This window comes from Ovis canadensis, chromosome 4 (genome assembly GCF_042477335.2).
Source record: "Ovis canadensis isolate MfBH-ARS-UI-01 breed Bighorn chromosome 4, ARS-UI_OviCan_v2, whole genome shotgun sequence".
NCBI lineage: Eukaryota > Metazoa > Chordata > Mammalia > Artiodactyla > Bovidae > Ovis > Ovis canadensis.
In genome coordinates, this window is record NC_091248.1 from 4,824,316 (window position 1) to 4,966,631 (window position 142,316).

Here is a 142,316-nt window from a genome sequence, read left to right on the forward strand (position 1 = left end):
ACACTCCCGAGGCTTCTTTCTCATGGGAAGCACTGCTCCAACCTAGGAATGTGTCTGCAATGCTTGGAAAGTGCAGTGAGACACACAGCCCTGACTCTGGAATTGAGGCCCTCAGAGCAAGCCTGCAGCTCTGATGTCTGAGAAGCAAAACACTTGCTGCAAAGAGAGGCCTGAAAACACACTCTCTGTGGATGACTTTCCTTCCTCTAAGGAAGACAGTTTTCCCAGTCTCCTGCTTCCTGCATGTCACACAGCTGGAATGCGCTTGCTTGGATGTCATGATTCAGTGGCAATGACCCCTGAGGCCCTTTGCCCAGGGAGGGCTCCCACACTCATAGGCAAATCAAAGCAACTTCCAAGTGAGTCAGCTCTTCACATCAAGTGGCCAAAGTATTGGAGTTTCAGGTTCAGTATTAGTCCTTCCAATGGATATTCAGACCTGATTTCCTTTAGGATGGAGTGGTTGCGTCTCCTTGTAGTCTAAGCGACCTACAAGCATCTTCTCCAACACCACTGTTCAAAAGCATCACATTTTCAGCTGTCACTTTCTTTATAGTACATCTTTCATATCCATCCATGACATATGGAAAAACCATAGCCTTGACCGGATGGGTCTTTGTTGGCAAAGCAACGTCTCGGCTTTTTAATATGCTGTCTAGTTTGGTCATCACTTTTCTTCCAAGTCATAAATATGTTTTAAGTTCATGGAGGCAGCCATCACCTGCAGTGATTTCCAAGCCCCCCAAAATAGTCTGCTGCTGTTTCCAATGTTTTCCCATCTATTTGCCATGAAGTGATGAGACTGGATGCAATGATTGTAGTTTTCTGAATGCTGAGCTTTAAGCTAACTTTTTCACTCTCCTCTTTCACTTTCATCAGGAGACTCTTTAGCTCTTCTTCACTTTCTGCCATAAGGGTGGTGTCATCTGAATATCTGAGATTATTGATATTTCTCCCAGCAACCTTGATTCCAGCGTGTGCTTCCTCCAGCCCAGTGTTTCTCATGCTGTACTCTGCATATAAGTTAAACAAGCAGGGTGACAATATACAGCCTTGACATGTTCCTTTTCCTATGTAGAACCAGTCTGTTGTTCCATGTCCAGTTCGAACTGTTTCTTCCTGACCTGCATACAGGTTTCTCAAGAGACAGGTCAGGTGGTCTGGTATTCCCATCTCTTTCAGAATTTTTCTCAGTTTCTTGTGATCCACACAGTCAAAGGCTTTGGCATTGTCAATAAAGCAGAAATAGATGGTTTTTTTTTTTTCCGGAACTCTCTTGCTTTTTCAATGATCCAGTGGATGTTGGCAATTTGATCTCTGGTTTCTCTGCATTTTTTAAATCCCTCTTGAACATCTGGAAGTTCACAGTTCATGTGAACTTGGAGAATTTTGAGCATTACTTTACTAGTGTGTGAGATGAGTGCAATTGTGCAGCAGCTTGAATAGTGTTTGTCATTGCCTTTCTTTGGGATTGGAATGAAAACTGACCTAATGACTAGATGTTTTCAATTGCATATGCTGAAAGAACTGGGTGTGCAGTTTTGAAGGAAAAAAAAATCATTTTAACCCATTTTCTCTGAAGTGCAAAGCATATCATGGCCATCCCTGAATCATAAAGTCACCTTTTCTTTATGTAGTCATAGTTTCATGCCTAAATTATAGGCCAACTCGTGCTCAACTTGACTCTGATGTCAGGGGCAGATCAACTGATAAAAAGCTTGGATTGTCCCTCTGGAGGAAAGTGAGATCTTGGTCCCACGAGAAGAATCTGAAGGGTTAAGGGAACTTGCAAGAGTGGGGAAAGCTTAGTCCATCCTACATGTACCAAAATCTTAAATAAGGCTTATTTACTTTACCGAAGTAAAAAAACAGATGATGAAAACAATTATAAATCAATGAAAGGTAGAGAAACTCATAGTCTGTGATCAAAAATTGCATTCTAAGAAAACTTAGTTCTCTTAACCTAGAGAGGAGACTAAATTCCATCTGGTAGCAGCTTACCAGAAGACAAGCAAACAAACAAACAAATTATCAGTAAGCTTAAAAAAAGTATTTTCCATATATCTTGAAGTAGCAGTATTTCTGCAAAGGCATCAGTGTGAAACCACAGAGGACATGGTTAAAACCTGATGAAATAGAAATTGACAATGTCATCTGGTCACTGCTGCGACTTGAAATGCTTTAATATGATAACTAGAATGATAACTGACAGCATTTGACCAGGACATATCAGATTTTCACGGATGTCATATCATTTCTAGGATATCTATATTAGGAACTGAAGGAATCTTTGAAGCTAGGAAAGAAAACAACAGTTCAAAGGCCCTTGCTGAGTCATCTAGCAGCAAGGAATGTCTTTGCAAGGATCGCAAAGTGAAGGGAAGATACACCGACCTGCCTCTGCAACTTCGGTCCTCTGAGCAGATCTGGAGGTCTCCCTTTGTATAAGCTAACCTGTTCCTTCCAAATAGAGGTTTGCAACACAAAACAAGTGGCCGCCTATTCTTCCCCGAAGGAGGCTCTCTTTCCCCACATCCTGCAAACTCCCTTTCCCAGCCTCCTGGAAAAGTGCTTCTTGCAGTTCCTTTCAGAAAATCCTATGGACAGAGAAGCCTGGTAGGCTGCAGTCCATGGGGTCACTGAGGGTCGGACACGACTGAGCGACTGCACTTTCATTTTCACTTTCATGCATTGGAGAAGGAAATGGCAACCCACTTACTGTTCTTGCCTGGAGAATCCCAGGGACGGGGGAGCCTAGTGGGCTACCATCTATGGCGTCGCACAGAGTCGAACACGACTGAACCAACTTAGCAGCAGCAGCAGCAGCAGCAGCAGCAGCAGCAGCAGCAGCAGCAGCAGCAGCAGCAGCAGTTCCTTTCTTAGGGAGTTATCCCTGAGATTGGGACCTGGAAAGGCAGAGCCACCTCCACACACACATCTTTTCTGTCCCCTTTCCTCTGGAGGAGAGCTCTAGTGAGCCTAGGTCTGTCAGGAAAATTCTTGGCTTTGACGGGATCACACCTGGTGTGTGAACCTGCATACCCGACCTAGGGGCCACAGGGCACCTGTTTTGCTCGAGTGGGTCCTGGAGGGGTGCAGCATAGCAAGAGCTTAAAGATCCATCCAATTTGTCTTTCTTTTACCTCGGAGAGAACGAGTTTGCTCCACCTCCACCCTTTGGCAGTGTGGAGGGAAGAGGGCACAACCCTCTCCCAAAGGGGACATAGGGCCTACCAGGAGAGAAAGGCCCCTTGAGGAGCTGAGCCCAGGTAGGCAGCCAGTGATGTCAAGCACACTCCCGCTGCTTGCTTCTTCATGGGCACTCCGACAATCTGCTAGGAATGTCTTGGCAAGGATCTCAAAGGGAAGGGGAGATACATGGCCCTGTCTCTGGAACTTCAGTCCTCTGAGCAGATCTGGAGGTCTTGAGTTGTATAAGCAAACGTGTTCCTTCCAAATAGAGGCTTGCGAACACACCCCCGGTGGTTGCCTCTTCTTCCCCGAAGAAGTCTTTCTTTCCCCACATGCTGCGAACTCCCTGTCCCAACCTCCAAGATTAGCGCTTCTTGCCATTCCTTTCTTAGAGGCAGTTATCCCTGAGCTTGGGGCCGTAGGGAGTAGCCCCACACTCACAGGGAAAGGCAAAGACTCCTCCATACATCTCCTCTATCCCCTTTGCTCTGGAGGAGAGCTTTAGTGAGCCTAGGTCTTTCAGGAAAATTGTTGGCTTGGACAGGATCTCACCCTGTTTGTGAACCTGCATACCCAACTGGGGGCCACAGAGCACCTGTTTCAGTAAAGTGGGCCCTGAAAGGGTGCAGCCTAGCAAGAGCTTGAAAATCCATTCAATTGCTGTTTTTGTACCTCTGACAGAGCGAGCTTTGCTCCACCCTTTGGCAGTGTGGAGAAAAGAGGCATGACACCCTCCCCAAGGGGACATGGGGCCTACTTCGAGAGGAAAGGCCCCTTGTGGAGTTGAGGCACACAGTCATGTCAAACACACTCCCACTGCTTGCTTCTTCATGGGCACTCCCGCTATCAGCTAGGAATGTCTTTGCAATGATCACAAAGGGAAGGGGAGATACACGGCCCTGCCTCTGGACCTCCGGTGCTCTGAGCAAATCTGGTCTCCCGTTGTTGGTCAAGTTCAAGTTCAAGGTCAAGGTCAAGTTCAAGTTCAAGGTCAAAGTCAAGGTCAAGTTCAAGTTCAAGGTCAAAGTCAAGTTCAAGTTCAAGGTCAAGGTCAAAGTCAAGTTCAAGTTCAAGGTCAAGTTCAAGTTCAAGGTCAAAGTCAAGGTCAAGTTCAAGTTCAAGGTCAAGGTCAAGTTCAAGTTCAAGTTCAAGTTCAAGGTCAAAGTCAAGTTCAAGTTCAAGTTCAAGGTCAAAGTCAAGGTCAAAGTCAAGGTCAAGTTTAAGTTTAAGGGCAAGGAAAAGGTAAGGGCAAGGACAAGGTAAGGCCAAGGACAAGGCCTAGGGAAGGCCAAGCCGAAGGCCAAGGGCAAGGGCAAGGGCAACGCCAAGGGTAAGGCCAAGGCCCAGGCCAGGGCCAAGGCCAAGGCCGCCAAAGCGAAGCCCAAACCCCGTAACGACTGACAGAAGGCAGAAGGCACTAAGCCCGTGTGCAGAGGAAGCCACTGAAGGCGGCAAGGCCACAGAGCTCCCCGACTCCCGTTCCCACAGGAAGATGTGAGGATAAAGGGCCTCATCCCAGCACAGCACCCGCTCCCACCGGCCCCTGACTCCCGCAGCACGCCCCCTAAAACAACACTGTCTTCCCAGGAAAGAGAACGGAGAAGCCATGTGTGTGCCAAAGGAGCAAGACGAACGAACGATGCAACTCCCTCCAACTTTGGGCACACCTGACGCCTGGGAACCCCGGGCCCGGCCGATGGGTCCCCGCCGTTCTCGGGCGGGAGCGGGGGTCGACACGTGGGCCGAGAGCCCTTGCCCGGGCCACCCGCAAATCCCCTGAGACGTGATCCGACCCCAGGGACCGAGGGCAAACGTACCGCTTGAGGTGCTGGAGGAGCTGGACGAAGCCATGGTGGGAGAGGCACACAGGAGCGCTGCAGACTGCTGGCCGAGTGGGCGGGGACCCAGCAGCCCAGGACTCTGGAGAGCGGGAGGCGTCTCCGCCCCCATTGACGTCAATAGGGTTTGGGTGCGTAGATGGAGGGGGCCGCCCCTGGCCTCTTTCCAAGCAGAGACCCTGGACGGAGTCCCGTGGAGTGAGTGGGCTTTTCCCGGGCACAGCTGTGCCCCGGACCGCCAAGATCCCCGTTGGGGTGGGTGGGCAGTTCGGGGGCTTTGGTTTGTGGCCCTCCCTCGCAGCAGATGGTGGGATCAACCCCGGGTGGATCAATCAGGGGCCCTCAGCAGTGCCAAGGGAGCTCACCGCCCAGGAAACGCCCCCTAGGTCCCTTTGAATTGGCCGCCCACGCCCCCTTTCCCAGCCTGCCTTGTTCTGGGGTTTCCCACCTTTTCACATACCACAGGTCCCTGGGCCTGGACTGTCCCCCCGCTGGCTCCTCCGAGGCATTCCGGGACAACGGACGCTCTCTCCAGCGCCTCCACCTAGATCCCACGCTGTCCTCGCCTCCATATGCCACCTGCGCCTCCCCAACTCCTCCGTGGGCTCCTGGCGTCCTTTCCCTACAGCAGTCCCAGAGCACCAGCCCCGAGGGCTTTGAGTTGCCTGGAGCCCAAGGCTCCGGCCAGAGACCTGAGGGGCCAGCGTCTGGACCGGCAGCTAATGCCATTAGGGGCTTTTCTCATGTGGAGCCTGAGGCCAACATCCGTGGCAACCCCCAAGCGCGAATGCCCCGGAGATACACGCCCAAGGGGACAGTGTACCCCCTATGTGGGGAAGGAGGTTCCTGTTTTCCCAGCACTGCATGGTGGCACGTGGAATAGCCCTGTGGGAAAGCCCATGGAAAAGCCTCGAGGGAAAGACACAGATCCCTTGATCCACAAGACGGGAAGCGAGACACTGCTGCTACTGCTCAGGAGGAAAGCACACCTGCATGACCCCACTCGAGACGAGGACTGACGCCCCTTGGGAGACTCCAGAAGTACGCCAAGATCCATGTGAGCACGGGAGAGGAATCCTCAGGTTCCGGCCCCGACTCCACACAAGGGCTTAGTCCCGGCATCGACGGGAGAGGAATCCCGAGAGGCCCCCGAGGAACTCGCATGGGGACTGGCCTTTCCTGAGGCCACCAGAGCGGGTCCCTGAGGTCCCCGTCGTAAGTCGAGAGCACCTGCCGCAACTCGAGAAAATCCAGGAGGTTTTGCCCTCCAGGCGAGATGAGGCCCATTTCCGCTGAGGCTTCTCGAGGCCAATCACATCTAACCACTGGAACTTCCAAAGGGTCCTTCATACCATTGCTGCAACTCAAGAAGTTCCCCGACATACCCGTCTCCACTCGAGAGGAAGCACGTGGGGTCCCGCACACATCCAGGGGAGCCCCGTTTCCGCCTCCTAGCTCGAGATGAGGGATCCTTTCCCTGTTTCGTAGGGAAAGAATTCCCGGCGTTCCCGTCGTATCTCAAGAGGAGGCGCTCTCCACAGGAAAGGCGAGAGGAACTCCAGGGTCGAGACACCATTCCAAGAGTCCCCCAGATGTGTCAGTCCATTCCAGAGGAACATGTTTTCCCTGCACTGCCTTGACGTTCAAGCCGAGGATCGACTCCCACCACATGTGCACGTGGGACAGCCCTGTGGGAAAGCCTCGTGGGAAAGCCTCGTGGGAAAGACTCGAGGGAAAACCATAGATCCTTTGATCCACGCGGCGGACTGCGTGACAGTGCTGCTACCGCTCTGGAGGAAAGCGCAAGTGCATGCCCGCATTCGAGACGAGGACTGACTCCCCTGGGGAGACTCCAGAAGTACCCCAAGATCCATGTCAGCACTGGAGAGGAATCCTCAGGTTCCGGCCCCGACTCCACACAAGGTCTTAGGCCCTGGCATCGACGGGAGAGGAATCCCGAGAGGCCCCCGAGGAACTCGCATGGGGACTGGCCTTTCCTGAGGCCACCAGAGCGGGTCCCTGAGGTCCCCGTCGTAAGTCGAGAGCACCTGCCGCAACTCGAGGAAATCCAGGAGGTTTTGCCCTCCAGTCGAGATGAGGCCCATTTCCGCTGAGGCTTCACGAGGCCAATCACATCTAACCACTGGAACTTCCAAAGGGTCCTTCACACCATTGCTGCAACTCAAGAAGTTCCCCGACATACCCGTCTCCATTCTAGAGGAAGAACGAGGGTCCCGCCCACATCCAGAGGAGCCCCGTTTGCGCCTCGTAGCTCGAGATGAGGGATCCTTTCCCTGCTTGGTCGGGAAAGCATTCCCAGCGTTCACGTCGCATCTGAAGAGGAGGCGCTCTCCACAGGAAAGGCGAGAGTAACTCCAGGGTCGTGTCCACATTCCAAGAGTCCCGCAGATGTCTCAGTCCATTCCAGAGGAAACTGTTTTGCTCCACTGCTTCGACTTTCATGCCGAGGATGGACTCCCACCACGGTGGCACGTGGGACAGCCCTGTGGGAAAGCCTCCTGGGAAAGCCTCGGGGGAAACCCTCGAGGGAAAGCCACAGATCCCATGATCGACCCGACGGGAAGCGTGACATTTCTGCTCCAGCGCGGGAGGAAAGCCCATTTGCATGTCCCCTCTAGAGACGAGGACTGACTCCACAGGGGAGACTCCAGAAGTACCCAAAGTTCCATGTCAGCACTGGAGAGGAATCCTTAGGATCCGGCCCTGACTCCACACAAGGTCTTAGGCCCGGCATCGACGGGAGAGGAATCCCGAGAGGCTCCCGAGCCACTGGAATGGGGACTGGCCAGTCCTGAGGCCACCAGAGCCGGTCCCTTAGGTCACCGTCGTAAGACGAGAGCACCTGCCGCAACTCGAGTAACTCCAGGAGGTTTTTCCCTCCAGGCGAGATGAGGCCCATTTCCGCTGAGGCTTCTCCAGGCTAATCACTTCTAGCCTCTGGAACTTCCAAAAGGTCCTTCACACCCTTGCTGCAACTCAAGAAGTTGCCTGACATGCGCGTCTCCACTCTAGAGGAAGCACGAGTCTCCCATCCACATCCAGAGGAGCCCCGTTTCTGCCTCGTAGCTCGAGATGAGGGACATTTCGCTGCTTTGTCCGGAAAGAATTCCCGGCGTTCCCCTCTCACCACAAGAGGAGGCGCTCTCCACAGGAAAGGCGAGAGGAACTCCAGCGTCGTGCCACCATTCCAAGAGTCCCCGAGATGTCTCAGTCCATTCCAGAGGAACCTGTTTGCCCTGCACTGCCTCGGCTTTCACGCAGAGGATCGACTCCCACGCAGAGGATCGACTCCCACCACGCTGGCACGTGTGACAGCCCAGTGGGAAAGCCTCGTGGAAAAGCCTCCTGGGAAAGCCTCTAGGGAAAGCCACAGATATCTTGATCCAGGAGATGGGAAGCGTGACAATGCTGCTGCCGCTATGGAGGAAAGTGCACGTGCATGCCCCCATTTGAGACGAGGACTTACTCCCCTGGGGAGACTCCAGAAGTACCCCAAGATCCATGTCAGCACTGGAGAGGAATCTTCAGGTTCCAGCACCGCCTCCACACAAGGTCTTAGGCCCCGGCATCAAAGTGAGAGAATCCCCAGAGGCCCCCGAGCAACTTGCATTGGGACTGGCCTTTCCAGAGGCCACAAGAGCGGGTCCCTGAGGTCCCCGTCGTAAGTCGAGAGTACCTGCCGCAACTCGAGAAAATCCAGGAGGTTTTGCCCTCCAGGCGAGATTAGGCCCATTTCCGCTGAAGCTTCTCAAGGCTAATCACATCTAAGCCCTGGAACTTCCAAAAGGTCCTTCACACCCTTGCTGCAACTCAAGACGTTCCCCGACTTCCCTGTCTCCACTCTAGAGGAAGCATGAGGGTCCCGCCCACATCCAGAGGAGCCCTGTTTCTTCCTCGTAGCTCAAGATGAGGGACACTTTCCCTGCTTGGTCGGGAAAGAATTCTGGGCATTCCTGTCGCATTTCAAGAGGAGGCGCTCTCCACAGCAAAGGCGAGCGGATCTCCAGCATCGTGCCACCATTCCAAGAGTCCCCCAAATATCTCAGTCATTTCAGAGGAACCTGTTTTCCCTGCACTGCCTCGACTTTCACGCCGAGGATCGACTCAAACAAGGTGTCACGTGGGACCCCTCTGGGGAAGCCTCATGAGAAAGCCTCCTGGGAAAGCCTGGAGTGAAAGTCACAGATCCCTTGATCCAGGCGATGGAAAGCGTGACACTGCTGCTAGAGCCCCGGAGGAAAGCGCAGGTGCATGTCCCCATTCGAGATGAGGACTTACTCCCCTGAGGAGACTCCAGAAGTACCCCAAGATCCATGTCAGCATAGGAGAGGAATCCTCAGGTTCCGGCCCCGCCTCCACACAGGCCTTAGGCCCCGGCATCGAAGGGAGAGGAATCCCCAAAGGCACCCGAGCAACTCGCAGGGGACTGGCCTTTCCTGAGGCCACCAGAGCGGGTCCCTGAGGTCCCCGACATAAGTCGAGAGCACCTGCCGCAACTCGAAAAAATCTAGGAGGTATTGCCCTCCAGGCGAGATGGGGCCCATTTCTGCTGAGGCGTCTCAAGGCTAATCACACCTAACATCTGGGACTTTCAAAAGGTCCTTCACACCCTTGCTGCAACTCAAGAAGTTCCCCGACATACCTGTCTCCACTCGAGAGGAAGCACGAGGGTCCCGCCCACATCCAGAGGAGCCCCGATTCCGCCTCCTAGCTCGACATGAGGGATCCTTTGGCTGCTTGATCGGGAAAGAATTCTGGGCATTCCCGTCCCATCTCAAGAGGATGCGTTTTACACAGGAAAGGCGAAAGGAACACCATCATCGTGTCACCAAACCAAGAGTCCCCCATTGTCTCAGTCCATTTCAGAGGAACCTGTTTTCCACGCACTGCCTCGACTTTCACGCCGAGGATCGACTCCCACCACGGTGGCACATGGGACAGCCCTGTGGGAAAGCCTCGTGGGAAAGCCTGGTGGGAAAGCCTCCAGGGAAAGCCACAGATCCCTTGATAAACGCGACCGGAAGCGTGACACTGCTGCTACCGATCGGGAGGAAAGCGCACGTGCATGACCCCATTCGAGACGAGGACTTACTCCCCTGGGGAGCCTCCAGAAGTACCCCAAGATCCATGTCAGCACTGGAGAGGAATCCTCAGGTTCAGGCCCCGACTCCACACAAGGTCTTAGGCCCCGGCATGGACTGGAGAGGAATCCCGAGAGGCCCCCGAGGAACTCGCATGCTGACTGGCCTTTCCTGAGGCCACCAGAGCCGGTCCCGGAGGACCCCGTTATAAGTCTTGAGCACCTGCCGAAACTCGAGAAAATCCAGGAGGTTTTGGCCTCCATGCGAGATGAGGACCATTTCCAGTGAGGCTTTTCGAGGCTAATCACACCTAACCTCTGGAACTTCCAAAAGGTCCTTCACACCCTTGCTTCAACTCAAGAATTTCCCCGACATCCCCGTCTCCACTCTAGAGAAAGCACGAGGGTCCCGCCCACCTCCAGAGGAGCCCGTTTCCGCCTTGTAGCTCGAGATGAGGGATCCTTTCCCTGCTTGGTCGGGAAAGAATTCCCGGCGTTCCCGTCGCATCTCAAGAGGAGGCGCTCTCCACAGGAAAGGCGAGAGGAACATCAGCGTCGTGCCACCATTCTAAGAGTCCCCCATATGTCTCCGCCCATTCCAGAGGAACCTGTTTTTCCTGCACTGACTCGACTTTCACGCCAAGGATCGACTCCAACCACGGGGGCACATGGGACAGACCTGTGGGAAAGCCTCTTGGGAAAGCCTCGTGGGAAAACCTCGAGGTATAGCCACAGATCCCTTGTCCACGTGACGGGAAGCGTGACGCTGCTGCTGCCGCTCTGGAGGAAAGCGCACGTGCATGCCCCCATTCGAGACGAGGACTTACTCCGCTGAGGAGACTCCAGAAGTACCCCAAGATCCGTGTCAGCACTGGAGAGGAATCCTCAGGTTCCGGCCCCGACTCCACACAAGGTCTTAGGATCCGGCATCCAACGGTGAGGAATCCCCAGAGGCCCGCGAGCAACTCGCATGGGGACTGGCCTTTCCTGAGGCCACAAGAGCGGGTCCCTGAGGTCCCCGACGTAATTCGACAGCACCTGCCGCAACTCGAGAAAATCCAGGAGGTTTTGCCCTGCAGGCGAGATGAGGCCCATTTTCGCTGAGGAGTCTCGAGGCTAATCACACCTAACCTCTGGAACTTCCAAAAGGTCCTTCACACCCTTGCTGCAACTCAAGTAGTTCCCCGACATACCCCTCTCCACTCTAGAGGAAGCACGAGGGTCCCGCCCACATCCAGAGAAGCCCCATTTCCGCCTCGCCCCTTGAGATGAGGGATCCTTTCCCTGCTTGGTCGGGAAAGAATTCTGGGCATTCCCGTCGCATCTCAAGAGGAGGCACTCTCCACAGGAAAGGCGTGAGGAACTCCAGCGTCGTGCCGCCATTCCAAGAGTCCCCCAAATATCTCAGTCCATTCTAGAGGAACCTGTTTTCCCTGCACTGCCTCGACTTTCACGCCGAGGATCGACTACCACCACGGTGGCACGTGGGAGAGCCCTGTGGGAAAGCCTCGTGGGAAAGCTTTGAGGGAAAGCCACAGATCCCTTGATCCACGCGACGGTAGCGTGACACTGCTGCTACCACTCTGGAGGAAAGCGCACGTGCATGCCCCCATTGGAGACGAGGACTTACTCCCCTGGCAAGACTCCAGAAGTACCCCAAGATCCATGTCAGCACTGGAGAGGAATCCTCAGGTTCCGGCCAGGATTCCACACAAGGTTTTAGGCCCTGGCATCAAAGGGAGAGGAATCCTGAGAGGACCCCGAGAAACTCGCATGGGGACTGGCCTTTCCTGAGGCCACCAGAGCGGGTCCCTGAGGTCCCCGTCGTAAGTCGAGAGCACCTGCCGCAACTCGAGAAAATCCACGAGGTTTTGCCCTCCAGGTGAGATGAGGCCCATTTCCGCTGAGGCGTTTCGAGGCTAATCACACCTAACATCTGGGACTTTCAAAAGGTCCTTCACACCCTTGCTGCAACTGAAGAAGTTCCCCGACTTACCTGTCTCCACTCGAGAGGAAGCACGAAGGTCCCGCCCACATCCAGAGGAGCCCCGTTTCCGCCTCCTAGCTTGACATGAGGGATCCTTTCCCTGCTTGGTCAGGAAAGAATTCTGGGCATTCCCGTCCCATCTCAAGAGGATGCGTTCTCCACAGGAAACGTGAAAGGAACACCAGGGTCGTGCCACCAAACCAAGAGTCCCCCATTGTCTCAGTCCATTCCAGAGGACCTGTTTTCCCTGTGCTGCCTCTACTTTCACGCCGAGGATCGACTCCGACCACGGTGGCACGTTGGACAGCTCTGTACGAAATCCTCGTGAGAAAGCTTCGAGGGAAATCCTCGAGGGAAAGCCACAGATCCCATGATCGACGCGATGGCAAGCGTCACACTGCTGCTACAGCTCGGGAGGAAAGCGCACGTGCATGTCCCTTAGAGCGGAGGGCTGACTTCCCTGGGGAGACTCCAGAATTACCCAATATCCATTTCAGCACTGGAGAGGAATTCTCAGGTTCCGGCCCCGACTCCACACAACAACTTAGGCCCTGGCATCGACGGGAGTGTAATCCCAGGAGGCCACCGAACAAGTCGTATGGGGACTGGCCAGTCCTGAGGTCACCAGAGCGGGTTCCTTAGGTCACCGTCGTAAGTCGAGAGCACCTGCCAAAACTCGAGAAAATCCAGGAAGTTCTCCCATCCAGGCTCGATGAGGCCCATTTCCGCTGAGGCGTCTCGAGGCTAATCACATCTAACCTCTAGAACTTCCAAAGGGTCCTTCACACCCTTGTTGCAACTCAAGAAGTTCCCCGACATACCCCTCTCCACTCGAGAGAAAGCACGTGGGTCCCGCCCACATCCAGAAGAGCTCCGTTTCCGCCTCGTAGCTGGAGATGAGGGATCCTTTCGCTGATTGTTCGGGAGAGAATCCTGGGCGTTCCCGTCGCATCGCAAGAGGAGGTGCTCTCCACAGGAAAGGTGAGAGCAACTCCAGTGTCGTACCACCATTCGAAGAGTCCCCCAGATGTCTCAGTCCATTCCGGAGGAACCTGTTTTCCCTGCACTGCCTCGACTTTCACGCCGAGGATCGACTCCCACCACAGTCTCACGTGGGACAGCCCTGTGGGAAAGCCTCGTGGGAAAGCCTCGAGGGAAAGCCACAGATCCCTTGATCCACGCGACGGGAAGCGTGACACTGCTGCTACAGGTCGGAAGGAAAGCGCACGTGCATGCCCCCTCTCGAGACGAGGACTCACTCCCCTGGGGAGACTCCAGAAGTGACCCAAGATCCATTTCAACACTGGAGAGGAATCCTCATGTTCCGGGCCCAACACCACACAAGGTCTTAGGCCCCGGCATCAAAGTGAGAGGAATCCCAAGATGCCCACGAGAAACCTGCATGGGGACTGGCCTTTCCTGAGGCCACCAGATCGTGTCCCTGAGGTCCCCGTGGTAAGTCGAGAGCACCAGCCGCAACTCGAAAAAATCCAGGAGGTTTTGCCCTCCAGGCGAGAAGAGTCCCATTTCCACTGATGCTTCTCGAGGCTAATCACACCTAACCTCTGGAACTTCCAAAAGGTCCTTCACTCCCTTGCTGCCACTCGAGAAGTTCCCCGACTTACCCGTCTCCACTCTAGAGGAAGCACGAGGGTCCTGGGCACATCCAGAGGAGCCTCGTTTCCGCCTAGTGGCTCAAGATGAGGCATCCTTTCGCTTCTTGGTCGGGAAGAATTCTCGGCGTTCCCGTTGCATTTCAAGAGGAGGCGGTCGTAATAGGAAAGGCGAGAGGAACTCCAGCGTCGTGCCACCATTCCGAGAGCCCCCAGATGTCTCAGTCCATTCCAGAGGAACCTATTTTCCATGCACTGCCTCGACTTTCACGCCGAGGATCGACTCCCACCACGGTGGCAGGTGGGACAGCCCTGTGTTAAAGCCTCGTGGGAAAGCCACGTGGGAAAGCCTCGTGGGAAAGCCACGTGGGAAAACCTCGTGGGAAAGCCTCGAGGGAAAGCCACAGATCCCTTCATCCACGCGATAGGAAGCGTGACACTGCTGCTACTGCTCTGGAGGAAAGCGCACGTGCATGCCCCCATTCGAGACGAGGACTTACTCTCCTGGGGAGACTCCAGAAGTACCCCAAGATCCATGTCAGCCCTGGAGAGGAATCATCAGGTTCTGGCCCCGACTCCACACAAGGTCTTAGGCCCCAGCATCGAACGGAGAGGAATGCCGAGAGGCCCCCGAGCAACTCGCATGGGGACTGGCCTTTCCTAAGGCCACCGGAGAGTGTCCCTGAGGTCCCCGTCTTAAGTCGAGAGCACCTGCCGCAACTCGAGAAAATCCAGGAGGTTTTTCCCTCCAGGCGAGATGAGGCCCATTTCCGTTGAGGCTTCTCGAAGCTAATCAAACCTAAAGTCTGTAACTTCCAAAAGGTCCTTCACACCCTTGCTGCAACTCAAGAAGTTGCCTGACATACCCGTCTCCACTCGAGAGGAAGCACGAGGGTCCGGCCCACGTCCAGAAGAGCCCCGTTTCCGCTCGTAGCTCGTGATGAGGGATCCTTTCGCTGGTTGTCGGGAAAGAATTCTGGGCGTTCCCGTCGCATCTCAAGAGGAGGCGCTCTCCACAGGAAAGGCGAGAGGTATGCCAGCGTCGTTCCACCATTCCAAGAGTCCCCCAGATGTCTCAGTCCATTCCAGAGGAACCTGTTTTCCCTACACTGCCTCGACTTTCACGCCGAGGATCGACTGCCACCAAGGTGGCACGTGAGACAGCCCTGTGCGAAAGCCTAGTGGGACAGCCCTGTGGGAAAGCCTCGTGGGAAAGCCTCGTGGAAAATCCTGGAGGGAAAGCCGCAGATCCCATGACTCACGAGATGGGAAGCGTGACACTGCTGCTACAGATCAGGAGGAAAGCGCACCTGCATGCCCCCTCTCGAGACGAGGACTGACTCCCCTGGGGAGACTCCATAATTACCCCATGATCCATGTCAGCATTGGTGAGGAATCCTCAGGTTCCGGCCCCGACTCCACACAACTTCTTAGGCCCCGGCACCGACGGGAGAGGAATCACGAGAGGCCCCCTAGCAACACGCATGATGACTGGCCTTTCCTGAGGCCGCCAGAGCGGGTCCCTGAAGTCCCCGTGGTAACTTGAGAGCACCTGCTGAAACTGGGGAATATCTAGAAGCCTCTCCATTCCAGGCGCCATGAGGCCCATTTCTGCTGAGGCATCTCGAGACTAACCACACCTAACCTCTGGAACTTCGAAAGGGTCCTTCACACCTTTGCTGCAACTCAAGAAGTTCCCCGACATACGCGTTCCTCTTCCCATTCTGCCATAATGGTGGTGACATCTGCATATCTAAGTTTATTGCTATTTCTTCCGGCAATCTTGATTCCAGCTCAGGTATCTTCCATCCCAGCATTTTTCATGATGTAGTCTGCATATAAGTTAAATAAACAGGGTGACAATATACAGCCTTGACATACTCCTTTTCCTTTTTGGAACCAGTATGTTGTTCCATGTCCTGCTCTAACTGTTGCTTCCTGACCTTCATACAGATTTCTCAAGAGGCAGGTTAGGTGGTCTAGTATTCCCTTCTCTTTCAGAATTGTGGCTAAAACAACAGTATAAGGACCTTTCCGATGTCAGGCCAAGGAATTGTGTTTCCAGTCATTGAGCCACACCTGATCACTGAGCACAAATTCATGAATCTGTTCCTCAAGGGGGAATGATATTTTTTTTACACAAACTTAGTTACCTGATTTATTACCTTACCTAATTGTTCCAGCTGCTGTGAAATCCCACCTCCTTACTTGTGGCAAATCTGCTAACACCTGCCTCATTTGGGGTGGGGGGTTCTCCCATAGAAAATTTCATAAGGACAACAACAATGGGAACGTGCAGTTACCCGTAATATGAGTAAGTCTGCCAGAAGCAAGCCCATCCATGTACAGTCAGTCTCTATGATCCATTTTGAAAGAGTCTCTTCAAGAGTTTGGTTGTTTCTTTCCACCATTCCAGAACACTGGGGCCTATATGCTGTATGTAATTTCCACTGATATTTAGAGCTTCACATACCTGTTAATTAACGCGGCTACAAAGACAGGGCCATTGTCGGATTCTATACTGGTTGGAAACCCAAGTCTGGGAATTATTTCTCAAATCAGCGAGCTACTTCATTTTCTTTTTCAGATCAGGTAGGGAAGGCCTCTGCCCAACCAGAGAAGGTACCTACTATTCTAGTAAGTAATGATAACAGGTGACTGCCTTTGCTTCCCCGAAGGGACACTCGCTTTCCCTGCATCCTGAGAACTCCACGTCTCAGCCAGTTGGAAAAGCGCTTCTTGGAGGTCATTATTCAGGGGCAATTTCCCCTGGAGCCCGGGGCCATAGGGAGTGGCTCCACACTCCCAGGGAAAGGCAGAGCCACAGCCACACATCTGTCCCATCCCCTTTGCTCTGTAGGAGAGCTCTAGTGAGCCTAGGTCTGTCAGGAAAATTCTTGGCTCCTATGGGGACACATTCTATGTGTGAAACTGCATACAGGACCGAGGGGCCACAGGGCGCCTGTTTCTCTCGGGGCCGGAGGGGTGGGGGGCCTGAAGCAGTGCGGCCCAGCAACAGCTTCCACATCCATCCAATTGCTCTTTTCTTACCTCTGATAGAACTAGCTTTGTTCCAGCCTTTGGCAATTTGGAGGCAAGCGGGCCCCACTTCCTCCCCAAGGAGACATGGGACCTACTTTGAGTGGAAAGGCCCCTCACGGAGCTGAACCCAGGAAGGCACCCAGTCATGTCTGACACATTCCTGCATCCTGCTTCTTCATGAGCAATACCGCTATAAGCTAGGAATGTCTTTCCAAGGCTCAGAAAGGACAGGGGAGATGCATGGTGCTGCCTCTGGAATTTCGGTCCTCTGAGCAGACCTGGAGGTCTCCCCTTGAAGAAGCAAACCAGTTTCTTCCAAATACAGGCTTGCAAACACACACTGGGTGGCTGCCTCTTCTTCCCTGAAGGACGATCACTTTCCCCACATCCTGTGAACTCTGCATCCCAGCCTGCTGGAAAAGCGCTTCTTGGAGGTCATTTTTCAGGGACAATTTTCCCTGGAGCCCGGGGCCGTAGGGAGGGCCCCATGCTCGCTGGGAAAGGCAGAGTCACATCCACAGTCTGTTCTATCCCTTTTGCCCTGTAGGAGAGCTCTAGTGAGCCTAGGTCTGTCAGGAAAATTCTTGGCTCCTATGGGGACACATCCTGTGTGTTAACCTGCATATGGGACCGAGGGGCCACAGGGCGCCTGCTCCTCTCGGGGGGTAACCTGAAGTGGTGCGGCCCAGCAACAGCCTGAACATCCATCTAATTGCTCTTTTCTTCCTTCTGATAGAGCTAGCTTTGCTTCTCGCTTTGGCATTTCGGAAGCCAGGGGGAGCCCCACCGCTGTTGTCCTGGGGTCTATTGGAGGTACCAGGTCTACTGGACCCCAGCATGGCACCCGACCCCCTCAGACACACTCCCGCAGCCTCCTTCCCCATGGGCAGGACTGTTCTGACCTAGGAATGTGTTCCCAAGGCTCAGAAAATGCAGGGAGACACACGGCCCTGACTCTGGAACTGAGGCCGTTGGAGCAGGCCTGGAGGTCTGACGTCTGAGACGGCAAACGCTTGCTGCGAGATACAGGTGTGAAAACACACTCTCTGGGGCTGCCTTTCCTTCCTCCAAGGAAGATAGCTTTTCCAGTCTCCTCCGTGCTGAGTCATACAAGGCTGGAAAGGTCTGGCTTAGAGGGCATTTCTCAGCGGCAATGGCCCCTGAGGCCCTGCACCCAGGGAGGGATCCTACCCTCCCAGGGGAAGTCAAAGCAACCTCCAAACAGCTGTTCTATCATGTTTCCTCTGCAGGAGGGAGCTAGTGAGCCCAGGTCTGTCTGGAACGTTCTTAGATCCTGCGGGGAAATCATCCTGGGAGCCCACCTGGATACCAGTCGTAGGGGCTAACATCTGCATTTTTCTTCCTTGGAGCCCTAACGCAGTACAGCCTAGCAACTGCTTGAAAATCCATCCTGTTGCTGTTTTCTTCCCTCTGACAGAGCGAGCTTTGCTCCCCACTTTGGGATTTCAGAAGCAAGGTGGTGGCCTGCAACTCCTTGCCTGGGGTCCATTGGAGGTGCAAGGTGCCCTCGACCAGGTGACCCCAGCATGGCACCTGGCCCCCTCAGACACACTCCCGCAGCCTGCTTCCCCATGGGCAGGACTGCTCTCCCCTAGGAATGTGTTTGCGAGGCCAGGAAACTGCAGGGAGACACAAGGCCCTGATTCTGGAATGGAGTCTGTTGGAGCAGGCCTGCAGGTCTTATGTCTAACAAGCCAAACACTTGCTGCAAGATACAGGCCTGAAAACACACTCTTGGGCTGCCTTTCCTTCCTCCAAGGAAGAGAGTTTTCTCAGCCTCCTGTGGGCTGAGAGTCACACAGGGCTGAAAAGCACTTACTGGGAGATTAGTTTTCATTGGCCATGGCCCCTGAGGCCCTGTGCTCAGGGAGGGCTCCCTCCCTCCCAGGGAAAGTCAAAGGAAGCTCCAAACGGCTGTTCAATCATGTTTCGGAGAGAGTCATTGCCAAGGCAGGTTTATAAGAAGTTCCAGGGTCCCCAAGGAGAGAGGGGTCTAGAATTCTCAAGGAGGAAGAAAGGGCACACTTTTTTCCCTCTACATTCCTTCGGATTACATAACAATCATGCATCCTTCTTGAGGACGGTCTCTGGAAAAACCTTCTGGCTAATCCTGTTATCTTAAAATGTAAATGATGGGAGTAGGTCTAGTGAGTCTTTACAACCTCCAGACATTCTTTTGTTCGTTGTAATAACTTATTGGAGAGTATATAACTCCATTACTAACACTAGCAAGGGGGTACACTTTCTGCCCCTTGTGATGTCTCTGTCAGAAGCTTTCTCTATCTCCTTTCTACTTGAATAAGACTCGATTGCACAAAAGCTCTGAGCAATCAAGCCTCGTCTTGGGCCCTGGATTGAATTCTTCTCCTCCATAAGCCAAGAATCCCAGCATCTTTTCGTGGTTCAGCAACAATATTTCATTTCCTCTGCAGGAGAGAGCTAGTGAGCTTAGGTCTGTCTGGAACATTCTTGGATCCTGTGGGGAAAATATCCTGTGCACACATCTGGATACTGGGCCTAGAGGCCAAAATTCGCATTTCTTTCCCGCGGAGCCCTCACGTGGTGTGACTGAGCAACTGCTTGAAAATCCATCCCATTGCTGTTGTCCTCCTTCTGACAGACAGAGCTAGCTTTGTTCCCTGCTTTGGGATATCTCAACCGAGGGGCCGGTCCATAGCTACTCGCCTGGGGCCCATTGGATGTGCAAGGTGCCCTCGACTAGGTGACCCTAGCATGGCACTCAGCCCGCTCAGACACACTCCCGAGGCTTCTTTCTCATGGGAAGCACTGCTCCAACCTAGGAATGTGTCTGCAATGCTTGGAAAGTGCAGTGAGACACACAGCCCTGACTCTGGAATTGAGGCCCTCAGAGCAAGCCTGCAGCTCTGATGTCTGAGAAGCAAAACACTTGCTGCAAAGAGAGGCCTGAAAACACACTCTCTGTGGATGACTTTCCTTCCTCTAAGGAAGACAGTTTTCCCAGTCTCCTGCTTCCTGCATGTCACACAGCTGGAATGCGCTTGCTTGGATGTCATGATTCAGTGGCAATGACCCCTGAGGCCCTTTGCCCAGGGAGGGCTCCCACACTCATAGGCAAATCAAAGCAACTTCCAAGTGAGTCAGCTCTTCACATCAAGTGGCCAAAGTATTGGAGTTTCAGGTTCAGTATTAGTCCTTCCAATGGATATTCAGACCTGATTTCCTTTAGGATGGAGTGGTTGCGTCTCCTTGTAGTCTAAGCGACCTACAAGCATCTTCTCCAACACCACTGTTCAAAAGCATCACATTTTCAGCTGTCACTTTCTTTATAGTACATCTTTCATATCCATCCATGACATATGGAAAAACCATAGCCTTGACCGGATGGGTCTTTGTTGGCAAAGCAACGTCTCGGCTTTTTAATATGCTGTCTAGTTTGGTCATCACTTTTCTTCCAAGTCATAAATATGTTTTAAGTTCATGGAGGCAGCCATCACCTGCAGTGATTTCCAAGCCCCCCAAAATAGTCTGCTGCTGTTTCCAATGTTTTCCCATCTATTTGCCATGAAGTGATGAGACTGGATGCAATGATTGTAGTTTTCTGAATGCTGAGCTTTAAGCTAACTTTTTCACTCTCCTCTTTCACTTTCATCAGGAGACTCTTTAGCTCTTCTTCACTTTCTGCCATAAGGGTGGTGTCATCTGAATATCTGAGATTATTGATATTTCTCCCAGCAACCTTGATTCCAGCGTGTGCTTCCTCCAGCCCAGTGTTTCTCATGCTGTACTCTGCATATAAGTTAAACAAGCAGGGTGACAATATACAGCCTTGACATGTTCCTTTTCCTATGTAGAACCAGTCTGTTGTTCCATGTCCAGTTCGAACTGTTTCTTCCTGACCTGCATACAGGTTTCTCAAGAGACAGGTCAGGTGGTCTGGTATTCCCATCTCTTTCAGAATTTTTCTCAGTTTCTTGTGATCCACACAGTCAAAGGCTTTGGCATTGTCAATAAAGCAGAAATAGATGGTTTTTTTTTTTTTCCGGAACTCTCTTGCTTTTTCAATGATCCAGTGGATGTTGGCAATTTGATCTCTGGTTTCTCTGCATTTTTTAAATCCCTCTTGAACATCTGGAAGTTCACAGTTCATGTGAACTTGGAGAATTTTGAGCATTACTTTACTAGTGTGTGAGATGAGTGCAATTGTGCAGCAGCTTGAATAGTGTTTGTCATTGCCTTTCTTTGGGATTGGAATGAAAACTGACCTAATGACTAGATGTTTTCAATTGCATATGCTGAAAGAACTGGGTGTGCAGTTTTGAAGGAAAAAAAAATCATTTTAACCCATTTTCTCTGAAGTGCAAAGCATATCATGGCCATCCCTGAATCATAAAGTCACCTTTTCTTTATGTAGTCATAGTTTCATGCCTAAATTATAGGCCAACTCGTGCTCAACTTGACTCTGATGTCAGGGGCAGATCAACTGATAAAAAGCTTGGATTGTCCCTCTGGAGGAAAGTGAGATCTTGGTCCCACGAGAAGAATCTGAAGGGTTAAGGGAACTTGCAAGAGTGGGGAAAGCTTAGTCCATCCTACATGTACCAAAATCTTAAATAAGGCTTATTTACTTTACCGAAGTAAAAAAACAGATGATGAAAACAATTATAAATCAATGAAAGGTAGAGAAACTCATAGTCTGTGATCAAAAATTGCATTCTAAGAAAACTTAGTTCTCTTAACCTAGAGAGGAGACTAAATTCCATCTGGTAGCAGCTTACCAGAAGACAAGCAAACAAACAAACAAATTATCAGTAAGCTTAAAAAAAGTATTTTCCATATATCTTGAAGTAGCAGTATTTCTGCAAAGGCATCAGTGTGAAACCACAGAGGACATGGTTAAAACCTGATGAAATAGAAATTGACAATGTCATCTGGTCACTGCTGCGACTTGAAATGCTTTAATATGATAACTAGAATGATAACTGACAGCATTTGACCAGGACATATCAGATTTTCACGGATGTCATATCATTTCTAGGATATCTATATTAGGAACTGAAGGAATCTTTGAAGCTAGGAAAGAAAACAACAGTTCAAAGGCCCTTGCTGAGTCATCTAGCAGCAAGGAATGTCTTTGCAAGGATCGCAAAGTGAAGGGAAGATACACCGACCTGCCTCTGCAACTTCGGTCCTCTGAGCAGATCTGGAGGTCTCCCTTTGTATAAGCTAACCTGTTCCTTCCAAATAGAGGTTTGCAACACAAAACAAGTGGCCGCCTATTCTTCCCCGAAGGAGGCTCTCTTTCCCCACATCCTGCAAACTCCCTTTCCCAGCCTCCTGGAAAAGTGCTTCTTGCAGTTCCTTTCAGAAAATCCTATGGACAGAGAAGCCTGGTAGGCTGCAGTCCATGGGGTCACTGAGGGTCGGACACGACTGAGCGACTGCACTTTCATTTTCACTTTCATGCATTGGAGAAGGAAATGGCAACCCACTTACTGTTCTTGCCTGGAGAATCCCAGGGACGGGGGAGCCTAGTGGGCTACCATCTATGGCGTCGCACAGAGTCGAACACGACTGAACCAACTTAGCAGCAGCAGCAGCAGCAGCAGCAGCAGCAGCAGCAGCAGCAGCAGCAGCAGCAGCAGCAGTTCCTTTCTTAGGGAGTTATCCCTGAGATTGGGACCTGGAAAGGCAGAGCCACCTCCACACACACATCTTTTCTGTCCCCTTTCCTCTGGAGGAGAGCTCTAGTGAGCCTAGGTCTGTCAGGAAAATTCTTGGCTTTGACGGGATCACACCTGGTGTGTGAACCTGCATACCCGACCTAGGGGCCACAGGGCACCTGTTTTGCTCGAGTGGGTCCTGGAGGGGTGCAGCATAGCAAGAGCTTAAAGATCCATCCAATTTGTCTTTCTTTTACCTCGGAGAGAACGAGTTTGCTCCACCTCCACCCTTTGGCAGTGTGGAGGGAAGAGGGCACAACCCTCTCCCAAAGGGGACATAGGGCCTACCAGGAGAGAAAGGCCCCTTGAGGAGCTGAGCCCAGGTAGGCAGCCAGTGATGTCAAGCACACTCCCGCTGCTTGCTTCTTCATGGGCACTCCGACAATCTGCTAGGAATGTCTTGGCAAGGATCTCAAAGGGAAGGGGAGATACATGGCCCTGTCTCTGGAACTTCAGTCCTCTGAGCAGATCTGGAGGTCTTGAGTTGTATAAGCAAACGTGTTCCTTCCAAATAGAGGCTTGCGAACACACCCCCGGTGGTTGCCTCTTCTTCCCCGAAGAAGTCTTTCTTTCCCCACATGCTGCGAACTCCCTGTCCCAACCTCCAAGATTAGCGCTTCTTGCCATTCCTTTCTTAGAGGCAGTTATCCCTGAGCTTGGGGCCGTAGGGAGTAGCCCCACACTCACAGGGAAAGGCAAAGACTCCTCCATACATCTCCTCTATCCCCTTTGCTCTGGAGGAGAGCTTTAGTGAGCCTAGGTCTTTCAGGAAAATTGTTGGCTTGGACAGGATCTCACCCTGTTTGTGAACCTGCATACCCAACTGGGGGCCACAGAGCACCTGTTTCAGTAAAGTGGGCCCTGAAAGGGTGCAGCCTAGCAAGAGCTTGAAAATCCATTCAATTGCTGTTTTTGTACCTCTGACAGAGCGAGCTTTGCTCCACCCTTTGGCAGTGTGGAGAAAAGAGGCATGACACCCTCCCCAAGGGGACATGGGGCCTACTTCGAGAGGAAAGGCCCCTTGTGGAGTTGAGGCACACAGTCATGTCAAACACACTCCCACTGCTTGCTTCTTCATGGGCACTCCCGCTATCAGCTAGGAATGTCTTTGCAATGATCACAAAGGGAAGGGGAGATACACGGCCCTGCCTCTGGACCTCCGGTGCTCTGAGCAAATCTGGTCTCCCGTTGTTGGTCAAGTTCAAGTTCAAGGTCAAGGTCAAGTTCAAGTTCAAGGTCAAAGTCAAGGTCAAGTTCAAGTTCAAGGTCAAAGTCAAGTTCAAGTTCAAGGTCAAGGTCAAAGTCAAGTTCAAGTTCAAGGTCAAGTTCAAGTTCAAGGTCAAAGTCAAGGTCAAGTTCAAGGTCAAGTTCAAGTTCAAGTTCAAGTTCAAGTTCAAGGTCAAAGTCAAGTTCAAGTTCAAGTTCAAGGTCAAAGTCAAGGTCAAAGTCAAGGTCAAGTTTAAGTTTAAGGGCAAGGAAAAGGTAAGGGCAAGGACAAGGTAAGGCCAAGGACAAGGCCTAGGGAAGGCCAAGCCGAAGGCCAAGGGCAAGGGCAAGGGCAACGCCAAGGGTAAGGCCAAGGCCCAGGCCAGGGCCAAGGCCAAGGCCGCCAAAGCGAAGCCCAAACCCCGTAACGACTGACAGAAGGCAGAAGGCACTAAGCCCGTGTGCAGAGGAAGCCACTGAAGGCGGCAAGGCCACAGAGCTCCCCGACTCCCGTTCCCACAGGAAGATGTGAGGATAAAGGGCCTCATCCCAGCACAGCACCCGCTCCCACCGGCCCCTGACTCCCGCAGCACGCCCCCTAAAACAACACTGTCTTCCCAGGAAAGAGAACGGAGAAGCCATGTGTGTGCCAAAGGAGCAAGACGAACGAACGATGCAACTCCCTCCAACTTTGGGCACACCTGACGCCTGGGAACCCCGGGCCCGGCCGATGGGTCCCCGCCGTTCTCGGGCGGGAGCGGGGGTCGACACGTGGGCCGAGAGCCCTTGCCCGGGCCACCCGCAAATCCCCTGAGACGTGATCCGACCCCAGGGACCGAGGGCAAACGTACCGCTTGAGGTGCTGGAGGAGCTGGACGAAGCCATGGTGGGAGAGGCACACAGGAGCGCTGCAGACTGCTGGCCGAGTGGGCGGGGACCCAGCAGCCCAGGACTCTGGAGAGCGGGAGGCGTCTCCGCCCCCATTGACGTCAATAGGGTTTGGGTGCGTAGATGGAGGGGGCCGCCCCTGGCCTCTTTCCAAGCAGAGACCCTGGACGGAGTCCCGTGGAGTGAGTGGGCTTTTCCCGGGCACAGCTGTGCCCCGGACCGCCAAGATCCCCGTTGGGGTGGGTGGGCAGTTCGGGGGCTTTGGTTTGTGGCCCTCCCTCGCAGCAGATGGTGGGATCAACCCCGGGTGGATCAATCAGGGGCCCTCAGCAGTGCCAAGGGAGCTCACCGCCCAGGAAACGCCCCCTAGGTCCCTTTGAATTGGCCGCCCACGCCCCCTTTCCCAGCCTGCCTTGTTCTGGGGTTTCCCACCTTTTCACATACCACAGGTCCCTGGGCCTGGACTGTCCCCCCGCTGGCTCCTCCGAGGCATTCCGGGACAACGGACGCTCTCTCCAGCGCCTCCACCTAGATCCCACGCTGTCCTCGCCTCCATATGCCACCTGCGCCTCCCCAACTCCTCCGTGGGCTCCTGGCGTCCTTTCCCTACAGCAGTCCCAGAGCACCAGCCCCGAGGGCTTTGAGTTGCCTGGAGCCCAAGGCTCCGGCCAGAGACCTGAGGGGCCAGCGTCTGGACCGGCAGCTAATGCCATTAGGGGCTTTTCTCATGTGGAGCCTGAGGCCAACATCCGTGGCAACCCCCAAGCGCGAATGCCCCGGAGATACACGCCCAAGGGGACAGTGTACCCCCTATGTGGGGAAGGAGGTTCCTGTTTTCCCAGCACTGCATGGTGGCACGTGGAATAGCCCTGTGGGAAAGCCCATGGAAAAGCCTCGAGGGAAAGACACAGATCCCTTGATCCACAAGACGGGAAGCGAGACACTGCTGCTACTGCTCAGGAGGAAAGCACACCTGCATGACCCCACTCGAGACGAGGACTGACGCCCCTTGGGAGACTCCAGAAGTACGCCAAGATCCATGTGAGCACGGGAGAGGAATCCTCAGGTTCTGGTCCGACTCCACACAAGGTCTTAGGCGCCGGCATCGACGGGCGAGGAATCCTGAGAGGCCACCGAGCAACTCGCATGGGGAATGACCTTTCCTGAGGCCAACAGAGCGGGTCCATGAGGTCCCCGTCGTAAGTCGAGAGCACAAGCCGCAACTCGAGAAAACCAGGAGGTTCCCCCCTCCGGGCGAGATGTGGCCCATTTTGGCTGAGGCGTCTCGAGGCTAATCACATCTAACCTCTGGAACTTCCAAAGGGTCCTTGACACCCTTACTGCAACTCAAGAAGTTCCCCGACATACCCGTCTCCAGTCGAAAGAAAGCACGGGGTTCGGCCCACATTCAGAGGAGCCCCGTTTCCACCTCGTAGCTCGAGATGAGGGATCCCTTCCCTGCTTGGTCGGGAAAGAATTCCCGGCGTTCCCGTCGCATCTCAAGAGCAGGCGCTCTCCAAAGGAAAGGCGAGAGGAACTCCAGGGTCGTGCCACCATTCCCAGAGTCCCCCAGATGTCCCAGTCCATTCCAGAGGAACCTCCTTTCCCTGCACTGCCTCGACTTTCACGCCGAGGATCGACTCACACCAGGGTGGCACGTGAGACAGCCCTGTGGGAAAGCCTCGTGGGAAAGCCGCGTGTGAAAGCCTCGAGGGAAAGCCACAGATCCCATGATCGACACGACGGGAAGCGTGACACTGCTACTACAGCTCGGGAGGAAAGCGCACGTGCATGCCCCCTCTCGAGACGAGGACTGACTCTCCTGGGCAGACTCCAGAAGTACCCCAAGATCCATGTCAGCACTGGAGAGGAATCCTCAGGTTCCGGGCCCGACTCCACACAAGGTCTTAGTCTCCAGCATCCAAGGGAGAGGAATCCCGAGAGGCCTGCGACCAACTCACATGGGGACTGGCCTTTCCTGAGGCCACCAGAGCAGGTCCCTGAGGTCCCTATCATAAGTACAGAGCACCTGCCACAACTCGAGAAAATCCAGGAGGTTTTGCCCTCCAGGCAAGATGAGGCCCATTTCCGCTGTTCCTTTTGAAGGCTACTCACACCTAACCTCTGGAACTTCCAAAAGGTCCTTCACACCCTTGCTGCAACTCAAGAAGCTCCCCGACATACCCGTGTCCACTCGAGAGGAAGCACGCGGGTCCTGCACACATCCAGAGGAGCCCCGTTTCCGCCTCCTAGCTCGAGATGAGGGATCCTTTCGCTGCTTGCCCGGGAAAGATTTCTGGGCTTTCGTGGCGCATCTCAAGAGGAGGCGCTCTCCACAGGAAAGGTGAGAGGAACTCCAGGGTCGTTGCGCCATTCCGGAGTCCCCCAGATGTCTCAGTCCATTCCAGCGGAACCTGTTTTCCCTGCACTGCCTCGACTTTCACGCCGAGGATCGACTCCCACCACGGTGGCACGTGGGACAGCCCTGTGGGAAAGCCTCATGGGAAAGCCTCGAGGCAAAGCCACAGATCCCTTGATCCACGCGACGGGAAGCGTGACATTGCTGCTGCCACTCTGGAGGAAAGCGCACGTGCATGCCCCCATTCGAGATGAGGACTTACTCCCCTGGGGAGACTCCAGAAGTATCCCCAAGGTCCATGTCAGCACTGGAGAGGAATCCTCAGGTTCCAGTCCCGCCTGCACACAAGGTCTCAGGCCCCGGCATCAAAGGGAGAAGAATCCCAAGAGGCCCCCGAGCAACTCGCCTGGGGACTGGCCTTTCCTGAGACCACCAGAGCGGGTCTCTGAGGTCCCCGTCATAAGTCGAGAGCACCTGCCACAACTCGAGATAATCCACGAGGTTTTGCCCTCCAGGCGGGATGAGGCCCATTTCCGCTGAGGCTTCTCGAGGCTAATCACACCTAACATCTGGAACTTCCAAAAGGTCCTTCACACCCTTGCTGCAACTCAAGAAGTTCCCCGACATCCCTGTCTCCGCTTTAGAGGAAGCACGAGGGTCCCGCCCACATCCAAAGTAGCGCCGTTTCCGCCTCGTAGCTCAAGATGAGGATTCCTTTCGCTGCTTTGTCGGGAAACAATTCTGGGCATTCCCGTCCCATCTCAAGAGAAGCCGCTCTCGACAGGAAAGTCGAGAGGAACTCAGGCGTCATGCCACCATGCCAAGAGTCCCCCAGATATCTCACTCTATTCCAAAAGAACCTTTTTTCCCTGCACTGTCTCGACTTTCGCGCCGAGGATCCACTCCCATCAAGGTGGCACGTGGGACAGCCCTGTGGGAAAGCCGCGTGGGAAAGCAGCGAGGGAAAGCCACAGATCCCTTGATCCACGCGACAGGAAGTGTGACACTGCTGCTACAGATCGGGAGGAAAGTGCACGTGCATGCCCCCATTCGAGACGAGGACTTACTCCCCTGGGGATACTCCAGAAGTACCCCAAGATCCATGTCAGCACTGGAGAGGAATCCTCAGTTTCCGGCGCCGCCTCCACTCAAGTTCTTTGGCGCCGGAATCGAAGGAAGAGGAATCCCGAGAGGCCCGGAGGAACTCACATGGGAACTGGCCTTGCCTGAGGCCACCAGAGCGTGTCCCTGAGTTCCCCGTCGTAAGTCGAGAGCACCTTCCAAAACTCGAGAAGATCCAGGAGGTTTTGCCCTCCAGGCGAGATGAGGCCCATTTTCGCAGAGGCTTCACAATGCTAATCACATCTAAGCTCTGGAATTCCAAAAGGTCCATCACACCCTTGCTGCAAATCAAGAAGTTCCCTGACATACCCGTCTCCACTATAGAGGAAGCACGAGGGTCCCGCCCACATCGAGAGGAGCCCCGTTTCCGCCTCGTAGCTTGAGATGAGGGATTCTTTCCCTGCTTGGTCGGGAAAGAATTCTGGGCATTCCCCTCGCATCTCAAGAGGAGGCGCTCTCCACAGGAAAGGCGAGAGGAACTCCAGGGTCGTGCCACCATTCCAAGAGTCCCCCAGAAGTCTCAGTCCATTGCAGAGGAACCTGTTTTCCCTGCACTGCCTCGACTTTCACGGTGAGGATCGACTCCCACCATGGTGGCACGTGGGACAGCCCTGTGGGTAAGCCTCGTGGGAAAGTCTCGAGGGAAAGCCACAGATCCCTTGATCAAGGCGAAGGGAAGCATGACACGGCTGCTGCCGATCTGGAGGAAAGCACACGTGCATGCCCCCATTCGAAACGAGGACTTACTCCCCTGGGGAGACTCCAGGAGGACCCCAAGATCAATGTGAGCACTGGAGAGGAACCCTCAGGTCCCGGACCTGACTCCACACAAGGACTTAGGCCCTGGCATCGAAGGTAGAGGAACCCCGAGAGGCCCCGAGCAACTCGCATGGGGACTGGCCTTTCCTGAGGCCACCAGAGCGGGTCCCTGAGGTCCCCGTCGTGAGTCGAGAGCACCTGCCGCAACTCGAGAAAATCCAGGAGGTTTTGCCCTCCAGGTCAGATGAGGCCCATTTCCACTGAGGCTTCTCAAGGCTAATCACATCTAATCTCTGGAACTTCCAAAAGGTCCTTCACACCCTTGCTGCAACTCAAGAAGTTCCCGGACATCCCGGTCTCCACTCTAGTGGAAGCATGAGGGTCCCACTCACATCCAGAGGAGCCCCGTATCCACCTCGTAGCTCGAGATGCGGGATCCTTTCCCTTCTTGGTCGCGAAAGAATTCCCAGCGTTCCCGTCGCTTCTCAAGAGAAGGCGTTCTCCACAGGGAAGGCGAGAGGAACTCCAGCGTCCTGCCACCATTCCAAGAGTCCCCCGGATGTCTCAGTCCGTTCCAGAGGAACCTGTTTTCCCTGCACTGCCTCGAATTTCATGCCGAGGATCGACTCCCACCACGGTGGCACGTGGGACATCCCTGTGTGAAAGCCTCGTCAGAGAGCCTCGTGGGAAAGCCTCGAGGGAAAGCCTCGAAGGAAAGCCAGAGATCCCTTAATCCAGGTGATGGGAAGCGTGACACTGCTGCTACCGCTCTGGAGGAAAGTGCACGTGCATGCCCCTATTTGAGACGAGGAGTTACTCCCCAGGGGAGACTCCAGAAGTACACCAAGATCCATGTCAGCACTGGAGAGGAATCCTCAGGTACCGGCCCCGACTCAACACAAGGTCTTAGGCCCGGGCATCGAAGGGAGAGGAATCCCGAGAGGCCCGCGAGCCACTTGCATGGGGACTGGCATTTCGTGAGGCCACCAGAGCAGGTCCCTGAGGTCCCCGTCGTAAGTCGAGAGCACCTGCCAAAACTCGAGAAAATCCACGAGGTTTTGCCCTGCAGGCGAGATGAGTCCCATTTCCGCTGAGGCTTCTCGAGGCTAATCACATCTAACCTCTGGATCTTCCAAAAGGTCCTTCACACCCTTGCTGCAATTCAAGAAGTTCTCCTACATCCCCGTCTCCACTCGAGAGGAAGCAAGAGGGTCCCGCCCACATCCAGAGGAGCCCAGTTTCCGCCTTGTAACTGGACATGGGGGATCCTTTCCCTGCTTGGTCGGGAAATAATTCCTGGGTTTCCCGGCGTATCTCAAGAGGAGGCACTCTCCACAGGAAAGGCGACAGGAACTCCAAGGTCGTGCCACCATTCCCAGAGTCCCCCAGATGTCTCAGTCCATTCCAGAGGAACCTGTTTTCCCTGCACTGCCTTTACTTTCACGCCGAGGATCGACTCACACCACAGTGGCACGTGGGACAGCCCTGTGGGAAAGCCTCGTGGGAAAGCTTCGTGGAAAATCCTTGAGGAAAAGACACAGATCCCATGACTGACGCGACGGAAAGCATGATACTGGTGCTACAGCTCGGGAGGAAAGCACACGTGCATGCACCCTCTCGAACCGAGAACTTACTCTCCTGGGGAGACTCCCGAAGTACCGCAAGTTCCATGAGAGCACTGGAGAGGAATCCTCAGGTTCGGGCCCCGACTCCACACAAAGTCTTAGGCTCTGGCATCGAAGGGAGAGGAATCCCGAGAGGCCCGCGAACAACTCGCAATGGGACTGGCCTTTCCTGAGGCCACCAGAGCGGGTCCCTGAAGTCCCCGACCAAAGTCTAGAGCACCTACCGCAACACGAGAAATTCCGGAGGATTTGCCCTCCAGGCCAGATGAGGCCCATTTCCGCTGAGGCTTCTCGAGTCTAATCACGCCTAACCTCTGGAATCTCCAAAAAGTCCTTCACACCCTTGCTGCCACTCAAGAGTTCCCCGACATACAGTCTCCATTCGAGAGGAAGCACGATGGTCCCGCGAACATCCAGAGGAGCCCCTTTGCCGCCTCGCAGCTCGAGATGAGGGATCCTTTCCCTGCGTGGTCGGGAAAGATTTCCCGGCGTTCCCGTCGCATCTCAAGTGGAGGTGCTCTCCACAGGAAATGGGAGAGGAACTCCAGGGTCGTGCCAACATTCCCAGAGTCCCCTAGATGTCTCAGTTCGTTCCAACGGAACCTGTTTTCCCTGCACTGCCTCGACTTTCATGCAGAGGATCGACTCACACCAAGGTGGCACGTGGGACAGCCCTGTGGGAAAGCCCTGTGGGAAAGCCTCGTGGGAAAGTCTCGAGGGAAAGCTACAGATCCCTTGATCCAGGCGATGGGAAACGTGACACTGCTGCTACAGTCTTGAGGAAAGATCACGTGCATGCGCCCATTCCAGACGAGGACTTACTCCCCTGGGGAGACTCAAGAAGTACCCCAAGATCCATGGCAGTACTGGAGAGGAATCCTCAGGTTCCGGGCCCGACTCCACACAAGGTCTTACGCCCCGGCATCGACGGGAAAGGAATCCCGAGAGGCCCCCGAGCAACTCGCATGCGGACTGTCCTTTCCTGAGGCCACCAGAGTGGGTCCCTGCGGTCCCCGTCGGAAGTCGAGTGCACCTGCCGCAACTCGAGAAAATCCAGGAGGTTTTACTCTCCAGGCGAGATCAGGCCCATTTCCAGTGAGGCTTCTCGAGGCTAATCACACCTAACCTCTGGAATTTCCAAAAGGTTCTTCACACCCTTGCTGCAACTCAAGAAGTTCCCTCACATACCCGTCTCCACTCTAGAGGAAGCACGAGGGTCCCGCACACATCCATGGGAGCCCCGTTTCCGCCTCGTAACTCGAGATAAGGGATCATTTCGCTGCTTGGTCGGGAAAGAGTTCTGGGCATTCCCGTCGCATCTCAAGAGGAGCCGCTCTCCACAGGAAAGGCGAGTGGAACTCCAGCGTCGTGCCACCATTCCAAGAGTCCCCCAGATGCTTAGTCCATTCCAGAGGAACATGTTTTCTCTGCACTGCCTCGACTTTCACCCGAGGATCGACTCCCACAACGGTGGCACGTGGGAAAGCCCAGTGGGAAAGCCTCGAGGGAAAGCCACAGATCCCTTGATCCACGAATCGGGAAGCGTGACACTGCTGCTACCGCTATGGAGGAAAGCGCACGTGCATGCCCCCTTCGAGAGGAGGACTTACTCCCCTGGGGAGACTCCAGAATTAGCCCAAGATCCATGTCAGCACTGGAGAGGAATCCTCAGGTTCCGGTGCCGCATCCACACAAGGTCTTTGGTCCTGGCATTGAAGGGAGAGGAATCCAGAGAGGCCCGCGAGTAATTCGCATGTGGACTGTCTTTTCCTGAGGCCACCAGAGCGGGTCCCTGCGGTCCCCGTCGTAAGTTGAGAGCACCTGCTGCAACTCGAGAAAATCCAGGAGATTTTGCCCTCCAGGCGAGATCAGGCCCATTTCCACTGAGGCGTCTCGAGACTATTCACACCTAACCTCTGGAATTTCGAAAAGGTCCTTCACACACTTGCTGCAACTGAAGAAATACCCAAACATCCCCGTCTCCACTCTAGAGGAAACACGAGGGTCCCGCCCACATCGAGAGGAGCCCCGTTTCCAACTCGTAGCTCGTGATGAGGGATCCTTTCCCTGCTTGGTCGGGAAAGAATTTCCCGCGTTCCCGTCTCATTTCAAGAGGAGGCGCTCTCCACAGGAAAGGCGAGAGGAACTCCAGCGTCGTACCACCATTCCAGGAGTCCCCCAGATGTTTCAGTCCTTTCCAGAGGAACCTGTTTTCCCTGCACTGCCTCGACTTTCACGTCGAGGATCAACTCACACCATGGTGGCACGTGGGACAGCCCTGTGGGAAAGCCTCGTGGGAAACCTCGAGGATAAGCCACAGATCCCTTGATCCAGGCGATGGGAAGCCTGACACTGCTGCTAAAGCTCCTGAGGAAAGTGCACGTGCATGCCCCCATTCGACACGAGGACTTAACCCCTGGGGAGACTCCAGACGTACCCCAAGGTCCATGTCAGCACTGCAGAGGAATCCTCAGGTTCTGGGCCCGACTCCACACAAGGTCTTAGGCCGGGCATCGAAGAGAGAGGAATCCCGAGAGGACCCCGAGCAACTCGCATGCGGACTGGCCTTTCCTGAGCCCACCAGAGCGGGTCCCTGAGGTCCCCGTCATAAGTCAAGAGCACGTGCCGCAACTCGAGAAAATCCAGGAGGTTTTGCCCTCCAGGCGAGATGAGGCCCATTTCCGCTGAGGCTTCTCGAAGCTAATCACACCTAACCTCTGGAACTTCCAAAAGGTCCTTCACACCCTTGCTGCAATTCAAGCAGGTTCCTGACATACCCGACTCCATTCTAGAGGAAGTACGAGGGACCCTGCCACATCCAGAGGAGCCCTGTTTCCGACTCGTTGCTCGATATGAGGGAACATTCGCTGCTTTGTCGGGAAAGAATTCTGGGCATTCCCGTCCCATCTCAAGGGGAGGAGCTCTCCACAGGAAAGGCGAGAGAAACTCCAGCATCGTGCCACCATTCCAAGAGTCCCCCAGAAGTCTCAGTCCATTCCAGAGGAACCTGTTTTCCCTGCACTGCCTCGACTTTCACGCGGAGGATCGCCTCCAACCATGGTGTCATGTTCGACAGCCCTGTGGGAAATCCTCGTGGGAAAGCGTCGAGGGAAATCCACAGATCCCTTGATCCACGCGACTGGAAGCATGACACTGCTGCTACCCCTCTGGAGGAAAGCGAAGTGCATGCCCGCATTCGAGACGAGGACTGACTCCCCTGGGGAGACTCCAGAATTAGCCCAAGAACCATGTCAGCACTGGAGAGGAATCCTCAGGTTCCGGTCCCGCATCCACACAAGGTCTTTGGCCCCGGCATTGAAGGGAGAGGAATCCAGAGAGGCCCTCGAGCAATTCGCATATGGACTGGCCTTTCCTGAGGCAACCAGAGCGGGTCCCAGAGGTCCCCGTCGTATGTCGAGAGCACCTGCCGCAACTCGAGAAAATCCATTAGGATTTGCCCTCCAGGCGAGATGAGGACCATTTCCGCTGAGGCTTCTCAAGGCTAATCACACCTAAGCTCTGGAACTTCCAAAGGGTCCTTGACACCCTTGCTGCAACTCAAGAAGTTCCCCTATATACCCCTCTCCACTCGAGAGGAAGCACGCATGTCCCACCCACATCCAGAAGAGCTCCGTTTCCGCCTCGTAGGTCGAGATGAGGGATCCGTTCGCTGCTTGTTCAGGAGAGATTCCTTGGCGTTCCCATCGCATCTCAAGTGTAGGGGCTCTCCACAGGAAAGGTGAGAGCAACTCCAGCGTCGTGCCACCATTCCAAGAGTCCCCCAGATGTCTCAGTCCATTCCTGAGGATACTGTTTTCCCTGCACTGCCTTGACTTTAACGAGGAGGATCGACTCCCACCACGGTCTCACGTGGGACAGCCCTGTGGGAAAGCCTCATGGGAAAGCCTCGAGGGAAAGCCACAGATCCCTTGATCCACGCGACAGGAATCGTGACGCTGGTGCTACAGCTCGGAGGAAAGCGCACGTGCATGCCCCCATTCGAGACGAAGACTGACTCCCCTGGGGAGACTCCAAAAGTACTCCAAGATCCATGTCAGTACTGGAGAGGAATCCTCAGGTTCCGGCCCCGACTCCACACAAGGACTTAGGCCCCGGCATCGACGGAAGATGAATCCCGAGAGGACCCCGAGCAATTCGAATGGGGACGGGCCAGTATTGAGGCCACCAGAGCGGGTCCCTAAAGTCCCCGTCGTAAGTCAAGAGCACCTGCCGCAACTCGAGAAAATCAAGGAGGTTTTGCACTCCAGCTGAGTGAGGCCCATTTCCGCTGAGGCTTCTGGAAGCTAATCACACCTAACCTCTGGAACTTCTAAAAGGTCCTTCACACCCTTGCTGCAACTCAAGAAGTTCCCTAACATACCCGTCTCCACTCGAGAGGAAGCACGAGGGTCCCGCCCACATCCAGGGGAGCCCCGTGTCCGCCTCGTAGCTCAAGATGAGGGATCCTTTCACAGCTTTTTCGGGAAATAATTCTGGGAGTTCCCGTTGCATCTCAAGTGGAGGCGCTCCTCACAGGAAAGGCGAGAGGAACTCCAGGGTCGTGCCACCGTTCCCAGAGTCCCCCAGATATCTCAGTCCATTCCAGAGGAACCTGTTATCCCTGCACTGCCTCGAGTTTCACGCCGAGCATCGACTCACACCACGGTGACACGTGGGACAGTCCTGTGGGAAAGCCTCGTGGGAAAGCCTCGTGGGAAAGCCACAGATCCCATGATCGGCGCGCCGGGAGGCATGACAGTGTTGTTACAGCTCTGGAGGAAAGCGCACGTGCATGCCCCCATTCGAGACGGGGACTTACTCCCCTGGGGAAACACCAGAAGTACTCCACGATCCATGTCAGCACTGGAGAGGAAACCTCATGTTCCAGACACGACTCCACACAAGGTCTTAGGCTCTGGCATCGAAGGGAGCGGAATCCCGAGAGGCTCCCGAGCCACTGGAATGGGGACTGGCCAGTCCTGAGGCCACCAGAGCGCGTCCCTTAGGTCACCGTCGTAAGTCGAGAGCACCTGCCGCAACTCGAGAAAATCCAGGAGGTTTTTCCCTCCAGGCGAGATGAGGCCCATTTCCGCTGAGGCTTCTCCAGGCTAATCACGTCTAGCCTCTGGAACTTCCAAAAGGTCCTTCACACCCTTGCTGCAACTCAAGAAGTTGCCTGACATACCCGTCTCCACTCTAGAAGAAGCACGAGGATCCCATCCACATCCAGAGGAGCCCCGTTTCCGCCTCGTAGCTCGAGATGAGGGACATTTCGCTGCTTTGTCCGGAAAGAAATCCCGACGTTTCCCTCTCACCTCAAGAGGAGGCGCTCTCCACAGGAAAGGCGAGAGGAACTCCAGCATCGTGCCACCATTCCAAGAGTCCCCCAGATGTCTCAGTCCATTCAGAGGAACCTGTTTGCCCTGCACTACCTCGGCTTTCACGCCGAGGATCGACTCCCACGCCGAGGATCGACTCCCACCACGCTGGCACGTGGGACAGCCCTGTGGGAAAGCCTGGTGGGAAAGCCTCGAGGGGAAGCCACAGATCCCTTGATCCAGGCGATGGGAAGCGTGACACGGCTGCTACCGCTCTGGAGAAAAGCTCACGTGCATGCCCCCATTCGAGACGAGGACTTACTCCCCTGGGGAAACCCCAGAAGTACCCCAAGATTCATGTCAGCACTGGAGAGGAATCCTGAGGTTCCGGCCCCGACTCCACACAAGGTCTTAGGCCCCGGCTTCGAAGGGAAAGGAATCCTGAGAGGCCCCCGTGCAACTCGCATAGGGACTGGCCTTTCCTGAGGCAACCAAAGCGGGTCCATGAGGTCCCCGTCGGAAGTTGAGAGCTCCTGCCGCAACTCGACACAATCCAGGAGATTTTGCCCTCCAGGAGAGATGAGGCCCATTTCCACTGAGGCTTTCCGAAGCTAATCACACCTAACCTCTGGAATTTCCAAAAGGTCCTTCACACCCTTGCTGCAACTCAAGAAGTTGCCTGACATACCCGTCTCCCATCAAGAGGAAACACGAGGGTCCCGGCCAAATCCAGAGGAGCCCCGTTTCCACTACGTAGCTCGAGATGAGGGATCCTTTCGCTGCGTGTTCGGGAAAGAATTCTGTGCATTCCTGTCGCATCTCAATTAGGAGGTGCTCTCCACAGGAAAGGCTAGAACTCCACGGTCGTGCCACCATTCCCAGAAACCCCCAGATGTTTCATTCCATTCTAGAGGAACCTGTTTTCCCTGCACTGCCTCGACTTTCACGCCGAGGATCGACTCCCACCACGGTGGCACGTGTGACAGCCCTGTGGGAAAGCCTCGTCAAAAGCCTCGTGGGAAAGCCTCTAGGGAAAGCCACAGATCCCTTGATCGAGGCGATGGGAAGCATGACACTGCTGCTACCGCTCTGGAGGAAAGCGCACGTGCATGCCCCCATTCGAGACGAGGACTTACTCCCCTGGGGAGACTCCAGAAGCACCCCAAGATCCATGTCAGCACTGGAGAGGAATCCTCAGGTTCCAGCCCCGCCTCCACTCAAGGTCTTAGGCCCCGGCATCGACGGGAGAGGAATCCCGAGAGGCCCCCGAGCAACTCGCATTGGGAATGGCCTTTCCTGAGGACACAAGAGCGGGTCCCTGAGGTCCCTGTCATAAGTCGAGAGCACCTGCCACAACTCGAGAAAATCCAGGAGGTTTTGCCCTCCAGGCGAGATGAGGCCCATTTTCACTGAGGCTTCTCAAGGCTAATCACATCTAAGCCCTGGAACTTCCAAAAGGTCCTTCAAACCCTTGCTGCAACTCAAGACGTTCCCCGACTTCCCCGTCTCCACTCTAGAGGAAGCACGAGGGTCCCGCCCACATCCAGAGGAGCACCGTTTCTTCCTCAGTGCTCAAGATGAGGGATACTTTCCCTGCTTGGTCGGGAAAGAATTCTAGGCATTCCTGTCGCATTTCAAGAGGAGGCGCTCTCCACAGAAAAGGGGAGAGGAACTCCAGCATTGTGCCGCCATTCCGAGTCCCCCAAATATCTCAGTCCATTTCAGAGGAACCTGTTTTCCCTGCACTGTCTCGACTTTCACGCCAAGGATCGACTCAAACCAAGGTGGCACGTGGGACCCCTGTGGGGAAGCCTTGTGGAAAAGCCTCCTGGGAAAGCCTGGAGTGAAAGCCACAGATCCCTTGATCCAGGCGATGGAAAGCGTGACACTGCTGCTAGGGCTCTGGGGGAAAGCGCAGGTGCATGTCCCCATTCGAGATGTGGACTTACTCCCCTGGGGAGACTCCAGAAGTACCCCAAGATCCATGTCAACACAGGAGAGGAATCCTCAGGTTCCGGCCCCGCTTCCTCACAAGGTCTTAGGCCCTTTCATCGAAGGGAGAGGAATCCCCAGAGGCCCGCGAGCAACTCGCATGGGGACTGGCCTTTCCTGAGGCCACGAGAGCGGGTCCCTGAGGTTCCCGCCGTAAGTCGAGAGCACCTGCCGCAACTCGAGAAAATCCAAAAGGTTTTGCCCTCCAGGCGAGATGAGGCCCATTTCCGCTGAGGCTTCTGAAGGCTAATCACATCTAAACCCTGGAAATTCCAAAAGGTCCTTCACACCCTTGCTGGAACTCAAGAAGTTCCCCGACATCCCTGTCTCCACTCTAGAGGAAGCACGAGGGTCCCGCCCACATCCAGAGGAGCCCCGTTTCTGCCTCATAGCTCGAGATGAGGGATCCTTTCCCTGCTTGGTCGGGAAAGCATTCCTGGCGTTCCCGTCGCATCTGAAGTGGAGGTGCTCTCCACAGGAAAGGTGAGAGTAACTCCAGGGTCGTGTCCCCATTCCAAGAGTCCCGCAGATGTCTCAGACCATTCCAGAGGAACCTGTTTTGCTCCGCTGCCTCGACTTTCACGCCGAGGATGGACTCCCACCACGGTGGCACGTGGGACAGCCCTGTTGGAAATCCTCGCGGGAAAGCCTCGGGGGAAAGGCTCGAGGGAAACCCACACATCCCATGATCGACCCGACGGGAGGCGTGACATAGCTGCTCCAGAGCGGGAGGAAAGCCCATTTGCATGTCCCCTCTGAAGACGAGGACTGACTCCCCTGAGGAGACTCCAGAAGTATGCAAAGTTATATGTCAGCACTGGAGAGGAATCCTCAGGTTCCGGCCCCGACTCCACACAAGGTCTTAGGCCCCGGCATCGACGGGAGAGGAATCCCGAGAGGCCCCGAGGAACTCGCTTGGGGACTGTCTTTTCCTGAGGCCACCAGAGCGGGTCCCTGAGGTCCCCGTCGTACGTCGAGAGTACCTGCTGCAACTCCAGAAAATCCAGGAGGTTTTGCCCTCCAGGCGAGATGAGGCCCATTTCCGCTGAGGCTTCTCGAGGCTAATCACGTCTAACCACTGGAACTTCCAAAGGGTCCTTCACACCCTTGCTGCAACTCAAGAAGTTCCCAGACATACCCGTCTCCACTCGAGAGGAAGCACGAGGGTCCCGCACACATCCAGGGGAGCCCCGTTTCCGCCTCCTAGCTCGAGATGAGGGATCCTTTCCCTGTTTCGTAGGGAAAGAATTCCCGGCGTTCCCGTCGCATCCCAAGAGGAGGCGCTCTCCACAGGAAAGGCGAGAGGAACTCCAGGGTCGTGCCACCATTCCAAGAGTGCCCCAGATGTGTCAGTCCATTCCAGAGGAACCTGTTTTCCCTGCACTGCCTTGACCTTCAAGCCGAGGATCGACTCCCACCACGTGTGCACGTGGGACAGCCCTGTGGGAAAGCCTCGTGGGAAAGCCTCGTGGGAAAGACTCGAGGGAAAACCATAGATCCTGTGATCCACGCGGCGGACTGCGTGACACTGCTGCTACGGCTCTGGAGGAAAGAGCAAGTGCATGCCCGCATTCGAGACGAGGACTGACTCCCCTGGGGAGACTCCAGAAATACCCCAAGTTCCATGTCAGCACTGGAGAGGAATCCTCAGGTTCCGGCCCCGACTCCACACAAGGTCTTAGGCCCCGGCATCGAAGGGAGAGCAATCCCGAGAGGCCCCCGAGGAACTCGCATGGGGACTGGCCTTTCCTGAGGCCACCAGAGCGGGTCCCTGAGGTCCCCGTCATAAGTCGAGAGCACCTGCCGCAACTCGAGAAAATCCAGGAGGTTTTGCCCTCCAGGCGAGATGAGGCCCATTTGCGCTGAGGCTTCTCGAGGCTAATCACATCTAACCACTGGAACTTCCAAAGGGTCCTTCACACCCTTGCTGCAACTCCAGAAGTTCCCCGACATACCCGTCTCCACTCGAGAGGAAACACAAAAGTCCCGCACACATCCAGGGGAGCCCCGATTCTGCCTCCTAACTCGAGATGAGGGATCCTTTCCCTGTTTCATAGGGAAAGAATTCCCGGCGTTCCCGTCGCATCTCAAGAGGAGGCGCTCTCCACAGGAAAGGCGAGAGGAACTCCAGGGTCGTGCCACCATTCCAAGAGTCGCCCAGATGTGTCAGTCCATTCCAGAGGAACCTGTTTTCCCTGCACTGCCTTGATGTTCAAGCCGAGGATCGACTCCCACCAGTGTGCACGTGGGATGCCCTGTGGGAAAGCCTCGTGGGAAAGCCTCGTGGGAAAGACTCGAGGGAAAAACATAGATCCTGTGATCCAGGCGGCGGACTGCGTGACACTGCTGCTACCGCTCTGGAGTAAAGCGCACGTGCATGCCCCCTCTCGAGACGAGGACTTACTCCCCTGGAGAGACTCCAGAAGTTCCCCCAAGATCCATGTCAGCACTGGGGAGGAATCCTCATGTTCCGCCCCGACTTCACACAAGATCTCAGGCCCCGGCATCGAAGGGAGAGGAATCCCGAGAGGCACCCGAGCAACTCGCATGGGGACTGGCATTGCCTGAGGCCACCAGAGCGAGTCCCTGAGGTCCCCGTCGTAAATCGAGAGCACCTGCCGCAACTCGAAAAAATCCAGGAGGTTTTGCCCTCCAGGCGAGAAGAGCCCATTTCCGCTGAGGCTTCTCGAAGCTAATCAAACCTAACTTCTGGAACTTCCAAAAGTTCCTTCACACCCTTGCTGTAACTCAAGAAGTTGCCTGACATACCCGTCTCCACTCTAGAGGAAGCACAAGGGTCCCGGCCACATCCAGAGGAGACCCGTTTCCGCCTCGCAGCTCGAGATGAGGGACATTTCGCTGCTTTGTGGGGAAAGAATTCCCGACGTTCCACTCTCACCTCAAGAGGAGGTGCTCTCCACAGGAAAGGCAAGAGGAACTCCAGCGTCGTGCCACCATTCCAAGAGTCCCCCAGAAGTCTCAGTCCATTCCAGAGGAACCTGTTTTCCCTGCACTGCCTCGACTTTCACACCGATGATTGACTCCCACCACAGTGGCACGTGTGACAGCCCTGTGGGACAGCCTCGTAGGAAAGCCTCGAGAGAAAGCCACAGATCCCTTGTTCCAGGTGATGGAAAGCATGACACTGCTGCTACTGCTCTGGAGGAAAGCGCACGTGCATGCCCCCATTTGAGACGAGGACTTACTCCCCTGGGGAGACTCCAGAATTACCCCAAGATCTATGTCAGCACTGGAGAGGAATCCTCAGGTTCCGGCCCCGCCTCCACACAAGGTATTAGGCCCTGGCATCGAAGGGAGAGGTATTCCGAGAGGCCCACGTGCAACTCGCATGGGGACTGGCCTTTCCTGAGGCAACCAGAGCGGGTCCCAGAGGTCCTCGTCGTATGTCGAGAGCACCTGCCGCAACTCGAGAAAATCCATTAGGATTTGCCCTCCAGGCGAGATGAGGACCATTTCCGCTGAGGCTTCTCAAGGCTAATCACACCTAAGCTCTGGAACTTCCAAAGGGTCCTTGACACCCTTGCTGCAACTCAAGAAGTTCCCCTATATACCCCTCTCCACTCGAGAGGAAGCACGCATGTCCCACCCACATCCAGAAGAGCTCCGTTTCCGCCTCGTAGGTCGAGATGAGGGATCCGTTCGCTGCTTGTTCAGGAGAGATTCCTTGGCGTTCCCATCGCATCTCAAGTGTAGGGGCTCTCCACAGGAAAGGTGAGAGCAACTCCAGCGTCGTGCCACCATTCCAAGAGTCCCCCAGATGTCTCAGTCCATTCCTGAGGATACTGTTTTCCCTGCACTGCCTTGACTTTAACGAGGAGGATCGACTCCCACCACGGTCTCACGTGGGACAGCCCTGTGGGAAAGCCTCATGGGAAAGCCTCGAGGGAAAGCCACAGATCCCTTGATCCACGCGACAGGAATCGTGACGCTGGTGCTACAGCTCGGAGGAAAGCGCACGTGCATGCCCCCATTCGAGACGAAGACTGACTCCCCTGGGGAGACTCCAAAAGTACTCCAAGATCCATGTCAGTACTGGAGAGGAATCCTCAGGTTCCGGCCCCGACTCCACACAAGGACTTAGGCCCCGGCATCGACGGAAGATGAATCCCGAGAGGACCCCGAGCAATTCGAATGGGGACGGGCCAGTATTGAGGCCACCAGAGCGGGTCCCTAAAGTCCCCGTCGTAAGTCAAGAGCACCTGCCGCAACTCGAGAAAATCAAGGAGGTTTTGCACTCCAGCTGAGTGAGGCCCATTTCCGCTGAGGCTTCTGGAAGCTAATCACACCTAACCTCTGGAACTTCTAAAAGGTCCTTCACACCCTTGCTGCAACTCAAGAAGTTCCCTAACATACCCGTCTCCACTCGAGAGGAAGCACGAGGGTCCCGCCCACATCCAGGGGAGCCCCGTGTCCGCCTCGTAGCTCAAGATGAGGGATCCTTTCACAGCTTTTTCAGGAAATAATTCTGGGAGTTCCCGTTGCATCTCAAGTGGAGGCGCTCCTCACAGGAAAGGCGAGAGGAACTCCAGGGTCGTGCCACCGTTCCCAGAGTCCCCCAGATATCTCAGTCCATTCCAGAGGAACCTGTTATCCCTGCACTGCCTCGAGTTTCACGCCGAGCATCGACTCACACCACGGTGACACGTGGGACAGTCCTGTGGGAAAGCCTCGTGGGAAAGCCTCGTGGGAAAGCCACAGATCCCATGATCGGCGCGCCGGGAGGCATGACAGTGTTGTTACAGCTCTGGAGGAAAGCGCACGTGCATGCCCCCATTCGAGACGGGGACTTACTCCCCTGGGGAAACACCAGAAGTACTCCACGATCCATGTCAGCACTGGAGAGGAAACCTCATGTTCCAGACACGACTCCACACAAGGTCTTAGGCTCTGGCATCGAAGGGAGCGGAATCCCGAGAGGCTCCCGAGCCACTGGAATGGGGACTGGCCAGTCCTGAGGCCACCAGAGCGCGTCCCTTAGGTCACCGTCGTAAGTCGAGAGCCCCTGCCGCAACTCGAGAAAATCCAGGAGGTTTTTCCCTCCAGGCGAGATGAGGCCCATTTCCGCTGAGGCTTCTCCAGGCTAATCACGTCTAGCCTCTGGAACTTCCAAAAGGTCCTTCACACCCTTGCTGCAACTCAAGAAGTAGCCTGACATACCCGTCTCCACTCTAGAAGAAGCACGAGGATCCCATCCACATCCAGAGGAGCCCCGTTTCCGCCTCGTAGCTCGAGATGAGGGACATTTCGCTGCTTTGTCCGGAAAGAAATCCCGACGTTTCCCTCTCACCTCAAGAGGAGGCGCTCTCCACAGGAAAGGCGAGAGGAACTCCAGCATCGTGCCACCATTCCAAGAGTCCCCCAGATGTCTCAGTCCATTCAGAGGAACCTGTTTGCCCTGCACTACCTCGGCTTTCACGCCGAGGATCGACTCCCACGCCGAGGATCGACTCCCACCACGCTGGCACGTGGGACAGCCCTGTGGGACAGCCCTGTGGGAAAGCCTCGTGGGAAAGCCTCATGGGATAGACTCTAGGGAAAACCATAGATCCTTTGATCCACGCGGCGGACAGCGTGACACTCCTGCTACCGCTCTGGAGGAAAGCGCAAGTGCATGCCCGCATTCGAGACGAGGACTGACTCCCCTGGGGAGACTCCAGAAGTACCCCAAGATCCATATCAGCACTGGAGAGGAATCCTCAGGTTCCGTTCCCGACTCCACACAACGTCTTAGGCCCCGGCATGGACGGGAGAGGAATCCCGAGAGGACCCCGAGGATCTCGCATGGGGACTGGCCTTTCCTGAGGCCACCAGAGCGGTTCCCTGAGGTCCCCGTCGTAAGTCGAGAGCACCTGCCGCAACTCGAGAAAATCCAGGAGGTTTTGCACTCCAGGCGAGATGAGGCCCATTTCCGCTGAGGCTTCTCGAGGCTAATCACATCTAACCACTGGAACTTCCAAAGGGTCCTTCACACCCTTGCTGCAACTCAAGAAGTTCCCCCACATACCCGTCTCCACTCGAGAGGAAGCACGAGGGTCCCGCACACATCCAGGGGACCCCGTTTCCGCCTCCTAGCTCGAGATGAGGGATCCTTTCCCTGTTTCGTAGGGAAAGAATTCCCGGCGTTCCCGTCGCATCTCAAGAGGAGGCGCTCTCCACAGGAAAGGCGAGAGGAACTCCAGGGTCGTGCCACCATTCCAAGAGTCCCCCAGATGTGTCAGTCCATTCCAGAGGAACCTGTTTTCCCTGCACTGCCTTGACGTTCAAGCCGAGGATCGACTCCCACCACGTGTGCACGTGGGACAGACCTGTGGGAAAGCCTCGTGGGAAAGACTCGAGGGAAAACCATAGATCCTTTGATCCACGCGGCGGACTGCGTGACACTGCTGCTACCGCTCTGGAGGAAAGCGCAAGTGCATGCCCGCATTCGAGACGAGGACTGACTCCCCTGGGGAGACTCCAGAAATACCCCAAGTTCCATGTCAGCACTGGAGAGGAATCCTCAGGTTCCGGCCCCGACTCCACACAAGGTCTTAGGCCCCGGCATCGAAGGGAGAGCAATCCCGAGAGGCCCCCGAGGAACTCGCATGGGGACTGGCCTTTCCTGAGGCCACCAGAGCGGGTCCCTGAGGTCCCCGTCATAAGTCGAGAGCACCTGCCGCAACTCGAGAAAATCCAGGAGGTTTTGCCCTCCAGGCGAGATGAGGCCCATTTGCGCTGAGGCTTCTCGAGGCTAATCACATCTAACCACTGGAACTTCCAAAGGGTCCTTCACACCCTTGCTGCAACTCCAGAAGTTCCCCGACATACCCGTCTCCACTCGAGAGGAAACACAAAAGTCCCGCACACATCCAGGGGAGCCCCGATTCTGCCTCCTAACTCGAGATGAGGGATCCTTTCCCTGTTTCATAGGGAAAGAATTCCCGGCGTTCCCGTCGCATCTCAAGAGGAGGCGCTCTCCACAGGAAAGGCGAGAGGAACTCCAGGGTCGTGCCACCATTCCAAGAGTCGCCCAGATGTGTCAGTCCATTCCAGAGGAACCTGTTTTCCCTGCACTGCCTTGATGTTCAAGCCGAGGATCGACTCCCACCAGTGTGCACGTGGGATGCCCTGTGGGAAAGCCTCGTGGGAAAGCCTCGTGGGAAAGACTCGAGGGAAAAACATAGATCCTGTGATCCAGGCGGCGGACTGCGTGACACTGCTGCTACCGCTCTGGAGTAAAGCGCACGTGCATGCCCCCTCTCGAGACGAGGACTTACTCCCCTGGAGAGACTCCAGAAGTTCCCCCAAGATCCATGTCAGCACTGGGGAGGAATCCTCATGTTCCGCCCCGACTTCACACAAGATCTCAGGCCCCGGCATCGAAGGGAGAGGAATCCCGAGAGGCACCCGAGCAACTCGCATGGGGACTGGCATTGCCTGAGGCCACCAGAGCGAGTCCCTGAGGTCCCCGTCGTAAATCGAGAGCACCTGCCGCAACTCGAAAAAATCCAGGAGGTTTTGCCCTCCAGGCGAGAAGAGCCCATTTCCGCTGAGGCTTCTCGAAGCTAATCAAACCTAACTTCTGGAACTTCCAAAAGTTCCTTCACACCCTTGCTGTAACTCAAGAAGTTGCCTGACATACCCGTCTCCACTCTAGAGGAAGCACAAGGGTCCCGGCCACATCCAGAGGAGACCCGTTTCCGCCTCGCAGCTCGAGATGAGGGACATTTCGCTGCTTTGTGGGGAAAGAATTCCCGGCGTTCCACTCTCACCTCAAGAGGAGGTGCTCTCCACAGGAAAGGCAAGAGGAACTCCAGCGTCGTGCCACCATTCCAAGAGTCCCCCAGAAGTCTCAGTCCATTCCAGAGGAACCTGTTTTCCCTGCACTGCCTCGACTTTCACACCGATGATTGACTCCCACCACAGTGGCACGTGTGACAGCCCTGTGGGACAGCCTCGTAGGAAAGCCTCGAGAGAAAGCCACAGATCCCTTGTTCCAGGTGATGGAAAGCATGACACTGCTGCTACTGCTCTGGAGGAAAGCGCACGTGCATGCCCCCATTTGAGACGAGGACTTACTCCCCTGGGGAGACTCCAGAATTACCCCAAGATCTATGTCAGCACTGGAGAGGAATCCTCAGGTTCCGGCCCCGCCTCCACACAAGGTATTAGGCCCTGGCATCGAAGGGAGAGGTATTCCGAGAGGCCCACGTGCAACTCGCATGGGGACTGGCCTTTCCTGAGGCAACCAGAGCGGGTCCCAGAGGTCCTCGTCGTATGTCGAGAGCACCTGCCGCAACTCGAGAAAATCCATTAGGATTTGCCCTCCAGGCGAGATGAGGACCATTTCCGCTGAGGCTTCTCAAGGCTAATCACACCTAAGCTCTGGAACTTCCAAAGGGTCCTTGACACCCTTGCTGCAACTCAAGAAGTTCCCCTATATACCCCTCTCCACTCGAGAGGAAGCACGCATGTCCCACCCACATCCAGAAGAGCTCCGTTTCCGCCTCGTAGGTCGAGATGAGGGATCCGTTCGCTGCTTGTTCAGGAGAGATTCCTTGGCGTTCCCATCGCATCTCAAGTGTAGGGGCTCTCCACAGGAAAGGTGAGAGCAACTCCAGCGTCGTGCCACCATTCCAAGAGTCCCCCAGATGTCTCAGTCCATTCCTGAGGATACTGTTTTCCCTGCACTGCCTTGACTTTAACGAGGAGGATCGACTCCCACCACGGTCTCACGTGGGACAGCCCTGTGGGAAAGCCTCATGGGAAAGCCTCGAGGGAAAGCCACAGATCCCTTGATCCACGCGACAGGAATCGTGACGCTGGTGCTACAGCTCGGAGGAAAGCGCACGTGCATGCCCCCATTCGAGACGAAGACTGACTCCCCTGGGGAGACTCCAAAAGTACTCCAAGATCCATGTCAGTACTGGAGAGGAATCCTCAGGTTCCGGCCCCGACTCCACACAAGGACTTAGGCCCCGGCATCGACGGAAGATGAATCCCGAGAGGACCCCGAGCAATTCGAATGGGGACGGGCCAGTATTGAGGCCACCAGAGCGGGTCCCTAAAGTCCCCGTCGTAAGTCAAGAGCACCTGCCGCAACTCGAGAAAATCAAGGAGGTTTTGCACTCCAGCTGAGTGAGGCCCATTTCCGCTGAGGCTTCTGGAAGCTAATCACACCTAACCTCTGGAACTTCTAAAAGGTCCTTCACACCCTTGCTGCAACTCAAGAAGTTCCCTAACATACCCGTCTCCACTCGAGAGGAAGCACGAGGGTCCCGCCCACATCCAGGGGAGCCCCGTGTCCGCCTCGTAGCTCAAGATGAGGGATCCTTTCACAGCTTTTTCAGGAAATAATTCTGGGAGTTCCCGTTGCATCTCAAGTGGAGGCGCTCCTCACAGGAAAGGCGAGAGGAACTCCAGGGTCGTGCCACCGTTCCCAGAGTCCCCCAGATATCTCAGTCCATTCCAGAGGAACCTGTTATCCCTGCACTGCCTCGAGTTTCACGCCGAGCATCGACTCACACCACGGTGACACGTGGGACAGTCCTGTGGGAAAGCCTCGTGGGAAAGCCTCGTGGGAAAGCCACAGATCCCATGATCGGCGCGCCGGGAGGCATGACAGTGTTGTTACAGCTCTGGAGGAAAGCGCACGTGCATGCCCCCATTCGAGACGGGGACTTACTCCCCTGGGGAAACACCAGAAGTACTCCACGATCCATGTCAGCACTGGAGAGGAAACCTCATGTTCCAGACACGACTCCACACAAGGTCTTAGGCTCTGGCATCGAAGGGAGCGGAATCCCGAGAGGCTCCCGAGCCACTGGAATGGGGACTGGCCAGTCCTGAGGCCACCAGAGCGCGTCCCTTAGGTCACCGTCGTAAGTCGAGAGCCCCTGCCGCAACTCGAGAAAATCCAGGAGGTTTTTCCCTCCAGGCGAGATGAGGCCCATTTCCGCTGAGGCTTCTCCAGGCTAATCACGTCTAGCCTCTGGAACTTCCAAAAGGTCCTTCACACCCTTGCTGCAACTCAAGAAGTAGCCTGACATACCCGTCTCCACTCTAGAAGAAGCACGAGGATCCCATCCACATCCAGAGGAGCCCCGTTTCCGCCTCGTAGCTCGAGATGAGGGACATTTCGCTGCTTTGTCCGGAAAGAAATCCCGACGTTTCCCTCTCACCTCAAGAGGAGGCGCTCTCCACAGGAAAGGCGAGAGGAACTCCAGCATCGTGCCACCATTCCAAGAGTCCCCCAGATGTCTCAGTCCATTCAGAGGAACCTGTTTGCCCTGCACTACCTCGGCTTTCACGCCGAGGATCGACTCCCACGCCGAGGATCGACTCCCACCACGCTGGCACGTGGGACAGCCCTGTGGGACAGCCCTGTGGGAAAGCCTCGTGGGAAAGCCTCATGGGATAGACTCTAGGGAAAACCATAGATCCTTTGATCCACGCGGCGGACAGCGTGACACTCCTGCTACCGCTCTGGAGGAAAGCGCAAGTGCATGCCCGCATTCGAGACGAGGACTGACTCCCCTGGGGAGACTCCAGAAGTACCCCAAGATCCATATCAGCACTGGAGAGGAATCCTCAGGTTCCGTTCCCGACTCCACACAACGTCTTAGGCCCCGGCATGGACGGGAGAGGAATCCCGAGAGGACCCCGAGGATCTCGCATGGGGACTGGCCTTTCCTGAGGCCACCAGAGCGGGTCCCTGAGGTCCCCGTCGTAAGTCGAGAGCACCTGCCGCAACTCGAGAAAATCCAGGAGGTTTTGCACTCCAGGCGAGATGAGGCCCATTTCCGCTGAGGCTTCTCGAGGCTAATCACATCTAACCACTGGAACTTCCAAAGGGTCCTTCACACCCTTGCTGCAACTCAAGAAGTTCCCCCACATACCCGTCTCCACTCGAGAGGAAGCACGAGGGTCCCGCACACATCCAGGGGACCCCGTTTCCGCCTCCTAGCTCGAGATGAGGGATCCTTTCCCTGTTTCGTAGGGAAAGAATTCGCGGCGTTCCCGTCGCATCTCAAGAGGAGGCGCTCTCCACAGGAAAGGCGAGAGGAACTCCAGGGTCGTGCCACCATTCCAAGAGTCCCCCAGATGTGTCAGTCCATTCCAGAGGAACCTGTTTTCCCTGCACTGCCTTGACGTTCAAGCCGAGGATCGACTCCCACCACGTGTGCACGTGGGACAGACCTGTGGGAAAGCCTCGTGGGAAAGACTCGAGGGAAAACCATAGATCCTTTGATCCACGCGGCGGACTGCGTGACACTGCTGCTACGGCTCTGGAGGAAAGAGCAAGTGCATGCCCGCATTCGAGACGAGGAATGACTCCCCTGGGATGACTCCAGAAGTACCCCAAGATCCATGTCAGCACTGGAGAGGAATCCCCAGGTTCCGGCCCCGACTCCACACAAGGTCTTAGGCCCCGGCATCGAGGGGAGAGGAATCCCGAGAGGCCCCCAAGGAACTCGCATGGGGACTGGCCTTTCCTGAGGCCACCAGAGCGGGTCCCTGAGGTCCCCGTCGTAAGTCGAGAGCACCTGCCGCAACTCGAGAAAATCCAGGAGGTTTTGCCCTGCAGGCGAGATGAGGCCCATTTCCGCTGAGGCTTCTCAAGGCTAATCACACCTAAGCTCTGGAACTTCCAAAGGGTCCTTGACACCCTTGCTGCAACTCAAGAAGTTCCCCTATATACCCCTCTCCACTCGAGAGGAAGCACGCATGTCCCACCCACATCCAGAAGAGCTCCGTTTCCGCCTCGTAGGTCGAGATGAGGGATCCGTTCGCTGCTTGTTCAGGAGAGATTCCTTGGCGTTCCCATCGCATCTCAAGTGTAGGGGCTCTCCACAGGAAAGGTGAGAGCAACTCCAGCGTCGTGCCACCATTCCAAGTGTCCCCCAGATGTCTCAGTCCATTCCTGAGGATACTGTTTTCCCTGCACTGCCTTGACTTTAACGAGGAGGATCGACTCCCACCACGGTCTCACGTGGGACAGCCCTGTGGGAAAGCCTCGTGGGAAAGCCTCGAGGGAAAGCCACAGATCCCTTGATCCACGCGACAGGAATCATGACGCTGGTGCTACAGCTCGGAGGAAAGCGCACGTGCATGCCCCCATTCGAGACGAAGACTGACTCCCCTGGGGAGACTCCAAAAGTACTCCAAGATCCATGTCAGTACTGGAGAGGAATCCTCAGGTTCCGGCCCCGACTCCACACAAGGACTTAGGCCCCGGCATCGACGGAAGATGAATCCCGAGAGGACCCCGAGCAATTCGAATGGGGACGGGCCAGTATTGAGGCCACCAGAGCGGGTCCCTAAAGTCCCCGTCGTAAGTCAAGAGCACCTGCCGCAACTCGAGAAAATCAAGGAGGTTTTGCACTCCAGCTGAGTGAGGCCCATTTCCGCTGAGGCTTCTGGAAGCTAATCACACCTAACCTCTGGAACTTCTAAAAGGTCCTTCACACCCTTGCTGCAACTCAAGAAGTTCCCCCACATACCCGTCTCCACTCGAGAGGAAGCACGAGGGTCCCGCACACATCCAGGGGACCCCGTTTCCGCCTCCTAGCTCGAGATGAGGGATCCTTTCCCTGTTTCGTAGGGAAAGAATTCGCGGCGTTCCCGTCGCATCTCAAGAGGAGGCGCTCTCCACAGGAAAGGCGAGAGGAACTCCAGGGTCGTGCCACCATTCCAAGAGTCCCCCAGATGTGTCAGTCCATTCCAGAGGAACCTGTTTTCCCTGCACTGCCTTGACGTTCAAGCCGAGGATCGACTCCCACCACGTGTGCACGTGGGACAGACCTGTGAGAAAGCCTCGTGGGAAAGACTCGAGGGAAAACCATAGATCCTTTGATCCACGCGGCGGACTGCGTGACACTGCTGCTACGGCTCTGGAGGAAAGAGCAAGTGCATGCCCGCATTCGAGACGAGGAATGACTCCCCTGGGATGACTCCAGAAGTACCCCAAGATCCATGTCAGCACTGGAGAGGAATCCCCAGGTTCCGGCCCCGACTCCACACAAGGTCTTAGGCCCCGGCATCGAGGGGAGAGGAATCCCGAGAGGCCCCCGAGGAACTCGCATGGGGACTGGCCTTTCCTGAGGCCACCAGAGCGGGTCCCTGAGGTCCCCGTCGTAAGTCGAGAGCACCTGCCGCATCTCGAGAAAATCCAGGAGGTTTTGCCCTGCAGGCGAGATGAGGCCCATTTCCGCTGAGGCTTCTCAAGGCTAATCACACCTAAGCTCTGGAACTTCCAAAGGGTCCTTGACACCCTTGCTGCAACTCAAGAAGTTCCCCTATATACCCCTCTCCACTCGAGAGGAAGCACGCATGTCCCACCCACATCCAGAAGAGCTCCGTTTCCGCCTCGTAGGTCGAGATGAGGGATCCGTTCGCTGCTTGTTCAGGAGAGATTCCTTGGCGTTCCCATCGCATCTCAAGTGTAGGGGCTCTCCACAGGAAAGGTGAGAGCAACTCCAGCGTCGTGCCACCATTCCAAGTGTCCCCCAGATGTCTCAGTCCATTCCTGAGGATACTGTTTTCCCTGCACTGCCTTGACTTTAACGAGGAGGATCGACTCCCACCACGGTCTCACGTGGGACAGCCCTGTGGGAAAGCCTCGTGGGAAAGCCTCGAGGGAAAGCCACAGATCCCTTGATCCACGCGACAGGAATCATGACGCTGGTGCTACAGCTCGGAGGAAAGCGCACGTGCATGCCCCCATTCGAGACGAAGACTGACTCCCCTGGGGAGACTCCAAAAGTACTCCAAGATCCATGTCAGTACTGGAGAGGAATCCTCAGGTTCCGGCCCCGACTCCACACAAGGACTTAGGCCCCGGCATCGACGGAAGATGAATCCCGAGAGGACCCCGAGCAATTCGAATGGGGACGGGCCAGTATTGAGGCCACCAGAGCGGGTCCCTAAAGTCCCCGTCGTAAGTCAAGAGCACCTGCCGCAACTCGAGAAAATCAAGGAGGTTTTGCACTCCAGCTGAGTGAGGCCCATTTCCGCTGAGGCTTCTGGAAGCTAATCACACCTAACCTCTGGAACTTCTAAAAGGTCCTTCACACCCTTGCTGCAACTCAAGAAGTTCCCCCACATACCCGTCTCCACTCGAGAGGAAGCACGAGGGTCCCGCACACATCCAGGGGACCCCGTTTCCGCCTCCTAGCTCGAGATGAGGGATCCTTTCCCTATTTTGTAGGGAAAGAATTCGCGGCGTTCCCGTCGCATCTCAAGAGGAGGCGCTCTCCACAGGAAAGGCGAGAGGAACTCCAGGGTCGTGCCACCATTCCAAGAGTCCCCCAGATGTGTCAGTCCATTCCAGAGGAACCTGTTTTCCCTGCACTGCCTTGACGTTCAAGCCGAGGATCGACTCCCACCACGTGTGCACGTGGGACAGACCTGTGGGAAAGCCTCGTGGGAAAGACTCGAGGGAAAACCATAGATCCTTTGATCCACGCGGCGGACTGCGTGACACTGCTGCTACGGCTCTGGAGGAAAGAGCAAGTGCATGCCCGCATTCGAGACGAGGAATGACTCCCCTGGGATGACTCCAGAAGTACCCCAAGATCCATGTCAGCACTGGAGAGGAATCCCCAGGTTCCGGCCCCGACTCCACACAAGGTCTTAGGCCCCGGCATCGAGGGGAGAGGAATCCCGAGAGGCCCCCGAGGAACTCGCATGGGGACTGGCCTTTCCTGAGGCCACCAGAGCGGGTCCCTGAGGTCCCCGTCGTAAGTCGAGAGCACCTGCCGCAACTCGAGAAAATCCAGGAGGTTTTGCCCTGCAGGCGAGATGAGGCCCATTTCCGCTGAGGCTTCTCAAGGCTAATCACACCTAAGCTCTGGAACTTCCAAAGGGTCCTTGACACCCTTGCTGCAACTCAAGAAGTTCCCCTATATACCCCTCTCCACTCGAGAGGAAGCACGCATGTCCCACCCACATCCAGAAGAGCTCCGTTTCCGCCTCGTAGGTCGAGATGAGGGATCCGTTCGCTGCTTGTTCAGGAGAGATTCCTTGGCGTTCCCATCGCATCTCAAGTGTAGGGGCTCTCCACAGGAAAGGTGAGAGCAACTCCAGCGTCGTGCCACCATTCCAAGTGTCCCCCAGATGTCTCAGTCCATTCCTGAGGATACTGTTTTCCCTGCACTGCCTTGACTTTAACGAGGAGGATCGACTCCCACCACGGTCTCACGTGGGACAGCCCTGTGGGAAAGCCTCGTGGGAAAGCCTCGAGGGAAAGCCACAGATCCCTTGATCCACGCGACAGGAATCGTGACGCTGGTGCTACAGCTCGGAGGAAAGCGCACGTGCATGCCCCCATTCGAGACGAAGACTGACTCCCCTGGGGAGACTCCAAAAGTACTCCAAGATCCATGTCAGTACTGGAGAGGAATCCTCAGGTTCCGGCCCCGACTCCACACAAGGACTTAGGCCCCGGCATCGACGGAAGATGAATCCCGAGAGGACCCCGAGCAATTCGAATGGGGACGGGCCAGTATTGAGGCCACCAGAGCGGGTCCCTAAAGTCCCCGTCGTAAGTCAAGAGCACCTGCCGCAACTCGAGAAAATCAAGGAGGTTTTGCACTCCAGCTGAGTGAGGCCCATTTCCGCTGAGGCTTCTGGAAGCTAATCACACCTAACCTCTGGAACTTCTAAAAGGTCCTTCACACCCTTGCTGCAACTCAAGAAGTTCCCTAACATACCCGTCTCCACTCGAGAGGAAGCACGAGGGTCCCGCCCACATCCAGGGGAGCCCCGTGTTCGCCTCGTAGCTCAAGATGAGGGATCCTTTCACAGCTTTTTCGGGAAATAATTCTGGGAGTTCCCGTTGCATCTCAAGTGGAGGCGCTCCTCACAGGAAAGGCGAGAGGAACTCCAGAGTCGTGCCACCGTTCCCAGAGTCCCCCAGATATCTCAGTCCATTCCAGAGGAACCTGTTATCCCTGCACTGCCTCGAGTTTCACGCCGAGCATCGACTCACACCACGGTGACACGTGGGACAGTCCTGTGGGAAAGCCTCGTGGGAAAGCCTCGTGGGAAAGCCACAGATCCCATGATCGGCGCGCCGGGAGGCATGACAGTGTTGTTACAGCTCTGGAGGAAAGCGCACGTGCATGCCCCCATTCGAGACGGGGACTTACTCCCCTGGGGAAACACCAGAAGTACTCCACGATCCATGTCAGCACTGGAGAGGAAACCTCATGTTCCAGACACGACTCCACACAAGGTCTTAGGCTCTGGCATCGAAGGGAGCGGAATCCCGAGAGGCTCCCGAGCCACTGGAATGGGGACTGGCCAGTCCTGAGGCCACCAGAGCGCGTCCCTTAGGTCACCGTCGTAAGTCGAGAGCCCCTGCCGCAACTCGAGAAAATCCAGGAGGTTTTTCCCTCCAGGCGAGATGAGGCCCATTTCCGCTGAGGCTTCTCCAGGCTAATCACGTCTAGCCTCTGGAACTTCCAAAAGGTCCTTCACACCCTTGCTGCAACTCAAGAAGTTGCCTGACATACCCGTCTCCACTCTAGAAGAAGCACGAGGATCCCATCCACATCCAGAGTAGCCCCGTTTCCGCCTCGTAGCTCGAGATGAGGGACATTTCGCTGCTTTGTCCGGAAAGAAATCCCGACGTTTCCCTCTCACCTCAAGAGGAGGCGCTCTCCACAGGAAAGGCGAGAGGAACTCCAGCATCGTGCCACCATTCCAAGAGTCCCCCAGATGTCTCAGTCCATTCAGAGGAACCTGTTTGCCCTGCACTACCTCGGCTTTCACGCCGAGGATCGACTCCCACGCCGAGGATCGACTCCCACCACGCTGGCACGTGGGACAGCCCTGTGGGACAGCCCTGTGGGAAAGCCTCGTGGGAAAGCCTCATGGGATAGACTCTAGGGAAAACCATAGATCCTTTGATTCACGCGGCGGACAGCGTGACACTGCTGCTACCGCTCTGGAGGAAAGCGCAAGTGCATGCCCGCATTCGAGACGAGGACTGACTCCCCTGGGGAGACTCCAGAAGTACCCCAAGATCCATATCAGCACTGGAGAGGAATCCTCAGGTTCCGTTCCCGACTCCACACAACGTCTTAGGCCCCGGCATGGACGGGAGAGGAATCCCGAGAGGACCCCGAGGAACTCGCATGGGGACTGGCCTTTCCTGAGGCCACCAGAGCGGGTCCCTGAGGTCCCCGTCGTAAGTCGAGAGCACCTGCCGCAACTCGAGAAAATCCAGGAGGTTTTGCACTCCAGGCGAGATGAGGCCCATTTCCGCTGAGGCTTCTCGAGGCTAATCACATCTAACCACTGGAACTTCCAGAGGGTCCTTCACACCCTTGCTGCAACTCAAGAAGTTCCCCCACATACCCGTCTCCACTCAAGAGGAAGCACGAGGGTCCCGCACACATCCAGGGGACCCCGTTTCCGCCTCCTAGCTCGAGATGAGGGATCCTTTCCCTGTTTCGTAGGGAAAGAATTCGCGGCGTTCCCGTCGCATCTCAAGAGGGGGCGCTCTCCACAGGAAAGGCGAGAGGAACTCCAGGGTCGTGCCACCATTCCAAGAGTCCCCCAGATGTGTCAGTCCATTCCAGAGGAACCTGTTTTCCCTGCACTGCCTTGACGTTCAAGCCGAGGATCGACTCCCACCACGTGTGCACGTGGGACAGACCTGTGGGAAAGCCTCGTGGGAAAGACTCGAGGGAAAACCATAGATCCTTTGATCCACGCGGCGGACTGCGTGACACTGCTGCTACGGCTCTGGAGGAAAGAGCAAGTGCATGCCAGCATTCGAGACGAGGAATGACTCCCCTGGGATGACTCCAGAAGTACCCCAAGATCCATGTCAGCACTGGAGAGGAATCCCCAGGTTCCGGCCCCGACTCCACACAAGGTCTTAGGCCCCGGCATCGAGGGGAGAGGAATCCCGAGAGGCCCCCGAGGAACTCGCATGGGGACTGGCCTTTCCTGAGGCCACCAGAGCGGGTCCCTGAGGTCCCCGTCGTAAGTCGAGAGCACCTACCGCAACTCGAGAAAATCCAGGAGGTTTTGCCCTGCAGGCGAGATGAGGCCCATTTCCGCTGAGGCTTCTCAAGGCTAATCACACCTAAGCTCTGGAACTTCCAAAGGGTCCTTGACACCCTTGCTGCAACTCAAGAAGTTCCCCTATATACCCCTCTCCACTCGAGAGGAAGCACGCATGTCCCACCCACATCCAGAAGAGCTCCGTTTCCGCCTCGTAGGTCGAGATGAGGGATCCGTTCGCTGCTTGTTCAGGAGAGATTCCTTGGCGTTCCCATCGCATCTCAAGTGTAGGGGCTCTCCACAGGAAAGGTGAGAGCAACTCCAGCGTCGTGCCACCATTCCAAGAGTCCCCCAGATGTCTCAGTCCATTCCGGAGGATACTGTTTTCCCTGCACTGCCTTGACTTTAACGAGGAGGATCGACTCCCACCACGGTCTCACGTGGGACAGCCCTGTGGGAAAGCCTCGTGGGAAAGCCTCGAGGGAAAGCCACAAATCCCTTGATCCACGCGACAGGAATCGTGACGCTGGTGCTACAGCTCGGAGGAAAGCGCACGTGCATGCCCCCATTCGAGACGAAGACTGACTCCCCTGGGGAGACTCCAAAAGTACTCCAAGATCCATGTCAGTACTGGAGAGGAATCCTCAGGTTCCGGCCCCGACTCCACACAAGGACTTAGGCCCCGGCATCGACGGAAGATGAATCCCGAGAGGACCCCGAGCAATTCGAATGGGGACGGGCCAGTATTGAGGCCACCAGAGCGGGTCCCTAAAGTCCCCGTCATAAGTCAAGAGCACCTGCCGCAACTCGAGAAAATCAAGGAGGTTTTGCACTCCAGCTGAGTGAGGCCCATTTCCGCTGAGGCTTCTGGAAGCTAATCACACCTAACCTCTGGAACTTCTAAAAGGTCCTTCACACCCTTGCTGCAACTCAAGAAGTTCCCTAACATACCCGTCTCCACTCGAGAGGAAGCACGAGGGTCCCGCCCACATCCAGGGGAGCCCCGTGTTCGCCTCGTAGCTCAAGATGAGGGATCCTTTCACAGCTTTTTCGGGAAATAATTCTGGGAGTTCCCGTTGCATCTCAAGTGGAGGCGCTCCTCACAGGAAAGGCGAGAGGATCTCCAGGGTCGTGCCACCGTTCCCAGAGTCCCCCAGATATCTCAGTCCATTCCAGAGGAACCTGTTATCCCTGCACTGCCTCGAGTTTCACGCCGAGCATCGACTCACACCATGGTGACACGTGGGACAGTCCTGTGGGAAGGCCTCGTGGGAAAGCCTCGTGGGAAAGCCACAGATCCCATGATCGGCGCGCCGGGAGGCATGACAGTGTTGTTACAGCTCTGGAGGAAAGCGCACGTGCATGCCCCCATTCGAGACGGGGACTTACTCCCCTGGGGAAACACCAGAAGTACTCCACGATCCATGTCAGCACTGGAGAGGAAACCTCATGTTCCAGACACGACTCCACACAAGGTCTTAGGCTCTGGCATCGAAGGGAGCGGAATCCCGAGAGGCTCCCGAGCCATTGGAATGGGGACTGGCCAGTCCTGAGGGCACCAGAGCGCGTCCATTAGGTCACCATCGTAAGTCGAGAGCACCTGCCGCAACTCGAGAAAATCCAGGAGGTTTTGCACTCCAGGCGAGATGAGGCCCATTTCCGCTGAGGCTTCTCGAGGCTAATCACATCTAAACACTGGAACTTCCAAAGGGTCCTTCACACACTTGCTGCAACTCAAGAAGTTCCCCCACATACCCGTCTCCACTCGAGAGGAAGCACGAGGGTCCCGCACACATCCAGGGGACCCCGTTTCCGCCTCCTAGCTCGAGATGAGGGATTCTTTCCCTGTTTCGTAGGGAAAGAATTCGCTGCGTCCCCGTCGCATCTCAAGAGGAGGCGCTCTACACAGGAAAGGCGAGAGGAACTCCAGGGTCGTGCCACCATTCCAAGAGTCCCCCAGATGTGTCAGTCCATTCCAGAGGAACCTGTTTTCCCTGCACTGCCTTGACGTTCAAGCCGAGGATCGACTCCCACCACGTGTGCACGTGGGACAGCCCTGTGGGAAAGCCTCGTGGGAAAGCCTCGTGGGAAAGACACGAGGGAAAACCATAGATCCTTTGATCCATGCGGCGGACTGCGTGACACTGCTGCTACCGCTCTGCAGGAAAGCGCAAGTGCATGCCCACATTCGAGACGAGGACTGACTCCCCTGGGGAGACTCCAGAAATACCCCAAGATCCATGTCAGCACTGGAGAGGAATCCTCAGGTTCCGGCCCCGACTCCACACAAGGTCTTAGGCCCCGGCATCGACGGGAGAGGAATCCCGAGAGGCCCCCGAGGAACTCGCATGGGGACTGGCCTTTCCTGAGGCCACCAGAGCGGGTCCCTGAGGTCCCCGTCGTAAGTCGAGAGCACCTGCCGCAACTCGAGAAAATCCAGGAGGTTTTGCCCTCCAGGCGAGATGAGGCCCATTTCCACTGAGGCTTCTCGAGGCTAATCACATCTAACCCCTGGAACTTCCAAAGGGTCCTTCACACCCTTGCTGCAAGTCCAGAAGTTCCCCGACATACCCGTCTCCACTCGAGAGGAAGCACGAGGGTCGGGCACACATCCAGGGGAGCCCCGTTTCCGCCTCCTAGCTCGAGATGAGGGATCCTTTCCCTGTTTCGTAGGGAAAGAATTCCCGGCGTTCCCGTCGCATCTCAAGAGGAGGCGCTCTCCACAGGAAAGACGAGAGGAACTCCAGGGTCGTGCCACCATTCCAAGAGTCCCCCAGATATGTCAGTCCATTCCAGACGAACCTGTTTTCCCTGCCCTGCCTTGACGTTCAAGCCGAGGATCCACTCCCACCACGTGTGCAAGCGGGACAGCGCTGTGGGAAAGCCTCGTGGGAAAGCCTCGTGGGAAAGACTTGAGGGAAAACCATAGATCCTTTGATCCACGCGGCGGACTGCGTGACACTGCTGCTACCGCTCTGGAGGAAAGCGCAAGTGCATCCCAGCATTCAAGACGAGGACTGACTCCCCTGGGAGACTCCAGAAGTACCCCAAGATACATGTCAGCACTGGAGAGGAATCCTCAGGTTCCGGCCCCGACTCCACACAAGGACTTAGGCCCCGGCATCGACGGGAGAGGAATCCCGAGAGGCCCCCGAGGAACTCGCATGGGGACTGGCCTTTCCTTAGGCCACCAGAGCGGGTTCCTGAGGTCCCCGTCGTAAGTCGAGAGCACCTGCCGCAACTCGAGAAAATCCAGGAGGTTTTGGCCTCCAGGCGAGATGAGGCCCATTTCCGCTGAGGCTTCTCGAGGCTAATCACATCTAACCACTGGAACTTCCAAAGGGTCCTTCACACCCTTTCTGCAACTCCAGAAGTTCCCCGACTTACCCGTCTCCACTCGAGAGGAAGCACGAGGGTCCCGCACACATCAAGGGGAGCCCCTTTCCGCCTCCTAGCTCGAGATGTGGGATCCTTTCCCTGTTTCATAGGGAAAGAATTCAAGGCGTTCCCGTCACATCTCAAGAGGAGGCGCTCTCCACAGGAAAGGCGAGAGGAACTCCAGGGTCGTGCCACCATTCCAAGAGTCCCCCAGAAGTGTCAGTCCATTCCAGAGGAACCTCTTTTTAGTGCACTGCCTTGACGTAGAAGCCGAGGATCGACTCCCACCACGTGTGCACGTGGGACAGCCCTGTGGGAAAGCCTCGTGGGAAAGCCTCGTGGGAAAGACTCGAGGGAAAACCATAGATCCTTTGATCCACGCGGCGGACTGCGTGACACTGCTGCTACCGCTCTGGAGGAAAGCGCAAGTGCATGCCCGCATTCGAGACGAGGACTGACTCCCCTGGGGAGACTCCAGAAGTACCCCAAGATCCATGGCAGCACTGGAGAGGAATCCTCAGGTTCCGGCCCCGACTCCACACAAGGTCTTAGGCCCCGGCATCGACGGGAGAGGAATCCCGAGAGGCCCCCGAGTAACTCGCATGGAGACAGGCCTTGCCTGAGGCCACCAGAGCGGGTCCCTGAGGTCCCCGTCGTAAGTCGAGAGCACCTGCGGCAACTCGAGAAAATTCAGGAGGTTTTGGCCTCCAGGCGAGATGAGGCCCATTTCCGCTGAGGCTTCTCGAGGCTAATCACATCTAACCACTTGAACTTGGGAAGGGTCCTTCACACCCTTGCTGCAAGTCAAGAAGGTCCCCGACATAGCCGTCTCCACTCGAGAGGAAGCACGAGGGTCCCGCACACATCCAGGGGAGCCCCGTTTCCGCCTCCTAGCTCGAGATGAGGGATCCTTTCCCTGTTTCGTAGGGAAAGAATTCCCGGCGTTCCCGTCGCATCTCAAGAGGAGGCGCTCTCCACAGGAAAGGCGAGAGGAACTCCAGGGTCGTGCCACCATTCCAAGAGTCCCCCAGATGTGTCAGTCCATTCCAGAGGAACCTGTTTTCCCTGCACTGCCTTGACGTTCAAGCCGAGGATCGACTCCCACCACGTGTGCACGTGGGACAGCCCTGTGGGAAAGCCTCGTGGGAAAGCCTCTTGGGAAAAACTCGAGGGAAAACCATAGATCCTTTGATCCACGCGGCAGACTGCGTGACACTGCTGCTACCGCTCTGGAGGAAAGCGCAAGTGCATGCCCGCATTCGAGACGAGGACTGACTCCCCTGGGGAGACAACAGAACTACCCCAAGATCCATGTCAGCACTGGAGAGGAATCCTCAGGTTCCGGCCCCGACTCCACACAAGGTCTTAGGCCCCGGCATCAACGGGAGAGGAATCCCGAGAGGCCACCGAGGAACTCGCATGGGGACTGGCCTTTCCTGAGGCCACCAGAGCGGGTCCCTGATGGTCCCGACGTAAGTCGACAGCACCTGCCGCAACTGGAGAAAATCCAGGAGGTCCTCCCCTCCAGGCGAGATGAGGCCCATTTCCGCTGAGGCTTCTCGAGGCTAATCACATCTAACCACTTGAACTTGCGAAGGGTCCTTCACACCCTTGCTGCAAGTCAAGAAGGTCCCCGACATAGCTGTCTCCACTCGAGAGGAAGCACGAGGGTCCCGCACACATCCAGGGGAGCCCCGTTTCCGCCTCCTGGCTCGAGATGAGGGATCCTTTCCCTGTTTCGTAGGGAAAGAATTCCCGGCGTTCCCGTCGCATCTCAAGAGGAGGCGCTCTCCACAGGAAAGGTGAGAGGAACTCCAGGGTCGTGCCACCATTCCAAGAGTCCCCCAGATGTGTCAGTCCATTCCAGAGGAACCTGTTTTCCCTGCACTGACTTGACGTTCAAGACGAGGATCGACTCCCACCTCCTGTGCACTTGGGAGAGCCCTGTGGGAAAGCCTCGTGGGAAAGCCTCGTGGGAAAGCCTCGTGGGAAAGACTCGAGGGAAAACCATAGATCCCTTGATCCACGCAGCGGAATGCGTGACACTGCTGCTACCGCCCTGGAGGAAAATGCAAGTGCATGCCCGCATTCGAGACGAGGACTGACTCCCCTGGGGAGACTCCAGAAGTACCCGAAGATCCATGTCAGCACTGGAGAGGAATCCTCAGGTTCCGACCCCGAGTTCACACAAGGTCTTAGGCACCGGCATCGACGGGAGAGGAATCCCGAGAGGCCCCCGAGTAACTCGCATGGAGACAGGCCTTGCCTGAGGCCACCAGAGCGGGTCCCTGAGGTCCCCGTCGTAAGTCGAGAGCACCTGCGGCAACTCGAGAAAATTCAGGAGGTTTTGGCCTCCAGGCGAGATGAGGCCCATTTCCGCTGAGGCTTCTCGAGGCTAATCACATCTAACCACTGGAACTTTCAAAGGGTCCTTCACACCCTTGCTGCAACTCAAGAAGGTCCCCGACATAGCCGTCTCCACTCGAGAGGAAGCCCGAGGGTCCCGCACACATCCAGGGGCGCCCCGTTTCCGCCTCCTAGCTCGAGATGAGGGATCCTTTCCCTGTTTCGTAGGGAAAGAATTCCCGGCGTTCCCATCGCATCTCAAGAGGAGGCGCTCTCCACAGGAAAGGCGAGAGGAACTCCAGGGTCGTGCCACGATTCCAAGAGTCGCCCAGATGTGTCAGTCCATTCCAGAGGAACCTGTTTTCCCTGCACTGCCTTGACGTTCAAGCCGAGGATCGACTCCCACCACGTGTGCACGTGGGACAGCCCTGTGGGAAAGCCTCGTGGGAAAGCCTCGAGGGAAAGCCATAGATCCCTTGATCCACGCGGCGGACTGCGTGACACTGCTGCTACCGCTCTAGAGGAAAGCGCACGTGCATGCCCGCATTCGAGATGAGGACTGACTCCCCTGGGGAGACTGCAGAAGTACCCCAAGATCCATGTCAGCACTGGAGAGGAATCCTCAGGTTCCGGCCCCGACTCCACACAAGGTCTTAGGCCCCGGCATCGACGGGAGATGAATCCCGAGAGGCCCCGGAGGAACTCGCATATGGACTGGCCTTTCCTGAGGCCACCAGAGCGGGTCCCTGAGGTCCCCGTCGTAAGTCGAGAACACCTGCCGCAACTCGAGAAATCCAGGAGGTTTTGCCCTCCAGGCGAGATGAGGCCCATTTCCGCTGAGGCTTCTCGAGGCTAATCACATCTAACCACTGGAACTTCCAAAGGGTCCTTCACACCTTGCTGCAAGTCAAGAAGGTCCCCGACATACCCGTCTCCACTCGAGAGGAAGCACGAGGGTCCCGCACACATCCAGGGGAGCCCCGTTTCCGCCTCCTAGCTCGAGATGAGGGATCCTTTCCCTGTTTCGTAGGGAAAGAATTCCCGGCGTTCCCATCGTATCTCAAGAGGAGGCGCTCTCCACAGGAAAGGCGAGAGGAACTCCAGGGTCGTGCCACCATTCCAAGAGTCCCCCAGATGTGTCAGTCCATTTCAGAGGAACCTGTTTTCCCTGCACTGCCTTGACGTTCAAGCCGAGGATCGACTCCTACCACGTTTGCACGTGGGAAAGCCCTGTGGGAAAGCCTCGTGGGAAAGCCTCTTGGGAAAGCCTCTTGGGAAAGACTCGAGGGAAAACCATAGATCCTTTGATCCACGCCGCGGACTGCGTGACACTGCTGCTACCGCTCTGGAGGAAAGCGCAAGTGCATGCCCGCATTCGAGACGAGGACTGACTCCCCTGGGGAGACTCCAGAAGTACCCCAAGATCCATGTCAGCACTGGAGAGGAATCCTCAGGTTCCGGCCCCGACTCCACACAAGGTCTTAGGCCCCGGCATCGACGGGAGAGGAATCCCGAGAGGGCCCCGAGGAACTCGCATGGGGACTGGCCTTTCCTGAGGCCACCAGAGCGGGTCCCTGAGGTCCCCGTCGTAAGTCGAGAGCACCTGCCGCAACTCGAGAAATCCAGGAGGTTTTGCCCTCCAGGCGAGATGAGGCCCATTTCCGCTGAGGCTTCTCGAGGCTAATCACATCTAACCACTGGAACTTCCAAAGGGTCCTTCACACCTTGCTGCAAGTCAAGAAGGTCCCCGACATACCCGTCTCCACTCGAGAGGAAGCACGAGGGTCCCGCACACATCCAGGGGAGCCCCGTTTCCGCCTCCTAGCTCGAGATGAGGGATCCTTTCCCTGTTTCGTAGGGAAAGAATTCCCGGCGTTCCCATCGTATCTCAAGAGGAGGCGCTCTCCACAGGAAAGGCGAGAGGAACTCCAGGGTCGTGCCACCATTCCAAGAGTCCCCCAGATGTGTCAGTCCATTTCAGAGGAACCTGTTTTCCCTGCACTGCCTTGACGTTCAAGCCGAGGATCGACTCCTACCACGTTTGCACGTGGGAAAGCCCTGTGGGAAAGCCTCGTGGGAAAGCCTCTTGGGAAAGCCTCTTGGGAAAGACTCGAGGGAAAACCATAGATCCTTTGATCCACGCCGCGGACTGCGTGACACTGCTGCTACCGCTCTGGAGGAAAGCGCAAGTGCATGCCCGCATTCGAGACGAGGACTGACTCCCCTGGGGAGACTCCAGAAGTACCCCAAGATCCATGTCAGCACTGGAGAGGAATCCTCAGATTCCGGCCCCGACTCCACACAAGGTCTTAGGCCCCGGCATCGACGGGAGAGGAATCCCGAGAGGGCCCCGAGGAACTCGCATGGGGACTGGCCTTTCCTGAGGCCAGCAGAGAGTGTCCCTGAGGTCCCCGTCGTAAGTCGAGAGCACCTGCCGCAACTCGAGAAAATCCAGGAGGTTTTGCCCTCCAGGCGAGATGAGGCCCATTCCCGCTGAGGCTTCTCGAGGCTAATCAAATCTAACCACTGGAACTTCCAAAGGGTCCTTCACACCCTTGCTTCAACTCAAGAAGTTCCCCGACGTACCCGTCTCCACTCGAGAGGAAGCACGAGTGTACCGCACAAATCAAGGGGAGCCCCGTTTCCGCCTCCTAGCTCGAGATGAGGGATCCTTTCCCTGTTTCATAGGGAAAGAATTCAAGGCGTTCCTGTCACATCTCAAGAGGAGGCGCTCTCCACAGGAAAGGCGAGAGGAACTCCAGGGTCGTGCCACCATTCCAAGAGTCCCCCAGATGTGTCAGTCCATTCCAGAGGAACCTGTTTTCCCTGCACTGCCTTGACGTTCAAGCCGAGGATCGACTCCCACCACGTGTGCACGTGGGACAGCCCTGTGGGAAAGCCTCGTGGGAAAGCCTCTTGGGAAAAACTCGAGGGAAAACCATAGATCCTTTGATCCACGCGGCAGACTGCGTGACACTGCTGCTACCGCTCTGGAGGAAAGCGCAAGTGCATGCCCACATTCGAGACGAGGACTGACTCCCCTGGGGAGACAACAGAACTACCCCAAGATCCATGTCAGCACTGGAGAGGAATCCTCAGGTTCCGGCCCCGACTCCACACAAGGTCTTAGGCCCCGGCATCAACGGGAGAGGAATCCCGAGAGGCCACCGAGGAACTCGCATGGGGACTGGCCTTTCCTGAGGCCACCAGAGCGGGTCCCTGATGGTCCCGACGTAAGTCGACAGCACCTGCCGCAACTGGAGAAAATCCAGGAGGTCCTCCCCTCCAGGCGAGATGAGGCCCATTTCCGCTGAGGCTTCTCGAGGCTAATCACATCTAACCACTTGAACTTGCGAAGGGTCCTTCACACCCTTGCTGCAAGTCAAGAAGGTCCCCGACATAGCCGTCTCCACTCGAGAGGAAGCACGAGGGTCCCGCACACATCCAGGGGAGCCCCGTTTCCGCCTCCTAGCTCGAGATGAGGGATCCTTTCCCTGTTTCGTAGGGAAAGAATTCCCGGCGTTCCCGTCGCATCTCAAGAGGAGGCGCTCTCCACAGGAAAGGCGAGAGGAACTCCAGGGTCGTGCCACCATTCCAAGAGTCCCCCAGATGTGTCAGTCCATTCCAGAGGAACCTGTTTTCCCTGCACTGACTTGACGTTCAAGACGAGGATCGACTCCCACCTCCTGTGCACTTGGGAGAGCCCTGTGGGAAAGCCTCGTGGGAAAGCCTCGTGGGAAAGCCTCGTGGGAAAGACTCGAGGGAAAACCATAGATCCCTTGATCCACGCAGCGGAATGCGTGACACTGCTGCTACCGCCCTGGAGGAAAATGCAAGTGCATGCCCGCATTCGAGACGAGGACTGACTCCCCTGGGGAGACTCCAGAAGTACCCGAAGATCCATGTCAGCACTGGAGAGGAATCCTCAGGTTCCGACCCCGAGTTCACACAAGGTCTTAGGCACCGGCATCGACGGGAGAGGAAACCCGAGAGGCCCCCGAGTAACTCGCATGGAGACAGGCCTTGCCTGAGGCCACCAGAGCGGGTCCCTGAGGTCCCCGTCGTAAGTCGAGAGCACCTGCGGCAACTCGAGAAAATTCAGGAGGTTTTGGCCTCCAGGCGAGATGAGGCCCATTTCCGCTGAGGCTTCTCGAGGCTAATCACATCTAACCACTGGAACTTTCAAAGGGTCCTTCACACCCTTGCTGCAACTCAAGAAGGTCCCCGACATAGCCGTCTCCACTCGAGAGGAAGCCCGAGGGTCCCGCACACATCCAGGGGCGCCCCGTTTCCGCCTCCTAGCTCGAGATGAGGGATCCTTTCCCTGTTTCGTAGGGAAAGAATTCCCGGCGTTCCCATCGCATCTCAAGAGGAGGCGCTCTCCACAGGAAAGGCGAGAGGAACTCCAGGGTCGTGCCACGATTCCAAGAGTCGCCCAGATGTGTCAGTCCATTCCAGAGGAACCTGTTTTCCCTGCACTGCCTTGACGTTCAAGCCGAGGATCGACTCCCACCACGTGTGCACGTGGGACAGCCCTGTGGGAAAGCCTCGTGGGAAAGCCTCGAGGGAAAGCCATAGATCCCTTGATCCACGCGGCGGACTGCGTGACACTGCTGCTACCGCTCTAGAGGAAAGCGCACGTGCATGCCCGCATTCGAGATGAGGACTGACTCCCCTGGGGAGACTGCAGAAGTACCCCAAGATCCATGTCAGCACTGGAGAGGAATCCTCAGGTTCCGGCCCCGACTCCACACAAGGTCTTAGGCCCCGGCATCGACGGGAGATGAATCCCGAGAGGCCCCGGAGGAACTCGCATATGGACTGGCCTTTCCTGAGGCCACCAGAGCGGGTCCCTGAGGTCCCCGTCGTAAGTCGAGAACACCTGCCGCAACTCGAGAAATCCAGGAGGTTTTGCCCTCCAGGCGAGATGAGGCCCATTTCCGCTGAGGCTTCTCGAGGCTAATCACATCTAACCACTGGAACTTCCAAAGGGTCCTTCACACCTTGCTGCAAGTCAAGAAGGTCCCCGACATACCCGTCTCCACTCGAGAGGAAGCACGAGGGTCCCGCACACATCAAGGGGAGCCCCTTTCCGCCTCCTAGCTCGAGATGTGGGATCCTTTCCCTGTTTCATAGGGAAAGAATTCAAGGCGTTCCCGTCACATCTCAAGAGGAGGCGCTCTCCGCAGGAAAGGCGAGAGGAACTCCAGGGTCGTGCCACCATTCCAAGAGTCCCCCAGAAGTGTCAGTCCATTCCAGAGGAACCTCTTTTTAGTGCACTGCCTTGACGTAGAAGCCGAGGATCGACTCCCACCACGTGTGCACGTGGGACAGCCCTGTGGGAAAGCCTCGTGGGAAAGCCTCGTGGGAAAGACTCGAGGGAAAACCATAGATCCTTTGATCCACGCGGCGGACTGCGTGACACTGCTGCTACCGCTCTGGAGGAAAGCGCAAGTGCATGCCCGCATTCGAGACGAGGACTGACTCCCCTGGGGAGACTCCAGAAGTACCCCAAGATCCATGGCAGCACTGGAGAGGAATCCTCAGGTTCCGGCCCCGACTCCACACAAGGTCTTAGGCCCCGGCATCGACGGGAGAGGAATCCCGAGAGGCCCCCGAGTAACTCGCATGGAGACAGGCCTTGCCTGAGGCCACCAGAGCGGGTCCCTGAGGTCCCCGTCGTAAGTCGAGAGCACCTGCGGCAACTCGAGAAAATTCAGGAGGTTTTGGCCTCCAGGCGAGATGAGGCCCATTTCCGCTGAGGCTTCTCGAGGCTAATCACATCTAACCACTTGAACTTGGGAAGGGTCCTTCACACCCTTGCTGCAAGTCAAGAAGGTCCCCGACATAGCCGTCTCCACTCGAGAGGAAGCACGAGGGTCCCGCACACATCCAGGGGAGCCCCGTTTCCGCCTCCTAGCTCGAGATGAGGGATCCTTTCCCTGTTTCGTAGGGAAAGAATTCCCGGCGTTCCCGTCGCATCTCAAGAGGAGGCGCTCTCCACAGGAAAGGCGAGAGGAACTCCAGGGTCGTGCCACCATTCCAAGAGTCCCCCAGATGTGTCAGTCCATTCCAGAGGAACCTGTTTTCCCTGCACTGACTTGACGTTCAAGACGAGGATCGACTCCCACCACCTGTGCACTTGGGAGAGCCCTGTGGGAAAGCCTCGTGGGAAAGCCTCGTGGGAAAGCCTCGTGGGAAAGACTCGAGGGAAAACCATAGATCCCTTGATCCACGCAGCGGAATGCGTGACACTGCTGCTACCGCCCTGGAGGAAAATGCAAGTGCATGCCTGCATTGGAGACGAGGACTGACTCCCCTGGGGAGACTCCAGAAGTACCCGAAGATCCATGTCAGCACTGGAGAGGAATCCTCAGGTTCCGACCCCGAGTCCACACAAGGTCTTAGGCACCGGCATCGACGGGAGAGGAATCCCGAGAGGCCCCCGAGTAACTCGCATGGAGACAGGCCTTGCCTGAGGCCACCAGAGCGGGTCCCTGAGGTCCCCGTCGTAAGTCGAGAGCACCTGCGGCAACTCGAGAAAATTCAGGAGGTTTTGGCCTCCAGGCGAGATGAGGCCCATTTCCGCTGAGGCTTCCCGAGGCTAATCACATCTAACCACTGGAACTTTCATAGGGTCCTTCACACCCTTGCTGCAACTCAAGAAGGTCCCCGACATAGCCGTCTCCACTCGAGAGGAAGCCCGAGGGTCCCGCACACATCCAGGGGCGCCCCGTTTCCGCCTCCTAGCTCGAGATGAGGGATCCTTTCCCTGTTTCGTAGGGAAAGAATTCCCGGCGTTCCCATCGCATCTCAAGAGGAGGCGCTCTCCACAGGAAAGGCGAGAGGAACTCCAGGGTCGTGCCACGATTCCAAGAGTCGCCCAGATGTGTCAGTCCATTCCAGAGGAACCTGTTTTCCCTGCACTGCCTTGACGTTCAAGCCGAGGATCGACTCCCACCACGTGTGCACGTGGGACAGCCCTGTGGGAAAGCCTCGTGGGAAAGCCTCGAGGGAAAGCCATAGATCCCTTGATCCACGCGGCGGACTGCGTGACACTGCTGCTACCGCTCTAGAGGAAAGCGCACGTGCATGCCCGCATTCCAGACGAGGACTGACTCCCCTGGGGAGACTGCAGAAGTACCCCAAGATCCATGTCAGCACTGGAGAGGAATCCTCAGGTCCGGCCCCGACTCCACACAAGGTCTTAGGCCCCGGCATCGACGGGAGATGAATCCCGAGAGGCCCCCGAGGAACTCGCATGGGGACTGGCCTTTCCTGAGGCCACCAGAGCGGGTCCCTGAGGTCCCCGTCGTAAGTCGAGAGCACCTGCCGCAACTCGAGAAATCCAGGAGGTTTTGCCCTCCAGGCGAGATGAGGCCCATTTCCGCTGAGGCTTCTCGAGGCTAATCACATCTAACCACTGGAACTTCCAAAGGGTCCTTCACACCTTGCTGCAAGTCAAGAAGGTCCCCGACATACCCGTCTCCACTCGAGAGGAAGCACGAGGGTCCCGCACACATCCAGGGGAGCCCCGTTTCCGCCTCCTAGCTCGAGATGAGGGATCCTTTCCCTGTTTCGTAGGGAAAGAATTCCCGGCGTTCCCATCGTATCTCAAGAGGAGGCGCTCTCCACAGGAAAGGCGAGAGGAACTCCAGGGTCGTGCCACCATTCCAAGAGTCCCCCAGATGTGTCAGTCAATTTCAGAGGAACCTGTTTTCCCTGCACTGCCTTGACGTTCAAGCCGAGGATCGACTCCTACCACGTTTGCACGTGGGAAAGCCCTGTGGGAAAGCCTCGTGGGAAAGCCTCTTGGGAAAGCCTCTTGGGAAAGACTCGAGGGAAAACCATAGATCCTTTGATCCACGCCGCGGACTGCGTGACACTGCTGCTACCGCTCTGGAGGAAAGCGCAAGTGAATGCCCGCATTCGAGACGAGGACTGACTCCCCTGGGGAGACTCCAGAAGTACCCCAAGATCCATGTCAGCACTGGAGAGGAATCCTCAGGTTCCGGCCCCGACTCCACACAAGGTCTTAGGACCCGGCATCGACGGGAGAGGAATCCCGAGAGGCCCCCGAGGAACTCGCATGGGGACTGGCCTTTCCTGAGGCCAGCAGAGAGTGTCCCTGAGGTCCCCGTCGTAAGTCGAGAGCACCTGCCGCAACTCGAGAAAATCCAGGAGGTTTTGCCCTCCAGGCGAGATGAGGCCCATTCCCGCTGAGGCTTCTCGAGGCTAATCACATCTAACCACTGGAACTTCCAAAGGGTCCTTCACACCCTTGCTTCAACTCAAGAAGTTCCCCGACGTACCCGTCTCCACTCGAGAGGAAGCACGAGTGTACCGCACAAATCAAGGGGAGCCCCGTTTCCGCCTCCTAGCTCGAGATGAGGGATCCTTTCCCTGTTTCATAGGGAAAGAATTCAAGGCGTTCCTGTCACATCTCAAGAGGAGGCGCTCTCCACAGGAAAGGCGAGAGGAACTCCAGGGTCGTGCCACCATTCCAAGAGTCCCCCAGATGTGTCAGTCCATTCCAGAGGAACCTGTTTTCCCTGCACTGCCTTGACGTTCAAGCCGAGGATCGACTCCCACCACGTGTGCACGTGGGACAGCCCTGTGGGAAAGCCTCGTGGGAAAGCCTCTTGGGAAAAACTCGAGGGAAAACCATAGATCCTTTGATCCACGCGGCAGACTGCGTGACACTGCTGCTACCGCTCTGGAGGAAAGCGCAAGTGCATGCCCGCATTCGAGACGAGGACTGACTCCCCTGGGGAGACAACAGAACTACCCCAAGATCCATGTCAGCACTGGAGAGGAATCCTCAGGTTCCGGCCCCGACTCCACACAAGGTCTTAGGCCCCGGCATCAACGGGAGAGGAATCCCGAGAGGCCACCGAGGAACTCGCATGGGGACTGGCCTTTCCTGAGGCCACCAGAGCGGGTCCCTGATGGTCCCGACGTAAGTCGACAGCACCTGCCGCAACTGGAGAAAATCCAGGAGGTCCTCCCCTCCAGGCGACATGAGGCCCATTTCCGCTGAGGCTTCTCGAGGCTAATCACATCTAACCACTTGAACTTGCGAAGGGTCCTTCACACCCTTGCTGCAAGTCAAGAAGGTCCCCGACATAGCCGTCTCCACTCGAGAGGAAGCACGAGGGTCCCGCACACATCCAGGGGAGCCCCGTTTCCGCCTCCTGGCTCGAGATGAGGGATCCTTTCCCTGTTTCGTAGGGAAAGAATTCCCGGCGTTCCCGTCGCATCTCAAGAGGAGGCGCTCTCCACAGGAAAGGTGAGAGGAACTCCAGGGTCGTGCCACCATTCCAAGAGTCCCCCAGATGTGTCAGTCCATTCCAGAGGAACCTGTTTTCCCTGCACTGACTTGACGTTCAAGACGAGGATCGACTCCCACCTCCTGTGCACTTGGGAGAGCCCTGTGGGAAAGCCTCGTGGGAAAGCCTCGTGGGAAAGCCTCGTGGGAAAGACTCGAGGGAAAACCATAGATCCCTTGATCCACGCAGCGGAATGCGTGACACTGCTGCTACCGCCCTGGAGGAAAATGCAAGTGCATGCCCGCATTCGAGACGAGGACTGACTCCCCTGGGGAGACTCCAGAAGTACCCGAAGATCCATGTCAGCCCTGGAGAGGAATCCTCAGGTTCCGACCCCGAGTTCACACAAGGTCTTAGGCACCGGCATCGACGGGAGAGGAATCCCGAGAGGCCCCCGAGTAACTCGCATGGAGACAGGCCTTGCCTGAGGCCACCAGAGCGGGTCCCTGAGGTCCCCGTCGTAAGTCGAGAGCACCTGCGGCAACTCGAGAAAATTCAGGAGGTTTTGGCCTCCAGGCGAGATGAGGCCCATTTCCGCTGAGGCTTCTCGAGGCTAATCACATCTAACCACTGGAACTTTCAAAGGGTCCTTCACACCCTTGCTGCAACTCAAGAAGGTCCCCGACATAGCCGTCTCCACTCGAGAGGAAGCCCGAGGGTCCCGCACACATCCAGGGGCGCCCCGTTTCCGCCTCCTAGCTCGAGATGAGGGATCCTTTCCCTGTTTCGTAGGGAAAGAATTCCCGGCGTTCCCATCGCATCTCAAGAGGAGGCGCTCTCCACAGGAAAGGCGAGAGGAACTCCAGGGTCGTGCCACGATTCCAAGAGTCGCCCAGATGTGTCAGTCCATTCCAGAGGAATCTGTTTTCCCTGCACTGCCTTGACGTTCAAGCCGAGGATCGACTCCCACCACGTGTGCACGTGGGACAGCCCTGTGGGAAAGCCTCGTGGGAAAGCCTCGAGGGAAAGCCATAGATCCCTTGATCCACGCGGCGGACTGCGTGACACTGCTGCTACCGCTCTAGAGGAAAGCGCACGTGCATGCCCGCATTCGAGATGAGGACTGACTCCCCTGGGGAGACTGCAGAAGTACCCCAAGATCCATGTCAGCACTGGAGAGGAATCCTCAGGTTCCGGCCCCGACTCCACACAAGGTCTTAGGCCCCGGCATCGACGGGAGATGAATCCCGAGAGGCCCCGGAGGAACTCGCATATGGACTGGCCTTTCCTGAGGCCACCAGAGCGGGTCCCTGAGGTCCCCGTCGTAAGTCGAGAACACCTGCCGCAACTCGAGAAATCCAGGAGGTTTTGCCCTCCAGGCGAGATGAGGCCCATTTCCGCTGAGGCTTCTCGAGGCTAATCACATCTAACCACTGGAACTTCCAAAGGGTCCTTCACACCTTGCTGCAAGTCAAGAAGGTCCCCGACATACCCGTCTCCACTCGAGAGGAAGCACGAGGGTCCCGCACACATCCAGGGGAGCCCCGTTTCCGCCTCCTAGCTCGAGATGAGGGATCCTTTCCCTGTTTCGTAGGGAAAGAATTCCCGGCGTTCCCATCGTATCTCAAGAGGAGGCGCTCTCCACAGGAAAGGCGAGAGGAACTCCAGGGTCGTGCCACCATTCCAAGAGTCCCCCAGATGTGTCAGTCCATTTCAGAGGAACCTGTTTTCCCTGCACTGCCTTGACGTTCAAGCCGAGGATCGACTCCTACCACGTTTGCACGTGGGAAAGCCCTGTGGGAAAGCCTCGTGGGAAAGCCTCTTGGGAAAGCCTCTTGGGAAAGACTCGAGGGAAAACCATAGATCCTTTGATCCACGCCGCGGACTGCGTGACACTGCTGCTACCGCTCTGGAGGAAAGCGCAAGTGCATGCCCGCATTCGAGACGAGGACTGACTCCCCTGGGGAGACTCCAGAAGTACCCCAAGATCCATGTCAGCACTGGAGAGGAATCCTCAGGTTCCGGCCCCGACTCCACACAAGGTCTTAGGCCCCGGCATCGACGGGAGAGGAATCCCGAGAGGGCCCCGAGGAACTCGCATGGGGACTGGCCTTTCCTGAGGCCAGCAGAGAGTGTCCCTGAGGTCCCCGTCGTAAGTCGAGAGCACCTGCCGCAACTCGAGAAAATCCAGGAGGTTTTGCCCTCCAGGCGAGATGAGGCCCATTCCCGCTGAGGCTTCTCGAGGCTAATCAAATCTAACCACTGGAACTTCCAAAGGGTCCTTCACACCCTTGCTTCAACTCAAGAAGTTCCCCGACGTACCCGTCTCCACTCGAGAGGAAGCACGAGTGTACCGCACAAATCAAGGGGAGCCCCGTTTCCGCCTCCTAGCTCGAGATGAGGGATCCTTTCCCTGTTTCATAGGGAAAGAATTCAAGGCGTTCCTGTCACATCTCAAGAGGAGGCGCTCTCCACAGGAAAGGCGAGAGGAACTCCAGGGTCGTGCCACCATTCCAAGAGTCCCCCAGATGTGTCAGTCCATTCCAGAGGAACCTGTTTTCCCTGCACTGCCTTGACGTTCAAGCCGAGGATCGACTCCCACCACGTGTGCACGTGGGACAGCCCTGTGGGAAAGCCTCGTGGGAAAGCCTCTTGGGAAAAACTCGAGGGAAAACCATAGATCCTTTGATCCACGCGGCAGACTGCGTGACACTGCTGCTACCGCTCTGGAGGAAAGCGCAAGTGCATGCCCACATTCGAGACGAGGACTGACTCCCCTGGGGAGACAACAGAACTACCCCAAGATCCATGTCAGCACTGGAGAGGAATCCTCAGGTTCCGGCCCCGACTCCACACAAGGTCTTAGGCCCCGGCATCAACGGGAGAGGAATCCCGAGAGGCCACCGAGGAACTCGCATGGGGACTGGCCTTTCCTGAGGCCACCAGAGCGGGTCCCTGATGGTCCCGACGTAAGTCGACAGCACCTGCCGCAACTGGAGAAAATCCAGGAGGTCCTCCCCTCCAGGCGAGATGAGGCCCATTTCCGCTGAGGCTTCTCGAGGCTAATCACATCTAACCACTTGAACTTGCGAAGGGTCCTTCACACCCTTGCTGCAAGTCAAGAAGGTCCCCGACATAGCCGTCTCCACTCGAGAGGAAGCACGAGGGTCCCGCACACATCCAGGGGAGCCCCGTTTCCGCCTCCTAGCTCGAGATGAGGGATCCTTTCCCTGTTTCGTAGGGAAAGAATTCCCGGCGTTCCCGTCGCATCTCAAGAGGAGGCGCTCTCCACAGGAAAGGCGAGAGGAACTCCAGGGTCGTGCCACCATTCCAAGAGTCCCCCAGATGTGTCAGTCCATTCCAGAGGAACCTGTTTTCCCTGCACTGACTTGACGTTCAAGACGAGGATCGACTCCCACCTCCTGTGCACTTGGGAGAGCCCTGTGGGAAAGCCTCGTGGGAAAGCCTCGTGGGAAAGCCTCGTGGGAAAGACTCGAGGGAAAACCATAGATCCCTTGATCCACGCAGCGGAATGCGTGACACTGCTGCTACCGCCCTGGAGGAAAATGCAAGTGCATGCCCGCATTCGAGACGAGGACTGACTCCCCTGGGGAGACTCCAGAAGTACCCGAAGATCCATGTCAGCACTGGAGAGGAATCCTCAGGTTCCGACCCCGAGTTCACACAAGGTCTTAGGCACCGGCATCGACGGGAGAGGAATCCCGAGAGGCCCCCGAGTAACTCGCATGGAGACAGGCCTTGCCTGAGGCCACCAGAGCGGGTCCCTGAGGTCCCCGTCGTAAGTCGAGAGCACCTGCGGCAACTCGAGAAAATTCAGGAGGTTTTGGCCTCCAGGCGAGATGAGGCCCATTTCCGCTGAGGCTTCTCGAGGCTAATCACATCTAACCACTGGAACTTTCAAAGGGTCCTTCACACCCTTGCTGCAACTCAAGAAGGTCCCCGACATAGCCGTCTCCACTCGAGAGGATGCCCGAGGGTCCCGCACACATCCAGGGGCGCCCCGTTTCCGCCTCCTAGCTCGAGATGAGGGATCCTTTCCCTGTTTCGTAGGGAAAGAATTCCCGGCGTTCCCATCGCATCTCAAGAGGAGGCGCTCTCCACAGGAAAGGCGAGAGGAACTCCAGGGTCGTGCCACGATTCCAAGAGTCGCCCAGATGTGTCAGTCCATTCCAGAGGAACCTGTTTTCCCTGCACTGCCTTGACGTTCAAGCCGAGGATCGACTCCCACCACGTGTGCACGTGGGACAGCCCTGTGGGAAAGCCTCGTGGGAAAGCCTCGAGGGAAAGCCATAGATCCCTTGATCCACGCGGCGGACTGCGTGACACTGCTGCTACCGCTCTAGAGGAAAGCGCACGTGCATGCCCGCATTCGAGATGAGGACTGACTCCCCTGGGGAGACTGCAGAAGTACCCCAAGATCCATGTCAGCACTGGAGAGGAATCCTCAGGTTCCGGCCCCGACTCCACACAAGGTCTTAGGCCCCGGCATCGACGGGAGATGAATCCCGAGAGGCCCCGGAGGAACTCGCATATGGACTGGCCTTTCCTGAGGCCACCAGAGCGGGTCCCTGAGGTCCCCGTCGTAAGTCGAGAACACCTGCCGCAACTCGAGAAATCCAGGAGGTTTTGCCCTCCAGGCGAGATGAGGCCCATTTCCGCTGAGGCTTCTCGAGGCTAATCACATCTAACCACTGGAACTTCCAAAGGGTCCTTCACACCTTGCTGCAAGTCAAGAAGGTCCCCGACATACCCGTCTCCACTCGAGAGGAAGCACGAGGGTCCCGCACACATCCAGGGGAGCCCCGTTTCCGCCTCCTAGCTCGAGATGAGGGATCCTTTCCCTGTTTCGTAGGGAAAGAATTCCCGGCGTTCCCATCGTATCTCAAGAGGAGGCGCTCTCCCCAGGAAAGGCGAGAGGAACTCCAGGGTCGTGCCACCATTCCAAGCGTCCCCCAGATGTGTCAGTCCATTTCAGAGGAACCTGTTTTCCCTGCACTGCCTTGACGTTCAAGCCGAGGATCGACTCCTACCACGTTTGCACGTGGGACAGCCCTGTGGGAAAGCCTCGTGGGAAAGCCTCTTGGGAAAGCCTCTTGGGAAAGACTCGAGGGAAAACCATAGATCCTTTGATCCACGCCGCGGACTGCGTGACACTGCTGCTACCGCTCTGGAGGAAAGCGCAAGTGCATGCCCGCATTCGAGACGAGGACTGACTCCCCTGGGGAGACTCCAGAAGTACCCCAAGATCCATGTCAGCACTGGAGAGGAATCCTCAGGTTCCGGCCCCGACTCCACACAAGGTCTTAGGCCCCGGCATCGACGGGAGAGGAATCCCGAGAGGCCCCCGAGGAACTCGCATGGGGACTGGCCTTTCCTGAGGCCAGCAGAGAGTGTCCCTGAGGTCCCCGTCGTAAGTCGAGAGCACCTGCCGCAACTCGAGAAAATCCAGGAGGTTTTGCCCTCCAGGCGAGATGAGGCCCATTCCCGCTGAGGCTTCTCGAGGCTAATCACATCTAACCACTGGAACTTCCAAAGGGTCCTTCACACCCTTGCTGCAACTCAAGAAGTTCCCCGACGTACCCGTCTCCACTCGAGAGGAAGCACGAGTGTACCGCACAAATCAAGGGGAGCCCCGTTTCCGCCTCCTAGCTCGAGATGAGGGATCCTTTCCCTGTTTCATAGGGAAAGAATTCAAGGCGTTCCTGTCACATCTCAAGAGGAGGCGCTCTCCACAGGAAAGGCGAGAGGAACTCCAGGGTCGTGCCACCATTCCAAGAGTCCCCCAGATGTGTCAGTCCATTCCAGAGGAACCTGTTTTCCCTGCACTGCCTTGACGTTCAAGACGAGGATCGACTCCCACCACGTGTGCACGTGGGACAGCCCTGTGGGAAAGCCTCGGGGGAAAGCCTCGTGGGAAAGATTCGAGGGAAAACCATAGATCCTTTGATCCACGCGGCGGACTGCGTGACACTGCTGCTACCGCTCTGGAGGAAAGCGCAAGTGCATGCCCGCATTCGAGACGAGGACTGACTCCCCTGGGGAGACTCCAGAAGTACCCCAAGATCCATGTCAGCACTGGAGAGGAATCCTCAGGTTCCGGCCCCGACTCCACACAAGGTCTTAGGCCCCGGCATCGACGGGAGAAGAATCTCGAGAGGCCCCCGAGGAACTCGCATGGGGACTGGCCTTTCCTGAGGCCACCAGAGCGGGTCCCTGAGCTCCCCGTCGTAAGTCGAGAGCACCTGACGCAACTCGAGAAAATCCAGGAGGTTTTGCCCTCCAGGCGAGATGAGGCCCATTCCCGCTGAGGCTTCTCGAGGCTAATCACATCTAACCACTGGAACTTCCAAAGGGTCCTTCACACCCTTGCTGCAACTCAAGAAGTTCCCCGACATACCCCTCTCCACTTGAGAGGAAGCACGAGTGTCCCGCACACATCCAGGGGAGCCCCGTTTCCGCCTCCTAGCTCGAGATGAGGGATCCTTTCCCTGTTTCGTAGGGAAAGAATTACCGGCGTTCGCGTCGCATCTCAAGAGGAGGCGCTCTCCACAGGAAAGGCGAGAGGAACTCCAGGGTCGTGCCACCATTCCAAGAGTCCCCCAGATATGTCAGTCCATTTCAGAGGAACCTGTTTTCCCTGCACTGCCTTGATGTTCAAGCCGAGGATCGACTACCACCACGTGTGCACGTGGGAAAGCCCTGTGGGAAAGCCTCGTGGGAAAGCCTCGTAGGAAAGACTTGAGGGAAAACCATAGATCCTTTGATCCACGTGGCGGACTGCGTGACACTGCTGCTACCGCTCTGGAGGAAAGCGCAAGTGCATCCCGGCATTCGAGACGAGGACTGACTCCCCTGGGAGACTCCAGAAGTACCCCAAGATCCATGTCAGCACTGGAGAGGAATCCTCAGGTTCCGGCCCCGACTCCACACAAGGTCTTAGGCCCTGGCATCGACGGGAGAGGAATCCCGAAAGGCTCCCGAGGAACTCGCATGGGGACTGGCCTTTCCTGAGGCCACCAGAGCAGGTCCCTGAGGTCCCCGTGGTAAGTCGAGAGCACCTGCCGCAACTCGTGAAAATCCAGGAGGTTTTGCCCTCCAGGCGAGATGAGGCCCATTTCTCCTGAGGCTTCTCCAGGCTAATCACATCTAACCAATGGAAGTTACAAAGGGTCCTTCACACCCTTACTGCAAGTCAAGAAGTTCCCCGACATAGCCGCCTCCACTCAAGTGGAAGCACGAGGGTCACGCACACATCCAGGGGAGCCCCGTTTCCGACTCCTAGCTCGAGATGAGGGATCCTTTCCCTGTTTCGTAGGGAAAGAATTCCCGGCGTTCCCGACCCATCTCAAGAGGAGGCGCTCTCCACAGGAAAGGCGAGAGGAACTCCAGGGTCGTGCCACGATTCAAGAGTCCCCCAGATGTGTCAGTTCTTTCCAGAGGAACCTGTTTTCCCTGCACTGCCTTGACGTTCTAGCTTAGGATCGACCCCCAACTCGTGTGCACGTGAGTGAGCCCTGTGTGACAGCCCTGTGGGAAAGCCTCGTGGGAAAGCCTCTTGGGAAAGACTCGAGGGAAAACCATAGATCCTTTGATCCACGCGGCGGAATGCGTGACACTGCTGCTACCGCTCTGGAGGAAAGCGCAAGTGCATGCCCGCATAAGAGTCGAGGACTGACTCCACTGGGGAGACTCCAGAACTACCCCAAAATCCATGTCAGCACTAGAGAGAAATCCTCAGGTTCCGGCCACGACTCCACAGAAGGACTTAGGCCCCGGCATCGACGGGAGATGAATCCCGAGAGGCCCCCGAGGAACTCGCATGGGGACTGGCCTTTCCTGAGGCCACCAGAGCGGGTCCCCGAGGTCCCCAATGTAAGTTGAGAGCACCTGCCGCAACTCGAGAAAATCCAGGAGGTTTTGCCCTCCAGGCGAGATGAGGCCCATTTCCGCTGAGGCTTCTCGAGGCTAATCACATCTAACGACTGGAACTTCCAAAGGGTCCTTCACACCTTGTTGCAAGTCAAGAAGGTCCCCGACATACCCGTCTCCACTCGAGAGGAAGCACGAGGGTCCCGCACACATCCAGGGGAGCCCCGTTTCCGCCTCCTAGCTCGAGATGAGGGATCCTTTCCCTGTTTCGTAGGGAAAGAATTCCGGGCGTTCCCGTCGCATCTCAAGAGGAGGCGCTCTCCACAGGAAAGGCGAGAGGAACTCCAGGGTCGTGCCACCATTCCAAGAGTCCCCCAGATGTGTCAGTTCATTGCAGAGGAACCTGTTTTCCTTGCACTGCCTTGACGTTCAAGCCGAGGATCGACTCCCACTACGTGTGCACGTGGGACAGCCCTGTGGAAAGCCTCGTGGGAAAGCCTCGTGGGAAAGCCTCGTTGGAATGCCTCGTGGGAAAGACTCGAGGGAAAACCATAGATCCTTTGATCCCTGCGGCGGACTGCGTGACACTGCTGCTACCGCTCTGGAGGAAAGCGCAAGTGCATGCCCGCATTCGAGACGAGGACTGACTCCCCTGGGGAGACTCCAGAAATACCCCAAGATCCATGTCAGCACTGGAGAGGAATCCTCAGGTTCCGGCCCCGTATCCACACAAGGTCTTAGGCCCCGGAATCGACGGGAGAGGAATCCCGAGAGTCCCCCGAGGAACTCGCATGGGGACTGGCCTTTCCTGAGGCCACCAGAGCGGGTCCCTGAGGTCCCCGTCGTAAGTCGAGAGCACCTGCCGCAACTCGAGAAAATCCAGGAGGTTTTGCCCTCCAGGCGAGATGAGGCCCATTTCCGCTGAGGCTTCTCGAGGCTAATCACATCTAACCACTGGAACTTCCAAAGGGTCCTTCACACCCTTGCTGCAACTCAAGAAGTTCCCCGACATACCCGTCTCCACTCGAAAGGAAGCACGAGGGTCCCGCACACATCCAGGGGAGCCCCGTTTCCGCCTTCTAGCTCGAGATGAGGGATCCTTTCCCTGTTTCGTAGGGAAGAAATTCCCGGCGTTCCCGTCGCATCTCAAGAGGAGGCGCTCTCCACAGGAAAGGCGAGAGGAACTCCAGGGTCGTGCCACCATTCCAAGAGTCCCGCAGATGTGTCCGTCCATTCCAGAGGAACCTGTTTTCCCTGCACTGCCTTGACGTTCAAGCCGAGGATCGACTCCCACCACGTGTGCACGTGGGACAGCCCTGTGGGAAAGCCTCGTGGGAAAGCCTCGAGGGAAAGCCATAGATCCCTTGATCCACGCGGCGGACTGCGTGACACTGCTGCTACCGCTCTAGAGGAAAGCGCACGTGCATGCCCGCATTCGAGACGAGGACTGACTCCCCTGGGGAGACTGCAGAAGTACCCCAAGATCCATGTCAGCACTGGAGAGGAATCCTCAGGTTCCGGCCCCGACTCCACACAAGGTCTTAGGCCCCGGCATCGACGGGAGATGAATCCCGAGAGGCCCCGGAGGAACTTGCATATGGACTGGCCTTTCCTGGGGCCACCAGAGCGGGTCCCTGAGGTCCCCGTCGTAAGTTGAGAACACCTGCCGCAACTCGAGAAATCCAGGAGGTTTTGCCCTCCAGGCGAGATGAGGCCCATTTCCGCTGAGGCTTCTCGAGGCTAATCACATCTAACCACTGGAACTTCCAAAGGGTCCTTCACACCCTTGCTGCAAGTCAAGAAGGTCCCCGACATACCCGTCTCCACTCGAGAGGAAGAACGAGGGTCCCGCACACATCCAGGGGAGCCCCGTTTCCGCCTCCTAGCTCGAGATGAGGGATCCTTTCCCTGTTTCTTAGGGAAAGAATTCCCGGCGTTCCCGTCGTATCTCAAGAGGAGGCGCTCTCCACAGGAAAGGCGAGAGGAACTCCAGGGTCGTGCCACCATTCCAAGAGTCCCCCAGATGTGTCAGTCCATTTCAGAGGAACCTGTTTTCCCTGCACTGCCTTGACGTTCAAGCCGAGGATCGACTCCTACCACGTGTGCACGTGGGACAGCCCTGTGGGAAAGCCTCGTGGGAAAGCCTCTTGGGAAAGCCTCTTGGGAAAGATTCGAGGGAAAAACATAGATCCTTTGATCCACGCGGCGGACTGCGTGACACTGCTGCTACCGCTCTGGAGGAAAGTGCAAGTGCATGCCCGCATTCGAGACGAGGACTGACTCCCCTGGGGAGACTCCAGAAGTACCCCAAGATATATGTCAGCACTGGAGAGGAATCCTCAGGTTCCGGCCCCGACTCCACACAAGGCTTAGGCCCCGGAATCGACGGGAAAGGAATCCCGAGAGGCTCCCGAGGAACTCTCATAGGGACTGGCCTTTCCTGAGGCCACCAGAGAGGGTCCCTGAGGTCCCCGTCTTAAGTCGAGAGCACCTGCCGCAACTCGAGAAAATCCAGGAGGTTTTGCCCTCCAGGCGAGATGAGGCCCATTTCCGCTGAGGCTTCTCGAGGCTAATCACATCTAACCACTGGAACTTCCAAAGGGTCCTTCACACCCTTGCTGCAACTCAAGAAGTTCCCCGACATACCCGTCTTCACTCGAGAGGAAGCACGAGGGTCCCGCACACATCCAGGGGAGCCCCGTTTCCGCCTCCTAGCTCGAGATGAGGGATCCTTTCCCTGTTTCGTAGGGAAAGAATTCCCGGCATTCCCGTCGCTTCTCAAGAGGAGGCGCTCTCCACAGGAAAGGCGAGAGGAACTCCAGGGTCGTGCCACCATTCCAAGAGTCCCGCAGATGTGTCCGTCCATTCCAGAGGAACCTGTTTTCCCTGCACTGCCTTGACGTTCAAGCCAAGTATCGACTCCCACCACGTGTGCACGTGGGACAGCCCTGTGGGAAAGCCTCGTGGGAATGTCTCGTGGGAAAGACTCGAGGGAAAACCATAGATCCTTTGATCCACGCAGCGGAATGCGTGACACTGCTGCTACCGCTCTAGAGGAAAGCGCAAGTGCATGCCCGCATTCGAGACGAGGACTGACTCCCCTCGGGAGCCTCCAGAAGTACCCCAAGATCCATGTCAGCACTGGAGAGGAATCCTCAGGTTCCGAGCCCGACTCCACACAAGGTCTTAGGCCCCGGCATCGATGGGAGATGAATCCCGAGAGGCCCCCGAGGAACTCGCATGGGGACTGGCCTTTCCTGAGGCCACCAGAGCGGGTCCCTGAGGTCCCCGTCGTAAGTCGAAAGGACCTGCGGCAACTCGAGAAAATCCAGCAGGTTTTGCCCTCCAGGCGAGATGAGGCCCATTTCCGCTGAGGCTTCTCGAGGCTAATCATATCTAACCACTGGAACTTCTAAAGGGTCCTTCACTCCCTTGCTGCAACTCAAGAAGTTCCCCGACATACCCGTCTCCACTCGAGAGGAAGCACGAGGGTCCCGCACACATCCAGGGGAGACCCGTTTCCGCCTCCTAGCTCGAGATGAGGGATCCTTTCCCTGTTTCTTAGGGAAAGAATTCCCGGCGTTCCCGTCGCATCTCAAGAGGAGGCGCTCTCCACAGGAAAGGCGAGAGGAACTCCAGGGTCGTGCCACCATTCCAAGAGTCCCTCAGATGTGTCAGTCCATTCCAGAGGAATGTATTTTCCCTGCACTGCCTTGACGTTCAAGCCGAGGATCGACTCCCACCACGGTTGCACGTGGGACAGCCCTGTGGGAAAGCCTCGTGGGAAAGCCTCGAGGGAAAGCCATAGATTCCTTGATCCACGCGGCGGAATGCCTGACACTGCTGCTACCTCTCTGGAGGAAAGCGCACGTGCATGCCCGCATTCGAGACGAGGACTGACTCCCCTGGGGAGACTCCAGAAGTACCCCAAGATCCATGTCAGCACTGGAGAGGAATCCTCAGGTTCCGGCCCCGACTCCACACAAGGTCTTAGGCCCCGGAATCGACGGGAGAGGAATCCCGAGAGGACCCTGAGGAACTAGCATGGGGACTGGCCTTTCCTGAGGCCACCAGAGAGGGTCCCTGAGGTCCCCGTCTTAAGTGGAGAACACCTGCCGCAACTCGAGAAAATCCAGGAGGTTTTGCCCTCCAGGCGAGATGAGGCCCATTTCCGCCGAGGCTTCTCGAGGCTAATCACATCTAACCACTGGAACTTCCAAAGGGTCCTTCACACCCTTGCTGCAAGTCCAGAAGTTCCCCGACATAGCCGTCTCCACTCGAGAGGAAAAACGAGGGTCCCGCACACATCCAGGGGAGCCCCGTTTCCGCCTCCTAGCTCGAGATGAGGGATCCTTTCCCTGTTTCGGAGGTAAAGAATTCCCGGCGTTCCCGTCGCATCTCAAGAGGAAGCGCTCTCCACAGGAAAGGTGAGAGGTATGCCAGGGTCGTGCCACCATTCCAAGAGTCCCTCAGATGCGTCAGTCCATTCCAGAAGAACGTATTTTCCCTGCACTGCCTCGACGTTCATTCCGAGGATCGACTCCCACCACGGTGGCACGTGGGACAGCCCTGTGGGAAAGCGTCGTGGGAAAGCCTCGTGGGAAAGACTCGAGGGAAAACCATAGATCCTTTGATCCACGCGGCGGACTGCGTGACACTGCCTCTACCGCTCTTGACTAAAGCGCAAGTGCATGCCCGCATTCGAGACGAGGACTGACTCCCCTGGGGAGACTCCAGAACTACCCCAAGATCCATGTCAGCACTGGAGAGGAATCCTCAGGTTCTGGCCCCGACTCCACACAAGGTCTTAGGCCCCGGCATCAACGGGAGAAGAATCCCGAAAGGCCCCCGTGGAACTCGCATGGGGACTGGCTTTTTCTGAGGCCACCAGAGCGGGTCCCTGGGGTCCCCGTCGTAAGGTGAGAGCACCTACCGCAACTGGAGAAAATCCAGGAAGTTTTGCCCTGCAGGCGAGATAAGGCCCATTTCCGCTGAGGCTTCTCGAGGCTAATCACATCTAACGACTGGAACTTCCAAAGGGTCCTTCACACCCTTGCTGCAACTCAAGAAGTTCCCCGACATACCCGTCTCCACTCGGGAGGAAGCACGAGGGTCCCGCACACATCCAGGGGAGCCCCGATTCCGCCTCCTAGCTCGAGATGAGGGATCCTTTCCCTGTTTCTTAGGGAAAGAATTCCCGGCGTTCCCGTCACATCTCAAGAGGAGGCGCTCTCCACAGGAAAGGCGAGATGAACTCCAGGGTCGTGCCACCATTCCAAGAGTCCCCCAGATGTGTCAGTCCATTCCAGAGGAACCTGTTTTCCTTGCACTGCCTTGACGTTCAAGCAGAGGATCGACTCCCACCACTTGTGCACTTGGGACAGCCCTGTGGGAAAGCCTCGTGGGGAAACCTCGAGGGAAAGCCATAGATCCCTTGATCCAAGCGGCGGACTGCGTGACACTGCTGCTACTGCTCTGGAGGAAAGCGCAAGTGCATGCCCCCATTCGAGACGAGGACTGACTCCCCTGGGGAGCCTCCAGAAGTACCCCAAGATCCATGTCAGCACTGGAGAGGAATCCTCAGGTTCCGGCCCCGACTCCACACAAGGCTTAGGCCCCGGAATCGACGGGAAAGGAATCCCGAGAGGCTCCCGAGGAACTCTCATAGGGACTGGCCTTTCCTGAGGCCACCAGAGAGGGTCCCTGAGGTCCCCGTCTTAAGTCGAGAGCACCTGCCGCAACTCGAGAAAATCCAGGAGGTTTTGCCCTCCAGGCGAGATGAGGCCCATTTCCGCTGAGGCTTCTCGAGGCTAATCACATCTAACCACTGGAACTTCCAAAGGGTCCTTCACACCCTTGCTGCAACTCAAGAAGTTCCCCGACATACCCGTCTTCACTCGAGAGGAAGCACGAGGGTCCCGCACACATCCAGGGGAGCCCCGTTTCCGCCTCCTAGCTCGAGATGAGGGATCCTTTCCCTGTTTCGTAGGGAAAGAATTCCCGGCATTCCCGTCGCTTCTCAAGAGGAGGCGCTCTCCACAGGAAAGGCGAGAGGAACTCCAGGGTCGTGCCACCATTCCAAGAGTCCCGCAGATGTGTCCGTCCATTCCAGAGGAACCTGTTTTCCCTGCACTGCCTTGACGTTCAAGCCAAGTATCGACTCCCACCACGTGTGCACGTGGGACAGCCCTGTGGGAAAGCCTCGTGGGACTGTCTCGTGGGAAAGACTCGAGGGAAAACCATAGATCCTTTGATCCACGCAGCGGAATGCGTGACACTGCTGCTACCGCTCTAGAGGAAAGCGCAAGTGCATGCCCGCATTCGAGACGAGGACTGACTCCCCTCGGGAGCCTCCAGAAGTACCCCAAGATCCATGTCAGCACTGGAGAGGAATCCTCAGGTTCCGAGCCCGACTCCACACAAGGTCTTAGGCCCCGGCATCGATGGGAGATGAATCCCGAGAGGCCCCCGAGGAACTCGCATGGGGACTGGCCTTTCCTGAGGCCACCAGAGCGGGTCCCTGAGGTCCCCGTCGTAAGTCGAAAGGACCTGCGGCAACTCGAGAAAATCCAGCAGGTTTTGCCCTCCAGGCGAGATGAGGCCCATTTCCGCTGAGGCTTCTCGAGGCTAATCATATCTAACCACTGGAACTTCTAAAGGGTCCTTCACTCCCTTGCTGCAACTCAAGAAGTTCCCCGACATACCCGTCTCCACTCGAGAGGAAGCACGAGGGTCCCGCACACATCCAGGGGAGACCCGTTTCCGCCTCCTAGCTCGAGATGAGGGATCCTTTCCCTGTTTCGTAGGGAAAGAATTCCCGGCGTTCCCGTCGCATCTCAAGAGGAGGCGCTCTCCACAGGAAAGGCGAGAGGAACTCCAGGGTCGTGCCACCATTCCAAGAGTCCCTCAGATGTGTCAGTCCATTCCAGAGGAATGTATTTTCCCTGCACTGCCTTGACGTTCAAGCCGAGGATCGACTCCCACCACGGTTGCACGTGGGACAGCCCTGTGGGAAAGCCTCGTGGGAAAGCCTCGAGGGAAAGCCATAGATTCCTTGATCCACGCGGCGGAATGCCTGACACTGCTGCTACCTCTCTGGAGGAAAGCGCACGTGCATGCCCGCATTCGAGACGAGGACTGACTCCCCTGGGGAGACTCCAGAAGTACCCCAAGATCCATGTCAGCACTGGAGAGGAATCCTCAGGTTCCGGCCCCGACTCCACACAAGGTCTTAGGCCCCGGAATCGACGGGAGAGGAATCCCGAGAGGACCCTGAGGAACTAGCATGGGGACTGGCCTTTCCTGAGGCCACCAGAGAGGGTCCCTGAGGTCCCCGTCTTAAGTGGAGAACACCTGCCGCAACTCGAGAAAATCCAGGAGGTTTTGCCCTCCAGGCGAGATGAGGCCCATTTCCGCCGAGGCTTCTCGAGGCTAATCACATCTAACCACTGGAACTTCCAAAGGGTCCTTCACACCCTTGCTGCAAGTCCAGAAGTTCCCCGACATAGCCGTCTCCACTCGAGAGGAAAAACGAGGGTCCCGCACACATCCAGGGGAGCCCCGTTTCCGCCTCCTAGCTCGAGATGAGGGATCCTTTCCCTGTTTCGGAGGTAAAGAATTCCCGGCGTTCCCGTCGCATCTCAAGAGGAAGCGCTCTCCACAGGAAAGGTGAGAGGTATGCCAGGGTCGTGCCACCATTCCAAGAGTCCCTCAGATGCGTCAGTCCATTCCAGAAGAACGTATTTTCCCTGCACTGCCTCGACGTTCATTCCGAGGATCGACTCCCACCACGGTGGCACGTGGGACAGCCCTGTGGGAAAGCGTCGTGGGAAAGCCTCGTGGGAAAGACTCGAGGGAAAACCATAGATCCTTTGATCCACGCGGCGGACTGCGTGACACTGCCTCTACCGCTCTTGACTAAAGCGCAAGTGCATGCCCGCATTCGAGACGAGGACTGACTCCCCTGGGGAGACTCCAGAACTACCCCAAGATCCATGTCAGCACTGGAGAGGAATCCTCAGGTTCTGGCCCCGACTCCACACAAGGTCTTAGGCCCCGGCATCAACGGGAGAAGAATCCCGAAAGGCCCCCGTGGAACTCGCATGGGGACTGGCTTTTTCTGAGGCCACCAGAGCGGGTCCCTGGGGTCCCCGTCGTAAGGTGAGAGCACCTACCGCAACTGGAGAAAATCCAGGAAGTTTTGCCCTGCAGGCGAGATAAGGCCCATTTCCGCTGAGGCTTCTCGAGGCTAATCACATCTAACGACTGGAACTTCCAAAGGGTCCTTCACACCCTTGCTGCAACTCAAGAAGTTCCCCGACATACCCGTCTCCACTCGGGAGGAAGCACGAGGGTCCCGCACACATCCAGGGGAGCCCCGATTCCGCCTCCTAGCTCGAGATGAGGGATCCTTTCCCTGTTTCTTAGGGAAAGAATTCCCGGCGTTCCCGTCACATCTCAAGAGGAGGCGCTCTCCACAGGAAAGGCGAGATGAACTCCAGGGTCGTGCCACCATTCCAAGAGTCCCCCAGATGTGTCAGTCCATTCCAGAGGAACCTGTTTTCCTTGCACTGCCTTGACGTTCAAGCAGAGGATCGACTCCCACCACTTGTGCACTTGGGACAGCCCTGTGGGAAAGCCTCGTGGGGAAACCTCGAGGGAAAGCCATAGATCCCTTGATCCAAGCGGCGGACTGCGTGACACTGCTGCTACTGCTCTGGAGGAAAGCGCAAGTGCATGCCCCCATTCGAGACGAGGACTGACTCCCCTGGGGAGCCTCCAGAAGTACCCCAAGATCCATGTCAGCACTGGAGAGGAATCCTCAGGTTCCGGCCCCGACTCCACGCAAGGTCTTAGGCCCCGGCATCGACGGGAGAGGAATCCCGAGAGGCCCCCGTGGAACTCGCATGGGGACTGGCTTTTTCTGAGGCCACCAGAGCGGGTCCCTGAGGTCCCCGTCGTAAGTCGAGAGCACCTGCCGCAACTCGAGAAAATCCAGGAGGTTTTGCCCTCCAGGCGAGATGAGGCCCATTTCCGCTGAGGCTTCTCGAGGCTAATCATATCTAACCACTGGAACTTCCAAAGGGTCCTTCACACCCTTGCTGCAACTCAAGAAGTTCCCCGACATCCCGGTCTCCACTCTAGTGGAAACATGAGGGTCCCGCACACATCCAGGGGAGCCCCTTTTCCGCCTCCTAGCTCGAGATGAGGGATCCTTTTCCTGATTCGTAGGGAAAGAATTCCCGGCGTTCCCGTCGCATCTCAAGAGGAGGCGCTCTCCACAGGAAAGGCGAGAGGAACTCCAGGGTCCTGCCACCATTCCAAGAGTCCCCCAGATGTGTCAGTCCATTCCAGAGGAACCTGTATTCCCTGCACTGCCTTGACGTTCAAGCCGAGGATCGACTCCCACCACGTGTGCACGTGGGACAGCCCTGTGGGAAAGCCTCGTGGGAAAGCCTCGTGGGAAAGACTCGAGGGAAAACCATAGATCCTTTGATCCACGCAGTGAACTGCGTGACACTGCTGCTACCGCTCTGGAGGAAAGCGCAAGTGCATGCCCGCATTCGAGACGAGGACTGACTCCCCTGGGGAGACTCCAGAAGTACCCCAAGATCCATGTCAGCACTGGAGAGGAATCCTCAGGTTCCGGCCCCGATTCCACACAATGCCTTAGGCCCCGGCATCGACGGGAGAGGAATCCCGAGAGGCCCCCGAGGAACTCGCATGGGGACTGGCCTTTCCTGAGGCCTCCAGAGCGGGTCCCTGAGGTCCCCGTCGTAAGTCGAGAGCACCTGCCGCAACTCGAGAAAATCCAGGAGGTTTTGCCCTCCAGGCGAGATGAGGCCCATTTCCGCTGAGGCTTCTCGAGGCTAATCACATCTAACAACTGGAACTTCCAAAGGGTCCTTCACACCCTTGCTGCAAGTTCAGAAGTTCCCCGACATAGCCGTCTCCACTCGATAGGAAGCACGAGGGTCCCGCACACATCCAGGGTAGCCCGGTTTCCACCTCCTAGCTCGAGATGAGGGATCCTTTCCCAGTTTCGTAGGGAAAGAATTCCCAGCGTTCCCGTCGCATCTCAAGAGGAGGCGCTCTCCACAGGAAAGGCGAGAGGAACTCCAGGGTCGTGCCACCATTCCAAGAGTCCCCCAGATGTGTCAGTCCATTCCAGAGGAACCTGTTTTCCCTGCACTGCCTTCACGTTCAAGCCGAGGATCGACTCCCGCCAAGTGTGCACGTGGGACAGCCCTGTGGGAAAGCCTCGTGGGAAAGCCTCGTGGGAAAGACTCGAGGGAAAACCATAGATCCTTTCATCCACGTGGCGGACTGCGTGACACTGCTGCTACCGCTCTTTACGAAAGCTCAAGTGCATGCCCGCATTCGAGACGAGGACTGACTCCCCTGGGGAAACTCCAGAAGTACCCCAAGATCCATGTCAGCACTGGAGAGGAATCCTCAGGTTCCGGCCCCGACTCCACACAAGGTCTTAGGCCCCGGCATCGAAGGGAGAGGAATCCCGAGAGGACCCCGAGGAACTCTCATGGGGACTGGCCTTTCCTGAGGCCACCAGAGCGGGTCCCTGAGGTCCCCGTCGTAAGTCGAGAGCACCTGCCGCAACTCGAGAAAATCCAAGAGGTTTTGCCCTCCAGGCGAGATGAGGCCCATTTCCGCTGAGGCTTCTCGAGGCTAATCACATCTAACCACTGGAACTTCCAAAGGGTCCTTCACACCCTTGCTGCATCTCAAGAAGTTCCCCGACATACCCGTGTCCACTCGAGAGGAAGCACGAGGGTCGGGCACACATGCAGGGGAGCCCCGTTTCCGCCTCCTAGCTCGAGATGAGGGATCCTTTCCCTGTTTCGTAGGGAAAGAATTCCCGGCGTTCCCGTCGCATCTCAAGAGGAGGCGCTCTCCACAGGAAAGGCGAGAGGAACTCCAGGGTCGTGCCACCATTCCAAGAGTCCCCCAGATATGTCAGTCCATTCCAGACGAACCTGTTTTCCCTGCCCTGCCTTGACGTTCAAGCCGAGGATCCACTCCCACCACGTGTGCAAGTGGGACAGCGCTGTGGGAAAGCCTCGTGGGAAAGCCTCGTGGGAAAGACTTGAGGGAAAACCATAGATCCTTTGATCCACGCGGCGGACAGCGTGACACTGCTGCTACCGCTCTGGAGGAAAGCGCAAGTGCATCCCAGCATTCGAGACGAGGACTGACTCCCCTGGGAGACTCCAGAAGTACCCCAAGATACATGTCAGCACTGGAGAGGAATCCTCAGGTTCCGGCCCCGACTCCACACAAGGACTTAGGCCCCGGCATCGACGGGAGAGGAATCCCGAGAGGCCCCCGAGGAACTCGCATGGGGACTGGCCTTTCCTTAGGCCACCAGAGCGGGTTCCTGAGGTCCCCGTCGTAAGTCGAGAGCACCTGCCGCAACTCGAGAAAATCCAGGAGGTTTTGGCCTCCAGGCGAGATGAGGCCCATTTCCGCTGAGGCTTCTCGAGGCTAATCACATCTAACCACTGGAACTTCCAAAGGGTCCTTCACACCCTTGCTGCAACTCAAGAAGTTCCCCGACTTACCCGTCTCCACTCGAGAGGAAGCACGAGGGTCCCGCACACATCAAGGGGAGCCCCTTTCCGCCTCCTAGCTCGAGATGTGGGATCCTTTCCCTGTTTCATAGGGAAAGAATTCAAGGCGTTCCCGTCACATCTCAAGAGGAGGCGCTCTCCACAGGAAAGGCGAGAGGAACTCCAGGGTCGTGCCACCATTCCAAGAGTCCCCCAGAAGTGTCAGTCCATTCCAGAGGAACCTCTTTTTAGTGCACTGCCTTGACGTAGAAGCCGAGGATCGACTCCCACCACGTGTGCACGTGGGACAGCCCTGTGGGAAAGCCTCGTGGGAAAGCCTCGTGGGAAAGACTCGAGGGAAAACCATAGATCCTTTGATCCACGCGGCGGACTGCGTGACACTGCTGCTACCGCTCTGGAGGAAAGCGCAAGTGCATGCCCGCATTCGAGACGAGGACTGACTCCCCTGGGGAGACTCCATACGTACCCCAAGATCCATGTCAGCACTGGAGAGGAATCCTCAGGTTCCGGCCCCGACTCCACACAAGGTCTTAGGCCCCGGCATCGACGGGAGAGGAATCCCGAGAGGCCCCCGAGTAACTCGCATGGAGACAGGCCTTGCCTGAGGCCACCAGAGCGGGTCCCTGAGGTCCCCGTCGTAAGTCGAGAGCACCTGCGGCAACTCGAGAAAATTCAGGAGGTTTTGGCCTCCAGGCGAGATGAGGCCCATTTCCGCTGAGGCTTCTCGAGGCTAATCACATCTAACCACTTGAACTTGCGAAGGGTCCTTCACACCCTTGCTGCAAGTCAAGAAGGTCCCCGACATAGCCGTCTCCACTCGAGAGGAAGCACGAGGGTCCCGCACACATCCAGGGGAGCCCCGTTTCCGCCTCCTAGCTCGAGATGAGGGATCCTTTCCCTGTTTCGTAGGGAAAGAATTCCCGGCGTTCCCGTCGCATCTCAAGAGGAGGCGCTCTCCACAGGAAAGGCGAGAGGAACTCCAGGGTCGTGCCACCATTCCAAGAGTCCCCCAGATGTGTCAGTCCATTCCAGAGGAACCTGTTTTCCCTGCACTGACTTGACGTTCAAGACGAGGATCGACTCCCACCACCTGTGCACTTGGGAGAGCCCTGTGGGAAAGCCTCGTGGGAAAGCCTCGTGGGAAAGCCTCGTGGGAAAGACTCGAGGGAAAACCATAGATCCCTTGATCCACGCAGCGGAATGCGTGACACTGCTGCTACCGTCCTGGAGGAAAATGCAAGTGCATGCCTGCATTGGAGACGAGGACTGACTCCCCTGGGGAGACTCCAGAAGTACCCGAAGATCCATGTCAGCACTGGAGAGGAATCCTCAGGTTCCGACCCCGAGTCCACACAAGGTCTTAGGCACCGGCATCGACGGGAGAAGAATCCCGAGAGGCCCCCGAGTAACTCGCATGGAGACAGGCCTTGCCTGAGGCCACCAGAGCGGGTCCCTGAGGTCCCCGTCGTAAGTCGAGAGCACCTGCGGCAACTCGAGAAAATTCAGGAGGTTTTGGCCTCCAGGCGAGATGAGGCCCATTTCCGCTGAGGCTTCTCGAGGCTAATCACATCTAACCACTGGAACTTTCAAAGGGTCCTTCACACCCTTGCTGCAACTCAAGAAGGTCCCCGACATAGCCGTCTCCACTCGAGAGGAAGCCCGAGGGTCCCGCACACATCCAGGGGCGCCCCGTTTCCGCCTCCTAGCTCGAGATGAGGGATCCTCTCCCTGTTTCGTAGGGAAAGAATTACCGGCGTTCGCGTCGCATCTCAAGAGGAGGCGCTCTCCACAGGAAAGGCGAGAGGAACTCCAGGGTCGTGCCACGATTCCAAGAGTCGCCCAGATGTGTCAGTCCATTCCAGAGGAACCTGTTTTCCCTGCACTGCCTTGACGTTCAAGCCGAGGATCGACTCCCACCACGTGTGCACGTGGGACAGCCCTGTGGGAAAGCCTCGTGGGAAAGCCTCGAGGGAAAGCCATAGATCCCTTGATCCACGCGGCGGACTGCGTGACACTGCTGCTACCGCTCTAGAGGAAAGCGCACGTGCATGCCCGCATTCGAGACGAGGACTGACTCCCCTGGGGAGACTGCAGAAGTACCCCAAGATCCATGTCAGCACTGGAGAGGAATCCTCAGGTTCCGGCCCCGACTCCACACAAGGTCTTAGGCCCCGGCATCGACGGGAGATGAATCCCGAGAGGCCCCGGAGGAACTCGCATATGGACTGGCCTTTCCTGAGGCCACCAGAGCGGGTCCCTGAGGTCCCCGTCGTAAGTCGAGAACACCTGCCGCAACTCGAGAAATCCAGGAGGTTTTGCCCTCCAGGCGAGATGAGGCCCATTTCCGCTGAGGCTTCTCGAGGCTAATCACATCTAACCACTGGAACTTCCAAAGGGTCCTTCACACCTTGCTGCAAGTCAAGAAGGTCCCCGACATACCCGTCTCCACTCGAGAGGAAGCACGAGGGTCCCGCACACATCCAGGGGAGCCCCGTTTCCGCCTCCTAGCTCGAGATGAGGGATCCTTTCCCTGTTTCGTAGGGAAAGAATTCCCGGCGTTCCCATCGTATCTCAAGAGGAGGCGCTCTCCACAGGAAAGGCGAGAGGAACTCCAGGGTCGTGCCACCATTCCAAGAGTCCCCCAGATGTGTCAGTCCATTTCAGAGGAACCTGTTTTCCCTGCACTGCCTTGACGTTCAAGCCGAGGATCGACTCCTACCACGTTTGCACGTGGGAAAGCCCTGTGGGAAAGCCTCGTGGGAAAGCCTCTTGGGAAAGCCTCTTGGGAAAGACTCGAGGGAAAACCATAGATCCTTTGATCCACGCCGCGGACTGCGTGACACTGCTGCTACCGCTCTGGAGGAAAGCGCAAGTGCATGCCCGCATTCGAGACGAGGACTGACTCCCCTGGGGAGACTCCAGAAGTACCCCAAGATCCATGTCAGCACTGGAGAGGAATCCTCAGGTTCCGGCCCCGACTCCACACAAGGTCTTAGGACCCGGCATCGACGGGAGAGGAATCCCGAGAGGCCCCCGAGGAACTCGCATGGGGACTGGCCTTTCCTGAGGCCAGCAGAGAGTGTCCCTGAGGTCCCCGTCGTAAGTCGAGAGCACCTGCCGCAACTCGAGAAAATCCAGGAGGTTTTGCCCTCCAGGCGAGATGAGGCCCATTCCCGCTGAGGCTTCTCGAGGCTAATCACATCTAACCACTGGAACTTCCAAAGGGTCCTTCACACCCTTGCTTCAACTCAAGAAGTTCCCCGACGTACCCGTCTCCACTCGAGAGGAAGCACGAGTGTACCGCACAAATCAAGGGGAGCCCCGTTTCCGCCTCCTAGCTCGAGATGAGGGATCCTTTCCCTGTTTCATAGGGAAAGAATTCAAGGCGTTCCTGTCACATCTCAAGAGGAGGCGCTCTCCACAGGAAAGGCGAGAGGAACTCCAGGGTCGTGCCACCATTCCAAGAGTCCCCCAGATGTGTCAGTCCATTCCAGAGGAACCTGTTTTCCCTGCACTGCCTTGACGTTCAAGCCGAGGATCGACTCCCACCACGTGTGCACGTGGGACAGCCCTGTGGGAAAGCCTCGTGGGAAAGCCTCTTGGGAAAAACTCGAGGGAAAACCATAGATCCTTTGATCCACGCGGCAGACTGCGTGACACTGCTGCTACCGCTCTGGAGGAAAGCGCAAGTGCATGCCCGCATTCGAGACGAGGACTGACTCCCCTGGGGAGACAACAGAACTACCCCAAGATCCATGTCAGCACTGGAGAGGAATCCTCAGGTTCCGGCCCCGACTCCACACAAGGTCTTAGGCCCCGGCATCATCGGGAGAGGAATCCCGAGAGGCCACCGAGGAACTCGCATGGGGACTGGCCTTTCCTGAGGCCACCAGAGCGGGTCCCTGATGGTCCCGACGTAAGTCGACAGCACCTGCCGCAACTGGAGAAAATCCAGGAGGTCCTCCCCTCCAGGCGAGATGAGGCCCATTTCCGCTGAGGCTTCTCGAGGCTAATCACATCTAACCACTTGAACTTGCGAAGGGTCCTTCACACCCTTGCTGCAAGTCAAGAAGGTCCCCGACATAGCCGTCTCCACTCGAGAGGAAGCACGAGGGTCCCGCACACATCCAGGGGAGCCCCGTTTCCGCCTCCTAGCTCGAGATGAGGGATCCTTTCCCTGTTTCGTAGGGAAAGAATTCCCGGCGTTCCCGTCGCATCTCAAGAGGAGGCGCTCTCCACAGGAAAGGCGAGAGGAACTCCAGGGTCGTGCCACCATTCCAAGAGTCCCCCAGATGTGTCAGTCCATTCCAGAGGAACCTGTTTTCCCTGCACTGACTTGACGTTCAAGACGAGGATCGACTCCCACCTCCTGTGCACTTGGGAGAGCCCTGTGGGAAAGCCTCGTGGGAAAGCCTCGTGGGAAAGCCTCGTGGGAAAGACTCGAGGGAAAACCATAGATCCCTTGATCCACGCAGCGGAATGCGTGACACTGCTGCTACCGCCCTGGAGGAAAATGCAAGTGCATGCCCGCATTCGAGACGAGGACTGACTCCCCTGGGGAGACTCCAGAAGTACCCGAAGATCCATGTCAGCACTGGAGAGGAATCCTCAGGTTCCGACCCCGAGTTCACACAAGGTCTTAGGCACCGGCATCGACGGGAGAGGAATCCCGAGAGGCCCCCGAGTAACTCGCATGGAGACAGGCCTTGCCTGAGGCCACCAGAGCGGGTCCCTGAGGTCCCCGTCGTAAGTCGAGAGCACCTGCGGCAACTCGAGAAAATTCAGGAGGTTTTGCCCTCCAGGCGAGATGAGGCCCATTTCCGCTGAGGCTTCTCGAGGCTAATCACATCTAACCACTGGAACTTTCAAAGGGTCCTTCACACCCTTGCTGCAACTCAAGAAGGTCCCCGACATAGCCGTCTCCACTCGAGAGGAAGCCCGAGGGTCCCGCACACATCCAGGGGCGCCCCGTTTCCGCCTCCTAGCTCGAGATGAGGGATCCTTTCCCTGTTTCGTAGGGAAAGAATTCCCGGCGTTCCCATCGCATCTCAAGAGGAGGCGCTCTCCACAGGAAAGGCGAGAGGAACTCCAGGGTCGTGCCACCATTCCAAGAGTCGCCCAGATGTGTCAGTCCATTCCAGAGGAACCTGTTTTCCCTGCACTGCCTTGACGTTCAAGCCGAGGATCGACTCCCACCACGTGTGCACGTGGGACAGCCCTGTGGGAAAGCCTCGTGGGAAAGCCTCGAGGGAAAGCCATAGATCCCTTGATCCACGCGGCGGACTGCGTGACACTGCTGCTACCGCTCTAGAGGAAAGCGCACGTGCATGCCCGCATTCGAGACGAGGACTGACTCCCCTGGGGAGACTGCAGAAGTACCCCAAGATCCATGTCAGCACTGGAGAGGAATCCTCAGGTTCCGGCCCCGACTCCACACAAGGTCTTAGGCCCCGGCATCGACGGGAGATGAATCCCGAGAGGCCCCGGAGGAACTCGCATATGGACTGGCCTTTCCTGAAGCCACCAGAGCGGGTCCCTGAGGTCCCCGTCGTAAGTCGAGAACACCTGCCGCAACTCGAGAAATCCAGGAGGTTTTGCCCTCCAGGCGAGATGAGGCCCATTTCCGCTGAGGCTTCTCGAGGCTAATCACATCTAACCACTGGAACTTCCAAAGGGTCCTTCACACCTTGCTGCAAGTCAAGAAGGTCCCCGACATACCCGTCTCCACTCGAGAGGAAGCACGAGGGTCCCGCACACATCCAGGGGAGCCCCGTTTCCGCCTCCTAGCTCGAGATGAGGGATCCTTTCCCTGTTTCGTAGGGAAAGAATTCCCGGCGTTCCCATCGTATCTCAAGAGGAGGCGCTCTCCACAGGAAAGGCGAGAGGAACTCCAGGGTCGTGCCACCATTCCAAGAGTCCCCCAGATGTGTCAGTCCATTTCAGAGGAACCTGTTTTCCCTGCACTGCCTTGACGTTCAAGCCGAGGATCGACTCCTACCACGTTTGCACGTGGGACAGCCCTGTGGGAAAGCCTCGTGGGAAAGCCTCTTGGGAAAGCCTCTTGGGAAAGACTCGAGGGAAAACCATAGATCCTTTGATCCACGCCGCGGACTGCGTGACACTGCTGCTACCGCTCTGGAGGAAAGCGCAAGTGCATGCCCGCATTCGAGACGAGGACTGACTCCCCTGGGGAGACTCCAGAAGTACCCCAAGATCCATGTCAGCACTGGAGAGGAATCCTCAGGTTCCGGCCCCGACTCCACACAAGGTCTTAGGCCCCGGCATCGACGGGAGAGGAATCCCGAGAGGCCCCCGAGGAACTCGCATGGGGACTGGCCTTTCCTGAGGCCAGCAGAGAGTGTCCCTGAGGTCCCCGTCGTAAGTCGAGAGCACCTGCCGCAACTCGAGAAAATCCAGGAGGTTTTGCCCTCCAGGCGAGATGAGGCCCATTCCCGCTGAGGCTTCTCGAGGCTAATCACATCTAACCACTGGAACTTCCAAAGGGTCCTTCACACCCTTGCTGCAACTCAAGAAGTTCCCCGACGTACCCGTCTCCACTCGAGAGGAAGCACGAGTGTACCGCACAAATCAAGGGGAGCCCCGTTTCCGCCTCCTAGCTCGAGATGAGGGATCCTTTCCCTGTTTCATAGGGAAAGAATTCAAGGCGTTCCTGTCACATCTCAAGAGGAGGCGCTCTCCACAGGAAAGGCGAGAGGAACTCCAGGGTCGTGCCACCATTCCAAGAGTCCCCCAGATGTGTCAGTCCATTCCAGAGGAACCTGTTTTCCCTGCACTGCCTTGACGTTCAAGACGAGGATCGACTCCCACCACGTGTGCACGTGGGACAGCCCTGTGGGAAAGCCTCGGGGGAAAGCCTCGTGGGAAAGATTCGAGGGAAAACCATAGATCCTTTGATCCACGCGGCGGACTGCGTGACACTGCTGCTACCGCTCTGGAGGAAAGCGCAAGTGCATGCCCGCATTCGAGACGAGGACTGACTCCCCTGGGGAAACTCCAGAAGTACCCCAAGATCCATGTCAGCACTGGAAAGGAATCCTCAGGTTCCGGCCCCGACTCCACACAAGGTCTTAGGCCCCGGCATCGACGGGAGAAGAATCTCGAGAGGCCCCCGAGGAACTCGCATGGGGACTGGCCTTTCCTGAGGCCACCAGAGCGGGTCCCTGAGCTCCCCGTCGTAAGTCGAGAGCACCTGACGCAACTCGAGAAAATCCAGGAGGTTTTGCCCTCCAGGCGAGATGAGGCCCATTCCCGCTGAGGCTTCTCGAGGCTAATCACATCTAACCACTGGAACTTCCAAAGGGTCCTTCACACCCTTGCTGCAACTCAAGAAGTTCCCCAACATACCCCTCTCCACTTGAGAGGAAGCACGAGTGTCCGCACACATCCAGGGGAGCCCCGTTTCCGCCTCCTAGCTCGAGATGAGGGATCCTTTCCCTGTTTCGTAGGGAAAGAATTACCGGCGTTCGCGTCGCATCTCAAGAGGAGGCGCTCTCCACAGGAAAGGCGAGAGGAACTCCAGGGTCGTGCCACGATTCCAAGAGTCGCCCAGATGTGTCAGTCCATTCCAGAGGAACCTGTTTTCCCTGCACTGCCTTGACGTTCAAGCCGAGGATCGACTCCCACCACGTGTGCACGTGGGACAGCCCTGTGGGAAAGCCTCGTGGGAAAGCCTCGAGGGAAAGCCATAGATCCCTTGATCCACGCGGCGGACTGCGTGACACTGCTGCTACCGCTCTAGAGGAAAGCGCACGTGCATGCCCGCATTCGAGACGAGGACTGACTCCCCTGGGGAGACTGCAGAAGTACCCCAAGATCCATGTCAGCACTGGAGAGGAATCCTCAGGTTCCGGCCCCGACTCCACACAAGGTCTTAGGCCCCGGCATCGACGGGAGATGAATCCCGAGAGGCCCCGGAGGAACTCGCATATGGACTGGCCTTTCCTGAGGCCACCAGAGCGGGTCCCTGAGGTCCCCGTCGTAAGTCGAGAACACCTGCCGCAACTCGAGAAATCCAGGAGGTTTTGCCCTCCAGGCGAGATGAGGCTCATTTCCGCTGAGGCTTCTCGAGGCTAATCACATCTAACAACTGGAACTTCCAAAGGGTCCTTCACACCCTTGCTGCAAGTTCAGAAGTTCCCCGACATAGCCGTCTCCACTCGATAGGAAGCACGAGGGTCCCGCACACATCCAGGGTAGCCCGGTTTCCACCTCCTAGCTCGAGATGAGGGATCCTTTCCCAGTTTCGTAGGGAAAGAATTCCCAGCGTTCCCGTCGCATCTCAAGAGGAGGCGCTCTCCACAGGAAAGGCGAGAGGAACTCCAGGGTCGTGCCACCATTCCAAGAGTCCCCCAGATGTGTCAGTCCATTCCAGAGGAACCTGTTTTCCCTGCACTGCCTTCACGTTCAAGCCGAGGATCGACTCCCGCCAAGTGTGCACGTGGGACAGCCCTGTGGGAAAGCCTCGTGGGAAAGCCTCGTGGGAAAGACTCGAGGGAAAACCATAGATCCTTTCATCCACGTGGCGGACTGCGTGACACTGCTGCTACCGCTCTTTACGAAAGCTCAAGTGCATGCCCGCATTCGAGACGAGGACTGACTCCCCTGGGGAAACTCCAGAAGTACCCCAAGATCCATGTCAGCACTGGAGAGGAATCCTCAGGTTCCGGCCCCGACTCCACACAAGGTCTTAGGCCCCGGCATCGAAGGGAGAGGAATCCCGAGAGGACCCCGAGGAACTCTCATGGGGACTGGCCTTTCCTGAGGCCACCAGAGCGGGTCCCTGAGGTCCCCGTCGTAAGTCGAGAGCACCTGCCGCAACTCGAGAAAATCCAAGAGGTTTTGCCCTCCAGGCGAGATGAGGCCCATTTCCGCTGAGGCTTCTCGAGGCTAATCACATCTAACCACTGGAACTTCCAAAGGGTCCTTCACACCCTTGCTGCATCTCAAGAAGTTCCCCGACATACCCGTGTCCACTCGAGAGGAAGCACGAGGGTCGGGCACACATGCAGGGGAGCCCCGTTTCCGCCTCCTAGCTCGAGATGAGGGATCCTTTCCCTGTTTCGTAGGGAAAGAATTCCCGGCGTTCCCGTCGCATCTCAAGAGGAGGCGCTCTCCACAGGAAAGGCGAGAGGAACTCCAGGGTCGTGCCACCATTCCAAGAGTCCCCCAGATATGTCAGTCCATTCCAGACGAACCTGTTTTCCCTGCCCTGCCTTGACGTTCAAGCCGAGGATCCACTCCCACCACGTGTGCAAGTGGGACAGCGCTGTGGGAAAGCCTCGTGGGAAAGCCTCGTGGGAAAGACTTGAGGGAAAACCATAGATCCTTTGATCCACGCGGCGGACAGCGTGACACTGCTGCTACCGCTCTGGAGGAAAGCGCAAGTGCATCCCAGCATTCGAGACGAGGACTGACTCCCCTGGGAGACTCCAGAAGTACCCCAAGATACATGTCAGCACTGGAGAGGAATCCTCAGGTTCCGGCCCCGACTCCACACAAGGACTTAGGCCCCGGCATCGACGGGAGAGGAATCCCGAGAGGCCCCCGAGGAACTCGCATGGGGACTGGCCTTTCCTTAGGCCACCAGAGCGGGTTCCTGAGGTCCCCGTCGTAAGTCGAGAGCACCTGCCGCAACTCGAGAAAATCCAGGAGGTTTTGGCCTCCAGGCGAGATGAGGCCCATTTCCGCTGAGGCTTCTCGAGGCTAATCACATCTAACCACTGGAACTTCCAAAGGGTCCTTCACACCCTTGCTGCAACTCAAGAAGTTCCCCGACTTACCCGTCTCCACTCGAGAGGAAGCACGAGGGTCCCGCACACATCAAGGGGAGCCCCTTTCCGCCTCCTAGCTCGAGATGTGGGATCCTTTCCCTGTTTCATAGGGAAAGAATTCAAGGCGTTCCCGTCACATCTCAAGAGGAGGCGCTCTCCACAGGAAAGGCGAGAGGAACTCCAGGGTCGTGCCACCATTCCAAGAGTCCCCCAGAAGTGTCAGTCCATTCCAGAGGAACCTCTTTTTAGTGCACTGCCTTGACGTAGAAGCCGAGGATCGACTCCCACCACGTGTGCACGTGGGACAGCCCTGTGGGAAAGCCTCGTGGGAAAGCCTCGTGGGAAAGACTCGAGGGAAAACCATAGATCCTTTGATCCACGCGGCGGACTGCGTGACACTGCTGCTACCGCTCTGGAGGAAAGCGCAAGTGCATGCCCGCATTCGAGACGAGGACTGACTCCCCTGGGGAGACTCCAGAAGTACCCCAAGATCCATGGCAGCACTGGAGAGGAATCCTCAGGTTCCGGCCCCGACTCCACACAAGGTCTTAGGCCCCGGCATCGACGGGAGAGGAATCCCGAGAGGCCCCCGAGTAACTCGCATGGAGACAGGCCTTGCCTGAGGCCACCAGAGCGGGTCCCTGAGGTCCCCGTCGTAAGTCGAGAGCACCTGCGGCAACTCGAGAAAATTCAGGAGGTTTTGGCCTCCAGGCGAGATGAGGCCCATTTCCGCTGAGGCTTCTCGAGGCTAATCACATCTAACCACTTGAACTTGCGAAGGGTCCTTCACACCCTTGCTGCAAGTCAAGAAGGTCCCCGACATAGCCGTCTCCACTCGAGAGGAAGCACGAGGGTCCCGCACACATCCAGGGGAGCCCCGTTTCCGCCTCCTAGCTCGAGATGAGGGATCCTTTCCCTGTTTCGTAGGGAAAGAATTCCCGGCGTTCCCGTCGCATCTCAAGAGGAGGCGCTCTCCACAGGAAAGGCGAGAGGAACTCCAGGGTCGTGCCACCATTCCAAGAGTCCCCCAGATGTGTCAGTCCATTCCAGAGGAACCTGTTTTCCCTGCACTGACTTGACGTTCAAGACGAGGATCGACTCCCACCACCTGTGCACTTGGGAGAGCCCTGTGGGAAAGCCTCGTGGGAAAGCCTCGTGGGAAAGCCTCGTGGGAAAGACTCGAGGGAAAACCATAGATCCCTTGATCCACGCAGCGGAATGCGTGACACTGCTGCTACCGTCCTGGAGGAAAATGCAAGTGCATGCCTGCATTGGAGACGAGGACTGACTCCCCTGGGGAGACTCCAGAAGTACCCGAAGATCCATGTCAGCACTGGAGAGGAATCCTCAGGTTCCGACCCCGAGTCCACACAAGGTCTTAGGCACCGGCATCGACGGGAGAAGAATCCCGAGAGGCCCCCGAGTAACTCGCATGGAGACAGGCCTTGCCTGAGGCCACCAGAGCGGGTCCCTGAGGTCCCCGTCGTAAGTCGAGAGCACCTGCGGCAACTCGAGAAAATTCAGGAGGTTTTGGCCTCCAGGCGAGATGAGGCCCATTTCCGCTGAGGCTTCTCGAGGCTAATCACATCTAACCACTGGAACTTTCAAAGGGTCCTTCACACCCTTGCTGCAACTCAAGAAGGTCCCCGACATAGCCGTCTCCACTCGAGAGGAAGCCCGAGGGTCCCGCACACATCCAGGGGCGCCCCGTTTCCGCCTCCTAGCTCGAGATGAGGGATCCTTTCCCTGTTTCGTAGGGAAAGAATTACCGGCGTTCGCGTCGCATCTCAAGAGGAGGCGCTCTCCACAGGAAAGGCGAGAGGAACTCCAGGGTCGTGCCACGATTCCAAGAGTCGCCCAGATGTGTCAGTCCATTCCAGAGGAACCTGTTTTCCCTGCACTGCCTTGACGTTCAAGCCGAGGATCGACTCCCACCACGTGTGCACGTGGGACAGCCCTGTGGGAAAGCCTCGTGGGAAAGCCTCGAGGGAAAGCCATAGATCCCTTGATCCACGCGGCGGACTGCGTGACACTGCTGCTACCGCTCTAGAGGAAAGCGCACGTGCATGCCCGCATTCGAGACGAGGACTGACTCCCCTGGGGAGACTGCAGAAGTACCCCAAGATCCATGTCAGCACTGGAGAGGAATCCTCAGGTTCCGGCCCCGACTCCACACAAGGTCTTAGGCCCCGGCATCGACGGGAGATGAATCCCGAGAGGCCCCGGAGGAACTCGCATATGGACTGGCCTTTCCTGAGGCCACCAGAGCGGGTCCCTGAGGTCCCCGTCGTAAGTCGAGAACACCTGCCGCAACTCGAGAAATCCAGGAGGTTTTGCCCTCCAGGCGAGATGAGGCCCATTTCCGCTGAGGCTTCTCGAGGCTAATCACATCTAACCACTGGAACTTCCAAAGGGTCCTTCACACCTTGCTGCAAGTCAAGAAGGTTCCCGACATACCCGTCTCCACTCGAGAGGAAGCACGAGGGTCCCGCACACATCCAGGGGAGCCCCGTTTCCGCCTCCTAGCTCGAGATGAGGGATCCTTTCCCTGTTTCGTAGGGAAAGAATTCCCGGCGTTCCCATCGTATCTCAAGAGGAGGCGCTCTCCACAGGAAAGGCGAGAGGAACTCCAGGGTCGTGCCACCATTCCAAGAGTCCCCCAGATGTGTCAGTCCATTTCAGAGGAACCTGTTTTCCCTGCACTGCCTTGACGTTCAAGCCGAGGATCGACTCCTACCACGTTTGCACGTGGGAAAGCCCTGTGGGAAAGCCTCGTGGGAAAGCCTCTTGGGAAAGCCTCTTGGGAAAGACTCGAGGGAAAACCATAGATCCTTTGATCCACGCCGCGGACTGCGTGACACTGCTGCTACCGCTCTGGAGGAAAGCGCAAGTGCGTGCCCGCATTCGAGACGAGGACTGACTCCCCTGGGGAGACTCCAGAAGTACCCCAAGATCCATGTCAGCACTGGAGAGGAATCCTCAGGTTCCGGCCCCGACTCCACACAAGGTCTTAGGACCCGGCATCGACGGGAGAGGAATCCCGAGAGGCCCCCGAGGAACTCGCATGGGGACTGGCCTTTCCTGAGGCCAGCAGAGAGTGTCCCTGAGGTCCCCGTCGTAAGTCGAGAGCACCTGCCGCAACTCGAGAAAATCCAGGAGGTTTTGCCCTCCAGGCGAGATGAGGCCCATTCCCGCTGAGGCTTCTCGAGGCTAATCACATCTAACCACTGGAACTTCCAAAGGGTCCTTCACACCCTTGCTTCAACTCAAGAAGTTCCCCGACGTACCCGTCTCCACTCGAGAGGAAGCACGAGTGTACCGCACAAATCAAGGGGAGCCCCGTTTCCGCCTCCTAGCTCGAGATGAGGGATCCTTTCCCTGTTTCATAGGGAAAGAATTCAAGGCGTTCCTGTCACATCTCAAGAGGAGGCGCTCTCCACAGGAAAGGCGAGAGGAACTCCAGGGTCGTGCCACCATTCCAAGAGTCCCCCAGATGTGTCAGTCCATTCCAGAGGAACCTGTTTTCCCTGCACTGCCTTGACGTTCAAGCCGAGGATCGACTCCCACCACGTGTGCACGTGGGACAGCCCTGTGGGAAAGCCTCGTGGGAAAGCCTCTTGGGAAAAACTCGAGGGAAAACCATAGATCCTTTGATCCACGCGGCAGACTGCGTGACACTGCTGCTACCGCTCTGGAGGAAAGCGCAAGTGCATGCCCGCATTCGAGACGAGGACTGACTCCCCTGGGGAGACAACAGAACTACCCCAAGATCCATGTCAGCACTGGAGAGGAATCCTCAGGTTCCGGCCCCGACTCCACACAAGGTCTTAGGCCCCGGCATCAACGGGAGAGGAATCCCGAGAGGCCACCGAGGAACTCGCATGGGGACTGGCCTTTCCTGAGGCCACCAGAGCGGGTCCCTGATGGTCCCGACGTAAGTCGACAGCACCTGCCGCAACTGGAGAAAATCCAGGAGGTCCTCCCCTCCAGGCGAGATGAGGCCCATTTCCGCTGAGGCTTCTCGAGGCTAATCACATCTAACCACTTGAACTTGCGAAGGGTCCTTCACACCCTTGCTGCAAGTCAAGAAGGTCCCCGACATAGCCGTCTCCACTCGAGAGGAAGCACGAGGGTCCCGCACACATCCAGGGGAGCCCCGTTTCCGCCTCCTAGCTCGAGATGAGCGATCCTTTCCCTGTTTCGTAGGGAAAGAATTCCCGGCGTTCCCGTCGCATCTCAAGAGGAGGCGCTCTCCACAGGAAAGGCGAGAGGAACTCCAGGGTCGTGCCACCATTCCAAGAGTCCCCCAGATGTGTCAGTCCATTCCAGAGGAACCTGTTTTCCCTGCACTGACTTGACGTTCAAGACGAGGATCGACTCCCACCTCCTGTGCACTTGGGAGAGCCCTGTGGGAAAGCCTCGTGGGAAAGCCTCGTGGGAAAGCCTCGTGGGAAAGACTCGAGGGAAAACCATAGATCCCTTGATCCACGCAGCGGAATGCGTGACACTGCTGCTACCGCCCTGGAGGAAAATGCAAGTGCATGCCCGCATTCGAGACGAGGACTGACTCCCCTGGGGAGACTCCAGAAGTACCCGAAGATCCATGTCAGCACTGGAGAGGAATCCTCAGGTTCCGACCCCGAGTTCACACAAGGTCTTAGGCACCGGCATCGACGGGAGAGGAATCCCGAGAGGCCCCCGAGTAACTCGCATGGAGACAGGCCTTGCCTGAGGCCACCAGAGCGGGTCCCTGAGGTCCCCGTCGTAAGTCGAGAGCACCTGCGGCAACTCGAGAAAATTCAGGAGGTTTTGCCCTCCAGGCGAGATGAGGCCCATTTCCGCTGAGGCTTCTCGAGGCTAATCACATCTAACCACTGGAACTTTCAAAGGGTCCTTCACACCCTTGCTGCAACTCAAGAAGGTCCCCGACATAGCCGTCTCCACTCGAGAGGAAGCCCGAGGGTCCCGCACACATCCAGGGGCGCCCCGTTTCCGCCTCCTAGCTCGAGATGAGGGATCCTTTCCCTGTTTCGTAGGGAAAGAATTCCCGGCGTTCCCATCGCATCTCAAGAGGAGGCGCTCTCCACAGGAAAGGCGAGAGGAACTCCAGGGTCGTGCCACCATTCCAAGAGTCGCCCAGATGTGTCAGTCCATTCCAGAGGAACCTGTTTTCCCTGCACTGCCTTGACGTTCAAGCCGAGGATCGACTCCCACCACGTGTGCACGTGGGACAGCCCTGTGGGAAAGCCTCGTGGGAAAGCCTCGAGGGAAAGCCATAGATCCCTTGATCCACGCGGCGGACTGCGTGACACTGCTGCTACCGCTCTAGAGGAAAGCGCACGTGCATGCCCGCATTCGAGACGAGGACTGACTCCCCTGGGGAGACTGCAGAAGTACCCCAAGATCCATGTCAGCACTGGAGAGGAATCCTCAGGTTCCGGCCCCGACTCCACACAAGGTCTTAGGCCCCGGCATCGACGGGAGATGAATCCCGAGAGGCCCCGGAGGAACTCGCATATGGACTGGCCTTTCCTGAAGCCACCAGAGCGGGTCCCTGAGGTCCCCGTCGTAAGTCGAGAACACCTGCCGCAACTCGAGAAATCCAGGAGGTTTTGCCCTCCAGGCGAGATGAGGCCCATTTCCGCTGAGGCTTCTCGAGGCTAATCACATCTATCCACTGGAACTTCCAAAGGGTCCTTCACACCTTGCTGCAAGTCAAGAAGGTCCCCGACATACCCGTCTCCACTCGAGAGGAAGCACGAGGGTCCCGCACACATCCAGGGGAGCCCCGTTTCCGCCTCCTAGCTCGAGATGAGGGATCCTTTCCCTGTTTCGTAGGGAAAGAATTCCCGGCGTTCCCATCGTATCTCAAGAGGAGGCGCTCTCCACAGGAAAGGCGAGAGGAACTCCAGGGTCGTGCCACCATTCCAAGAGTCCCCCAGATGTGTCAGTCCATTTCAGAGGAACCTGTTTTCCCTGCACTGCCTTGACGTTCAAGCCGAGGATCGACTCCTACCACGTTTGCACGTGGGACAGCCCTGTGGGAAAGCCTCGTGGGAAAGCCTCTTGGGAAAGCCTCTTGGGAAAGACTCGAGGGAAAACCATAGATCCTTTGATCCACGCCGCGGACTGCTTGACACTGCTGCTACCGCTCTGGAGGAAAGCGCAAGTGCATGCCCGCATTCGAGACGAGGACTGACTCCCCTGGGGAGACTCCAGAAGTACCCCAAGATCCATGTCAGCACTGGAGAGGAATCCTCAGGTTCCGGCCCCGACTCCACACAAGGTCTTAGGCCCCGGCATCGACGGGAGAGGAATCCCGAGAGGCCCCCGAGGAACTCGCATGGGGACTGGCCTTTCCTGAGGCCAGCAGAGAGTGTCCCTGAGGTCCCCGTCGTAAGTCGAGAGCACCTGCCGCAACTCGAGAAAATCCAGGAGGTTTTGCCCTCCAGGCGACATGAGGCCCATTCCCGCTGAGGCTTCTCGAGGCTAATCACATCTAACCACTGGAACTTCCAAAGGGTCCTTCACACCCTTGCTGCAACTCAAGAAGTTCCCCGACGTACCCGTCTCCACTCGAGAGGAAGCACGAGTGTACCGCACAAATCAAGGGGAGCCCCGTTTCCGCCTCCTAGCTCGAGATGAGGGATCCTTTCCCTGTTTCATAGGGAAAGAATTCAAGGCGTTCCTGTCACATCTCAAGAGGAGGCGCTCTCCACAGGAAAGGCGAGAGGAACTCCAGGGTCGTGCCACCATTCCAAGAGTCCCCCAGATGTGTCAGTCCATTCCAGAGGAACCTGTTTTCCCTGCACTGCCTTGACGTTCAAGACGAGGATCGACTCCCACCACGTGTGCACGTGGGACAGCCCTGTGGGAAAGCCTCGGGGGAAAGCCTCGTGGGAAAGATTCGAGGGAAAACCATAGATCCTTTGATCCACGCGGCGGACTGCGTGACACTGCTGCTACCGCTCTGGAGGAAAGCGCAAGTGCATGCCCGCATTCGAGACGAGGACTGACTCCCCTGGGGAAACTCCAGAAGTACCCCAAGATCCATGTCAGTACTGGAAAGGAATCCTCAGGTTCCGGCCCCGACTCCACACAAGGTCTTAGGCCCCGGCATCGACGGGAGAAGAATCTCGAGAGGCCCCCGAGGAACTCGCATGGGGACTGGCCTTTCCTGAGGCCACCAGAGCGGGTCCCTGAGCTCCCCGTCGTAAGTCGAGAGCACCTGACGCAACTCGAGAAAATCCAGGAGGTTTTGCCCTCCAGGCGAGATGAGGCCCATTCCCGCTGAGGCTTCTCGAGGCTAATCACATCTAACCACTGGAACTTCCAAAGGGTCCTTCACACCCTTGCTGCAACTCAAGAAGTTCCCCGACATACCCCTCTCCACTTGAGAGGAAGCACGAGTGTCCGCACACATCCAGGGGAGCCCCGTTTCCGCCTCCTAGCTCGAGATGAGGGATCCTTTCCCTGTTTCGTAGGGAAAGAATTACCGGCGTTCGCGTCGCATCTCAAGAGGAGGCGCTCTCCACAGGAAAGGCGAGAGGAACTCCAGGGTCGTGCCACGATTCCAAGAGTCGCCCAGATGTGTCAGTCCATTCCAGAGGAACCTGTTTTCCCTGCACTGCCTTGACGTTCAAGCCGAGGATCGACTCCCACCACGTGTGCACGTGGGACAGCCCTGTGGGAAAGCCTCGTGGGAAAGCCTCGAGGGAAAGCCATAGATCCCTTGATCCACGCGGCGGACTGCGTGACACTGCTGCTACCGCTCTAGAGGAAAGCGCACGTGCATGCCCGCATTCGAGACGAGGACTGACTCCCCTGGGGAGACTGCAGAAGTACCCCAAGATCCATGTCAGCACTGGAGAGGAATCCTCAGGTTCCGGCCCCGACTCCACACAAGGTCTTAGGCCCCGGCATCGACGGGAGATGAATCCCGAGAGGCCCCGGAGGAACTCGCATATGGACTGGCCTTTCCTGAGGCCACCAGAGCGGGTCCCTGAGGTCCCCGTCGTAAGTCGAGAACACCTGCCGCAACTCGAGAAATCCAGGAGGTTTTGCCCTCCAGGCGAGATGAGGCCCATTTCCGCTGAGGCTTCTCGAGGCTAATCACATCTAACCACTGGAACTTCCAAAGGGTCCTTCACACCTTGCTGCAAGTCAAGAAGGTCCCCGACATACCCGTCTCCACTCGAGAGGAAGCACGAGGGTCCCGCACACATCCAGGGGAGCCCCGTTTCCGCCTCCTAGCTCGAGATGAGGGATCCTTTCCCTGTTTCATAGGGAAAGAATTCCCGGCGTTCCCATCGTATCTCAAGAGGAGGCGCTCTCCACAGGAAAGGCGAGAGGAACTCCAGGGTCGTGCCACCATTCCAAGAGTCCCCCAGATGTGTCAGTCCATTTCAGAGGAACCTGTTTTCCCTGCACTGCCTTGACGTTCAAGCCGAGGATCGACTCCTACCACGTTTGCACGTGGGAAAGCCCTGTGGGAAAGCCTCGTGGGAAAGCCTCTTGGGAAAGCCTCTTGGGAAAGACTCGAGGGAAAACCATAGATCCTTTGATCTACGCCGCGGACTGCGTGACACTGCTGCTACCGCTCTGGAGGAAAGCGCAAGTGCATGCCCGCATTCGAGACGAGGACTGACTCCCCTGGGGAGACTCCAGAAGTACCCCAAGATCCATGTCAGCACTGGAGAGGAATCCTCAGGTTCCGGCCCCGACTCCACACAAGGTCTTAGGCCCCGGCATCGACGGGAGAGGAATCCCGAGAGGCCCCCGAGGAACTCGCATGGGGACTGGCCTTTCCTGAGGCCAGCAGAGAGTGTCCCTGAGGTCCCCGTCGTAAGTCGAGAGCACCTGCCGCAACTCGAGAAAATCCAGGAGGTTTTGCCCTCCAGGCGATATGAGGCCCATTCCCGCTGAGGCTTCTCGAGGCTAATCACATCTAACCACTGGAACTTCCAAAGGGTCCTTCACACCCTTGCTTCAACTCAAGAAGTTCCCCGACGTACCCGTCTCCACTCGAGAGGAAGCACGAGTGTACCGCACAAATCAAGGGGAGCCCCGTTTCCGCCTCCTAGCACGAGATGAGGGATCCTTTCCCTGTTTCATAGGGAAAGAATTCAAGGCGTTCCTGTCACATCTCAAGAGGAGGCGCTCTCCACAGGAAAGGCGAGAGGAACTCCAGGGTCGTGCCACCATTCCAAGAGTCCCCCAGATGTGTCAGTCCATTCCAGAGGAACCTGTTTTCCCTGCACTGCCTTGACGTTCAAGCCGAGGATCGACTCCCACCACGTGTGCACGTGGGACAGCCCTGTGGGAAAGCCTCGTGGGAAAGCCTCTTGGGAAAAACTCGAGGGAAAACCATAGATCCTTTGATCCACGCGGCAGACTGCGTGACACTGCTGCTACCGCTCTGGAGGAAAGCGCAAGTGCATGCCCGCATTCGAGACGAGGACTGACTCCCCTGGGGAGACAACAGAACTACCCCAAGATCCATGTCAGCACTGGAGAGGAATCCTCAGGTTCCGGCCCCGACTCCACACAAGGTCTTAGGCCCCGGCATCAACGGGAGAGGAATCCCGAGAGGCCACCGAGGAACTCGCATGGGGACTGGCCTTTCCTGAGGCCACCAGAGCGGGTCCCTGATGGTCCCGACGTAAGTCGACAGCACCTGCCGCAACTGGAGAAAATCCAGGAGGTCCTCCCCTCCAGGCGAGATGAGGCCCATTTCCGCTGAGGCTTCTCGAGGCTAATCACATCTAACCACTTGAACTTGCGAAGGGTACTTCACACCCTTGCTGCAAGTCAAGAAGGTCCCCGACATAGCCGTCTCCACTCGAGAGGAAGCACGAGGGTCCCGCACACATCCAGGGGAGCCCCGTTTCCGCCTCCTAGCTCGAGATGAGGGATCCGTTCCCTGTTTCGTAGGGAAAGAATTCCCGGCGTTCCCGTCGCATCTCAAGAGGAGGCGCTCTCCACAGGAAAGGCGAGAGGAACTCCAGGGTCGTGCCACCATTCCAAGAGTCCCCCAGATGTGTCAGTCCATTCCAGAGGAACCTGTTTTCCCTGCACTGACTTGACGTTCAAGACGAGGATCGACTCCCACCTCCTGTGCACTTGGGAGAGCCCTGTGGGAAAGCCTCGTGGGAAAGCCTCGTGGGAAAGCCTCGTGGGAAAGACTCGAGGGAAAACCATAGATCCCTTGATCCACGCAGCGGAATGCGTGACACTGCTGCTACCGCCCTGGAGGAAAATGCAAGTGCATGCCCGCATTCGAGACGAGGACTGACTCCCCTGGGGAGACTCCAGAAGTACCCGAAGATCCATGTCAGCACTGGAGAGGAATCCTCAGGTTCCGACCCCGAGTTCACACAAGGTCTTAGGCACCGGCATCGACGGGAGAGGAATCCCGAGAGGCCCCCGAGGAACTCGCATGGAGACAGGCCTTGCCTGAGGCCACCAGAGCGGGTCCCTGAGGTCCCCGTCGTAAGTCGAGAGCACCTGCGGCAACTCGAGAAAATTCAGGAGGTTTTGCCCTCCAGGCGAGATGAGGCCCATTTCCGCTGAGGCTTCTCGAGGCTAATCACATCTAACCACTGGAACTTTCAAAGGGTCCTTCACACCCTTGCTGCAACTCAAGAAGGTCCCCGACATAGCCGTCTCCACTCGAGAGGAAGCCCGAGGGTCCCGCACACATCCAGGGGCGCCCCGTTTCCGCCTCCTAGCTCGAGATGAGGGATCCTTTCCCTGTTTCGTAGGGAAAGAATTCCCGGCGTTCCCATCGCATCTCAAGAGGAGGCGCTCTCCACAGGAAAGGCGAGAGGAACTCCAGGGTCGTGCCACCATTCCAAGAGTCGCCCAGATGTGTCAGTCCATTCCAGAGGAACCTGTTTTCCCTGCACTGCCTTGACGTTCAAGCCGAGGATCGACTCCCACCACGTGTGCACGTGGGACAGCCCTGTGGGAAAGCCTCGTGGGAAAGCCTCGAGGGAAAGCCATAGATCCCTTGATCCACGCGGCGGACTGCGTGACACTGCTGCTACCGCTCTAGAGGAAAGCGCACGTGCATGCCCGCATTCGAGACGTGGACTGACTCCCCTGGGGAGACTGCAGAAGTACCCCAAGATCCATGTCAGCACTGGAGAGGAATCCTCAGGTTCCGGCCCCGACTCCACACAAGGTCTTAGGCCCCGGCATCGACGGGAGATGAATCCCGAGAGGCCCCGGAGGAACTCGCATATGGACTGGCCTTTCCTGAAGCCACCAGAGCGGGTCCCTGAGGTCCCCGTCGTAAGTCGAGAACACCTGCCGCAACTCGAGAAATCCAGGAGGTTTTGCCCTCCAGGCGAGATGAGGCCCATTTCCGCTGAGGCTTCTCGAGGCTAATCACATCTAACCACTGGAACTTCCAAAGGGTCCTTCACACCTTGCTGCAAGTCAAGAAGGTCCCCGACATACCCGTCTCCACTCGAGAGGAAGCACGAGGGTCCCGCACACATCCAGGGGAGCCCCGTTTCCGCCTCCTAGCTCGAGATGAGGGATCCTTTCCCTGTTTCGTAGGGAAAGAATTCCCGGCGTTCCCATCGTATCTCAAGAGGAGGCGCTCTCCACAGGAAAGGCGAGAGGAACTCCAGGGTCGTGCCACCATTCCAAGAGTCCCCCAGATGTGTCAGTCCATTTCAGAGGAACCTGTTTTCCCTGCACTGCCTTGACGTTCAAGCCGAGGATCGACTCCTACCACGTTTGCACGTGGGACAGCCCTGTGGGAAAGCCTCGTGGGAAAGCCTCTTGGGAAAGCCTCTTGGGAAAGACTCGAGGGAAAACCATAGATCCTTTGATCCACGCCGCGGACTGCTTGACACTGCTGCTACCGCTCTGGAGGAAAGCGCAAGTGCATGCCCGCATTCGAGACGAGGACTGACTCCCCTGGGGAGACTCCAGAAGTACCCCAAGATCCATGTCAGCACTGGAGAGGAATCCTCAGGTTCCGGCCCCGACTCCACACAAGGTCTTAGGCCCCGGCATCGACGGGAGAGGAATCCCGAGAGGCCCCCGAGGAACTCGCATGGGGACTGGCCTTTCCTGAGGCCAGCAGAGAGTGTCCCTGAGGTCCCCGTCGTAAGTCGAGAGCACCTGCCGCAACTCGAGAAAATCCAGGAGGTTTTGCCCTCCAGGCGAGATGAGGCCCATTCCCGCTGAGGCTTCTCGAGGCTAATCACATCTAACCACTGGAACTTCCAAAGGGTCCTTCACACCCTTGCTGCAACTCAAGAAGTGCCCCGACGTACCCGTCTCCACTCGAGAGGAAGCACGAGTGTACCGCACAAATCAAGGGGAGCCCCGTTTCCGCATCCTAGCTCGAGATGAGGGATCCTTTCCCTGTTTCATAGGGAAAGAATTCAAGGCGTTCCTGTCACATCTCAAGAGGAGGCGCTCTCCACAGGAAAGGCGAGAGGAACTCCAGGGTCGTGCCACCATTCCAAGAGTCCCCCAGATGTGTCAGTCCATTCCAGAGGAACCTGTTTTCCCTGCACTGCCTTGACGTTCAAGACGAGGATCGACTCCCACCACGTGTGCACGTGGGACAGCCCTGTGGGAAAGCCTCGGGGGAAAGCCTCGTGGGAAAGATTCGAGGGAAAACCATAGATCCTTTGATCCACGCGGCGGACTGCGTGACACTGCTGCTACCGCTCTGGAGGAAAGCGCAAGTGCATGCCCGCATTCGAGACGAGGACTGACTCCCCTGGGGAAACTCCAGAAGTACCCCAAGATCCATGTCAGCACTGGAAAGGAATCCTCAGGTTCCGGCCCCGACTCCACACAAGGTCTTAGGCCCCGGCATCGACGGGAGAAGAATCTCGAGAGGCCCCCGAGGAACTCGCATGGGGACTGGCCTTTCCTGAGGCCACCAGAGCGGGTCCCTGAGCTCCCCGTCGTAAGTCGAGAGCACCTGACGCAACTCGAGAAAATCCAGGAGGTTTTGCCCTCCAGGCGAGATGAGGCCCATTCCCGCTGAGGCTTCTCGAGGCTAATCACATCTAACCACTGGAACTTCCAAAGGGTCCTTCACACCCTTGCTGCAACTCAAGAAGTTCCCCGACATACCCCTCTCCACTTGAGAGGAAGCACGAGTGTCCGCACACATCCAGGGGAGCCCCGTTTCCGCCTCCTAGCTCGAGATGAGGGATCCTTTCCCTGTTTCGTAGGGAAAGAATTACCGGCGTTCGCGTCGCATCTCAAGAGGAGGCGCTCTCCACAGGAAAGGCGAGAGGAACTCCAGGGTCGTGCCACGATTCCAAGAGTCGCCCAGATGTGTCAGTCCATTCCAGAGGAACCTGTTTTCCCTGCACTGCCTTGACGTTCAAGCCGAGGATCGACTCCCACCACGTGTGCACGTGGGACAGCCCTGTGGGAAAGCCTCGTGGGAAAGCCTCGAGGGAAAGCCATAGATCCCTTGGTCCACGCGGCGGACTGCGTGACACTGCTGCTACCGCTCTAGAGGAAAGCGCACGTGCATGCCCGCATTCGAGACGAGGACTGACTCCCCAGGGGAGAGTGCAGAAGTACCCCAAGATCCATGTCAGCACTGGAGAGGAATCCTCAGGTTCCGGCCCCGACTCCACACAAGGTCTTAGGCCCCGGCATCGACGGGAGATGAATCCCGAGAGGCCCCGGAGGAACTCGCATATGGACTGGCCTTTCCTGAGGCCACCAGAGCGGGTCCCTGAGGTCCCCGTCGTAAGTCGAGAACACCTGCCGCAACTCGAGAAATCCAGGAGGTTTTGCCCTCCAGGCGAGATGAGGCCCATTTCCGCTGAGGCTTCTCGAGGCTAATCACATCTAACCACTGGAACTTCCAAAGGGTCCTTCACACCTTGCTGCAAGTCAAGAAGGTCCCCGACATACCCGTCTCCACTCGAGAGGAAGCACGAGGGTCCCGCACACATCCAGGGGAGCCCCGTTTCCGCCTCCTAGCTCGAGATGAGGGATCCTTTCCCTGTTTCGTAGGGAAAGAATTCCCGGCGTTCCCATCGTATCTCAAGAGGAGGCGCTCTCCACAGGAAAGGCGAGAGGAACTCCAGGGTCGTGCCACCATTCCAAGAGTCCCCCAGATGTGTCAGTCCATTTCAGAGGAACCTGTTTTCCCTGCACTGCCTTGACGTTCAAGCCGAGGATCGACTCCTACCACGTTTGCACGTGGGAAAGCCCTGTGGGAAAGCCTCGTGGGAAAGCCTCTTGGGAAAGCCTCTTGGGAAAGACTCGAGGGAAAACCATAGATCCTTTGATCCACGCCGCGGACTGCGTGACACTGCTGCTACCGCTCTGGAGGAAAGCGCAAGTGCATGCCCGCATTCGAGACGAGGACTGACTCCCCTGGGGAGACTCCAGAAGTACCCCAAGATCCATGTCAGCACTGGAGAGGAATCCTCAGGTTCCGGCCCCGACTCCACACAAGGTCTTAGGCCCCGGCATCAACGGGAGAGGAATCCCGAGAGGCCCCCGAGGAACTCGCATGGGGACTGGCCTTTCCTGAGGCCAGCAGAGAGTGTCCCTGAGGTCCCCGTCGTAAGTCGAGAGCACCTGCCGCAACTCGAGAAAATCCAGGAGGTTTTGCCCTCCAGGCGATATGAGGCCCATTCCCGCTGAGGCTTCTCGAGGCTAATCACATCTAACCACTGGAACTTCCAAAGGGTCCTTCACACCCTTGCTTCAACTCAAGAAGTTCCCCGACGTACCCGTCTCCACTCGAGAGGAAGCACGAGTGTACCGCACAAATCAAGGGGAGCCCCGTTTCCGCCTCCTAGCTCGAGATGAGGGATCCTTTCCCTGTTTCATAGGGAAAGAATTCAAGGCGTTCCTGTCACATCTCAAGAGGAGGCGCTCTCCACAGGAAAGGCGAGAGGAACTCCAGGGTCGTGCCACCATTCCAAGAGTCCCCCAGATGTGTCAGTCCATTCCAGAGGAACCTGTTTTCCCTGCACTGCCTTGACGTTCAAGCCGAGGATCGACTCCCACCACGTGTGCACGTGGGACAGCCCTGTGGGAAAGCCTCGTGGGAAAGCCTCTTGGGAAAAACTCGAGGGAAAACCATAGATCCTTTGATCCACGCGGCAGACTGCGTGACACTGCTGCTACCGCTCTGGAGGAAAGCGCAAGTGCATGCCCGCATTCGAGACGAGGACTGACTCCCCTGGGGAGACAACAGAACTACCCCAAGATCCATGTCAGCACTGGAGAGGAATCCTCAGGTTCCGGCCCCGACTCCACACAAGGTCTTAGGCCCCGGCATCAACGGGAGAGGAATCCCGAGAGGCCACCGAGGAACTCGCATGGGGACTGGCCTTTCCTGAGGCCACCAGAGCGGGTCCCTGATGGTCCCGACGTAAGTCGACAGCACCTGCCGCAACTGGAGAAAATCCAGGAGTCCTCCCCTCCAGGCGAGATGAGGCCCATTTCCGCTGAGGCTTCTCGAGGCTAATCACATCTAACCACTTGAACTTGCGAAGGGTCCTTCACACCCTTGCTGCAAGTCAAGAAGGTCCCCGACATAGCCGTCTCCACTCGAGAGGAAGCACGAGGGTCCCGCACACATCCAGGGGAGCCCCGTTTCCGCCTCCTAGCTCGAGATGAGGGATCCTTTCCCTGTTTCGTAGGGAAAGAATTCCCGGCGTTCCCGTCGCATCTCAAGAGGAGGCGCTCTCCACAGGAAAGGCGAGAGGAACTCCAGGGTCGTGCCACCATTCCAAGAGTCCCCCAGATGTGTCAGTCCATTCCAGAGGAACCTGTTTTCCCTGCACTGACTTGACGTTCAAGACGAGGATCGACTCCCACCTCCTGTGCACTTGGGAGAGCCCTGTGGGAAAGCCTCGTGGGAAAGCCTCGTGGGAAAGCCTCGTGGGAAAGACTCGAGGGAAAACCATAGATCCCTTGATCCACGCAGCGGAATGCGTGACACTGCTGCTACCGCCCTGGAGGAAAATGCAAGTGCATGCCCGCATTCGAGACGAGGACTGACTCCCCTGGGGAGACTCCAGAAGTACCCGAAGATCCATGTCAGCACTGGAGAGGAATCCTCAGGTTCCGACCCCGAGTTCACACAAGGTCTTAGGCACCGGCATCGACGGGAGAGGAATCCCGAGAGGCCCCCGAGTAACTCGCATGGAGACAGGCCTTGCCTGAGGCCACCAGAGCGGGTCCCTGAGGTCCCCGTCGTAAGTCGAGAGCACCTGCGGCAACTCGAGAAAATTCAGGAGGTTTTGCCCTCCAGGCGAGATGAGGCCCATTTCCGCTGAGGCTTCTCGAGGCTAATCACATCTAACCACTGGAACTTTCAAAGGGTCCTTCACACCCTTGCTGCAACTCAAGAAGGTCCCCGACATAGCCGTCTCCACTCGAGAGGAAGCCCGAGGGTCCCGCACACATCCAGGGGCGCCCCGTTTCCGCCTCCTAGCTCGAGATGAGGGATCCTTTCCCTGTTTCGTAGGGAAAGAATTCCCGGCGTTCCCATCGCATCTCAAGAGGAGGCGCTCTCCACAGGAAAGGCGAGAGGAACTCCAGGGTCGTGCCACCATTCCAAGAGTCCCACAGATGTGTCAGTCCATTCCAGAGGAACCTGTTTTCCCTGCACTGCCTTGACGTTCAAGCCGAGGATCGACTCCCACCACGTGTGCACGTGGGACAGCCCTGTGGGAAAGCCTCGTGGGAAAGCCTCGAGGGAAAGCCATAGATCCCTTGATCCACGCGGCGGACTGCGTGACACTGCTGCTACCGCTCTAGAGGAAAGCGCACGTGCATGCCCGCATTCGAGACGAGGACTGACTCCCCTGGGGAGACTGCAGAAGTACCCCAAGATCCATGTCAGCACTGGAGAGGAATCCTCAGGTTCCGGCCCCGACTCCACACAAGGTCTTAGGCCCCGGCATCGACGGGAGATGAATCCCGAGAGGCCCCGGAGGAACTCGCATATGGACTGGCCTTTCCTGAGGCCACCAGAGCGGGTCCCTGAGGTCCCCGTCGTAAGTCGAGAACACCTGCCGCAACTCGAGAAATCCAGGAGGTTTTGCCCTCCAGGCGAGATGAGGCCCATTTCCGCTGAGGCTTCTCGAGGCTAATCACATCTAACCACTGGAACTTCCAAAGGGTCCTTCACACCTTGCTGCAAGTCAAGAAGGTCCCCGACATACCCGTCTCCACTCGAGAGGAAGCACGAGGGTCCCGCACACATCCAGGGGAGCCCCGTTTCCGCCTCCTAGCTCGAGATGAGGGATCCTTTCCCTGTTTCGTAGGGAAAGAATTCCCGGCGTTCCCATCGTATCTCAAGAGGAGGCGCTCTCCACAGGAAAGGCGAGAGGAACTCCAGGGTCGTGCCACCATTCCAAGAGTCCCCCAGATGTGTCAGTCCATTTCAGAGGAACCTGTTTTCCCTGCACTGCCTTGACGTTCAAGCCGAGGATCGACTCCTACCACGTTTGCACGTGGGACAGCCCTGTGGGAAAGCCTCGTGGGAAAGCCTCTTGGGAAAGCCTCTTGGGAAAGACTCGAGGGAAAACCATAGATCCTTTGATCCACGCCGCGGACTGCGTGACACTGCTGCTACCGCTCTGGAGGAAAGCGCAAGTGCATGCCCGCATTCGAGACGAGGACTGACTCCCCTGGGGAGACTCCAGAAGTACCCCAAGATCCATGTCAGCACTGGAGAGGAATCCTCAGGTTCCGGCCCCGACTCCACACAAGGTCTTAGGCCCCGGCATCGACGGGAGAGGAATCCCGAGAGGCCCACGAGGAACTCGCATGGGGACTGGCCTTTCCTGAGGCCAGCAGAGAGTGTCCCTGAGGTCCCCGTCGTAAGTCGAGAGCACCTGCCGCAACTCGAGAAAATCCAGGAGGTTTTGCCCTCCAGGCGAGATGAGGCCCATTCCCGCTGAGGCTTCTCGAGGCTAATCACATCTAACCACTGGAACTTCCAAAGGGTCCTTCACACCCTTGCTGCAACTCAAGAAGTTCCCCGACGTACCCGTCTCCACTCGAGAGGAAGCACGAGTGTACCGCACAAATCAAAGGGAGCCCCGTTTCCGCCTCCTAGCTCGAGATGAGGGATCCTTTCCCTGTTTCATAGGGAAAGAATTCAAGGCGTTCCTGTCACATCTCAAGAGGAGGCGCTCTCCACAGGAAAGGCGAGAGGAACTCCAGGGTCGTGCCACCATTCCAAGAGTCCCCCAGATGTGTCAGTCCATTCCAGAGGAACCTGTTTTCCCTGCACTGCCTTGACGTTCAAGACGAGGATCGACTCCCACCACGTGTGCACGTGGGACAGCCCTGTGGGAAAGCCTCGGGGGAAAGCCTCGTGGGAAAGATTCGAGGGAAAACCATAGATCCTTTGATCCACGCGGCGGACTGCGTGACACTGCTGCTACCGCTCTGGAGGAAAGCGCAAGTGCATGCCCGCATTCGAGACGAGGACTGACTCCCCTGGGGAAACTCCAGAAGTACCCCAAGATCCATGTCAGCACTGGAAAGGAATCCTCAGGTTCCGGCCCCGACTCCACACAAGGTCTTAGGCCCCGGCATCGACGGGAGAAGAATCTCGAGAGGCCCCCGAGGAACTCGCATGGGGACTGGCCTTTCCTGAGGCCACCAGAGCGGGTCCCTGAGCTCCCCGTCGTAAGTCGAGAGCACCTGACGCAACTCGAGAAAATCCAGGAGGTTTTGCCCTCCAGGCGAGATGAGGCCCATTCCCGCTGAGGCTTCTCGAGGCTAATCACATCTAACCACTGGAACTTCCAAAGGGTCCTTCACACCCTTGCTGCAACTCAAGAAGTTCCCCGACATACCCCTCTCCACTTGAGAGGAAGCACGAGTGTCCCGCACACATCCAGGGGATCCCCGTTTCCGCCTCCTAGCTCGAGATGAGGGATCCTTTCCCTGTTTCATAGGGAAAGAATTACCGGCGTTCGCGTCGCATCTCAAGAGGAGGCGCTCTCCACAGGAAAGGCGAGAGGAACTCCAGGGTCGTGCCACCATTCCAAGAGTCCCCCAGATATGTCAGTCCATTTCAGAGGAACCTGTTTTCCTTGCACTGCCTTGACGTTCAAGCCGAGGATCGACTCCCACTACGTGTGCACGTGGGACAGCCCTGTGGAAAGCCTCGTGGGAAAGCCTCGTGGGAAAGCCTCGTTGGAATGCCTCGTGGGAAAGACTCGAGGGAAAACCATAGATCCTTTGATCCATGCGGCGGACTGCGTGACACTGCTGCTACCGCTCTGGAGGAAAGCGCAAGTGCATGCCCGCATTCGAGACGAGGACTGACTCCCCTGGGGAGACTCCAGAAATACCCCAAGATCCATGTCAGCACTGGAGAGGAATCCTCAGGTTCCGGCCCCGTATCCACACAAGGTCTTAGGCCCCGGAATCGACGGGAGAGGAATCCCGAGAGGCCCCCGAGGAACTCGCATGGGGACTGGCCTTTCCTGAGGCCACCAGAGCGGGTCCCTGAGGTCCCCGTCGTAAGTCGAGAGCACCTGCCGCAACTCGAGAAAATCCAGGAGGTTTTGCCCTCCAGGCGAGATGAGGCCCATTTCCGCTGAGGCTTCTCGAGGCTAATCACATCTAACCACTGGAACTTCCAAAGGGTCCTTCACACCCTTGCTGCAACTCAAGAAGTTCCCCGACATACCCGTCTCCACTCGAAAGGAAGCACGAGGGTCCCGCACACATCCAGGGGAGCCCCGTTTCCGCCTCCTAGCCCGAGATGAGGGATCCTTTCCCTGTTTCGTAGGGAAGAAATTCCCGGCGTTCCCGTCGCATCTCAAGAGGAGGCGCTCTCCACAGGAAAGGCGAGAGGAACTCCAGGGTCGTGCCACCATTCCAAGAGTCCCGCAGATGTGTCCGTCCATTCCAGAGGAACCTGTTTTCCCTGCACTGCCTTGACGTTCAAGCCGAGGATCGACTCCCACCACGTGTGCACGTGGGACAGCCCTGTGGGAAAGCCTCGTGGGAAAGCCTCGAGGGAAAGCCATAGATCCCTTGATCCACGCGGCGGACTGCGTGACACTGCTGCTACCGCTCTAGAGGAAAGCGCACGTGCATGCCCGCATTCGAGACGAGGACTGACTCCCCTGGGGAGACTGCAGAAGTACCCCAAGATCCATGTCAGCACTGGAGAGGAATCCTCAGGTTCCGGCCCCGACTCCACACAAGGTCTTAGGCCCCGGCATCGACGGGAGATGAATCCCGAGAGGCCCCGGAGGAACTTGCATATGGACTGGCCTTTCCTGGGGCCACCAGAGCGGGTCCCTGAGGTCCCCGTCGTAAGTTGAGAACACCTGCCGCAACTCGAGAAATCCAGGAGGTTTTGCCCTCCAGGCGAGATGAGGCCCATTTCCGCTGAGGCTTCTCGAGGCTAATCACATCTAACCACTGGAACTTCCAAAGGGTCCTTCACACCCTTGCTGCAAGTCAAGAAGGTCCCCGACATACCCGTCTCCACTCGAGAGGAAGAACGAGGGTCCCGCACACATCCAGGGGAGCCCCGTTTCCGCCTCCTAGCTCGAGATGAGGGATCCTTTCCCTGTTTCTTAGGGAAAGAATTCCCGGCGTTCCCGTCGTATCTCAAGAGGAGGCGCTCTCCACAGGAAAGGCGAGAGGAACTCCAGGGTCGTGCCACCATTCCAAGAGTCCCCCAGATGTGTCAGTCCATTTCAGAGGAACCTGTTTTCCCTGCACTGCCTTGACGTTCAAGCCGAGGATCGACTCCTACCACGTTTGCACGTGGGACAGCCCTGTGGGAAAGCCTCGTGGGAAAGCCTCTTGGGAAAGCCTCTTGGGAAAGATTCGAGGGAAAAACATAGATCCTTTGATCCACGCGGCGGACTGCATGACACTGCTGCTACCGCTCTGGAGGAAAGTGCAAGTGCATGCCCGCATTCGAGACGAGGACTGACTCCCCTGGGGAGACTCCAGAAGTACCCCAAGATCCATGTCAGCACTGGAGAGGAATCCTCAGGTTCCGGCCCCGACTCCACACAAGGCTTAGGCCCCGGAATCGACGGGAAAGGAATCCCGAGAGGCTCCCGAGGAACTCTCATAGGGACTGGCCTTTCCTGAGGCCACCAGAGAGGGTCCCTGAGGTCCCCGTCTTAAGTCGAGAGCACCTGCCGCAACTCGAGAAAATCCAGGAGGTTTTGCCCTCCAGGCGAGATGAGGCCCATTTCCGCTGAGGCTTCTCGAGGCTAATCACATCTAACCACTGGAACTTCCAAAGGGTCCTTCACACCCTTGCTGCAACTCAAGAAGGTCCCCGACATACCCGTCTCCACTCGAGAGGAAGCACGAGGGTCCCGCACACATCCAGGGGAGCCCCGTTTCCGCCTCCTAGCTCGAGATGAGGGATCCTTTCCCTGTTTCATAGGGAAAGAATTCAAGGCGTTCCTGTCACATCTCAAGAGGAGGCGCTCTCCACAGGAAAGGCGAGAGGAACTCCAGGGTCGTGCCACCATTCCAAGAGTCCCCCAGATGTGTCAGTCCATTCCAGAGGAACCTGTTTTCCCTGCACTGCCTTGACGTTCAAGACGAGGATCGACTCCCACCACGTGTGCACGTGGGACAGCCCTGTGGGAAAGCCTCGGGGGAAAGCCTCGTGGGAAAGATTCGAGGGAAAACCATAGATCCTTTGATCCACGCGGCGGACTGCGTGACACTGCTGCTACCGCTCTGGAGGAAAGCGCAAGTGCATGCCCGCATTCGAGACGAGGACTGACTCCCCTGGGGAAACTCCAGAAGTACCCCAAGATCCATGTCAGCACTGGAAAGGAATCCTCAGGTTCCGGCCCCGACTCCACACAAGGTCTTAGGCCCCGGCATCGACGGGAGAAGAATCTCGAGAGGCCCCCGAGGAACTCGCATGGGGACTGGCCTTTCCTGAGGCCACCAGAGCGGGTCCCTGAGCTCCCCGTCGTAAGTCGAGAGCACCTGACGCAACTCGAGAAAATCCAGGAGGTTTTGCCCTCCAGGCGAGATGAGGCCCATTCCCGCTGAGGCTTCTCGAGGCTAATCACATCTAACCACTGGAACTTCCAAAGGGTCCTTCACACCCTTGCTGCAACTCAAGAAGTTCCCCGACATACCCCTCTCCACTTGAGAGGAAGCACGAGTGTCCCGCACACATCCAGGGGAGCCCCGTTTCCGCCTCCTAGCTCGAGATGAGGGATCCTTTCCCTGTTTCATAGGGAAAGAATTACCGGCGTTCGCGTCGCATCTCAAGAGGAGGCGCTCTCCACAGGAAAGGCGAGAGGAACTCCAGGGTCGTGCCACCATTCAAAGAGTCCCCCAGATATGTCAGTCCATTTCAGAGGAACCTGTTTTCCTTGCACTGCCTTGACGTTCAAGCCGAGGATCGACTCCCACTACGTGTGCACGTGGGACAGCCCTGTGGAAAGCCTCGTGGGAAAGCCTCGTGGGAAAGCCTCGTTGGAATGCCTCGTGGGAAAGACTCGAGGGAAAACCATAGATCCTTTGATCCCTGCGGCGGACTGCGTGACACTGCTGCTACCGCTCTGGAGGAAAGCGCAAGTGCATGCCCGCATTCGAGACGAGGACTGACTCCCCTGGGGAGACTCCAGAAATACCCCAAGATCCATGTCAGCACTGGAGAGGAATCCTCAGGTTCCGGCCCCGTATCCACACAAGGTCTTAGGCCCCGGAATCGACGGGAGAGGAATCCCGAGAGGCCCCCGAGGAACTCGCATGGGGACTGGCCTTTCCTGAGGCCACCAGAGCGGGTCCCTGAGGTCCCCGTCGTAAGTCGAGAGCACCTGCCGCAACTCGAGAAAATCCAGGAGGTTTTGCCCTCCAGGCGAGATGAGGCCCATTTCCGCTGAGGCTTCTCGAGGCTAATCACATCTAACCACTGGAACTTCCAAAGGGTCCTTCACACCCTTGCTGCAACTCAAGAAGTTCCCCGACATACCCGTCTCCACTCGAAAGGAAGCACGAGGGTCCCGCACACATCCAGGGGAGCCCCGTTTCCGCCTCCTAGCCCGAGATGAGGGATCCTTTCCCTGTTTCGTAGGGAAGAAATTCCCGGCGTTCCCGTCGCATCTCAAGAGGAGGCGCTCTCCACAGGAAAGGCGAGAGGAACTCCAGGGTCGTGCCACCATTCCAAGAGTCCCGCAGATGTGTCCGTCCATTCCAGAGGAACCTGTTTTCCCTGCACTGCCTTGACGTTCAAGCCGAGGATCGACTCCCACCACGTGTGCACGTGGGACAGCCCTGTGGGAAAGCCTCGTGGGAAAGCCTCGAGGGAAAGCCATAGATCCCTTGATCCACGCGGCGGACTGCGTGACACTGCTGCTACCGCTCTAGAGGAAAGCGCACGTGCATGCCCGCATTCGAGACGAGGACTGACTCCCCTGGGGAGACTGCAGAAGTACCCCAAGATCCATGTCAGCACTGGAGAGGAATCCTCAGGTTCCGGCCCCGACTCCACACAAGGTCTTAGGCCCCGGCATCGACGGGAGATGAATCCCGAGAGGCCCCGGAGGAACTTGCATATGGACTGGCCTTTCCTGGGGCCACCAGAGCGGGTCCCTGAGGTCCCCGTCGTAAGTTGAGAACACCTGCCGCAACTCGAGAAATCCAGGAGGTTTTGCCCTCCAGGCGAGATGAGGCCCATTTCCGCTGAGGCTTCTCGAGGCTAATCACATCTAACCACTGGAACTTCCAAAGGGTCCTTCACACCCTTGCTGCAAGTCAAGAAGGTCCCCGACATACCCGTCTCCACTCGAGAGGAAGAACGAGGGTCCCGCACACATCCAGGGGAGCCCCGTTTCCGCCTCCTAGCTCGAGATGAGGGATCCTTTCCCTGTTTCTTAGGGAAAGAATTCCCGGCGTTCCCGTCGTATCTCAAGAGGAGGCGCTCTCCACAGGAAAGGCGAGAGGAACTCCAGGGTCGTGCCACCATTCCAAGAGTCCCCCAGATGTGTCAGTCCATTTCAGAGGAACCTGTTTTCCCTGCACTGCCTTGACGTTCAAGCCGAGGATCGACTCCTACCACGTTTGCACGTGGGACAGCCCTGTGGGAAAGCCTCGTGGGAAAGCCTCTTGGGAAAGCCTCTTGGGAAAGATTCGAGGGAAAAACATAGATCCTTTGATCCACGCGGCGGACTGCATGACACTGCTGCTACCGCTCTGGAGGAAAGTGCAAGTGCATGCCCGCATTCGAGACGAGGACTGACTCCCCTGGGGAGACTCCAGAAGTACCCCAAGATCCATGTCAGCACTGGAGAGGAATCCTCAGGTTCCGGCCCCGACTCCACACAAGGCTTAGGCCCCGGAATCGACGGGAAAGGAATCCCGAGAGGCTCCCGAGGAACTCTCATAGGGACTGGCCTTTCCTGAGGCCACCAGAGAGGGTCCCTGAGGTCCCCGTCTTAAGTCGAGAGCACCTGCCGCAACTCGAGAAAATCCAGGAGGTTTTGCCCTCCAGGCGAGATGAGGCCCATTTCCGCTGAGGCTTCTCGAGGCTAATCACATCTAACCACTGGAACTTCCAAAGGGTCCTTCACACCCTTGCTGCAACTCAAGAAGGTCCCCGACATACCCGTCTCCACTCGAGAGGAAGCACGAGGGTCCCGCACACATCCAGGGGAGCCCCGTTTCCGCCTCCTAGCTCGAGATGAGGGATCCTTTCCCTGTTTCGTAGGGAAAGAATTCCCGGCGTTCCGGTCGCATCTCAAGAGGAGGCGCTCTTCACAGGAAAGGCGAGAGGAACTCCAGGGTCGTGCCACCATTCCAAGAGTCCCCCAGATGTGTCAGTCCATTCCAGAGGAACCTGTTTTCCCTGCACTGCCTTGACGTTCAAGCCGAGGATCGACTCCCACCACGTGTGCACGTGGGACAGCCCTGTGGGAAAGCCTCTTGGGAAAGCCTCGTGGGAAAGCCTCGTGGGAAAGACTCGAGGAAAAACCATAAATCCCTTGATCCACGCATCGGAATGCGTGACACTGCTGCTACCGCTCTGGAGGAAAGCGCAAGTGCAAGCCCGCATTCGAGACGAGCACTGACTCCCCTGGGGAGACTCCAGAAGTACCCGAAGATTCATGTCAGCAATGGAGAGGAATCCTCAGGTTCCGACCCCGAGTCCACACAAGGCCTTAGGCCCCGGAATCGACGGGAGAGGAATCCCGAGAGGCCCCCGAGGAACTCGCATGGGGACTGGCCTTTCCTGAGGCCACCAGAGCGGGTCCCTGAGGTCCCCGTCGTAAGTCGAAAGCACCTGCCGCAACTCGAGAAAATCCAGGAGGTTTTGACCTCCAGGCGAGATGAGGCCCATTTCCGCTGAGGCTTCTCGAGGCTAATCACATCTAACCATTGGAACTTCCAAAGGGTCCTTCACACCCTTGCTGCAAGTCAAGAAGGTCCCCGACATAGCCGTCTCCACTCGAGAGGAAGCACGAGGGTCCCGCACACATCCAGGAGAGCCCCGTTTCCGCCTCCTAGCTCGAGATGAGTGATCCTTTCCCTGTTTCGTAGGGAAAGAATTCCCGGCATTCCCGTCGTATCTTAAGAGGAGGCGCTCTCCACAGGAAAGGCGAGAGGAACTCCAGGGTCGTGCCACCATTCCAAGAGTCCCCCAGATGTGTCAGTCAATTCCAGAGGAAACTTTTTTCCCTGCACTGCCTTGACGTTCAAGCCGAGGATCGACTCCCACCACGTGTGCACGTGGGACAGCCCTGTGGGAAAGCCTCGTGGGAAAGACTCGAGGGAAAGCCATAGATCCCTTGATCCACGCGGCGGAATGCCTGACACTGCTGCTACCGCTCTGGAGGAAAGCGCACGTGCATGCCCGCATTCGAGACGAGGACTGACTCCCCTGGGGAGACTCCAGAACTACCCCAAGATCCGTGTCAGCACTGGAGAGGAATACTCAGGTTCCGTCCCCGACTCCACACAAGGTCTTAGGCCCTGGCATTGACGGGAGAGGAACCCCGAGAGGCCCCCGTGGAACTCGCATGGGGACTGGCCTTTCCTGAGGCCACCAGAGCGGGTCCCTGAGGTCCCCGTCGTAAGGCGAGAGCACCTGCCGCAACTCGAGAAAATCCAGGAGGTTTTGCCCTCCAGGCGAGATGAGGCCCATTTCCGCTGAGGCTTCTCGAGGCTAATCACATCTAACCACTGGAACTTCCAAAGGGTCTTTCACACCCTTGCTGCAACTCAAGAAGTTCCCTGACACACCTGTCTCCACTCGAGAGGAAGCACGAGGGTCCCGCACACATCCAGGGGAGCCCCGTTTCCGCCTCCTAGCTCGAGATGAGGGATCCTTTCCCTGTTTCGTAGAGAAAGAATTCCCGGCGTTCCCGTCGCATCTCAAGAGGAGGCGCTCTCCACAGGAAAGGCGAGAGGAACTCCAGGGTCGTGCCACCATTCCAAGAGTCCCCCAGATGTGTCAGTCCATTCCAGAGGAACCTGTTTTCCCTGCACTGCCTTGACGTTCAAGCCGAGGATCGACTCCCACCACGTGTGCACGTGGGACAGCCCTGTGGGAAAGCCTCGTGGGAAAGCCTCGTGGGAAAGCCTCGTGGGAAAGACTCCAGGGAAAACCATAGATCCCTTGATCCACGCAGCGGAATGCGTGACACTGCTGCTACCACTCTGGAGGAAAGCGCATGTGCATGCCCGCATTCGAGACGAGGACTGACTCCCGTGGGGAGACTCCAGAAGTACCCCAAGATCCATGTCAGCACTGGAGAGGAATCCTCAGGTTCCGGCCCCGACTCCACACAAGGTCTTAGGCCCCGGAATCGACGGGAGAGGAATCCCGAGAGGACCCTGAGGAACTAGCATGGGGACTGGCCTTTCCTGAGGCCACCAGAGAGGGTCCCTGAGGTCCCCGTCTTAAGTGGAGAACACCTGCCGCAACTCGAGAAAATCCAGGAGGTTTTGCCCTCCAGGCGAGATGAGGCCCATTTCCGCCGAGGCTTCTCGAGGCTAATCACATCTAACCACTGGAACTTCCAAAGGGTCCTTCACACCCTTGCTGCAAGTCCAGAAGTTCCCCGACATACCCGTCTCCACTCGAGAGGAAAAACGAGGGTCCCGCACACATCCAGGGGAGCCCCGTTTCCGCCTCCTAGCTCGAGATGAGGGATCCTTTCCCTGTTTCGTAGGTAAAGAATTCCCGGCGTTCCCGTCGCATCTCAAGAGGAAGCGCTCTCCACAGGAAAGGTGAGAGGTATGCCAGGGTCGTGCCACCATTCCAAGAGTCCCTCAGATGCGTCAGTCCATTCCAGAAGAACGTATTTTCCCTGCACTGCCTCGACGTTCATTCCGAGGATCGACTCCCACCACGGTGGCACGTGGGACAGCCCTGTGGGAAAGCGTCGTGGGAAAGCCTCGAGGAAAAGCCATAGATCCCTTGATCCACGCGGCGGAATGCCTGACACTGCTGCTACCGCTCTGGAGGAAAGCGCACGTGCATGCCCGCATTCGAGACGAGGACTGACTCCCCTGGGGAGACTCCAGAACTACCCCAAGATCCATGTCAGCACGGGAGAGGATTCCTCAGGTTCTGGCCCCGACTCCACACAAGGTCTTAGGCCCCGGCATCGACGGGAGAAGAATCCCGAAAGGCCCCCGAGGAACTCGCATGGGGACTGGCCTTTCCTGAGGCCACCAGAGAGGGTCCCTGAGGTCCCCGTCGTAAGTTGAGAGCACCTACCGCAACTGGAGAAAATCCAGGAGGTTTTGCCCTGCAGGCGAGATAAGGCCCATTTCCGCTGAGGCTTCTCGAGGCTAATCACATCTAACGACTGGAACTTCCAAAGGGTCCTTCACACCCTTGCTGCAACTCAAGAAGTTCCCCGACATACCCGTCTCCACTAGGGAGGAAGCACGAGGGTCCCGCACACATCCAGGGGAGCCCCGATTCCGCCTCCTAGCTCGAGATGAGGGATCCTTTCCCTGTTTCGTAGGGAGAGAATTCCCGGCGTTCCCGTCACATCTCAAGAGGAGGCGCTCTCCACAGGAAAGGCGAGATGAACTCCAGGGTCGTGCCACCATTCCAAGAGTCCCCCAGATGTGTCAGTCCATTCCAGAGGAACCTGTTTTCCTTGCACTGCCTTGACGTTCAAGCAGAGGATCGACTCCCACCACTTGTGCACTTGGGACAGCCCTGTGGGAAAGCCTCGTGGGGAAACCTCGAGGGAAAGCCATAGATCCCTTGATCCACGCGACGGACTGCGTGACACTGCTGCTACTGCTCTGGAGGAAAGCGCAAGTGCATGCCCCCATTCGAGACGAGGACTGACTCACCTGGGGAGCCTCCAGAAGTACCCCAAGATCCATGTCGGCACTGGAGAGGAATCCTCAGGTTCCGGCCCCGACTCCACACAAGGTCTTAGGCCCCGGCATCGACGGGAGAGGAATCCCGAGAGGCCCCCGAGGAACTGGCATGGGGACTGGCATTTCCTGAGGCCACCAGAGCGGGTCCCTGAGGTCCCCGTCGTTAGTCGAGAGCACCTGCCGCAACTCGAGAAACTCCAGGAGGTTTTGCCCTCCAGGCGAGATGAGGCCCATTTCCCCTGAGGCTTCTCGAGGCTAATCACATCAAACCACTGGAACTTCCAAAGGGTCCTTCACACCCTTGTTGCAACTCAAAAAGTTCCCCGACATAGCCGTCTCCACTGGAGAGGAAGCACGAGGGTCCCGCACACATCCAGGGGAACCCCGTTTCCGCCTCCGAGCTCGAGATGAGGGATCCTTTCCCTGTTTCGTAAGGAAAGAATTCCCGGGGTTCCCGACGCATCTCAAGAGGAGACGCTCTCCACAGGAAAAGCGAGAGGAACTCCAGGGTCGTGCCACCAATCCAAGAGTCCCCCAGATGTGTCAGTCCATTCCAGAGGAACCTGTTTTCCCTTCACTGCCTTGACGTTCAAGCCGAGGATCGACTCCCAACACGTGTGCACGTGGGACAGCCCTGTGGGAAAGCCTCGTGGGAAAGCCTCGTGGGAAAGACTCGAGGGAAAACCATAGATCCTTTGATCCACGCGGCGGACTGCGTGACACTGCCTCTACCGCTCTTGACTAAAGCGCAAGTGCATGCCCCATTCGAGACGAGGACTGACTCCACTGGGGAGACTCCAGAAGTACCCCAAGATCCATGTCAGCACTGGAGAGGAATCCTCAGGTTCCGGCCCCGAATCCACACAAGGTCTTAGGCCCCGGCATCGACGGGAGAGCAATCCCGAGAGGCCCCCGTGGAACTCGCATGGGGACTGGCTTTTTCTGAGGCCACCAGAGCGGGTCCCTGAGGTCCCCGTCGTAAGGTGAGAGCACCTACCGCAACTGGAGAAAATCCAGGAAGTTTTGCCCTGCAGGCGAGATAAGGCCCATTTCCGCTGAGGCTTCTCGAGGCTAATCACATCTAACGACTGGAACTTCCAAAGGGTCCTTCACACCCTTGCTGCAACTCAAGAAGTTCCCCGACATACCCGTCTCCACTCGGGAGGAAGCACGAGGGTCCCGCACACATCCAGGGGAGCCCCGATTCCGCCTCCTAGCTCGAGATGAGGGATCCTTTCCCTGTTTCTTAGGGAAAGAATTCCCGGCGTTCCCGTCACATCTCAAGAGGAGGCGCTCTCCACAGGAAAGGCGAGATGAACTCCAGGGTCGTGCCACCATTCCAAGAGTCCCCCAGATGTGTCAGTCCATTCCAGAGGAACCTGTTTTCCTTGCACTGCCTTGACGTTCAAGCAGAGGATCGACTCCCACCACTTGTGCACTTGGGACAGCCCTGTGGGAAAGCCTCGTGGGGAAACCTCGAGGGAAAGCCATAGATCCCTTGATCCAAGCGGCGGACTGCGTGACACTGCTGCTCCTGCTCTGGAGGAAAGCGCAAGTGCATGCCCCCATTCGAGACGAGGACTGACTCCCCTGGGGAGCCTCCAGAAGTACCCCAAGATCCATGTCAGCACTGGAGAGGAATCCTCAGGTTCCGGCCCCGATTCCACGCAAGGTCTTAGGCCCCGGCATCGACGGGAGAGGAATCCCGAGAGGCCCCCGAGGAACTGGCATGGGGACTGGCATTTCCTGAGGCCACCAGAGCGGGTCCCTGTTGTCCCCGTCGTTAGTCGAGAGCACCTGCCGCAACTCGAGAAACTCCAGGAGGTTTTGCCCTCCAGGCGAGATGAGGCCCATTTCCCCTGAGGCTTCTCGAGGCTAATCACATCAAACCACTGGAACTTCCAAAGGGTCCTTCACACCCTTGTTGCAACTCAAAAAGTTCCCCGACATAGCCGTCTCCACTGGAGAGGAAGCACGAGGGTCCCGCACACATCCAGGGGAAACCCGTTTCCGCCTCCGAGCTCGAGATGAGGGATCCTTTCCCTGTTTCGTAAGGAAAGAATTCCCGGGGTTCCCGACGCATCTCAAGAGGAGACGCTCTCCACAGGAAAAGCGAGAGGAACTCCAGGGTCGTGCCACCAATCCAAGAGTCCCCCAGATGTGTCAGTCCATTCCAGAGGAACCTGTTTTCCCTTCACTGCCTTGACGTTCAAGCCGAGGATCGACTCCCAACACGTGTGCACGTGGGACAGCCCTGTGGGAAAGCCTCGTGGGAAAGCCTCGTGGGAAAGACTCGAGGGAAAACCATAGATCCTTTGATCCACGCAGTGAACTGCGTGACACTGCTGCTACCGCTCTGGAGGAAAGCGCAAGTGCATGCCCGCATTCGAGACGAGGACTGACTCCCCTGGGGAGACTCCAGAAGTACCCCAAGATCCATGTCAGCACTGGAGAGGAATCCTCAGGTTCCGGCCCCGATTCCACACAATGCCTTAGGCCCCGGCATCGACGGGAGAGGAATCCCGAGAGGCCCCCGAGGAACTCGCATGGGGACTGGCCTTTCCTGAGGCCTCCAGAGCGGGTCCCTGAGGTCCCCGTCGTAAGTCGAGAGCACCTGCCGCAACTCGAGAAAATCCAGGAGGTTTTGCCCTCCAGGCGAGATGAGGCCCATTTCCGCTGAGGCTTCTCGAGGCTAATCACATCTAACAACTGGAACTTCCAAAGGGTCCTTCACACCCTTGCTGCAAGTTCAGAAGTTCCCCGACATAGCCGTCTCCACTCGATAGGAAGCACGAGGGTCCCGCACACATCCAGGGTAGCCCGGTTTCCACCTCCTAGCTCGAGATGAGGGATCCTTTCCCAGTTTCGTAGGGAAAGAATTCCCAGCGTTCCCGTCGCATCTCAAGAGGAGGCGATCTCCACAGGAAAGGCGAGAGGAACTCCAGGGTCGTGCCACCATTCCAAGAGTCCCCCAGATGTGTCAGTCCATTCCAGAGGAACCTGTTTTCCCTGCACTGCCTTCACGTTCAAGCCGAGGATCGACTCCCGCCAAGTGTGCACGTGGGACAGCCCTGTGGGAAAGCCTCGTGGGAAAGCCTCGTGGGAAAGACTCGAGGGAAAACCATAGATCCTTTCATCCACGTGGCGGACTGCGTGACAGTGCTGCTACCGCTCTTTACGAAAGCTCAAGTGCATGCCCGCATTCGAGACGAGGACTGACTCCCCTGGGGAAACTCCAGAAGTACCCCAAGATCCATGTCAGCACTGGAGAGGAATCCTCAGGTTCCGGCCCCGACTCCACACAAGGTCTTAGGCCCCGGCATCGAAGGGAGAGGAATCCCGAGAGGACCCCGAGGAACTCTCATGGGGACTGGCCTTTCCTGAGGCCACCAGAGCGGGTCCCTGAGGTCCCCGTCGTAAGTCGAGAGCACCTGCCGCAACTCGAGAAAATCCAAGAGGTTTTGCCCTCCAGGCGAGATGAGGCCCATTTCCGCTGAGGCTTCTCGAGGCTAATCACATCTAACCACTGGAACTTCCAAAGGGTCCTTCACACCCTTGCTGCATCTCAAGAAGTTCCCCGACATACCCGTGTCCACTCGAGAGGAAGCACGAGGGTCGGGCACACATGCAGGGGAGCCCCGTTTCCGCCTCCTAGCTCGAGATGAGGGATCCTTTCCCTGTTTCGTAGGGAAAGAATTCCCGGCGTTCCCGTCGCATCTCAAGAGGAGGCGCTCTCCACAGGAAAGGCGAGAGGAACTCCAGGGTCGTGCCACCATTCCAAGAGTCCCCCAGATATGTCAGTCCATTCCAGACGAACCTGTTTTCCCTGCCCTGCCTTGACGTTCAAGCCGAGGATCCACTCCCACCACGTGTGCAAGTGGGACAGCGCTGTGGGAAAGCCTCGTGGGAAAGCCTCGTGGGAAAGACTTGAGGGAAAACCATAGATCCTTTGATCCACGCGGCGGACAGCGTGACACTGCTGCTACCGCTCTGGAGGAAAGCGCAAGTGCATCCCAGCATTCGAGACGAGGACTGACTCCCCTGGGAGACTCCAGAAGTACCCCAAGATACATGTCAGCACTGGAGAGGAATCCTCAGGTTCCGGCCCCGACTCCACACAAGGACTTAGGCCCCGGCATCGACGGGAGAGGAATCCCGAGAGGCCCCCGAGGAACTCGCATGGGGACTGGCCTTTCCTTAGGCCACCAGAGCGGGTTCCTGAGGTCCCCGTCGTAAGTCGAGAGCACCTGCCGCAACTCGAGAAAATCCAGGAGGTTTTGGCCTCCAGGCGAGATGAGGCCCATTTCCGCTGAGGCTTCTCGAGGCTAATCACATCTAACCACTGGAACTTCCAAAGGGTCCTTCACACCCTTGCTGCAACTCAAGAAGTTCCCCGACTTACCCGTCTCCACTCGAGAGGAAGCACGAGGGTCCCGCACACATCAAGGGGAGCCCCTTTCCGCCTCCTAGCTCGAGATGTGGGATCCTTTCCCTGTTTCATAGGGAAAGAATTCAAGGCGTTCCCGTCACATCTCAAGAGGAGGCGCTCTCCACAGGAAAGGCGAGAGGAACTCCAGGGTCGTGCCACCATTCCAAGAGTCCCCCAGAAGTGTCAGTCCATTCCAGAGGAACCTCTTTTTAGTGCACTGCCTTGACGTAGAAGCCGAGGATCGACTCCCACCACGTGTGCACGTGGGACAGCCCTGTGGGAAAGCCTCGTGGGAAAGCCTCGTGGGAAAGACTCGAGGGAAAACCATAGATCCTTTGATCCACGCGGCGGACTGCGTGACACTGCTGCTACCGCTCTGGAGGAAAGCGCAAGTGCATGCCCGCATTCGAGACGAGGACTGACTCCCCTGGGGAGACTCCAGAAGTACCCCAAGATCCATGTCAGCACTGGAGAGGAATCCTCAGGTTCCGGCCCCGACTCCACACAAGGTCTTAGGCCCCAGCATCGACGGGAGAGGAATCCCGAGAGGCCCCCGAGTAACTCGCATGGAGACAGGCCTTGCCTGAGGCCACCAGAGCGGGTCCCTGAGGTCCCCGTCGTAAGTCGAGAGCACCTGCGGCAACTCGAGAAAATTCAGGAGGTTTTGGCCTCCAGGCGAGATGAGGCCCATTTCCGCTGAGGCTTCTCGAGGCTAATCACATCTAACCACTTGAACTTGCGAAGGGTCCTTCACACCCTTGCTGCAAGTCAAGAAGGTCCCCGACATAGCCGTCTCCACTCGAGAGGAAGCACGAGGGTCCCGCACACATCCAGGGGAGCCCCGTTTCCGCCTCCTAGCTCGAGATGAGGGATCCTTTCCCTGTTTCGTAGGGAAAGAATTCCCGGCGTTCCCGTCGCATCTCAAGAGGAGGCGCTCTCCACAGGAAAGGCGAGAGGAACTCCAGGGTCGTGCCACCATTCCAAGAGTCCCCCAGATGTGTCAGTCCATTCCAGAGGAACCTGTTTTCCCTGCACTGACTTGACGTTCAAGACGAGGATCGACTCCCACCACCTGTGCACTTGGGAGAGCCCTGTGGGAAAGCCTCGTGGGAAAGCCTCGTGGGAAAGCCTCGTGGGAAAGACTCGAGGGAAAACCATAGATCCCTTGATCCACGCAGCGGAATGCGTGACACTGCTGCTACCGCCCTGGAGGAAAATGCAAGTGCATGCCTGCATTGGAGACGAGGACTGACTCCCCTGGGGAGACTCCAGAAGTACCCGACGATCCATGTCAGCACTGGAGAGGAATCCTCAGGTTCCGACCCCGAGTCCACACAAGGTCTTAGGCACCGGCATCGACGGGAGAAGAATCCCGAGAGGCCCCCGAGTAACTCGCATGGAGACAGGCCTTGCCTGAGGCCACCAGAGCGGGTCCCTGAGGTCCCCGTCGTAAGTCGAGAGCACCTGCGGCAACTCGAGAAAATTCAGGAGGTTTTGGCCTCCAGGCGAGATGAGGCCCATTTCCGCTGAGGCTTCTCGAGGCTAATCACATCTAACCACTGGAACTTTCAAAGGGTCCTTCACACCCTTGCTGCAACTCAAGAAGGTCCCCGACATAGCCGTCTCCACTCGAGAGGAAGCCCGAGGGTCCCGCACACATCCAGGGGCGCCCCGTTTCCGCCTCCTAGCTCGAGATGAGGGATCCTTTCCCTGTTTCGTAGGGAAAGAATTCCCGGCGTTCCCATCGCATCTCAAGAGGAGGCGCTCTCCACAGGAAAGGCGAGAGGAACTCCAGGGTCGTGCCACGATTCCAAGAGTCGCCCAGATGTGTCAGTCCATTCCAGAGGAACCTGTTTTCCCTGCACTGCCTTGACGTTCAAGCCGAGGATCGACTCCCACCACGTGTGCACGTGGGACAGCCCTGTGGGAAAGCCTCGTGGGAAAGCCTCGAGGGAAAGCCATAGATCCCTTGATCCACGCGGCGGACTGCGTGACACTGCTGCTACCGCTCTAGAGGAAAGCGCACGTGCATGCCCGCATTCGAGACGAGGACTGACTCCCCTGGGGAGACTGCAGAAGTACCCCAAGATCCATGTCAGCACTGGAGAGGAATCCTCAGGTTCCGGCCCCGACTCCACACAAGGTCTTAGGCCCCGGCATCGACGGGAGATGAATCCCGAGAGGCCCCGGAGGAACTCGCATATGGACTGGCCTTTCCTGAGGCCACCAGAGCGGGTCCCTGAGGTCCCCGTCGTAAGTCGAGAACACCTGCCGCAACTCGAGAAATCCAGGAGGTTTTGCCCTCCAGGCGAGATGAGGCCCATTTCCGCTGAGGCTTCTCGAGGCTAATCACATCTAACCACTGGAACTTCCAAAGGGTCCTTCACACCTTGCTGCAAGTCAAGAAGGTCCCCGACATACCCGTCTCCACTCGAGAGGAAGCACGAGGGTCCCGCACACATCCAGGGGAGCCCCGTTTCCGCCTCCTAGCTCGAGATGAGGGATCCTTTCCCTGTTTCGTAGGGAAAGAATTCCCGGCGTTCCCATCGTATCTCAAGAGGAGGCGCTCTCCACAGGAAAGGCGAGAGGAACTCCAGGGTCGTGCCACCATTCCAAGAGTCCCCCAGATGTGTCAGTCCATTTCAGAGGAACCTGTTTTCCCTGCACTGCCTTGACGTTCAAGCCGAGGATCGACTCCTACCACGTTTGCACGTGGGAAAGCCCTGTGGGAAAGCCTCGTGGGAAAGCCTCTTGGGATAGCCTCTTGGGAAAGACTCGAGGGAAAACCATAGATCCTTTGATCCACGCCGCGGACTGCGTGACACTGCTGCTACCGCTCTGGAGGAAAGCGCAAGTGCATGCCCGCATTCGAGACGAGGACTGACTCCCCTGGGGAGACTCCAGAAGTACCCCAAGATCCATGTCAGCACTGGAGAGGAATCCTCAGGTTCCGGCCCCGACTCCACACAAGGTCTTAGGACCCGGCATCGACGGGAGAGGAATCCCGAGAGGCCCCCGAGGAACTCGCATGGGGACTGGCCTTTCCTGAGGCCAGCAGAGAGTGTCCCTGAGGTCCCCGTCGTAAGTCGAGAGCACCTGCCGCAACTCGAGAAAATCCAGGAGGTTTTGCCCTCCAGGCGAGATGAGGCCCATTCCCGCTGAGGCTTCTCGAGTCTAATCACATCTAACCACTGGAACTTCCAAAGGGTCCTTCACACCCTTGCTTCAACTCAAGAAGTTCCCCGACGTACCCGTCTCCACTCGAGAGGAAGCACGAGTGTACCGCACAAATCAAGGGGAGCCCCGTTTCCGCCTCCTAGCTCGAGATGAGGGATCCTTTCCCTGTTTCATAGGGAAAGAATTCAAGGCGTTCCTGTCACATCTCAAGAGGAGGCGCTCTCCACAGGAAAGGCGAGAGGAACTCCAGGGTCGTGCCACCATTCCAAGAGTCCCCCAGATGTGTCAGTCCATTCCAGAGGAACCTGTTTTCCCTGCACTGCCTTGACGTTCAAGCCGAGGATCGACTCCCACCACGTGTGCACGTGGGACAGCCCTGTGGGAAAGCCTCGTGGGAAAGCCTCTTGGGAAAAACTCGAGGGAAAACCATAGATCCTTTGATCCACGCGGCAGACTGCGTGACACTGCTGCTACCGCTCTGGAGGAAAGCGCAAGTGCATGCCCGCATTCGAGACGAGGACTGACTCCCCTGGGGAGACAACAGAACTACCCCAAGATCCATGTCAGCACTGGAGAGGAATCCTCAGGTTCCGGCCCCGACTCCACACAAGGTCTTAGGCCCCGGCATCAACGGGAGAGGAATCCCGAGAGGCCACCGAGGAACTCGCATGGGGACTGGCCTTTCCTGAGGCCACCAGAGCGGGTCCCTGATGGCCCCGACGTAAGTCGACAGCACCTGCCGCAACTGGAGAAAATCCAGGAGGTCCTCCCCTCCAGGCGAGATGAGGCCCATTTCCGCTGAGGCTTCTCGAGGCTAATCACATCTAACCACTTGAACTTGCGAAGGGTCCTTCACACCCTTGCTGCAAGTCAAGAAGGTCCCCGACATAGCCGTCTCCACTCGAGAGGAAGCACGAGGGTCCCGCACACATCCAGGGGAGCCCCGTTTCCGCCTCCTAGCTCGAGATGAGGGATCCTTTCCCTGTTTCGTAGGGAAAGAATTCCCGGCGTTCCCGTCGCATCTCAAGAGGAGGCGCTCTCCACAGGAAAGGCGAGAGGAACTCCAGGGTCGTGCCACCATTCCAAGAGTCCCCCAGATGTGTCAGTCCATTCCAGAGGAACCTGTTTTCCCTGCACTGACTTGACGTTCAAGACGAGGATCGACTCCCACCTCCTGTGCACTTGGGAGAGCCCTGTGGGAAAGCCTCGTGGGAAAGCCTCGTGGGAAAGCCTCGTGGGAAAGACTCGAGGGAAAACCATAGATCCCTTGATCCACGCAGCGGAATGCGTGACACTGCTGCTACCGCCCTGGAGGAAAATGCAAGTGCATGCCCGCATTCGAGACGAGGACTGACTCCCCAGGGGAGACTCCAGAAGTACCCGAAGATCCATGTCAGCACTGGAGAGGAATCCTCAGGTTCCGACCCCGAGTTCACACAAGGTCTTAGGCACCGGCATCGACGGGAGAGGAATCCCTAGAGGCCCCCGAGTAACTCGCATGGAGACAGGCCTTGCCTGAGGCCACCAGAGCGGGTCCCTGAGGTCCCCGTCGTAAGTCGAGAGCACCTGCGGCAACTCGAGAAAATTCAGGAGGTTTTGCCCTCCAGGCGAGATGAGGCCCATTTCCGCTGAGGCTTCTCGAGGCTAATCACATCTAACCACTGGAACTTTCAAAGGGTCCTTCACACCCTTGCTGCAACTCAAGAAGGTCCCCGACATAGCCGTCTCCACTCGAGAGGAAGCCCGAGGGTCCCGCACACATCCAGGGGCGCCCCGTTTCCGCCTCCTAGCTCGAGATGAGGGATCCTTTCCCTGTTTCGTAGGGAAAGAATTCCCGGCGTTCCCATCGCATCTCAAGAGGAGGCGCTCTCCACAGGAAAGGCGAGAGGAACTCCAGGGTCGTGCCACCATTCCAAGAGTCGCCCAGATGTGTCAGTCCATTCCAGAGGAACCTGTTTTCCCTGCACTGCCTTGACGTTCAAGCCGAGGATCGACTCCCACCACGTGTGCACGTGGGACAGCCCTGTGGGAAAGCCTCGTGGGAAAGCCTCGAGGGAAAGCCATAGATCCCTTGATCCACGCGGCGGACTGCGTGACACTGCTGCTACCGCTCTAGAGGAAAGCGCACGTGCATGCCCGCATTCGAGAGGAGGACTGACTCCCCTGGGGAGACTGCAGAAGTACCCCAAGATCCATGTCAGCACTGGAGAGGAATCCTCAGGTTCCGGCCCCGACTCCACACAAGGTCTTAGGCCCCGGCATCGACGGGAGATGAATCCCGAGAGGCCCCGGAGGAACTCGCATATGGACTGGCCTTTCCTGAAGCCACCAGAGCGGGTCCCTGAGGTCCCCGTCGTAAGTCGAGAACACCTGCCGCAACTCGAGAAATCCAGGAGGTTTTGCCCTCCAGGCGAGATGAGGCCCATTTCCGCTGAGGCTTCTCGAGGCTAATCACATCTAACCACTGGAACTTCCAAAGGGTCCTTCACACCTTGCTGCAAGTCAAGAAGGTCCCCGACATACCCGTCTCCACTCGAGAGGAAGCACGAGGGTCCCGCACACATCCAGGGGAGCCCCGTTTCCGCCTCCTAGCTCGAGATGAGGGATCCTTTCCCTGTTTCGTAGGGAAAGAATTCCCGGCGTTCCCATCGTATCTCAAGAGGAGGCGCTCTCCACAGGAAAGGCGAGAGGAACTCCAGGGTCGTGCCACCATTCCAAGAGTCCCCCAGATGTGTCAGTCCATTTCAGAGGAAACTGTTTTCCCTGCACTGCCTTGACGTTCAAGCCGAGGATCGACTCCTACCACGTTTGCACGTGGGACAGCCCTGTGGGAAAGCCTCGTGGGAAAGCCTCTTGGGAAAGCCTCTTGGGAAAGACTCGAGGGAAAACCTTAGATCCTTTGATCCACGCCGCGGACTGCTTGACACTGCTGCTACCGCTCTGGAGGAAAGCGCAAGTGCATGCCCGCATTCGAGACGAGGACTGACTCCCCTGGGGAGACTCCAGAAGTACCCCAAGATCCATGTCAGCACTGGAGAGGAATCCTCAGGTTCCGGCCCCGACTCCACACAAGGTCTTAGGCCCCGGCATCGACGGGAGAGGAATCCCGAGAGGCCCCCGAGGAACTCGCATGGGGACTGGCCTTTCCTGAGGCCAGCAGAGAGTGTCCCTGAGGTCCCCGTCGTAAGTCGAGAGCACCTGCCGCAACTCGAGAAAATCCAGGAGGTTTTGCCCTCCAGGCGAGATGAGGCCCATTCCCGCTGAGGCTTCTCGAGGCTAATCACATCTAACCACTGGAACTTCCAAAGGGTCCTTCACACCCTTGCTGCAACTCAAGAAGTTCCCCGACATACCCGTCTTCACTCGAGAGGAAGCACGAGGGTCCCGCACACATCCAGGGGAGCCCCGTTTCCGCCTCCTAGCTCGAGATGAGGGATCCTTTCCCTGTTTCGTAGGGAAAGAATTCCCGGCATTCCCGTCGCTTCTCAAGAGGAGGCGCTCTCCACAGGAAAGGCGAGAGGAACTCCAGGGTCGTGCCACCATTCCAAGAGTCCCGCAGATGTGTCCGTCCATTCCAGAGGAACCTGTTTTCCCTGCACTGCCTTGACGTTCAAGCCAAGTATCGACTCCCACCACGTGTGCACGTGGGACAGCCCTGTGGGAAAGCCTCGTGGGAATGTCTCGTGGGAAAGACTCGAGGGAAAACCATAGATCCTTTGATCCACGCGGCGGAATGCGTGACACTGCTGCTACCGCTCTAGAGGAAAGCGCAAGTGCATGCCCGCATTCGAGACGAGGACTGACTCCCCTCGGGAGCCTCCAGAAGTACCCCAAGATCCATGTCAGCACTGGAGAGGAATCCTCAGGTTCCGAGCCCGACTCCACACAAGGTCTTAGGCCCCGGCATCGATGGGAGATGAATCCCGAGAGGCCCCCGAGGAACTCGCATGGGGACTGGCCTTTCCTGAGGCCACCAGAGCGGGTCCCTGAGGTCCCCGTCGTAAGTCGAAAGGACCTGCGGCAACTCGAGAAAATCCAGCAGGTTTTGCCCTCCAGGCGAGATGAGGCCCATTTCCGCTGAGGCTTCTCGAGGCTAATCATATCTAACCACTGGAACTTCTAAAGGGTCCTTCACTCCCTTGCTGCAACTCAAGAAGTTCCCCGACATACCCGTCTCCACTCGAGAGGAAGCACGAGGGTCCCGAACACATCCAGGGGAGACCCGTTTCCGCCTCCTAGCTCGAGATGAGGGATCCTTTCCCTGTTTCTTAGGGAAAGAATTCCCGGCGTTCCCGTCGCATCTCAAGAGGAGGCGCTCTCCACAGGAAAGGCGAGAGGAACTCCAGGGTCGTGCCACCATTCCAAGAGTCCCTCAGATGTGTCAGTCCATTCCAGAGGAATGTATTTTCCCTGCACTGCCTTGACGTTCAAGCCGAGGATCGACTCCCACCACGGTTGCACGTGGGACAGCCCTGTGGGAAAGCCTCGTGGGAAAGCCTCGAGTGAAAGCCATAGATTCCTTGATCCACGCGGCGGAATGCCTGACACTGCTGCTACCTCTCTGGAGGAAAGCGCACGTGCATGCCCGCATTCGAGACGAGGACTGACTCCCCTGGGGAGACTCCAGAACTACCCCAAGATCCATGTCAGCACTGGAGAGGAATCCTCAGGTTCCGGCCCCGACTCTACACAAGGTCTTAGGCCCTGGCATCGACGGGAGAGGAACCCCGAGAGGCCCCCGAGGAACTCGCATGGGGACTGGCCTTTCCTGAGGCCACCAGAGCGGGTCCCTGAGGTCCCCGTCGTAAGTCGAGAGCACCTGCCGCAACTCGAGAAAATCCAGGAGGTTTTGCCCTCCAGGCGAGATGAGGCCCATTTCCGCTGAGGCTTCTCGAGGCTAATCACATCTAACGACTGGAACTTCCAAAGGGTCCTTCACACCCTTGCTGCAACTCAAGAAGTTCCCCGACATACCCGTCTCCACTCGGGAGGTAGCACGAGGGTCCCGCACACATCCAGGGGAGCCCCGATTCCGCCTCCTAGCTCGAGATGAGGGATCCTTTCCCTGTTTCGTAGGGAAAGAATTCCCGGTGTTCCCGTCACATCTCAAGAGGAGGCGCTCTCCACAGGAAAGGCGAGATGAACTCCAGGGTCGTGCCACCATTCCAAGAGTCCCCCAGATGTGTCAGTCCATTCCAGAGGAACCTGTTTTCCCTTCACTGCCTTGACGTTCAAGCCGAGGATCGACTCCCAACACGTGTGCACGTGGGACAGCCCTGTGGGAAAGCCTCGTGGGAAAGCCTCGTGGGAAAGACACGAGGGAAAACCATAGATCCTTTGATCCACGCGGCGGACTGCGTGACACTGCCTCTACCGCTCTTGACTAAAGCGCAAGTGCATGCCCCATTCGAGACGAGGACTGACTCCACTGGGGAGACTCCAGAAGTACCCCAAGATCCATGTCAGCACTGGAGAGGAATCCTCAGGTTCCGGCCCCGAATCCACACAAGGTCTTAGGCCCCGGCATCGACGGGAGAGCAATCCCGAGAGGCCCCCGTGGAACTCGCATGGGGACTGGCTTTTTCTGAGGCCACCAGAGCGGGTCCCTGAGGTCCCCGTCGTAAGGTGAGAGCACCTACCGCAACTGGAGAAAATCCAGGAAGTTTTGCCCTGCAGGCGAGATAAGGCCCATTTCCGCTGAGGCTTCTCGAGGCTAATCACATCTAACGACTGGAACTTCCAAAGGGTCCTTCACACGCTTGCTGCAACTCAAGAAGTTCCCCGACATACCCGTCTCCACTCGGGAGGAAGCACGAGGGTCCCGCACACATCCAGGGGAGCCCCGATTCCGCCTCCTAGCTCGAGATGAGGGATCCTTTCCCTGTTTCTTAGGGAAAGAATTCCCGGAGTTCCCGTCACATCTCAAGAGGAGGCGCTCTCCACAGGAAAGGCGAGATGAACTCCAGGGTCGTGCCACCATTCCAAGAGTACCCCAGATGTGTCAGTCCATTCCAGAGGAACCTGTTTTCCTTGCACTGCCTTGACGTTCAAGCAGAGGATCGACTCCCACCACTTGTGCACTTGGGACAGCCCTGTGGGAAAGCCTCGTGGGGAAACCTCGAGGGAAAGCCATAGATCCCTTGATCCAAGCGGCGGACTGCGTGACACTGCTGCTACTGCTCTGGAGGAAAGCGCAAGTGCATGCCCCCATTCGAGACGAGGACTGACTCCCCTGGGGAGCCTCCAGAAGTACCCCAAGATCCATGTCAGCACTGGAGAGGAATCCTCAGGTTCCGGCCCCGACTCCACACAAGGTCTTAGGCC